Below are 111,301 nucleotides of genomic sequence, written 5' to 3'. Positions count from 1 at the left end.
GACTGAAAATGAACAGATGATTCCAATCCTCCAAGGCTGTGGGAAGGCAACTGAAGGCACTCTAGCTTCCTCTGGCTGTACCACACACACACACACACACACACACACGCACACACACACACACAGTCACGCTTCACATTTACAAGGAAGCAGAAACTACTCGAGTGTAGCCACTAGGCTCTGTTTCCCACGGAATGAAGTTGTGAGCACATGTGAGACAGAGGGAATAGCATGCGGTTACGTTTTAAAAGTGTAACCATTAAACTGCGGTAATGTGACTTCAAACCGAAGCTAAATCCACATTCGACTTTCTTCGACATGTTCAGATGCTTTCCCTTCCCCTGTGGGGCCAGTACATGACTTTTGAGGCTTATTCTCTTCCTCCCTGCCCATTGCTGTTATACAGTAAGTTTGCGCTGATTTCAAATAGTTGAATATATCAATTCTTAAATGTGGGGGGAAAACGAACAAAAACGTATTCTGTAAATGTGTGCATCTAAACTGATTGACTGATATAGGATGCGTGCCGGGTAAACTATGAACTATTCCAAAATTTTTCATAACCATGATCCTACTACATTATAGTCAAGGGCAACAAGACTGAAGCATTTTTTTGCATATCCTTCTGTAGGTTTTCTTGCATAGCTGCCTATGATGCTCATTGCAATTAATAAGAGGCTGTTTGGAGAACATGGCGTACACCTGAGCAAAGCGGAAGAGCTACTTCCGCAACACTGTGTACCCCGCCGCCCCCCCCCCCCCCCCCCCCTCCCCAAACTTGTTACAAAACACTAAAAAACGAACAGCGTGAGCTCAGGTAAAGCTCCAAATCCCATACCTGACATCAAACAGTATCCTCAGGGTTCTGGACAGGACCTCGACATCGTTCCCCTTCAGCGACCAAATGGCCACTCATTCATGCATTTCTTTTCCGTTATTCAGCAATCGCCTTAAACCGAAATCAGCGACCGCGGGTCGGCGCCGCTTGGTTAAATGAGTAGCCCACATCTGAGACTCCGATTCGAGTTGACCGGCTCCGGCTGGGGTCGCAGCGGTGCCCCCGCTCGCCCGCGCCATTCGGGTGGGTTCACTCGGCTGTAACCGCACACGCGCTAACCAGTACAGTCGTTAAGCCACTTTAGGCCAATTAGCCTCTTTTTTTTAACACGCAACAAGCACAGCTGGAGTGGTCGTGTTTGTTTCTCTGCGAAAGAAAATGAAGGCAAAAAATGTGTAAATAAGGAGGAGGAGAAAAGGAGAGGTAGTTGTGATTGTCTATACCTGTACTTCAATACCGCGTTTCTCAACGTGGGGTCCGGGGACCCCCAGGGGTCCTTCAAGATGGTTCCAGGGGGTCCGCAGTGAAATGATGACTTGATAAACTCCACCATTATTTCCTTTCCAAGACATTAGCACCATGAGGTAATGTAGAATACTGACTGTTTTATCATAGTTTCACTGTTATCTCCCCTAACTAACCCTAACCCTAAGTGTAGACACTAAATCGTATCTGACAAAAAAATATTATCAATCGGGGTCTGCGGCATAATGGTCCTTGATGTGAAAAAGGTTGAGAATCACTGCTTTACTATATAAATCCTTTCAAACATAGAGTACACAGGAACACCTGATACATAAGAGAACTATGGTGAAATCAAGTGAAATGATTCTCAGTTTAGAGAAAGTGGAAGAAGAGAAGGGGGAGGTCAGCTGAGGTGAAGTCAAGTGGCAACCAAAATAGGGAAATGGGAGATAGGAGGGAGAGAGGAGAGGGAGCGGGAGGAGGAGGAGGAGAGAAGGCTGCATTCCGCCAGTAGCAAGTTGTAAAAGAAAAAAGTAGCTGTGCAGTATTGCCATAAATGTTGGTTCCTTGTTCACCCTGTAGCACAAAAAACAATTTGAACTTTGTACAGATTCATAGGGACAGACCTGGCAACCTTGGGGAAATATTTTGAGTGCCACAATATTGTAACAGAGTCTCCGTGGCGTTTGAGTTACTGCAACTAAATTACACCAGTTATTCACACCGTAGCCTCGTCATAACGAGGCCAATCACATGGTGTGTGAGATACTACAGCTAACTATATGCAGTATACAAACTAATCTCATTGGGATATACCCCTTGAAATGCATCATCTCATAAAGTTACTGAACATGTTTTATATGTTAGTGAATATGTTTTTTCCGATTCCTATCTCAGATTTTTTTTTAAGTGGGATTCCGATTTCCGATCTGCTGTACGTCGATGCCAAATACATCCTGTGATCTGATCGCGCTAACGTGACCATAGGCTGATTGCTGATGTTGACACTGTGTGTTTATTATTGTTCATTATTCACTATGGAACAATAATAGAACATTCAACTGTCCCTGAGTTCCAATAAAACAGAATATGGGACTTTCACCAAGTTTCAGTATAATTCAATCTGTAACTCTCACTGAGTTTTATTAGGACACGACAAATAACTAACATGGAAATGTTCAGTTCAAACTTCAAATGAACATCTCTTTCAGTTTAAGTGCAAAATATATAACATTTATACATTTAACATTTATATGGTACTTTGCAAATAAATTGCAATCATTACAAAAAAATAGATCAAATAAATGGCTGACTCTTCTCACTCTCTTTCACTGGAAGTCTTCCTTCCCTCACTGTGTATAAAACCAAGTGAATCAAATCAAAGACTTGTTTTACTGAGTAACTCGTCAAGAACCGAGTCTAAAAAAAGTCAAACTCATGAGCTCCGCTCCACTTGTACAGCAGTAGAAACGCAGCCTGCATAATCTGGAATATTGTCGGGCAATAGATAAATAATCGATTTAATCTTCTTTGTTTACCTTGAAGTGCCTCCACACAGCCGACATTTTCTTTCTTACTCTCTTTTTTGAGTGTCAACTATGCAACTACGTTACATTACGTTGTTTTAGGTTTGAGTATCGGAGCATTTTTACGAGTACGGTACATGAGCAGTGTTGGGTGTGTAAATTTGACCGCATCTGACACAGAATCTGATATATCTGACACTGATCGGCCGGTGAAAACCAACCAATTCCTGTCACCAGCCGATCAATCAGTGCATCTCAAGTTTTATATGTTAACATTACGGTCTAATTTTTGTGCTTCATTATTATTCTCCCACTTCCTATTTTACCTCAGCAATGCAGTGTTACACCTCGATGGATAATAAAGTATCACTGCGCTCAGTGGGCTGTGTATCATTGGATGTTGAGTGAGAGGACTGAACCACAGGTCGTAGTATCTGGTCCAATCCGACAGATGTAGTTTAAATACCCAATAAATGGACGGTATTGTATTGATTGATTTCCATCATTAAATTACAAATATATATAATTTTTTTTGCGTAGTTTCAGCTGGCATTTCATTCCTCTGTATTTTGACTAAGAATTGCGTAGTTGGTACACAAAATGAGTGCAGGTGGGCAGGTCTGTGGAGAGGGACCAGAGAACAGTGATGAACAGATAAAACAGTTTAAGGGGAAAGAAAAATTTAAATGGCTGAAAACAAATGGCCATTAACTGTCCCCAACCCATCAATTAACACTGTATATACAGTATATACAGTATATTATATACTTGTGGCAGTTCTGCCTGCCACACGCCACCCAAATGGCGTTTCCAGGGCCCTCCGGCACAGAGACACAGAAGACGGGTTGGGTTTTAGACGCCACTTTATTTTAGAGAGAAGGCTAGGTTGAACCAGGAGCAGATCGAAAATGTCATGACAGGGCTCCTATCCTGAGTGTGTGTGGGGATGCCAGTTTTACCTGCTGCTCATTAGCCCAACCAACTAGCAACAGGTATGCAGCCACTCTGACCCAATCACCTAGATCCAGGTCAGTTGTGGCTGCTCAACCAGACCATCCCCACACCACATGCCCTCATCACCAAACTGGGGCCATGGAGAATCCCCCCCCCACCCTAGCGTGGGGCCTCATGCTGCTGCGCTGGCTGGTGAAGGCGTGGCCGGACTTGGCTGTTAAGGGGGCTGCTTGAATGGGTGGCATGGCTGCTGAGCTGCTGGATGGTCCCGGCAGTGGCTACTGGGTGGAGGAGCTAGCCGCAGACCCATCATGGTTGCTGTGGCTGCTTTTCCCCTGGTCCTCTGCCAGACCCCTGGGTGCTGTTGCTGCCAGTCGGAAGAGGGTTGGTGCTGGGGCTGCCCATTGACCCGCTGGTGGCTCCAGGGCATCTTCGGACAGCCCCTCTATGTCCTTCCCTGTGCCGGAGAGTCCCTGTTCAGGTGCCACTGTGACAGTTCAGCCTGCCACACGCCACCCAAGTGACGTTTCCAGGGCACTCCGGCACAGAGACACAAAAGACGATGGGTTGTAGACACCAGTTTATTGTAGAGGGAAGGCTAGGTGGAATTAGCCCAGGAGCAGATCGAACATGTCATGACAGGGCTCCTATCCTGAGTGAGTGTGGGAATGGCAGTTTTACCTGCTACTCATTAGACCAACCAATAAGCGACAGGTATGCAGCCACCATGACACAATCACCTAGATCCAGGTGAGGTGTCTCTGCTCAACCAGACCATCCCCACACCACAATTGTATATAATTACTCTCTTAACCCTACGTTTTTAACCCTATGCACAATTTTCTGGACATCAGTCTATTGCTTTTACACTTCAATTAACAGATGTGAATTGTTGATACAGAGTTTTATTGTATATTCAACTTGAATATACAATAAAACTTAAAACTAACTAAAACAATAAAACTTTTCATTTGTATTACTTTTATTATTATTGACTATTTGTTCTGATGTGTGCTGCCATAACACCATATTTCCCATCGGAAATGAAGTCTACAGAGTTACAGTTTATTTTGATTGGGGTCTCCATGGTGGACCCCACCTGATACTGCTGCATCAGGGCATGCGAGCGGTGATTTGGTCCCTTCTTGGCAGTGCAGGAGTCGCATCTGTGAACGAAAAGGTCCATGTTCTGGCGACAGCGGTGGAGGGTAATTGGTGACCCTGAAATGGCCCGCCCCTAACGAGCCGGGGACAAGCTGGAAGACCCAGGGCTGCAGCTGGCGAGGAACCAAGAGCTGGAGGATCTCACGGTGACCCCCTGGGGCCGTCCAGCGTTGATGAAGGAGACTGTTTCCAATGGCGGACTGGAGACTGGAACTCTGTGCATAAAGGGCCTTGGTCTCGTGGTCCAGTACAAACACCGCCGCCCCTGCTGGTCATTGGCCTGCCCCCACCCAGGCCTAGACACGGGAAATGATGAGGAGCTGCTGGGGGTCGAGGGTCTCCAGGCTGTTGTCGCCCGGTAAGACTTGGGAGCCAAGGTCATTGCTGGCTGGGGGAGAGTCGTCTCCATCAGCTGATGTGGTCCAGAGGGCTGCCACCAAAGGAGTCGCCATCACCCAGCCCTCCACCCACTGGTATTATTGGCAGGCCTCCTCCTCGCATGGGCGTCGGGACAGGGCATCTGCATTGGTGTAGAAATGACCGGCCCGGTGGTGTCTCTCAAAGACGTAGTCCTTCAGGGCCTCAAGCCACCGGGCTAGCTGGCCCTCTCGCTCCTTAAGGTTTAGGAGCCAGACAACGGAGGCGTGGTCAGTTCGCAAGAGGACTTTTCCACCGTGGAGGTAGGGCCGGAAGTGGCAAAGCCCCGGAATGACAGCCAACAGCTCGCGGCGGGTCACACAGTAGTTCCTCTCCGGTCGGCCGAGAGAGCAGCTGTAGTAGGCGACAACCTGCTCACTGTGGTCACCCTGCTGGGTAAGCACCGCACCAAGACCCACGTTGCTGGCGTCTGTGTCCACAATGAACGGTCATTAGGGGTCTGGGTAGGCCAGCGCAGGGGCCTCAATGAGCGCTGCCTGGAGTTTGACAAAGGCAGTAGCACAGTCCTCTCCCCACTGAAACGTTTGGCCTTTCTGGGTAAGACGGTACAGCGGGCTGGCAATGGTGACAAAGTATTTGACGAACCGCCGCTAGTACGAGACCAGGCCAGGAAGCTTTTCAGTTCCTCAGTGATCCTTGGGATAGGCCAGTCCTTCGCCGCAGCTACCTTTGCAGGGTCTGTGGCCTCCCCCCTCACAACTGACAATGGGAAGCGGTCTTTTGCCAGAACAGGTGGAACTTCTTGGGGTAAAAGGCACAGGCCTGCCTGCCAGACTTTGCTAAAGACGTCCCTCAGGTTGACTATGACATCCTCGAAATCCGCAGTGTAGGCCAGGAAGTAGTCAAGGTAGACCACGCAGTGGCTGCAAGGGATATCAGCCAAGACTCTCTCCATGAGGCCCTCAAAGGTAGCCGCAGCACTGCATTGGCCGAAAGGCATCACTCTGAACTGCCAGAGACCCTGGCCAATGGAGAAGGCAGACTTGGGACGTGGCTCTGGTGTTTGCTCCACCTGCTCGTAGCTGCTGCGGAGTCGACGGAGCTGAACCAGCAGGATCCAGTGATGGGGCGAGCATCTCCGGTGTCGATGTCGTGTTGTACCAGGTTGGTGTGCATGCAGTCCTCATCCTTTGCAGCGAAGATGTCAGAAAACGCTCCCAGTAGTTCTCTTAGCTGGCCCTTTTGGTCAGCCCTCCAGACCCTCGCAGCTCCTCTCGAACAGGTCATCCATGGCCTGCCTGGTCTCTGTTGACAGCTGTGGTGTGGAGGACCCCCGGACTGCTGGCAGCGATGTGCAGGGTGCCACGGTTGCTTGCCGAAACATGGAGGGCCCCCTGGTGGCTGGTAGTGATGCGGCGGACCCCCTGGTGGATAGTGGTAGTGATGTGGAAGACCCCTTGCTGGCTGGTAGCGACGCAGGCCTGTTGTGCCCCAACTTCACTTCTGGTGTAGAGTGTCACAGTCCCTGTGCGCAGGTAAAGCTTTGACCTAGGAACATCCACTATAGCCTCCCACAGTCTGATGATGCAGGCATTCTCACTCCCCTGCCGATCACTGAAGTGATGCAAACCTCTGTGGGTCTCCAACCGCATAGCAGACAGCCAGCAGTGCCCAGTAGGGTTCCAGGGTGGACAAAGGAAATGGTGGACTCCGTGTCCACCAGGGCTCTGCAAGGGGTGCCATCCAAGTCACAGTCCAGGTACAGTCCATGTGCCTGGCCCAGCCAGCCGAGCCGCAGTTGGCCGTTGGTGGGAGGGGTGTGGGTGGGATACAAACACTCAAACAACGCCTGATGAACTTCAACAGGAAGCACGTCTGCCACCATCCATGTTCCCCCTCTGTCCCTCACCTCATCTCCTCCCCCTTCACCCCGGGGGCACCCTGGGAAATGCAGTCCACTATTACCCCCAGAACACTACAGTAGGTTGTCAACACTGCACACTATATTTTTCCTTTGGCCTTTACTAAAAGCGGCCGATACTGTACGTCTTGGAAGTCGACATCGGTACAAATTACGTGTGAAAACGGACACTCCAAAACAGGGCTGAGAGACTTGTAATCAGCTCAGCTCCAACCGATGAGAGGGATGGATGAGCTGAAGTGTTTGTCTTTCCAAATAACAAGACCCAGGCACAGACAGACCATGGAATGGGTGCACATTTTCCACAGAAGGTAGGAGAGATTTTCCTATATTATTTTCATATACAGAAATGAAAAGGGAAACATATCCTGTAATAGGCAGATTACACGAAGCCGCTTTTGTGTACTTTGATTACAGAGTGAAAGGCCTGGGTGCATCAATCACATGTAAACTACAGGAAACACGGAAGGGAATGATACTTGCACCGTTATGTCTAGACAAGGTGCTGGGGGGAAAAAAGCAACAAAGCAATGAGGCAAAGAGGGATACCAGCTCAGCGGAATAAAGACCCTTTGTGCCTTGTATTCAACACAGGGCTCCAGCCAATAATGCTCTTTATGAGGTACGTATATGCAGGTTACTGTCCTGAATATTTTCCAAAGCTATTATTAAGAGTCAGTTTTTCACATATAGTTTCATTCATATTATATTGTGGATAAACCTACTGTCTCATCCTAGTCTGTTTCCTCCATGTCTGCACGTAAATTGTATAAATCATCGATCATTGTATGCCTTCGTAAACCATAACGAAGGTTGTAAGCATACACCATTTTTGTGCCACCTGGACTAGTATTTTTTAGCCACTGTGACAGATTGCCAGGTGTGCCGTGAAAATGTTTCAAATTCCTCCAATGAATAAATAAATAATGGAAACTTGCGTAACAATATCAAAATTGTAAGGCTGTACTAATTTGTTAGTTCCAGCCAGAACACCAGCTCTGTGTTCATCAGAATAAGCTCAAGTTTCACATTGAAAGTGACAACTATTGATAATTATGCACAGTTTTGACTCTTTCTTGAGATTTGGTAATTGATGAGTCACTCAGCGAAGTTCACAAAAGATGGAAGAGTCATTCAATTTTCAACCTCTCCGTTCATTTGATTTAGTTGCTGTAACGCACGGTGAGAGAGAAAGGACTTCTGGAGAACAATAAATGAGAGACAGAAGAGTTCCCAAGAATAATTAAATTCTGACAAAATTATTTATTTTGATGGAATGCAATCTGTAAATCAGTCGCCAGTCATCAATATTATGGCAAATGCTTAGCCTTTTTTCCGCCTTGGTATCACCATATAGTCTGGTGAACTCAAATGCAAGATACAACGGAGGCACAGGAGTGGGTGCAAGGATAAAGGGTTTATTGAAGAACAGACAGGGGTCAAAACCAGGGGAAGTCAAAAGGCAAACTTGTCGGTAGGGAACCAGGGTCCAGGAATAAGCACAGAATCAGGGTCCTGGGAACAAGCCGAGAATCAGGGTCCTGGGAACAAGCAGAGAATCAGAGCCTGGGAACAAGCAGAGAATCAGGGTCCATGAACGGGCAGAGAATCGACAAGAGTAGGTACGACTCAGTAGGTACGACTCAGTAGGTACGACTCAGTAGGTACGACTCAGTAGGTACGACTCAGTAGGTACGACAGTGAATACCATACACAACACTCTGACACCGACCGAGTGAACGGAGAACAGGTTAAATAGAAGAAGAGTGACGAGGAAGGTGAAGACAGGTGGCGAGATTGCAGATTGGGGACAGGTGTGCAGTGGCAGGGATGTTGAACCAGCAACAGCAAGAGGGAGTTAGAGAGGGACAGAGGGAGCTAGAGGGGACAGAGGGAGCTAGACACAGAGGGAGCTATAGAGGGACAGAGGGAGCGAGAGAGGGACAGATAACATAAAGCAAGCACAGGGCAGGATCCTGAAACTTGGTCTTTAAATGAATCCTCAGTAATTATTTTTGGTTTGTGAGTCAAAGATTGAATCTCTAACCCACCCATTTGCCAGACGGACTCCCAACTCCCTAGTCATTAAAAAGATTTGGTTGCTACGAACATCTGGTTTGCGAGTCTTGCATCAGTAATGATTAGAAGGCCATAACTCTCAGAAGGTGCATAATAATGAAGCACAATTTAATGTGTTTGTGACGTTCTGTGACGTCTTAGTGGTTAACAGGATAGTGGTGAGTCTTCGGAAAATTCCAATGTAAAAGGGGTGCCGCAGTACAAAAAAGGTTGGGAAACACTGGTCTACATTCTACTTTTCTTACCCTTCTCAGCAGCAAAATCCAAGCAGAGTAGAGCTCACATATTTGAATATAAGCAAGAACATTTCTTATTCATTTGTCTCCTTCTACCTATAAAAACGGGGGAAATGAAATGATTGCTAAATAAAAAATCCTTTTCAGTCTCAGTTGGATAATCACGCACGGCCATTTATCGATATCCGTATTGGGTTCCCGTGAATATGCCATGCCAACAATGCCTTACGACTCACAGATGTGTCGTCGCACAAATTTAATGTATGCATCAGTTGGTGACCTCGCTAGCTGGTTTGGCCACACTATGAGACGTAGCAAACCCTCTCAATGTTGTCGAGGCGGGCGCACTTTCCAAAAACACAATTCTCATCTTCGTGCACTTGATAACCCGCCTACTTTTTCCCGTCTTCTCTATCTTTTTGGCATTCGCATCATCCCTCACGCAACTGTCCCTCTCGTTGAAACCAGTTTACTCCAACTCATCCCCCCCATCCATTCTCTTTGTTCCAGCCATTCATCCTTTTTTCTTGAAATTTCTTTTATTCATTGTTTTTGTCTTCACTGAAGTTCACAGTTGAGTACGTATTCGTCATGTCTCACGGATAAGCCACAACATTAAAACCACTGACAGGCAAAGTGAATATCATTGCCCATCCTGTTCCAGTGGCACCTGTCAAGAGGTGGAATATATTAGGCAGCAAGTAAACAGTCAGTTCTTGAATTTGACGTGTCAAGTCAAGCCGGCAGAGGCAGTGTGATGCTCAGGGCAATGTTCTGCTGGGAAACCTTAGGTCCTGGCATTCATGTGGATGTTACTTTGAGAAGTACCACCTACCACCTTACATTGTTGAAGACCAAGCACACCCCTTTATGGCAACGGTATTCTCTGATGACAGTAGCCTCTTTCAGCAGGATAATGGGCCCTGCCATGCTGCGAAAATTGTTCAGGAATGGTTTGAGGGACATGACAACGGGTTCAAGGTGTTGACATGGCCCTCAAACTCCGAGATCTCAGTCCGATCCATCATCTGTGGGATGTGCTGGAACAACAAGCCCGATCCATGGGGGCCCCACCTCGCAACTTACAGGACTTGAAGGCTGCTAACGTCTTGGTGCTAGATACCACAGGACACCTTCAGAGGTCTTGTGGAGTCCATGCCTTGACCAGTCAGAGCTGGTTGAGGCGGAATGAGGAGGGGCTACACAATATTAGGCAGGTGGTTTTAATGTCGTGGCTGATCGGTGTATATGCTATTCATGTAATACAAGGACTTCATATATTCTGAACAAGAGCATACCAACAGTTTTACCGGAACAGTCAATTTCAAACAGTCGAAAAACTCATTCAACAACTGAGGAAACATGTTGGGTGTAAAAAAATATGAAACTGTCCTGTAAAAATATATTTTTTCTATAACAAACAACAAAATGTTTCTGGATAATAAAAGTAAAAAACATTATTAAATTATTAGTCATAATAGCTTATTCTAATATCATAATGATGACTGAATGTAATCATGATTTATGTTATATTGATTACTTCAGTAATCAGTCACTACCCAACTACATTTTAATTCCCAATCCAATATCTCCATTGACTTAGAGTATGCACCTCTGTTGCTCTTTCTTTCTTGTTGATTCTTTCCCCATTCTCTCCTTTTTACAACGTCCACTAACTTTCATCTCTCTTTTTTTCACTCGCTCGCTCCTGAAGCCATATGGTCTAATAGTAACCACCTGTGTGTTTCATAAAGTCACACCGGTCATACCCCCTAACTGGCGGCAGAGACACAAACACGATGCATCCATCCATCCCTCCATCCATACATACATACATACATACACAGCAGGCACGCAGATGCTAAAACCTCAGAGACACAGATGGAACTATCGACACTTGCATCACACCAAAAAAATCGCCTTCCGCTCCTTGCGGCCAAAGAAGAAGCATTTTTTTGAAAACTCATGTCAAAAACTCAAACACATGTCAATGTGGTAATATAATTGTTTTGTGAAGTGACAATGCCCCTAAACCGCACGGATAAGTGTTTCACAGAAACGTGGTGATGAATTGTGGGTAAACGGCCCTCTTCCTCCCTTGGGAGAAGCATTAGACCAAGCCAAGCTTTGTTCATTGTGCTATTGCTTTGGCCCGACCAGGAAGGTTGCTTGCAAAACAAAAGACATGAATTTATTCCAACAAACAGCGAGATCGAAAATTATTTAAAAAAAATGGGACTACCAAAAAAAAATTAAAATAAAACGGAGCATGAGAAAAATGGAGTGGATCAGTTGTCTTCATAATGATGGCAATTAAAACAGTGTCCTTGTCCTACATGGACTTAATAGACTTGTGGCACAGTGAACTCAATCAACCTCTAGGATTGAATACATTGATATTACATTGATATTAAAATCATACATGTATAGGTATTGATTATTTATTGAGTTCATATTGAGTACACTGGAGGTGTGCTATTTACAACTATGATTAAATCACAGGTATGCACCATCTTGCTCAAGGGCACTTGAAGAGACCTCATTGGCAGTAGGTGAGGAGATACCAGGCTGACAATGGAAAAAAGTCTTGGTCTGATGGTCTGATGATTCATCTTTCATCCTGTTTTCTACATTCGGACGGGTTTAGGTTTGGAGAAAATCAAAGGATGCTTTAAACCCACAATGACTGTTTCCAACTGTTATAACGGCAGGGGGGTCCGTAATGGCATGGGCCACAGCCATCTCATGGGAGTAGTTGGGTCCAATCATTGCTCTGCAAGGTCAGAAAATTGAAAAGGACTGTGAGGCCATTTTACAACACCAGGTGCCCCCTAAGGTGGCAACAGTGTTGTCGCATGGTGTTCCCATATTCAAGGACGACAATGCCCCTCCCATGCCGTACGCACTTCGAAACAAATTTGGGACGCGGTCACTACCATGGCCTTCCCCCAATCACCCGATCTGAACCTCTTGGAACCTTTACGGGAAGTTCTGGATCGAAGAGCGTGAAGTACATTTCCACCTCCTTCGTCCCTCAAAGAACCGGAGGGCTTTTCTTCTTGAGGAATGACGCAATATCTCTCTACAGAGTTCAGGCCTTTTACAGCAGCATGACAAGAGGGATTGCAGCTGTTCTAAAGGCAAAGGCCGACCTTAGTCCTTATTAGGTCCTCGCTTTTAATATGTCGCTTAGTGTTTTGCTGAGTTTAACCACCCTACGTATATGGGGGGGAATATTTTGACAGCTTTAGATGCCACCTCATATACAGCTCTCCCCTTTTACGTTTTGTGTATATAGACCACCTTAATCTTCTTATCTTTGATTTTTGTCTTGTCTTAGATGACCTGTTGGTTTAAAGTGCACCACTGTACATACGGAGACATGAACAGTGAACAGTAGTATTGTGGACTTTGATGTTAATAAAAGATTCTTCTCCACACTTCTACTCCCTTCCACCCTCCAAAAACCCCCCCTAATATCCCCTTATTCCCCCCCCCCCCCACTACCAATCTTGATATCAAACAGCTGTGTCACGGTTGAACCTGAGCGTGGGAAGGGAAGCTGCTCTTTCAAAGCCTCACAGGAAGAGTTGTCTGGCGATCTGTATTTACCAAACAAGCCCTGGAACAGTCCATCAATCTAACGTACGATAAGGTCAAGAAACCCACACGCACGGCTAGTGCTGACGTGAGCACACACACACACACACACACACACACACACACACACGCACACACGTGCACACATACACACATATTGCCAAAATGAATTAGAATTAGTATTCTTCATTACATTGTGTGGATCTTTTTTTTTTTTAAGCAATAGTAATAGATCAGGGGAGATGAGAAGACAGAAGAATAGTACAGAGAAGAAAGGACGGTGGTGAAGGGCTGGCACAATTAATAATTTCACACGTAATAAGATCCAGGATACTATTTAATGGTGTTTCTGAATATAACTTGTAATTTGTCTGCACTGATCACGTTCATCATTCATGCCGCACTGTAGGTTCTAGTCCAAGGGAGCATTCACATTTTAATGGAAAGACTAGAAGCAACAGTCTTCTCTCTCTTTTTAGGAAAGATACTGTAAGAATGTGTTCCAGTCTAAAGCGGGGGGTATCCTATACAGCCGTTTGCTGCCATCTTGCGGCAATTTGTTGCAGGCACACCTGTCTTCAGCAGGAAGGATGCGTTCAACCAGTGAGCTCCAAAAAGGGGAGCGACGTCGCCACTGACCTCCCTTTAACCACATCAAAGGAGATGGGGACTTTGTATCCATTTTATTCTGGATGGTGTAGGGTTTGCAGCTTTCAGAGATAACATTTTTGAGTAGACACATTTTTGAAGTCTTCAAAATTGTGTCTTCCACATGTGGGCATACATTGAAAGACAATCTTTGACATTTTCGTTTTCAGGTTGAAATTCATATCTGGTCTCAATCTAGTGAACGAATTGCATTCACTGGGCTATGGGAATAGGATAAATAGGATAGTGTCCCCTTGACTGACCTCAAATAACATTTGATCTCCCTACCATTGTAAAATTATACAATTTGAAAAACTTTCTCTGAGGCACCATTCGCTGAAAAAGAGATGAGCAAAGCTGTTTCCCCATAGAGTATGTGGTTTCTCCTAATTCGATCCTTCAGTTTAAATAGAACTAAAATGCTCAATTTGCTATTTGACCATTAGGTATGAATTCCTGATGAACAAATGTTATAAAACAATAGTTTAAAAAGTTTTTTTGATCACACCTCATTAGTTGTTTGTTTTTTTTATGAGTTTGAGCAATACCATTTAATGCACAATGTTACAGGGAGATTACACAACTCATATTTTAAGGATTACATTTTTTTTTCTGATAGACTGATTCAGTCTGATAGATAGATAGATAGATAGATAGATAGATAGATAGATAGATAGATAGATAGATAGATAGATAGATAGATAGATAGATAGAAATGTAGCATGCTATTTAGTATATTGTTACATACAGTATTTATTTTGTATATTTACTTTTTTTTTTGGCTGGTTTGCTTTTTTTAATTATTACTATTCATTTGAAAGAAAACGACTTTTTGCTTGACTTACATTAATGGAAAGAACTTCCATTGTCGGAACTGACCCCCAGAAGATCCCAGGCTCACCTTCAAAAACACTTTCAGGGTGGTTTTATCTCACAAGGTCCACAGCTTTTAACTTGGCGAATGCGTTCCCCCTGGGATTTCATCCTGCCCTTTTAGCATTTTATTGATAGGCTTTTACTCGCCTTTGCTTATATAATGAGGCATTGCTGCATTGTGTGAAGCACTTTGAATTGCCCTTGTGTGTGAAATGTGCTATGCAAATAACGGTTGTTGGTGATTATTATTATTATTATTATTATGATTATTATTATCCTTAATACGTGTTTGTGTCACGTCATGCGTTGTGCTTGTGTGTGTATTACCTTATGTGCATAGGAAAACATTGAGTATGACAGAAAGTAGGCTGGAGCCTGCACCTGGGAACGCACTGCAGCAGCTCCACCACCACCTACGCAGAGAGCGAGCGAGAGAGGGGGGGTTGTGGCTTGAGGCAGGGGAGAGGGTGGAGGTGGGCGTGGCTTGAGGCAGGGGAGGGGGTGGAGGTGGGCGTGGCTTGAGGCAGGGGAGAAGGTGGGGGTGGGCTTGGAGGCAGGGGAGGGTGGGCGTGGCTTGAGGCAGGGGAGAGGGTGGAGGTGGGCGTGGCTTGAGGCAAGGGGGTGTGGGCGTGGCTTGAGGCAGGGAGCGTGTGAAGGTGGGCGTGGCTTGAGACAGGGGCGGGGTGGGTGGGCGTGGCTTCAGGCTGGTTGTTGGGGTGGGCGTGGCTCGAGGCAGGGGATTCGGGAGGGGCGTGGCTTAAGGCAGGGGCGCGTGGGGAGGGGCGTGGCTTAAGGCAGGGGCGCGTGGGGAGGGGCGTGGCTTACGGCGGGGGGGGGGGAGGTGGGCGTGGCTCGAAGCAGTCCATTTTCTTAACGTTGGTCATTTCATATTCAATAAGCCACTGAAAGGTTGACTGACGTCGGCGCGGAAGCGACCTGACACGAGACGCCGCTTCCGCATCTCCGCTCCCCGGCGGCGCGCCGCCTCGCCCGCCGCCATGGGACATCCGAACCGCCCCCGGAACTCCGCGGGCCGCGCCGTCGCAGGCAGCAGCGCAGCGCGGACGGGCGGGCGCCGCCGGCCCGGCTCCCCGGCGCCACATGCAAAATACGTCCGCTGACGTCGGCGGTCACGTGACTTTTGGCGTCGCGATCCTCCTCGCGACCGCGGCTCCCCGGCTCCGACCGCCTCCGCCGTCTGCTCGGATATTCAATGGCGCCGGGAGATCGTGCGTCGAACGGGACCGTGTGTTGGTAAACAAACGTGCCCGGAACCCTCCTTCCCCGCCCCGGGCGCCGTGCCGAATTCTGCGGACATGAGGTAGGAGCGACCGGAACCTCTTTGACGCGATTTCTGCTTCGGCGGAATCCCGAGTTAAATCCCGCACGCGGCCCCCTCGCCGGGCTCCCCGCGCCGCGTGACTTCCCGCGTAGAAATATCTCAACTTGTCGCGCCGCGTGAACTTAGTTTAGCGCCGTCCGTCTCCACCCGCCGACGGGAGCCGTGGGCCGCGGAGTTGGTAAATGGGTGTTTACTCCCCCCGTCTTAAGTTTCGCCGCAGTTCACGGGAACCGTTGACACGGGTGGGAGACGGGGAGGAGGAGGCGGGAAGGAGAGGGGGAGGGGGAGGGGGAGGGGGGGGGGCGCACACCGCCGCCGTCCTCCTCCCCGCGGTGTGGAAATAACCAGCAAAACATGGCCGTCCTCCGCTCCGCCGACATGTTGTTACGTCGGTGGCGAGGGAACATTTTCGGGAGAGCGTTCCGCTCTCTCCGCGTCTCGGTCAGAGCGGCGGGAACGACCGCGTACAAAGAAGGAAACGCCGGGCGACGCCTGTGTAGATTGCGCGATGGGGTCGTGTTAAAACGCGACTTCTTTTTTTGTTTTGTTTTTTTTTTTGTTAGTTGAGCTTGTGTCCGTAAAGACTTTGATTTCTGGGGCTGTGATGGAGGCGGACCCCTGGCCACGCCTCCTCCCGTTCGTGACCGCGGACAGACTGGGGAGACTGGCCGCGGCGGAGCCCACACTCCACCGCCTCGACGCAGCGCGCACGGGTGCCGTGCAAGTCGGCCGTGGCACAATTAACTTTTCTCCGTGATCAAGATGCTTGCGACGCAGAGTGGGAGTCCCTGTCCTGGCCACGCACCTTGCAGGTGATGGGCCTGTCTGCGCTCCGCTGCGTTCCGTGCTGTGGTCCTGCAATAGAGGGGGCTGCAGTTTCAGGACCGCAGTGCTAGGACCCTCACCCAGCGAATGGGATGACGGCAAAAGTGCAAGCGAGACCTGTATGGGAACGTCACGTCCATCGACCAGCGTCAGAACCCGTTCACAACTAAGAATATCCAAGACATCGTTTTTTTTTTTTTTTTCTTCCCTTTGGGCAAAATTAATATATGCATTTTTTTTATGAATCTTAATCTGTATAAACTGTACACACCAACAATTCTAAGGATTATCATGGCGATGAAGGTCGTCTGGAAGTGTGTGTACTATTTGACGTCAGAATAGGAGGTTATATAGATAAGGGTAAATGTTATTTGTCCCACAATAAGTTATTTGTAAATTACAGCGTCATAGTTTGTTTTTGAATTTTAGAAAATACAGCAAAAACAGTATTCACATTTCGTTTGACTGGCTAGGTTTTAAAAAAATTTTTTTTTTTTTTTTATTACAAAACACCACTAAACTAAATTTTGGTTACAAAAATCCAGGCCTGGGATGATTGACTTTATGATTATAATTTTAATTGATGATGTGATTAATCGCATCACCCTTGTATCAAAATCGAACATTTCTCTATATGGTGGTTAGGCGCATCTATTTATGAACATACTGGACATGCACAGCACAAGCAAATAAGGAATGACTAAAATTGAGCCTCAAGTTACTAATTGCACATAAAGAACAACGCTAAACTGTAGGTCAATACACATATTAATGGAAAGGCAGTAAAGATGGTCAAGGCTTCTCGAAGATTGGCATGGGCCAGGTGTCACGCAGCCATGGTATCGTACAAGTGCGCACGGGCATAAACGATGGCATTGCGACGCTTGCACAGCCATTTTGCGTGAAGGCTCGCACCTACCAATTTTTAGAACCCTGCGCTGTGCAGTTCAGGTAATTCAAAATGGACGCGTTCTGAAAGAACGTAGTGCGAAGAGGTCCGCAGGTACAATCAGTACGATCCATCCATCCATCCGTGACCACAAAAATAACTAGATGGTGTTGAATTCATGGGAGGAGATAGTGCTGTCTTTGTCCAAAGATTTGCACTATTTTAATACCTCTGGACTTTGGACTTTTTTCGTAACGTTTACGCCGAGAATTTGCACAAATTCATGCCTATATGTAAGAAACCCTGCACTGACTGCAATAAATATACGTACATTTAAGATGTTCTATTTTAATTTTAATACTCTTTTGTAGTTATTTCGATCCTTCCTTCAGGATGTCTTTGTAATGTTAACAGCGGTTCTCTGAGTTTCCCCTGGTGGTTTGTGCACATCGCCCCCTGTCTTTCAGGAGAATATCCCCACGGCATCGCCCAACTATACATGCTCGTGCTCTCTGGCTGTGTGTGCAAGCAAGCGACTATAAAGCAGGCTTTAAGGGCCCTTCACATAGGACGTGGTGCGTGCTGCGCCCTCAACTTAATTGCTGTGTATTGGTTGCACCGCGTGGGCTCTGTGCCGAGCAAAGCGTGGAGCAAACAAGAAGTATCCGTGCAATATTTTTTTAGCCATGTCCGAAATTCCCTGAGCCCTACAACCTGTCCTTACGGGTTTATCAGGACCTTGGAAGGAAATCCGCCGTGGAAACGGACCAAGTGGGGAGACCGGGTGTGTGTTTAAATGCAGTGGAGATTAGGGATAAATGACCAATGGCCAATAAATATTACCTACAAGATATGATCATGACTACTCCGTCATTAAAATAAGATATGATTGTATGAAGACATATATAATATTGTAATATAATTATTTTAATATTTCATACAGGCCAACAGAACTTAAAATGATACCATAAACAATATTGATATTGTAGAAGCAATGATAGCAGACCAGTTTTCATTGCTATCGATCATTTCTTTTCGCCTAGCAGCCTAAAGTGCGTGCGCTACACTGACGCAGCATACACCGCATCCTATGTGAAGGGCCCCGTCTGCACCTGCATTCCACTGAGCGGCGAGTGCATAGCACACCTCGTCCTATGTGGAAGTCCCTTTACCTGGTGAAAGTGTATAGTTAATGCCCGAGTAAGCAACTGTACCTACATTAACAGGCAGTCAGAATTAAGAGCCATAAGAACTGTAAGAGTCGTCAGCGCAGAACTTTTTTTGGGGCCAAATATGAGGCTCACAATTCAGCAACCAGGCCGCTATGTCATGTAGCTAAATGCTTTATAATGGAAACTGACCAGAAATTGACACCATGAAGTCTAAACCTTTTTAGTTCTAATAGAACAATTCCATTGTATCATCATTACAGACTGGCAGTTTAGCATGCAGCACCTATCATTTTTTCTTTTTTTATTTAGCTGAGTCAATGAAAATATTGATGGTGCCAGCAGAGCGCTGACCCACTGAGCAAGTAGAAAAAAAGACTCAGCTTCTAGCCCTTAACTTTAGCATTTGTGAAATTGTGAGACAACTTTGCCTGCCCACCATCCTCCGTGCTGACCGCTCTAGTTGCAAAACTGAGTTAGCACCCACGCATCTGTAGGTTAAAGCAATACATGTATGTTTATATATTTAAAAAATAAAGGATTTTTCTGTTTTAACTGCCAGCGAAATATGTGGTTAGGTCACCGTTAAACATACTTTTTTGAAGTCATTGGGATTCTCAGAATTTTGCTGATGTCCATTGTATCAAGCTTCCTGGCATATGTCAACTGGTCAGTGTTACCAATAAGGATCATTTTATTGATTCCAAATAGGGCCGTACAATATATAGTTTTAGCATCATCATGGCATTGTGTGCATGCGCAATAGTCCCATCGCAGGACATGCGATGTCAAGTAAGACAAATTAACTGAAAAACATCTTGCTACAAGTTTTATGCTGCTTGATACAAAAAGAATTTTCCATTTTCCATGACCTAATCTACAAGGGAACCTGTTCCAAATTTCTAGGAACCGTGGATCGATAAGACGTGCATTTCGATAACATTTCGGTAATGTAAAGCACCTTGGCGTAAAGCAGTTCTGTCACTTATTCGCGACATAGCAATAGAAACTGTATCGGGGTGCACATACACTTCTGTTTACATCCTGGACCATGGCTGACCGCAGCAAATGCTTGAAAGTTTGGCTTAGCTTCACTAAATTTTTCATTATTTTTTTTACTAATATTTTTACATTATTTTAATTATTTTGTTTAATAATTGTTTTTGTTGATTATTCCTTATAAGAAAGAGTTATCTTTATTTTTATAAATGTAGGGTGAAAGAAACCTTCCTGTCACCGTTGAGTTTACTTATTATAGCCTAAATATCCCAAGAATAAAGATATTTTTATTCTATGCTGATGCACTCCACTACAAAATCACCCCATCATTTTAGAATAATTAATTATTTCCGAATCTACCTTTTCAAGTCGCCTTGTAAAAGTTACTGTATTTTTTTCATATTGCAATTTATATATCACGGAAAAAATAATTTGCAATGTCAGTATTTTTCCAATATTGTGCAGCCCGAATTCCAAATATTTTACCTGACCCACAGTATTCCTCAAATTTGATTAATTTCCTTAACCATTCATTTCAATATCCAAAAGTACAGCAAGTTAATCATAAGATAAAAAGTATACCTTTCTCTGGCTCTTTGTCATTTGTCATAGGCATTAGATATTCAGGTTTGCACGAACAATTTTGACTTGTCTAGTCTATTAAGTCTCTTAGGTTGTAAAGAAAGGTTTTGAATGATTTCTGCCTTTTCTTGTGTAATTGAAGTAAACGAGAGAAATAATGAGGGGCCTAGACTGCATAGTGTTGGGACCCTAGGAGATCTTGTGGGTCCCACTTCAGATTAAAAAAAAAAAAAAAAGTAATTATTTTTTGCGGCAGGGCAAAGTGTACATCCTATTTAAGAATTCTTTATGAACAATGACAAATGAATGTAACTTTAATGTACCCATGACAGCTGCTCTACTGTGTATAAAAAAAGAAACACTAATCCTAACATTAGGAAACCAAAACGAATACAATATTCCAATGTCACAATTGCACATATTCTCATCAGGATGTCAGTGTTGAAACAATAGTCAGCCCTGGTTGCTATAGTATCAATGACTCAGATCGGGGGCGGGTTGTACATTCTGCTTCGCCGTGATCTACAGCGGCAGCGACTCCAACACTCTTCTTGTGTAACATTTTTTTCAATGGTGTGTTGGTATTGTTAGTATACAAATTGGGCTTATAACCTACCGACAGCATATTCATTTCAAACTTCCTATCTTCTGTGGCATCATTCCCATGGAGAGTTGGCACATGTTTAGTTAACTTTAATTCAGTTTGCAATAATTGCTCCTCCAATTTTACCCTGAATTGCAGTTCCTAAACAAATCACAAGCAGTATTGAGGGCCAGCAATCGGGGTTAGGGGTACGATCCCTTCTGCCATAAATCCTCAGTGTGGAAAAGTTTTTATATCAAAACAAAAGCAGAACAAAAACAAACGGCCAACAATTTCATTAGGATGTTAGATATTCTGGAAACACAAATCTATTTTTTGATCTACCTCATCACTTCCAATTAGTCACTTCATCCACAAAGGCTGTAGTTAATAATAAAAGAAAAAAGTGGCTTTCCATCGAAAAATGTAGCTCAGACGGCACGAATAAATGGAGTTGGCACATCCCAGATAAGCGTTAATATCTTACAAATGTTTCCATGCATGACCGCAAGAGTTTTTAACGATGTCAGTGAAAATGTGTCCTATTAGAAAGAATTGGAGTAAGACTGTACTTCAATTGAATCATGTTGGGGTTGGTATTGATCTACCATCTACTATCGCCAATAGTGTCTTATTCTTTTTGATGTTGAAAATTGAAAACTCATGGTACTCGTTTCAGAGTTCTTAAAGGGATACATCATTTTCGGGGGGGAAATTCACTTTTTGTCTCTCTTACCCAGATTCAGACGTGAAGTCAATACCAATTTCATTTTTGTGTGTCCAGCACTGAGATAGTGACAGACTGCATGCTAACTGCGTTAGCTAAATGCAAGGCTGCAGAGGGGATCAACTAGCCTAGCTCCTGGGGAATTAGGGAGATGCACCTTCCAGCATCTCAAAAGCTGAGTTATTTAAGCAATACATCTTGTCTTTATAATAAGTAAAAAAAAAAAAAACATAAATCGTGACCTTATTTTTAAACGCACCTATATTCTGAACAATTTGATATATACCCCGTTATCAATCCTGGTGCAGTGATTATTAGCTGTGCAGAACTGATTCAATTGAGTTGCCAAGACATTGAGTTTCACATGTGTGTGACATGATATGTCCCTGCCAGTTACCATCCTGTGGGACTTTTAAAAAAAGGCAGAAAATGAAGAAGGACTTGAAAGTCAAAGCTGTAACCTGTGAAAACAACAGAATGGTGGCTTGGCTTTGCAATTACGGTCTCAAACGCACTTTTAGCCAACCTTTGATGGGTTTACAAACATGGCCGCCTCTTTGTGGTTCGTGGGATGTCAGGAGGAAGGAGAGATGATAACCATCATAATATCCATGGTGGCTATAGAAGTTTAGCTCCGCAGCCGCAGCAGTGGCATGCCCTCATTCTCAGGGTATCGTAATTGATGTCCGTTGTCTGTGCAACGGACACCGTCCCCGGTGTGAGTCATTGGGAGGCGGAGGCGGGGCCGGGCCATTATCTCAGCCTTTTGTGATCGGATTGGCCCTGACATGACGTCACCAAACTGCCTGTTATTCTCAGACCTTCTCCTCTGTGTTTGATTCCCAGACGGGTCGTTCGGTGACTCAGGCAACCGCGGAGGTGATGTCATCACCCGCGGGGTGAACGGGGTCGATGGGTGGGCGGTAAAAGCCACAGGGAAAAGAGGAGAGTTACGTGGTGACAGGAGAGACACAATAACACCTGTTGCACACGGGAAGCCCTAAGTGGTTTCAGAGCGTTTCGCCTGCTCAGTTGCCAGACTTAACAGATTTTGTCGTGGGAAGAATATATTTCTCCTGTAGTTTGAGATTTTAGTTGGTGTGTGACGTACGGAACACATTTTGAAAGGAAAATAGTTCAAAAGTTTTTTACAATGTTCAGTTCTGTTGTGGAAGACAGTTGCAGTTGTGGTTTGCAGTTGCACAGCCGATGGTCTTTGTCATGCTGTCATCTCACAGAGACACTAATTATAATCTTTTCACCAGTAAAGAAGCATTTACAACAAGCCGTTATTAGGTTAAAACGAGCTTCTACCAATTATCTTCAGTCTTGTATATTTTTATCCAATCTATTTATTGTTTTGGTAGTTATTTCATCTGTCACCAGGACATAGAATATCAATATCAGACTGAGTAAAGCTAGTGGACCACAGTAAAAAAAAAAAAGGGGGGGGGGGGCTGTTGGATCTGCAAGCCTGTTCTGTGTGTGTGTGTGTGTGTGTGTGTGTGTGTGTGTGTGTCTTTCTATTTCTGGACGCGCTTGCCCAGTAACCCCGGCAATTCTAGAAATCAAATGATAAATCAAGGCCACCGCCGAAATCTCCAGAAAGCGTTGTTGACATCAAAATGCCAACAAGTTAGGGGTTCCCCAAGAAGAACTCTCCAAGTTAACAAAGATTGTGGTGAGGAGTGACGTGTGAACGACATTCAGCAAGTGCAGTTTGTGTGCGTGACAGTGTGAGCGAGAATGACGTCCTCCCTCCCTCCCTCCCTCATTTTGTTACTGACAGTATGACCTTGTTCACATCAAATCCCCTCCATAGTAGCAGATTGGCAGCAGTCAACTAGTACGCTGTCGGTGGATTTTAAGGACTTCTCTGATTCTCACCACACTGGTTATCAAAATCTATGGCTGTGCATGCATTTGCATGAAAGCAAACAGACACAAACCGCTGTGCTATGTTTTTCTAAACAACCAGCCAAGCGCAGTTGTAAATTTGTCCAAGCCTCGCTTGGTATGGGACAGCGTTGCCTTTCATTCTTTGATAAGTGAAAAAACGTAATTGGAATTTAAATCCAATAAGACGTTAAACAAACCATAGATTGTCTGATGACCTGCAGCATAATAAATGTCTTGCTTTAAAATTAATGCACAATGTGTGTCATTGTATAGTAATTGTGCCCTGTCTTTATTTATCTGCTTTACACTAGCCATCACACTGTGTCCTCTATTTGTCAAGTGTGGGAGAGCGATAGAGAGGGCTGATTAATACTCCGTTGCACTGAATCAACCAATCAGAACAAATACCCCACCCCACCCACCCCTGGTGGGCTCTGAACCAATCTGCAGTACCCAGAAACTCTCCAAAAAACACACCCACTGCAGGAAGCAGGGATTAGAGGTCCTTTACCTCTGGCTCTATCACATCAGCACATCATACACACAATGTAACGTGTTTCCAGTCGAGCCCGGCCGATATATCGGTTTGGCCATTATATTGGTCATTATTTCACTTTTTTGACAACATCGGGATCGGTAAGTTTAGTTAGTGTAATAAACAAAACATGAATTATTTATCCTTTGCTTCTCTGTTTAAACGTTGTAATTGGTATTTACTAGAATAATCCACAGCAGCTGAGATGCTACTTCTGTAACAAGACGGTTGTCAGTGTCACTCGTGCCTCATCCAATATTCTCCACAGCAAGACTTGTCTGCACAGAGTCTGTGTAGGGTAATAAGTTACTTATTACACTACTTTTAAGTTACTCACCAAATTAAGCTCAGTCCGACTCTGCATTACAAATCCATGTTTGTTTACACTCGCTCCATTTGCAGATAACGTAAACTATTGCCCCAAAGCTGTTTCGGGGAGAGACCATTGTGTATTTTATATTAACTTGTTTGCTAGTTCATTGTATAATTAAAGTTAAATGTTCTTTTCATTTATTGACGTTTTAATAAATATATATATTTTTTTATTTTATTTTATATATTACATTTTTATTTATCAAAAAGTTATGTGTATTTATTTGTATTTACTTGTTTGCTTATAAATTAAAATCTTCTCAAATATAGAAACTTGAATGAAATATACGTTTTTCAAATCAGAGCTCCAGACTAACTTTTTCCACTAGTTGCACTGGTACTCCCTACTGAAAATCTTCGGAGCACCAGCACAAAATTTAAGAGCACCGCTGAAATCGACATGCAACGCAAGACATTCATATTTTTTCCATCCTAACTGTATTACTGGTGAGTGCTTTGGTAAAAGACAAATTAAAGAAATAACAATGTGCTGTTTTATTTCAAAGGAAAAGGTCACAAAGTCAAGTAGTGGAAAAAAGTCATTAAGTTAAATTGTGCTTTTTAAAACATAGACACCAAATAATAAATGAACAAATGCAAACATAAGTTATGTGGTCAGTACATTGCTGTCATTAACAACCAGAGCCTCAGCTCTCCATCTATCTTTCACACTCTCTCTCTCACACGGGCTGTCAAACGATGGTTAGATATTTGAATGCTTTCCGTATTGTAATCTGAAAATAATTATTCGGGCGGAAAAAATGCAGTGTTTCAGCAGAAATGTTGTATTTTTCCGGAAAAATGTTGCACACGTATGTCCACATACATTCTCTTTGTGCGCGGAAGTGAATGTGCTTTGTCCGTGCGCTCTTTTTTTTTTATCCGCCAGCTGAGCAAGTGCAGGGACAGCTTTATGCTCATTAAATAAAAATTTAAAAAAAGGTCAAAACAAAAAACAACATACGCAGTGTTCTGGAAGAGGCTTGATCCATCCGGATTCTACAGGTGTTCCGTGCTCTGCCAGCAGCACACGCCCCACACAGCGCATTACGGCCCCGGGACGGAGCACCGGGTCTCGCGGGGGGGGCACCGCGGAGGATCGGTCAAAACAATCTCTTAATTAGGCGTTCTTTTTCTACTCCATTTTTTTTAGGGCCACTTTCTGAAATCTCACAACAAAGGATCAAGCAAAATAAAAGAACCAAATCGTGTAATTATCCCAGAGAAAGGAGGAGGATGGGGGCTGCGATTGGCCGATTGAAATTTTGCACGATCGCTCAGGCCCAGCACACACACACCTCCTGGTGTTTCACATGATACAGGATGATGATTTAAAAATAAATAAATAAAAAATAAAAGGTTGGCATATTTGCAAGTCGCACTGATGCTGCTAGTGATAGAATTTAGTAGTGCAGTCTCCAAAAATGGTTGCAAAATGCAACTAAATGGTCGCAGTCTGGAGGCCCTTTGATTTTAACATGTCGCTCTTTTTGACAAAATATCCGTAAAAACATCAGTAATCGGTGGGATAGCACTCCAAAATCGGTCGGCGTCGGACCCAAGATCTGTCGGGCTTTAGTTTCTAGGTTGTTATTGTTGGAGGACATTCGGGCTCCACACAACTGTAAAAACAGATGACGCACATATATAACCCCAACCTTGAACCATGGAAATGCAATATTACTAGACGTGTCAAGCAGTTACTTTGGTTAAATCGCATGGTGACAAATCTCATGTTGAATAACATTTTGACTTGTGATGGGGGAAAAAAATGACTTCATAGCAGCAAATTATATTCAAAACTGCAAGGAATTCTAAATTGCCGAAAATCCACGTGAAATACTCAACGGTTCAAATAAAAATTCTAGTCATACATGCATGCATGGATGGTAGTGTGGCGTTTTGCTCGAAAAATGTTAACCGCCCATTAATGTGGGATGAGCAACAACCACAGCAGTAAGCCACAGAACAAGATGGCAGCCATCTCAACGTTGCCATAGTGATTGGGAGGGCGGCAGAGGCAAGTTGCTAGCTTGTGACAATGGCTATGTTGGCTGCTCTAGAGCAGATTTAGGGGAAAGTCACCTACCTTGGACATTGGTTGCAATACAAATCCTACCTGCGTTATTCTTTTTGGTGTCTGAGCTCCTACCATGTGTTTTCTCAATCCATGGCCTGATCCAGCTGATTTCACTCGTTAGTTGGGCCTCTGGGTTGATGCTAATTAGCAAACCCACATAGTTGACTTCATATCCCGGAGTGACATGTTACTTTCTGAACCCGGACTTTCCTCCACTTCAGCTGTATAATCTGTGCCAAGAGGAAGAATGGTAAATGTTTTTTGTTTTTGGGTTTTTTTCTGCAATGAGGGTGCCACCCAATATTGGCACTTTCCAACGGCCATTTTGGTACTAACTGGTGCTTGCCAATAACAATGACCTTAGTTACCGGCCCCACAGCAGCTTGAGCCTAGATATCATTTTCACATCTCCAAATAAGTGAAATATCTTTTTGATATATGAAAAGTAGTAGATTTGAATCAATGAATCCATCGGTAGAAGCACAAGGCCTATTTCTTGGTATTGTAAACATTATTGTTTTGTCTGTCGCAGCACACATTGCATATCCTGCTTAAATATAGCAATGTGTGGTTCATTCTGCGCCCCTCACTTGAAAGTAGACATTTGCTATGTCAAAAATGCTTGTAGTACAGGCATTAGGACTGTTGAGTTATTGCTCAGTTTAGATATGCTTATAGAGTGGTTGACGTTTGGACGATGGTAGATGTTTGAGTCGTAAGATTTTATGGGAACTGCGTAAACACATGACGGACATTTTTATTTTAGCAATTCAGGCGGCGATAAAGTTTAGCTGTCTTCAACGTTATCGCATTCAAAAGCATCTGCTTGTGTGATGCTCCTTGACCCCCGTTTGACTCTGCAGCTTGATACACACACACTGATACACACACTCACTTGCTGAGGGCTACCTTGTAACCATGGTAACACAGCCACTAGCGCTGAGAGTCTTTGCTGAGATTTTATAGTTTTGTCTGTCTGTGTTTTATCATCTATCGAACTATAAAGGAAGGAATCTCTGTCTTGAAACGACACACACGTAAGGGTGGGAGGAAATATATATATACACCGGAGAATCTGCGTTCTTTCTTCAACGCCGTATGAATTCTCAAAGGAATAGCGTCAATATTGAATTTATGGGTAAACATTGGAAAGTTGTCGCGCGTCGTCTCATGTTCAGTGCCGTGATGCGGTTTTGTGCAGCCGCAATGTCGTAATACAGGATCAGTATCTGTTGTTTTAAATGTTGAAATACTGATCAGTTCATGAAGACATCCCAACTCATGTAAAAGTGATATTTGCAATCGTATAAGTAAAATTGCTTTGTTAAAACAACCAATTTATGGTGAATGTTGATGAAGGTGATAATTATTTCGCTCAACCCTGCTGCATCTTAACTGCACCTTAACGGCAGACCGAATGAAATACTGAAGACCTAAAAGTCAAATATCTTAAAACTGAACCCATGACGCCTATAAAGCCCTTAGGTTTTGGCTACATACATTGATATTATTATTTTCCCTCGGTTTCCTGCTTTGGTGAAACGGAGAAACTCCCATTTTAACTCCCCACCCCACCCCAAATTCTGCACTTATTACAATGGAGCCTCCATCACAGCGGTGCTCAGGCAGCACGAGGCCTGTTGCTATGCAGACAATAAGAAGCACTCCAGCACGGTGCAGCACTTTACCTCACTCCACAAAAGCCCCATGATGAGATTTAAATTAATTCCGAGCCCGTCCCAAATTCACCCCCCACCACCCCTCCCTCAAACACACCCCTGATGGGACAAACTGTACTAATGGCGTTGCCTCTCACTCTCTCTCTCTCTCTCTCGCTCGCTCATGCACACACACTCTTTCCTACAGATTACTGCAGTGGCTGATTTATAGAACAAGCAGAGGGGGAAACATTGTCAAAGCAAACACACACAGTAATACAAGCAATACACTCCCTAAACTTGATATTTTTGTCACTGCTATTAAACATGACACAGCAGATGATGCAGTTTTTCTGCGTTCCTCTTGGTCAGTTATGACGGGACAAACCCCTCATTTTCCCGGCTAGGTTTTGAATAAAACTTATTTATTTGACATTTGGGGCTGCCGTTCATGCTGCTTCTCGTGTGGCTGCTTCCCGGCTTGGCTCCACCTCCGGATGCCTTTTCCACCATGTTTGTCTGCACTGTTGTGATGGTGTCACCCCCCCACCCCTTCTCATTCTTGATTGAATAGCTATCCTTTCTTTCGCCAATAGGTTTTTGCATATTGTGCTGTCCATAAGTCTTTGAATACATTGGACAGGGTGAATGATATCGATCAAATGTATTTATCTCCCTGCTTGTGTTTTTTTTCTTCTTTCTTTTATGTAAATGTCACCCACAAAGACTAAACTGTGATTACCCGATGAGATTGGGAAAAGTGTTTTCTTCCTGGCAGCATTAACCGTAACACTTAGAGAGACAGATCTATTGATATAAGGCAGACAAACAGACAGCCGACTAGCACAGCGCACCAGGCAGGCAGCAGACTTCATGCAAGTTTAATGAGCAGCCAGACAGTGGGGAGTTCTGGCTCCAGCGTAGCGCTCAGTCACTGCACAGATGCTGACTGGCCGGCTCTCTGGTTAGATATACACTAACTACACACCACAAAGGCCGGCATCCAGACCAGCTTGAGGAAGGGCCAGTTTGTCCAGGCAGGGCCTGTGTCTTTCTGAATGGATGTCAATGTGTAATTCTACTGAATTGCTAATAAATTAACAATTCATGCATGCAGATTTAAATAAATGCGCAAATATTTGAACATATGCACAAGATGTGACAGTCACACATACGGATTGCAGGCAATAACTGAATGTAATTGTGATTTATTTTTTGTGATACACCTTGTGTGTATCACAAAAAAAAAGTGTGTGTGTGTGTGTGTGTGTGTGTGTGTGTGTGTGTGTGTGTGTGTGTGTGTGTGTGTGTGTGTGTGTGTGTGTGTGTGTGTGTGTGTGTGTGTGTGTGTGTAGATGTGTGTAGATGTGTGTGTAGATGTGTGTGTATATATGTATGTGTGTATATATATATATATGTCTGCTATCATACTTAGGTTAACAAGGAAATCAGAGCTTATTTGATTCAACATCATACAGTAAAATAACTCTGAGTTTTATAGCCACCCCAAGTCCCTCAGCTTTTGCTTGACCAAATCAAAGCCATCAGTGGAGTGTGTGAGTGTGTGAGTGTGTGTGTGTGTGTGTGTGTGTGTGAGACTTAAAAGGATATACAGTATATCCAAGGATACAATGGGATTCAGAATATCTGAATTGAAATGTAGGTTTCCTTGCCACTGATAATATATTCATCTTATGCATTCTGAACAAACTCAGGGGTCCCAAGTTGCCAGTCGAGCAGAAATGCAGCCGCTCTCTCTAAAGTTGATGACAGAGAGGTGTTGAGCTGTTGGAACCACTGCATTTAGTCATCCCAAGTAGAAAGCATTATGATGTTTATTTCCAAATTCCCTATTATCACGACAATGAATTTTTCCATATCACCCTGTTCTTCTATCAAGTCCATATCAGTGGCACTGATTCAACAGCTACCGGGCTACGTCTGCCGTTGCTGTAGCAACACATTGGTATTAGGTCTGCTCTCGAATGAAGCCTCTGTCGGTTGGAATCAAGATCTTGGGACTATCGGTACCCCAGCTCTTCTCTTCAAACGGTAACAGTTGAGACGGATGGAGACATGGCATGGTCCCACTTTTTGGGTTGAACTTGTTCATTAGAAAGTATACTGGATAGTTATGGGAATTTTAAATGGATCTTTAGGCCTCACACTCATAACAAGGTGTCAGATCCCCCACCAGAACCCTGTGGACCGTCCTCCATGATAACTAAAGCCTGAATTATGCTTCTCCAGACGTACTCTGCGGAGCTATGCAGTGAAGGGGGTTATGGGTAACCGTAGCTCAGAGAGGCTCGCAGAGGAGCCGACGGGTACATCTCCCAAATCTCAGAAATGTGTCTGCAGTCCTGCACGTCAAAACACTCTGATTGGTTGATTTGTCCAACTTCCTGTGAAAATAAAATTTAGCGGATTGAATCGTGACTTGCAGATGTGGTTCGGATTTAGATTAGCATATCCATATTTTTGGGTTCTCAAGTTTTCAAATAAAGTTTGAAAGAAAGAATACTATGGTTTCTGTACATTGTGGTTCACTGAATGTGACACTGCCCCTACTGGACACGTGACATCATACATAAAATCACACAATCCCTACAAGTATAAAAGCAAACAGCCACGCGAACGTCTCCGAACAACACCCGTGCGCGTTTGCTTACATGCAGCTACAACAATGGTGTTGTAGAAACTCATTATTTCGTGAACAAACAGGCTTCATGGGCTTGTTTAGTGGCGTGGATATTATGTGCGTATGACTGTTTATTTTGCATCCACTCTATTTTAGCCATGTATGGGATCGATATCTGATACCATTATCTGTACTGGTGCATTCCTACAACGTTCTTGACACATTGTTTACAGGATCCCTCTAATCCAGCTCTTGTCTGTCCATCTCTCCCATTCAGGTAGAGTGTCCTGTAATGCAGTTTCATGAGGTCCACCGCCACTGGGGCTGACACTGCCAGTCAGCCCAGTCCACTCAGACAGTCCCATTACTATCGGACCTTCACATTCCAGTGCCCTCCTTTTTCTCTCCCCAGCCAACCTTGTCGCAACAATAGGCCTCAGCCTCAGACTGTCTTGCCCCTGCAAGCTGGCTTTGTCCGTTGTGCACTAGAAACTCCTCTGTGCCTAGCCGAATTGACCCAGCCTCCCTTACCAAAAAAAAGCACTCCATTTTGGACGTCTTAAAGCATAAACCCTTCTTTTGCAGTGTTGGGCCCTACGTCAGGTGACACGCACTCTAGGCCTCTCACAGCATCCTGGGCTGGGCCATTAGCGTTCTCCAGACAGGCGCGATACGCCATCGCTTTCATTCCTGGCCAATCATAGAAGCCTTTTCAAGAAAACTGTCCACCAGAATAGAGGCAAACAGCGATGGCAAGCCGAAGGAAAGCATCCACCCCCTGTATGATCCGACCAGACCGGACCCTGGTGGAGATGGATGAGGACGAAGATGAGCTGCAGGAGGTGGAGGTACCGTGACTTGATTTAGTTTCAGCTGGTAACCAATGCCTGACTGGGCCATTCCAGGATGCTTATCATGTGCTTATTCATCAGACATTTATGCATCTTGTTTTATTAGCTCCTCCTCGGTTGATTACCACTTTATCATGGTTCGCAACAAACATCATACCCTTAGTTTAATTTTTTTTTTAATTGTTCAATTTCTTACTCATGTAAAATATGTGATGAAGTCATCGATCCGATAAATTCATTCTTGCATCAAATCTTCTACCTCAACAACCAAATGCATGAATACAATTTTGGCACAGGTGATGGATCTGCAGATGGAATGTGTAGAGAGATATTGTTCATTAACCCTTCTACAGCCGAAAACACTCTTCTCTTTCGCAGAAGACGAGCGAGAACCATGCTGAGGAAGGCGCAATGGAGATCGATCTGTCCAAGCAGGAGCAGCCGGCCGCAGACTCGGAAAACACGGACAAGCATTCTCAGCCTCCGGTGGCTCCAGACAAAGCTGTGACGGAGCCGCCGGACATCTCCAAGCCTCCGTGCCGACAGCAGGGCGGCTACGAATGCAAATACTGTCCCTTCTCCACCCAGAACCTCAACACTTTTAAAGAGCATGTAGATGCCAACCACCCCAACGTCATCCTGAACCCCCTCTACCTGTGCGCCGTCTGTAACTTCAACACAAAGAAGTTTGACTCCCTGACGGAGCACAACGAGAGGTGTCACCCAGGAGAGAGCAACTTCAAGTTTAAACGAATCAAGTTGAACAATCAGACGATTTTAGAGCAGACAATTGAGGGCTGTAGTAACAATGCGGTTATTTACAACACGTCCAACAATTCCAGGAACGGGGAGGAGCCAGGACACCTCGGCAAATCCGCCCAGGTCAAGATCGCAAAGCCCAAAACAATGTCATCAGATATTAAACGGACTGATTCTCATATGGGCAAACCAGAACTGGCAAAGAAACCCATCACAGCGGTTAATGTCAATGGGACGGTCATCATCCCAGAGACCACGCTCCTCAAAGCAGACAGCCTTTCCCACATCATGCCTTCTCTTCATCGGCCGCCAAACTACACCCAGGTAATGGCCAGAGATGCTCAAAAGCAATTTCTTACGAGTCCAAGTCAAGTCTTAAGACTTTGAGGGCCGAGTCCAAGTCAATTTTCAAGTCCTTGGTCACAAGTCTGAGTCAAGTCTCTGATGGTGCTTATAAGCACTCTATCTGCTGCATGTCAGGTGTTCTTAGACTACTACAGAACTATTTCTAAGGAATTTTACAGTATGTATGCAGTATATCATTACACACTTATCTATTCGCATATCCCAGTTGATGAGTTATTCAAATTAATGAATATATAAGGAGTGCATGGTGTGAAGCTTTAAATCATATACATTAAATGAGCTTGACTCTAGTCTGGCATTGTGAAGAGACGTGAGTGGTGTGGAATAAGTGGGAGGCCTCGGCCACCGGTGAAATACCTCTACTCTTATTGTTTTTTTCACTTACCTGGTGAGGTGCGATAATACATGGAAAAACACATTTAAGTACAGAATTGTATTGTTCCTTGTCACATCAACATACAGTATAGGCCAAGTGTGCATGAAAAAAATTATTTATTTAAAACTAAATAAAACAAAAGTAATTACAGCAATGAATCTATACAATATAATAGATTAAAATACTTATGGCAACGTAAATAGCATTTTTATTGAAAAAATATATATAAGAACAACCCAATCGAAAGATATGGAATGAAAACACAGACCAATATAACCCTTTATTATATACACAATTTACTGCGAGTCTCTACGGTGTACAAACATATGCCCAGTTTTTGTAGCACTATCTCGTTTTTGTGTTTGTTTTGCGAACTATTCTCACTGATCGGGGTCGGTTCCATCTCCTGCTCATTGTGGCCTCTGTATGCAAAAATAAATTTCAACATAGTTGTAGAAAGTCTCCAATCTCCATCTACACTTGGCCTTAGACATTTCTTTGCAGCCGTTGTACAGCAAAAAAACTGGCAAGAAGAACACAATCCAAAAGCTGCACATGGCTTGAAGCTGATTGGATTTGTCCAACAATCTCTTCTCTGATTGGTGGACTGTGGTTGGCAGAGCTCGAGCTTCTGATTTGCTAAGTGTGACATCACTCATTGTGACTATCCAATAAAATAAACAGTGCATGTGACGTCACCTGTCGGCGGCGACACACTCGATTTGAAAGATTTGTTCACGAGTCCCAAATCTCCAGGTCAAGTCTCATGTCCTATGTTGACGATCCTGAAGTCCAGTCTGACGTATAGTCTGAAGTTGTTCTGTGTCCGACTCCAGTCCCCATCTCTGGTGGCCGCTGATGGAGAGAAACTAACCCCTTACCTAAAGCGACATTAAAGGATAGGTTTGCTGTTTTTCAACCCAGGCTCGAACTGGGATATTGAATTGACAAGGTAGTTGGACCAGAAAGGTGCTGTGAGGAAAAGTGAAATGTTAGGTTGATTTTGACCTCTTTTAAGGACATGTTGTAATACCACTTCAGTCACTGGAGGCAGAGTTTTGCATAATTCAGCTTTGAGAGTGGAAAGTCCCAAATAGAACCACATTCCAGTAAAGCTCATGTTTGGCTGAAAGTCGTATTGAATCTACATGACCTTTTCATGTAAAAAATAAACACCCTAGGCTGGATGTCTTCCCACATTTCTATGCACAGGGAGAAACTTGGAAAGAGGGAGATTTATTTTCTTTCTTTTTCCATCACATTTAAAAGGCAAGCTTACCCTGTTGACTGTGTTATTCCAGGTGCCCAAGATCGCAGTGCCCCTCAACACAACAAAGTACAACCCTTCACTGGACGGCAACCTGACGCTCATATCATCCTTCAACAAGTTCCCATACCCCACCCAGGCTGAGCTGTCCTGGCTCACCGCAGCCTCCAAACACCCAGAGGAGCAAATCAAAGTCTGGTTCACCGCACAGCGGCTCAAACAGGGAATCAGCTGGTCACCCGAGGAAGTAAGTAATAATCAAAACATCAATACATATGCTCCTTTTTTGTGTACATTTCTAGAAGAATCTTTAACTGTCACGCCACACTACAACACATGCATACACACGCACGCTTTGGATGGTGGCCGGTGAAATGAGGCCTCTGCATTTGACCCATCCTGGCTTGTCCATCCTCCTGGGGGGCAGCCGGGAGCAGTGGGCAGCATTCGACGATGCGCCGGGGACCTGGTACCAAGTGTCCATCGCTGGGCAGACGATGATGTGTGCATGTTTTTAGTGGGGGTCTTTACAGATGGTAGGTGGAGGAAACCCCATGTGAGCACGGGGAGAACATGCAAACACCACTCAGAAAGGCTCCTATTTGGGAGATAACCGGCCGGAGCACGGTGCCAACAGTGCACCAGGCGGGAATTGAACCCCAGAGCTTCTTGCTGTGAGGCAGCAGTGCAATGCACTGCGTCACTGTGCCACACATGTATTCTCAACTTGTCTTGTCTGATTCCACGAATGCTGCAAACAGGTCATGGTCTAGTTTTTTGGGAAGGAGGGGAAAACAACACTTAAAACAACAGAGCAAAAATATCACTGGAATTCTTAGAGGGCCCAGAGCTTATTCTATTACAATTTTGATCTGCCATATTTAATTAGTTGTACTTTTATCACTTTCTTACCCAATGTGTGTTTATAGCAGTTTCCTGCAATACACCTCCTCATCATGCCTCACTCACGAGTTCACTGCAATAATGCTTTCTGTTTTGTTGAGAAATCAATCTATTGAATCCTTTTAAAAGGGAACGCACGTATCAGGAGTAGTACTTCTAAAGCAGGGGTGTCAAACTACGGGCCCGGGGACCACACCCGGCCTGGGAAACAATTTCATGTGTGTATAATGCATTGTTAAATCTGGTCCAGCAAGTTGTATTAAAAATAAGATGTGCAACGGTTTGTTCTTCCCTTGATGGAGAAGACAACTTGACCAGTGGCTACCAAGCTAATTTGAGTTTGAGACCCCTGTTCTGAAGATAGTGCACGTCTTAGGGCAAATCAGACCTTAAAAGTTTAATTCAGATACAATCTCTAAACTTTGAAGCAGCAATAGAGCGAAGTATTCAATAATAGAATAAATCGAGCTTGTATGTTTTGAAAAATCAAAAAGTCAAACGAAATTGAAGCACATTGTGTTAGGTACGCAAACGTATGCAACCACAACTAAATAGCCCCCAACCCCCCTCTGTAAAAGGTAGAAGAAGCCAGGAAGAAGATGTTCAACGGCACCATCTCGTCGGCCCCTCAGACTTTCACCGTGGTTGCCTCCCAGCTCAGCTCCCACTCCAGCCCCAGCAGCCTCTCCAAGCCCAGCCAACCGGCGGCCTCTCTGCTCCAGTCTCTACCTTGCCAGCTCCTGGGCCAGACCAGCCTGGTGCTGACGACTGTCGCCAATGGCTCCACGGTCACCTGCGCTCCGCTGGCACTCACCGTGGCCAACCAGGTGCGGACCCGTGTGTTGAAATCAAACCAACAAATGACAACAGTCCCGCTATGGTGCTGCTAGCAGACACACGGCATCAAGCCAGGTTTATATTTGACTGCGCACCTGTGAAAGCGTTTAATCTGCTCCCAGTCGCAGAAAGTCATGCATCTGGTCTTTCCAGACGAAGGCCATGAACGAAAACTGGGCAGTTGGAGGTATATTCACTAGTTGAGTGGTCAAACTTTCCAGCATTGATTTTCCTGATGGAGTTAGTGGTTTGGCTGTTAGTGTATCCATATGTATGTGGTACGTAGTATTAAAGTGAATGTTTTGACATGCTGGGTCGCCCCTATTTGGATGTCAAGCAGGCGTCGGTGTGGAGGACTCTTCTCAAGCACAGAGGCGGTTGAGAAGCCCGTTCCCATTTAGACACATCAACTATAAACTACAAGGACAGAGAAATGGAACCTTCACCTACAGGTTGTTAGTTTAAGATCTGGTAACCTTGGAAAAGCTAGATGGGTAATTCCTTACTTCCAAGATAAAGTAAACAAAGTGTGTAAAATATAAGTACTGCTTTGCTTAGCAGTTGCAAGATTTAAGATCATGCCAAATATCATCTGAGTCAGACCAACTGTCGCCAAACAAGTGTGTTGGTGCTGTTTAGAAATGTGCATTTTTAAATTGCGAGCAGTCTTGATGTCTAATTCATAATTGTCCCGGTTGATGTTTTTTTTTTGTTTTTTTTGTTTTTTTTCCTGAAATTAAATCTTCCAAATATTTTTCCTTTTCAAATGGAAGCCACGAGAGAGAGGAAAAAAAAAAAAGTCACATCTTCCAATCTTAAGGAAATTAATGTCATTCAACACCAGGTGGCGCAGTCCCTCAAACGCCCCCTGCCGTCGCCTCTAGTCGCCACGGAGACCAAACGACCCTCCATCATTCAAACCATCCAGGCACCAGCGGCCACCACCAAGATGGCGTCGCCCAAACTGCTCAGCTTTACCATGGACACCAACAAGACGGGCGAGCAACTGTCGGTGCTGAGGAGCAGCTACACCCAGTGTCCGTTCCCTGAGGAGGAGGAGGTCTGTGTACAAAGGTTAACATGTAAATTGCCTTACATTGGGTCATTATTTTTTCTAATGCATATCGTATGTATTTGCATGTTGCAGATCTATAGGCTGATCGAGACCACCGGCCTGTCCAGAGGAGAAATCAAGAAGTGGTTCAGCGAACAGAGGCTCCTCAACATCAAAGGTGCTCAAACTTGTTTTACGGCCGCTGCCCGGGCGTCGCTCTCCTTGTCCCCGGGCAGAAAACACATAGGCTTTCTTTTTAAAGGAAGTTTTGTTGCGCTCACCAAAACCAGCACTTCATATGTAATTGAAATGAGGACAATTTCCGTTTTGCTTTGTTTGAACCGAACGCGAGTTTATCTCGACCCTGGTCCAAAAAGCGAAAACATTCAGTTTTTTCCTCTTTGGTGTGAAAGGCAGGCCACGCCACCAACCAGGGAAACAGCACATAGAAGAGCACATACTTAACGCAAATGCATGTCATGGCTGTTTCTTATAAATGCCAGCAAAATACAATATCAAATGGGGTTTTTATTTTATTTTTTTAACAAAATAAGCTTGCTGATTACCACTTTAAAATACAGGTGCTAAATTAACGACCAGCTCTCTGACCAGTCTGTATTACCACGGCGTCTCAGTTTCATTTCATTTCATTTTATCCAAAGTGACTTACAATTGTTCAAACACCGACGGACGCAGCCATCAGGAGCAATTAGGGGTTAAGTGTCTTGCTCAAGGACACTACAGCATGCTAGCAGGAGGAGGCTGTGTCAAGCATCTCATCATGCATCACCCTTTATACACTATATATACTTTATATACACTATATATATATATATATATATATATATATATATATATATATATATACACTATATGCACTATATAAAGTATATACAGTGTAAACATCTCATCACCGTTTTCAGTCTCGCTTTCGTTCCTGCAGTCTATCAGTATTCACTACACTAGCGTTCACGATGGCCACGCCCCCTTACCGTGAAATAACACGGGTCCTCACTTATCGACCAATTCGCTAAACGACCTGGTTGTAGGTGTAAGTAAGGAGTACCTGTAGTACAGATTTTTCATTAGCCTAAACAAATGTCAGGTAATTGATTGTAAGGGACAATTTATTTTAAAATAAAAAATAATCCCTAACTCCCTGAAACTCTTAGGTGTTCCCCCACCACCGGTATTGGTGAAAGCAGAGGTGACACCAGCGTCTAAAGAGGGTCCGGTGAAGAGGGCGGTGCCAAGCCAGTTTCCTCTGCTGGAGAGAGTGAAGGGGAAGTCGTCCGACCAGCTGAAGGCTCTGGAGGAGAGCTTCCAGAAGAGCGGCTCCCCAACTGAGGCAGAGCTAGGTAAACCACCGGTGCATGAAAACTGCAATAAAAGAAAAGACACCTCCTTCTCTCGGTTCAGTGTGCTCACAAAGCAGTCGCCAGTGGTACGTTGCATGAAGATGCTCAAATTTGAATGGGACACGATATGCTGTCACTGCGGTTGTGTGGTATCTGCCACAGAGGTGTCTAATTGGCGCTCAAAAATATTTCTTTTTTTCTTGCACATGGACTTTTCTCATTGCAGCTGTGAACTTTGTATCTATCGGGCTGTGAATCCGTCTCGGGGGTGTCTGCATGACGAGATTAGGAGCTAATGTTCAGCCTGGTTTCCTATCGGAGGAAGAAGACATTTGCTGCATCCAAAATGGCCTACCACTATACTATTTAGTATGGCATGCTAGTATGTGAGCGTAAACCTAAACTACAGTGTGCATCAAATAGTGTGTGAGAAATACCAGCCTGACATACTACACACTATCAGAGGATGATTTGCTTTATTTTGGTAGTCCATCGTGGCCAAAGATGACGTCCACTGCTTGTGAGTCCGTTAATGACTGCAGAGTCCGATGCAGGATGCACACTGTCTGCCACAGACAGGACATGTGAAGGCCTCGTGCCGTCATGGACATCTTTCTTCTCTGCCGTTTTGCCAGGTGATGTTCATGAAGCTCCACTAAGGAGTAGTAGATACCAGCGCTTGAAATAATTTAGAGTGAGGATGCTGCTTCTTCCTTTACCGCCTCTTCGCTGTGGGGAAGTTCGCTCTGATGACAAGGAAACGATCCAAGACCCACAGCACCTCCCCACAACCGCAGCAGGCTGCCAGAGCTCCGGTCTGTTGGAAGACCGCCTATGGTACGCCTGCCAACACTTGCTTTCCTCTCAGGGTGTGCTCCCCGAGCCTTTGTCTTCCTGGACTTACCCACAAGGCAGCGGGGACAGTGGTTGGCAAACGCCAGGGCGTGTCCACGTTGTGCTGGCCTGCACATCGCACCTGTGGGGACCACTGCAGCTCTGAGGTCCTCTGCCGAGGTAGCTTGGGCCCGCAAGGATGCCCAGTTACCGTGTGTGGCCACCAGGAGGCTTGGCAGGACTCTTGGTGGAGGAAAGGCTGTGTACTGGCAGGGGAAGGCTGCTTCTCGGTTCATCACAAGGGCTAGCCAGGGGACGACAGTACACATTTGTAGTATGCAGTATCCACAGCAGCATCTGTTTCCAATATGGTTCACCGGTTCCTGGGGGGAAAACAAACTTCCTTGCTTGACTTAATTAAATCAATCCTTTCAAAGTTTTGTTTTTTATAGCAATATCAGACTTCAACTGGCTGAGATGTGACCAAGTAATACAAAGTACCTTTGGTACAACTTTTATTGTTCACATGTAGGCAAATAGGAGATCATAACATAATAGATTAAACAGTCTGCGAAGCAATAAAAAGAATGGAGAAAAATAAAATGTGTTATACTCAAGTGGATGGAATTTTGTTCCTGACCTTGTCCCGCTGCAGACCAGCTGGCCCAGGAGACCAGGCTCTCCAAGATGGAGGTGGACTGCTGGTTCTCCGAGCGTAGGGCCCTGAGGGACAACATGGAAAAGGCCCTGCTCACCGTGGCCCCCAGGAGCGGTGAGGAGCGGCCTGAGCGCCTGGGCCGGCTGCTGCTCCTCAATGGAGCCTCCAACCACCAGCACTCCTCCTCCTCCTCCTCCTCCTCCCCACACCCACCCGTCCTCTCCTCGTCCTCCCCTCCCCCCACCCGGCCAGCGGCCTCCTCCCCCCACCCGCCCATCCTCTCGGCCTCCATCTCTCCGCCCCTCTTCACATCATCCTCCTCTTCCTCCTCGCCCCGGCCCCCCGTCCTCTCGGCCTCCACCAGCCCGGCCCCCATCGCCAGCCGCTCGCTCACACTGCTGCGAGAGGTAGGAGTTTTTTGCCCACGACAATGAGACAATTTCATTACACTCAGAACATTTGTCAGTCTTTGTCGAGTCGGGCATAAGTCACAGTCATTGTTCATTGTCCGGACTAAAACACAAACTAATGCAAAGTTTGTTAAAGAATTTAGTGGCCAATTCCTATTCAGATGGGCCAGCCTTTCCATGCACTTATTTATTCGCTTTTTGTTTTTGTTTTCCCCAGCTTTTTAAAACTGATTGTGTTTATTATCAACAAAGACTGGATGTCTTGAATGTCTTGGCACCATATAAACTACAGTTATTATGATTGATATTAATAACAGTAAATGCAGCGTCATTACATTCTGCAAAGGACATCATTTAGATTTCTGTATGTAAGTTTATCTTTGGCAACTCCTTAGGCCACACTTCATTTCAATACTTTCATTCTCCAAGTCCTTTCAATGACTCAAACTACAATGACAGGGTCAGTTACTGGTTCACACGTTCTCTAATTATGTGAGATATTTGCTTACATAAAACAGCAAAAAAACAGCAGGCTGCCGGAGCTCCGGTTAATCGCCAATTAAAAGGTGTCAGGAGGGGAAACTGGGACAGGAGATTAAAATTGAAGGATCAGGAGACATTGTGTTGTGAATTAGGGTTGTAAAAATTATATTGATTTTTCCGGTAAAAAATTGACATTCCAACCAAAGGTGACTGATGGTACTCACACAGATCCTTGCTTCATTATAAAGTGCACCAGAGCATTACATTTCACTTTTTACTGGGGGGGGGGAACCTTTGTACAGTGTTAAAAAAAACCTGTCGTAATTGAAAAATGGAATTCCGTACTCTCAAAATCACAATGCTAAAAAATGACTCTATATGCTGTATATAGTAGTCATTTTTAGCATATTTTTATATGATTTTATATGTATGTTTTTATATATCAGAATCCCATTGGAAATACTTGTTTACAAGTGTTTTGTTCTCATATTCATGTTGTGTGTTGCGTCTTTAAAATGAGTGTTAAGTCTAAAACGTGCCATGGCAGGTGTTCTGTCGGACCCAGTGGCCGTCTCCTGAGGAGTACAGCCAGCTGGAGGTCCAGACGGGGCTGGGACGCACCGACATCGTCCGCTGGTTCAAAGACCACCGCTCGGCATTGAAGAGCAGGGAAACCCTGGACTGGATGGAAGGATTCCAGCAGCAGGAACAGAACGGGAACACCGAAGAAAAAAAAAAACCTGTCCCCCAAGAAGCCAAGATCCTTAAAGGTAGGTTAGTCAACCTGCAGTACCTGTGGAAGGCAGGGAACTTGGCTTTCTCAATCCAACACTTTCTTATTTCCTTTTTTAGACGCAACAAATAAAACATCCATAGAAAAGTGCTTTCTAAGTTAGTGTTTCTCAAACGGGGGTTCCTCGTACCCCTAGAGGAACTGCAGGGGCTACACAAAAATGTTACTTAAAGTTACTTTTTTGGTATGTATTGTTAAATAAAATGTTAAAAAGTTCCCATGTTAATGAAATACTATTTATAATACCTTTGGAACACACGACACTTCATAAGAAAAGATGTGAGTGTTGCAACAATCTGCAGCTAAGTTGTAAATGTTAGGTTTATACTTAAAGTTCAAGCTTCACAACATAATGACTCAGAATAGAGCTTCAATACTGTAAATCAAAAAATTATTCACCAAAATCCTTAATTGAATATTTTAATACTACAAATTAGTGTGAACTGACGAATGAACGCCCTCAAAGTACTTCACACCAAACAAAATTACATATTTCAGTATTTGCAACTGCGTTTATCTAAAAGTGAAAATTGGTGCATGTACATAATCCAGAGTACTAACATCATTCTGTGTCAGTCAGTCATCATTCAAATGGTCTCGTGTTCTCTGGTGAAGCTCAGGGTGCTGAAGAAAAGGCCGGTCAGAGCCAGGCGTCGGCGGCAGACTGCTCCAAGCTGAGCAACCAGGACCTGGTCCAGTGGTTCACCAACAGACTCAGCCACAGCGTCACGGACCTGAGCAGGACGCGGCCGGATCCAACTGCCACCAACGCTCCCGACAAGGAAAGGTGGGTGGAGCGGTTTGTGCTAAAGTAATAACCTACCGTAATAAGCTAGTTAGTACATAGTAATCCGTCATATTTGTAATTTATGCCCTTGTGGGAGTCTCTGCCCATAGGTACGGGTGTAGGGAGGGAGTCCTTTTTGTCATGATGCGCCAACATGGCGAGAGTTTTATTATATAGATAAACAAGAAGCTCTCAGGTCAGAAGTATAAATAATAATACTACTACTACTACTAATAATAATAATAATAATAATAATAAATAGTAATTTTGGTTTGGGGCGCAGGAGGAATGGCGTTCTGCTATGGCCCCTAGTCGGCTGACGAGCCCATGCGCTGTTTCCCTCTGCAAGACAGACAAACATTAAGAAATCTCCATGCCTGGAGTGGGACCAATCAGCGCCGGGAACCGTGCTGTCGTCTGCAGCCGGTGCTTGACCACGCCCCTTGGTTCGCCACATACCCCCACCGCCCGACTTAGGCCGGGAATCCGTCCAGCTGACAAACATCCTATAGTAGCCGGCCAGCCCCAAGAGCTGCTTCACCTCCTTCTTGGTCTTGGGTCTTGGCGTGTTTGCAACCACTATGGTTTTATCAAGCTGGGGTCTGACCAGGCCTCCACCCAAGTGGTACCCCAGATTACGTACTTCCCTCCGTCCCACAAAACACTTCTTTGGGATGGCGGTGAGCCCAGCCCGCCTCAGGGACTCAAGCACTGCACCCACTTGCTGCATATGCCGCTTCCAGGTGTCGCTGTGAATGATTACGTCGTCTAGGTAGGCCGCGGCGTATGCTAAATGCGGACGCAGGACGCAGTCCATGAGTCTCTGAAAGGTGGCTGGGGCACCGAAAGGAAGTGGTTTAAGCTAAACGGAGTGGCCAACGCCAATTTTTCTTTGGACTCCTGAGACAAGAGAATCTGCCATTAGCCCTTGGTTAAATCCAGTGTCGTGAAAACACAAGCCGCACCTACCGGGTCGAGAAGGTCATTGACATGGGGCATCGGATAGGCGTCGAACTTGACACCGTTTTCACCTTTCGGTAGTCTATGCAGAACCGGGCCGACCCGTCTGGCTTACCGACCAGCACAATGGGACTAGACCAGTCACTCGTGGACTCCTCTATTACGCCCATGTCCAGCATGGCCTCTCATTCCGCCTGCACGATCTTGCGTTTGTGTTCGGACAGGCTATACAGCCGAGAGCGCACCTTCACCCCCAGGGTCGTCTCTACATGGTGGTGTATGAGGGACGTGAGGCCTGGCAGGGAGGAGAAAACATCAGAGAAGCGACGCTGAAGTGCAGCTACGTCCGCCCTCTCGGACGGAGAGAGATGGTCACTTAACAGGGCCGCGGTATGATCGGCCGCTTTTTGAACCTCCGGCCCCAACTCATCCGGCTCAATGACTGGCGTGACCAGAGCCACGGACGCCCCCTCCCTCTATTCTTTTAAGAGGTTTAGGTGATAAATCTGTGTCGCCCCCTGCCTGGCAGACCGTTCAACCTCATAATCGACCTCGCCAACCTGCCGTGTGACCACAAAAGGCTCTTGCCACGTCGCGAGCATTTTAGAGCTGGACGTAGGGAGCAACACTAACACCTTGACACCCGGTGCAAATTTTCTGAGCCGAGCCCCCGGGTCATATAAGAGGTGCTGACGTGGTAGAGGAGAGGTAGTCCCGCTCCTCCTCCAGGTCCGCCAGGCGTTTCTGCAGCCAGCGGATCGGCTCCTCGGGCGCCTTTCACTCAGCGCCCTGCCCCTCCTGGGTTCCTGTGCAGGTGCCACTTGTGGGAGTCTCTGCCCACATTTAAAGGTTTAGGGAGGGAGGAGTCCTTTTTGCCATGATGCGCCAACATGGCGAGAATTTTATTATATAGAGCAACGAGGAGCTCTCAGGTCAGAAGTATATATAAAAAAAAAATAATAATAATAATGGTTTCGGGCACAGGAGGAATGGCGTTCCACTCTGGCTCCTGGTCGGCTGACGAGCCCGTGCGCCGATTCCCTCTGCAAGACAGACAAACATTAAGAAATCTCCATGCCTCGAGTCAGACCAATCAGCACTGCGTAGGCCCTGATTCGGCCGATTCGAGGCAGTTTGGCGGCCGCGGGAAAGACAACCGTGCTGTCGTCTGCAGCTGGTGCTTGACCACGCCCCTTGGTCCGCCACAGCCTTATATCATTTCTCCTGTGCATCATATCACATTTTGTATGTTCTGTTTGTTTTTATATATCTGTGTATATATTTGTTTTGTTTTGTTTGTTATTAAATGTTTTATTTTTTGATGCTATTTGTATATATTTGACAATTTTGAATAGTATTTTTGTTTTCTATTTTATTATAATTGTTATTTTCTGGGGGGTTTCGGACTGACAGCTTTTTTTATGTTTAAGATCTGTAATGAAATACACCAAACATCAACAGAACAAATTCCTAGTGTATACACATTTTGATTACTATTTCCGCTCATTAACATGTTGCTCGGGATTGTGAGGTCCCCACATAATGCAGATTTGAAATGAACCAACAGTGATTGTGTGAATGTTTTGCATTTTGGTGTAGAAAAGTTTACCCAAATCAGTCTCAGGTCGTACTGTACTAACATTACATAACTCTAGTTTATTTTCATCAGTTTTTCAGAAGTCTTGGATCATATCTTCTCATCATTAATTTAGACACATTAAGAAATGTGTTCCATCATATGACGTCTGAAATGTCTACATTCATGTGAATATTACTCCCCTGAAAAACCTGCTTGAACTTCATATTCTAGAACCGCTGCAGATGAGCTCAAAGCAGAAAAGAAAAAGACTGACTCACGTTTTGTATGACAAGTGAAATTATCATGCTCAAGTGGCTCAAAGTTGAACTCAGTCATGGCCGTTGTTGGATGTCACTGTGCAGTCTGTGATTCATACAGCAGCCTTGTCCGACAGACACTAGCAGGGACCTTCCAATTATAATATAAAAATAAATATCTCATTGGATTTCATATGGATTCCTTTGGTATTATAACTTGTGAGCATTGCAATTCAAAATCACGTTTTGACAGAGCACTTCACTATTACAGGTCGGGCCGTTTAAAAGTCATACGGTTATATAAAAAGGTTTTAACATCGGGTTTTCATGTGACTTAAATATTCAAATATTTCAAGGCGACATCCAAAACCATTTTCCCAATTTGCTCTCATTTCATTATAGGCGAAGACCAAAAAAAAAAATTTTTAATTATGTACAAAGAATTAAATGAAACAAAAATGGATCACTTGTCAGTGTACATTTCAATCCTGAAATGAAATAGCTTAGATTAGAGGATCTAATGGATGTCATACTGCTCAAGATATTTGAATTTTCACTGCAGCTAAGGTCCTACATTTCAGTTTAAGTGGCATTTAAAAGTATTTTGCCTGCAGACACTGTATTTAAAGAAAGCCATATCATTTTCTCTTCCACTCCTGAACTGTAAAACACTCGAGTAGTTTTCGACATCCAGCATCTGAAGATCAGTTCGAGCACCTTCGCTAAAACACAAAATCCCGCTGTTTTTTCTTTTTTCTTTTTTTTACCGCCCGCCCCTCAAAGAAAAACGTTCTCCTTTAGTTTGTCCTTGATATAGCGCTGACCTGTGTCCGCGTCCCGACCAGGTGGGTGAAGGTGATGGTGGCGGTGGGAGAGGGCAGCGACGGCGGAGTGGAGAGACCGAAGCTGGCGTCCGACACAGAAATCCTGTCCCTGGAGCATCCTGGGAGGGTCACTGGCTGACGGTAGGTCCAAAACCTGCCTGACTCTAGGTAACACTGTTTAGCTCAGCTAAGACACCTGATCTGAAACCTCGACGCTGAGAAATGGCCGTTCTGTTAGCAATGTGATTTAATATGAACCAAAACAACAAGGTTTATTACTGAATAGGGTTGTACCTTTGGAAGAATACATCCAAGTCCAAGTCCCCCTGAGGTACTGAGAGGGGATCAACTAGCCTAGCTCCTGTGAAATTAGGGACATCCACCTTCCAGCACCTCAAAAGTTGAGTTATTTAAGGGATACCGTAGATCAAGATAAACATAGAAACAAGATCTTCAGCAGCCTCACCCTCAACTTTTTTTTTAAAGCATAATGCACCATTTCTCCATCTGTGATGATTCACTGTGAACCAGCACTTCAGATTAGTTAATGACTAACACCTAGTGCCAGAACATCACAATCAATAAAACTGGCAGTTTGCAAGATAGTCAGTAGACAAAAAGTGAATTTCCACTATGTTGTATCACCTTAATACAGTACTGCTTTCTCATGTTGCTGAATATTGGACCCAGACTCATTAAACATAATACCACCACTTTAAAAGAAAAACAATGACCCCATTTTTTTTGTCTCCGCTTTGAACTGCTTGATATGATGAAGCCAAATGTGTACATATATATTTTTTTCCAATTGTTTTATTTGAATCTGTTTCAGAAGGAATCCTTTGGTTGTTCGCAATGGGCAAAAGCAGAACTCAAGATTTTCGCCTTCTTGCCTGTGGTGACGATGCAAAGCGCTGTGGGAGTGGAAGTTCCACCTGTGATGTGTGGGGCTGAGACAGAAGAGTGCCAAAGCTGGACTTGATGCATTGTTCTTACTATTACTACTAATACTTACTGCTACTACTATTACAACTACTACACTTTTTTTAACAGCCCTTGTAAATATTTTTCTGTATTGCAACAAAACAAGGCTTTGTACAGTTTTGCTGTGAGGGAAGATTTTGTTACTTTTTTTTTTTGTTGTTTTTTTGTTTTTCCAAGAAATATCTTTTGATTAGTGCCCCCTGAATGAAGAATGTGTTTCTAAATCAAAGAAGCCGCAATGCTTCAACAACAACCAACAACTCAAAGAGCAGGCTGCTAATCAGCCACGGTCCTTCATGGCACTTAGGTTTATACCGATCAGCCACAACATTAAAACCACTGACAAGTGATGTGAATAACATTGCTCATCTTGTCACAATGGCACCTGTCAAGGGGTAGGATCTGTAGGATGTAAGGAGCTGAGCGACATCGACAAGGGCCAAGTTGTGATGGCTAGACGACTCAGAGCAACTCCAAAGCTGCAGGTATTGTGGAGTGTTTGCGGTATGCAGGGGTTAGTACCTAGCAAAAGTGGTCCAAGGAAGGACAACTGGTGAACCAGCTACAGGGTCATGGGCGCCCAAGGCTCATTGATGAGAGTGGGAAGCGAAATCTAGCCCGTCTGGTCCGATCCCACAGAAGAGCTACTGCAGCACAAATTGCTGAAACGGTTAATGCTGCTATGATAGAAAGGTGTCAGAACACACTGCATCACAAATTGCTGCGTAGCCGCAGCGTGTCCGTGCTGACCCGTCCACCGCCTTAAGCGCCTACACTGGGCATGTGAGCATCAGAACTGGACCATGGAGCAATGGAAGAAGATGGCCTGGTCTGATGAATCACGTTTTGTTCTACATCATGTGGATGGTCGGGTGCGTGTGAGTCATTTACCTGGGGAAGAGACGGCACCAGCTTGCACTATGGGAAGAAGTCAAGGCGGCAGAGGCAGTGTGATGCTCTGGGCAATGTTCTGCTGGGTCCTGGGAACCTTGGGTCCTGGCATTCATGTAGGTGTTACTTTGGCACGTAGCACCTACCTAAACATTGTTGCAGACCAAGTACACCCCTTCAAGGTAACGGTATTCCCTGGTGGCAGTGGCTTATTTCAGCAGGATAATGCGCCCTGCCACACTGCAAAAATTCTTCAGGAATGGTTTGAGGAACATGACAAAGAGTTCAAGGTAATGACTTGGCTTCAAATATTTCCCAGATCTCAATCTGATGGAGCATCTGTGGGATGTGCTGGAACAACAGGACACACCTGCAGAGGTCTTGTGGAGTCCATGCCTCGACGGGTCAGAGCTATTTGTGCGGAACGAGGGCGACCTACACAATATTAGGCAGGTGGTTTTAATGTCGTGGCTGATCGATGTATATATCCCTGGTAGCGGCAGATTTCACAAGGACCTGGAACGGTTCAGCGTAGCCCTCACATCGCGGATCCTCGACTCAGTCCGGTGGCTTGACCGCCGAGGGGAAAGTAAAAGACCTGAAGGTTGAGGCGCAGTGTGAATGTGGCCCCTCACTGCCGGCAACACCCAAGCAGAGCGGAAATGGAAAGACGGACACAGACCATAGATGTCAGTTATTAATGAGGCAAATGAATGAATGCACTGTACATGTAAACCTTTCCTTTTACTTCCTAGGGTATCTTTACAATTGGCTGCTGCTGCTTTCTCGCATCAGTCCTGGTGTTTGTTCAACTTCCATTGTTTTTCTTTCTTTTTTTTTTTTTTTTTTTTCCCTTCTATCTTTTCTGATATATAGAAATTGTAAGGAGAACAGAGAAGAATGTCTGTCTCGCACCATGCTGCCTTTTCTGCTCTCTGCTTTCTGACGTTCTGCCGCCGGCTCTTGCGTAGACATAATACTCTCACTGCCTCGCGCTCCGTGGGGGTGAAAATAGAATGGTTTAAAAAAAAAAAAAAAAGATAATCTGAAATTGTAAATCCAAAGCGTTCTCGGCTGAAGGTGCCAGGCAGTCTGTGGTGAGAATGTACGACGTGGTCAACAAGTTCTTTGGTGTTTCAAATGTACTTTCTATTTTTCTTTCTTTTTTTTTTTCCTATCAATTGTGATCTGTGCATACTCCACCTGTTCTGTTTCTGGCTTTTAAAACGCTCCTTCCATTAAATGCAGGGTGGCGTACAATCAGTATTTAAAAAGCCCCGAAATTCATCATTTCATGGTTTTGACGGTTTACAGTGACCAAGCATACAGTTCCTAAATTAACAGATTACAGCTATAGAGATCAAGTAAGTTACTTTTGTATTTTGGACTTTGCAATCCCTCTCAGAATTTGATTTGATGGGAAAAGTATTGCACAGAACTTTTCGTTGCACCGAACCCAGCATGTATTTTTTTCATTTCTTTGATCAAAAAAGCGTTAATTTCCAAAGAAAAGGGACCTCTGGAACCGACGGAATCGACCCTTCGCCCTGCTTTGGAACTCTGGTTGAACCGGCCGTACACTGGCTGAATGTCCGTCGCTGCTACTTTAAAGTTTCCTGTTCAAAACAAAAACAAAGTGTCTGGGATACTATAACCCTTCAGTTGGCTGCTGTGGAATACCGCTTGTGTTATTTTCATTTTCTACATCAAGTCTGCTGTAGCTCAATAAATACACAACCAACTGAAAACCATGAGTCCGTCACTGAGCCATGTTTTGTTCTACTAGTGTCATTGTATTAAACATCAAACAGGACATTTAAAATATTAATTTATATATGAACATACTGATTTTAAGTGACATTTAAAATGTTTGACACCTAATATTCTGTGAACGGTTTTGCACCAGTGACTCTCTAGGTCAGTGCTATATTAACTGCGTCGTCCCTGCTGAAATCTAGCACGTCTGGTCCGATCCTGAAGAGCTACTGTAGCACAAATTGCTGAAAAAGTTCATGCTGCTATGATAGAAAGGTGTCAGAACACACAGAGCATCACAGCTTGCTGCGTATGGGGCTGTGTAGCTGCAGACCGGTCAGAGCGCCCATGCTGATCCCTGTCCACCACCGAAAGCACCTACAATGGGCACGTGAAGGTCAGAACTGGACCATGGAGCAATGGAAGAAGGTGGCCTGGTCTGATGAATCACGTTTTGTTCTACATCATGTAGACGGCTGGGTACATGTCCACCGTTTAGTTGTGGAAGAGAAGGCACCAGGATGCACTATGGGAAGAAGTCAAGTTGGCAGAGGCAGTGTGATGCTCTGGGCAATGTTCTGCTGGGAAGCCTTGGGTCCTGGCATTCATGTAGGTGTTACTTTGACACGTAGCACCTACCTAAACATTGTTGCAGACCAAGTACACCCCTTCAAGGTAGCGGTATTCCCTGATCGCAGTGGCCTATTTCAGCAGGATAATGCGCCCTGCCACACTGCAAAAATTCTTCAGGAATGGTTTGAGGAACATGACAGAGTTCAAGGTGTTGACTTGGCTTCAAAAATTCCCCAGATCTCAATCCGATGGAGCATCTGTGGGATGTGCTGGAACAACAAGCCCGATCCAAGGGAGCCCCACCTCACAACTTAGAGGATTTAAAGGATCTGTTGCTAATGTCTTGGTGCCAGATACCACAGGACACCTTCAGAGGTCTTGTGGAGTCCATGCCTGGACGGTCAGAGCTGTTTTGGCGGCATGAGGGTGAGCAACACAATATTAGGCAGGTGGTTTTAATGTTGTGGCTGATTGGTGGATTAGTTGTGCACCTTTCTGCCTCCTTTACATTGCATGTATAGGCAATAAAAGCCAAATTAATGTGACCTGGATGCTGAACCTGGACTATTAACTATTTTAGTTTGCATATGACATTTAGTCCTTGAAATCCTAGGGAGGGGTGCAAAAAAAAGTTTGAATACCACTGCCACTCTTAAGTCCTGTCCAGCGTTGACCGTTACCACTTGTAATCCAGAGTCGAACACTACACAGGTCAGTGCATTAACACTTGCAGTATCTCCAGGAGGCCGCAATGTCAATCGGCACTATGAAGATCAGTGTATCCAGCAATGTCCAGAGTGCATCTCATACAGCAACCACAATTTGGCAGAATTATCTTGCAGCTGACAAAAAAAACCCAAAAAACAATGGACTCGACAGCTTCTGTACATCTTTCGAAGAATCGGCCGTCATGCCTTGGAGCCTGGGGCGGCCAAGTGGAGACACTCAGGTCGTGTGACACCAGGGGCTGATTTGCTGGCGCCTTTATTTGTTTAATTAGAAACACAACAGTTTTGTTTCTCCGGCGCCTCCAACTAAACACCATTTTGTAAAAAAATAAATACAAGGCATATTTTTAAGTAAAAAATCAAACACTCGCAGCACTTTTCTTTTAAAACATTAAAAAAAAAAAAAAATCACCAACCCAATAACTTGTAATTTGATAGTGATTAGGCCACAGACACAATTTAGTCCAAAGTTCCATAGCTGTCTATACTATAATTAGGGAGAAAACAGTGAAACTAGGATAAAAACAGTCATTATTGTACAGTCTATCATCTCAGTTCAACCGTATATTAAATAATGACGTTTGATTGGTCATTTTGCTGGGGAGATTTGAGAGCGTAGATTTGAAGGGTCGCATTGGGACCTACTTTCCAACTGGGAGGTATTTGGGCCTCAGAATTGCGGACTCTTCTCCCGACGTATTTGTAGAATTAAGACTCCCAGACACTGACAGCTTTTCAAGAAACAGATATATTTACAAAACAGAAAAAAAGACCGTTCCTTTTACCCCCACCCCCCCACCCCCCCCGGCTGGATGACGGAAGCAGGGATACTTCCCCGACGGCCGCGTCAAGTTAAAAAACAAAAACAAGAAAAATAATCAAGGCTCCATCGACGGTGGCGGGCTGCTCCCACAGATCCGTCCCCCGAGTGCTCGGTAATTACAATGTCATCCGATACGGCATCACAGGGAGAGCGAGCGATGGAGAGAGCGGATAGGAAAGAAAAGAATCAAGCTGGGGGGAGGGGGGGGGGGGGCGCAGCAACAAACAACACGGACGCCACGCTGGGCCGCAGCTGCGGCGTCGCTCGTTCCTGACAGTGCAACGACCGGGTGCGTGGAGGGAAGGAGGGACCGGAAGAGGAGGGGTGGATGACGGATGGAGAGTTCTTTCTTTCTCCCTTCCTTCCTTCCTTCCTCCATCCGCTGTAGTAGATTGTAGGGGGGGGGACTAAGGAGGATTATTTTTAGTATTTATTATTTTTTATTTTTTTCCTGGACTTTTAAAAAACAGATATCCCTGATTATTGCGTTACGGTCAATACACGCCGCGCCCCCGCCTCCTCGCACGTTTAACGCTTCGCGCCATTTTCTGCTGGACAAGAAGAAGCAAACAGTTTAAAGTGGATGGATCTCTCCCCCCTTCTCCCCGTCAGCGGAGATGGAGGGAGAGAGCAACCCCCCCCCCCCCCTTCATCCTCTCAGTCGTCCCCCAGACGGAAGCCTTGGCCCCAGTTGTGGCGGCCGCCAAGGACTCCTCCTCCTCCTCCTCCTCCTCCACCACCACCACCACCATCACCACCACCTCCTCCTCCTCGTTGTTGCTCCTGCGGGGCCGCTCTCCTGCTGGGGGGGACCCCGAAGCCCGAGACGCCTCCTCTCCTGTTGGGGAGGAACCGGTACCTAAAAGAATAAATAAATAATTGGGGGGGGGGGGGATTCAATACAATCATATTCACTATCATATATTCCTGGTGCTTGACTCGATGGAATGTGGCGGCCGTTCCTTTTATTGCTCAGTCGTTTTCAAAATAAGAGCGTTGATCGGGTTGAGAAAGTAACACGAGTAGTCGACCCCCTGGGACAGTGGTGTGGGCCGAGGGAAATTGCGAGGGAGAGAAAATGAAAGAAGTAGGACTTTAATATATATATATTTGAAGGCTTCAAATATTATATTAAAAGGTCTACTTTAAGGGGTCCTTATTTTCATTAGTTTATTGAAAATGATACAAATGATGTACTTCATATTTAGACATTTATTTCCATTATTTATTTGTTTTTCTTTCTGAGTTATGGACCTTTCTGTGTACTTGTACTTTATTTTATTTTGGGGGGGGGGGTCAAGTCCTTAAAATCCTACTCTGCAGAAAAAGCTTGAACACCACTGCCCTCAGGCCTTATGACATGGGTAACAACACACGCGTAATGTTCTTACAGGAACTCGGGCGTGGACAGGAAGGAGCGTCCTCCCAGGTCCATGGGATATTTGAACATGAGGAAGAAGTAGAGGTGGCCCACCAGGTTCCCTATCAGCTCGTTCACCACTCTGGAGGGAGGGAGGGACACACACACACACACACACACACACACACACACACACACACACACACACACACACACACACACACACACACACACACACACACACACACACACACACACACACACACACACACACACACACACACACTGTACCGCTAATCTGCACTACAACTTCCATCTGATTTAGACAAAATCAAGGGGATTCCTTACGAGCCCCCGATGATGTAGTTGAAGCCCAGGATGACCCACGGCAGGTAACAAGCCTGGGATGGCAAGAAGGAAAACAGGAATATTGAAGAACCGATACGATCAGAAAATGTACTGTGCCTGGAACGAGCCTTTACAGGAGAAAAACAAATGAAACGTTTTGGGGTTTTTTGCCTACCTTGAACCGCGTTCCGAACCAGAAGGAGACGATCATGTCTCTGTTGAGTTGAGCCCAGACATAGAGCACCGACATGATCAGCGGGATCATGAGCAACTGGAACACAATTAGAACAATAGTGATTAAAGAGATTATATTGTGGTACAAGCTGCTGGAGTAAATTGAAGTGTTTTTTTGGGGGGGCTTTTTTATATGATGGAAAATTCACCAATTACAAAATAAAGCCATATGCTTGTTTGTATTGTGGTGGGACTTGATGGAATATTAGTCACTATTTCCATAATAATAATAATACATATAACAGCAATACACAGGGTCCAGTTAAGTCATGTTAGATACGTATTACAGTTCTCCAGATTCTGTGCGATGTAGTAAGAGTTACAGTTTGATTTTTACGACCACTAGAGACAAAGTAGTATTAGTTCATTATATTCCAAAGTGAATGTGTTCTCAACGTAACGCCAGTGTTCTTTAATATTTCGGTGAGTTTGTTAAGTGTTAGCAATATTTCCTGATACAAATGCAGATCAGTGTGAATCAAACTTGAACGACAACACGTATGAAACGTTCCCATGTTGTTTGGGAAAAGAACTGGGAAACGTTTTGCTTCATTGGTCTCATCTGCCAATAACGGTGCAGGGTTGTTCCCTTCTGCTGGTGCTACAGACAAAATGTCATCAAAGTGCTGCTCTGGTACTTCCTGTACAATATCAACTGGCTGTAAACATGTGTCCACAAACATTCCATGTTGTTGTTTATCAGTTAATGTCTCATCAATATGTCCATCTTCTGAACTTAAATCTGCATTTTCAATGTTATCAACGCACATAAGATTCACTATTGTTGTTTGTGGTTTTTAGCTCTTCAATTTTGGAAAGAGGATTATTGCATTCACTGTTAAATTCTACATCCTTATACTACTCTTGTATTCTCAAATACGCCAACTCTGACTTTCGGCTATTCTTCGGCATCTGGAACAATAAGAAAATCAAACTTTGTAATTACTTTGTATAATAATAATAATAATAAATAAATAAATACATGTTATTTCATAAACATAATATACATTTTAAGTTCCGATTAGTACTTCATTGTATTTTTTCTGTTAATAATCTACAATTGGAAAAAACAGTTAAATAGATTACTTGTCTGTATTGTAATGCAGACAACATTTATGGAACTTTAACATTAATTTGTTATTAGAATTAATATGGAAGAACTTGTCAATATGTAACACTTTCTGCCTTCTCATATAAATTTGCTAAGTTTAGCTGTAGGGAACTGTTTATACATAACGTGTCTTTAAAACAGTTGTTTTTTTATTTTAAACCAAACCTTGTCATTGGTATAACTTATCTTGTTTTGTGTAGGTACATGTGCAGTGTCAGTGACGGTAGATGAGGCTGTTTCTCGTGTGGGACAATTATGACATTTACGCAGGTTTATGTATTGACGGAGATTTATGGTAGTAGTCGAACTTACGTTACTTATGTGGTACATTTTTTTGTGAATTGCATTTGAATTACATTTTCAATAAGTTTTGTTTCCATGAAGTACAAAAAACATTGTGGTATTTCTGTGTGTAATTACCAATGCAAGGCTATTTTTTCTGACGGCTCACTGGATCTTGAACGCATCACTCAGTTGATCATTCAAGTGGACTCGCCATGAATAAATATACACGTAAACGCATAGTTTGTAATAGCTAACCACTACAGAGCGACATCAAAAATAGTAAATAGTATGATGTCATTAAGCATCTTACTGTAAATCTCATCTTGTTTACAAATGAACAGCGGCATGGCAGTCAAGCAGGATCAGCTGAATTATTGGGATCAAATTTGTTCGGTTTTTTACTAATATCTGCTCCGTATCTGGATCGCTTTGGATTACGTTTTGAAACCATGAGATGCTTGTGACATACCTGGTTTAAACGACACCTCAACCGTATTCGTAGCTTATGTTATCGTTGTGTTCCAGATACTTTTAGCCGGGTTGGACATATTTTGGCATTGAATGCATTGGACAGTGTTGTGATTTTGGTCAAATTTGGCCGGTTTTTCCGCTCATTTCTGATCCGTATGTGGATCGATTTGGATGAAACTTTGACCACTAGATGTTTCTGACATACCAGTTTGAACGAGACGTAAACAGTGTTCATAACTTCTGCCGCTCTGTTTCAAATTGTTTTAGCCCAAAGAATTCAGAGAATTTCTCCAATTACAATAGGACCCCTAAATATAGCTGCAGGCAGCAATACACAGGGTCCATTATCGACACCAATTACAAATTTTCGGGTTCCCATGGAAAGTAGCATCAATTCGTGCTGTCGTCTACTGAATCACTACCGCAAGTCGATACACTTGTTGCTTGTTATGACGTTATCCTAAAAATTAGAAGGTGGCTGTCTACCTGTAGTCCACAGAGTCCTGTCTCACGGTGTCTCTGTGGAAGGAAATCACTCCGTGTAGAAGTTCCCAAGGAGTGTCCAAGTCCAAGGCGATACACGCTCACTAGGGATGTAACGGTATGACGGTATGTACGGTATTTATGTTTCCCCCTTTGTTTTTTGTATATTCAATTTGTAAATCTTATATTAGAAAAGAAAGACACATGGTAAGGCCTCTGCGGTCTCAGACCTATTTTCAAAGTTTAAGATGTTAACTTTAATTTAGCTCACCTCATGTTGGCACTGCATGGTAGCAGACGGCCAAATGTTGTAATAATCCATTCAATGAGTAATTCCCCATAGCGCCATGTTTGTTGACACTTGCTCCCATGCGCGAGCATGTAACACAAAGCACAGAGTCATAAAATATTTGCGTAAAGCAGTTCTGCACCTAAAAAAAGATGGCGGAACACAGCGACTTACTGACGTCTAAACACTACAAATTGGATGATGATGTCACAAAGCGCCTTCCTCTAAAACTCATCTCGTTCAATTACACGAGCGAAAGTTTTCGAATACTGGTGAAGCGCAAAGTTTATGCAAATTTTGTTGGTTTTTCACTATTTTCGGCGCCGTATGGGGCTTAATTTGGATGAAACTTGAACCACGAGATGTCTGCCACATCTCGGTTCTAACGACACCTTAACTATGTCCTTAGCTCCAACGGACAGACGTACTGTTCTTAGCATGAAGAATCTAAAGGAAAATAATAAAAATCCGAACAGTATCCATAGGGGATCATCCCTGCAGGATGGAGCCCTAAATATAACTGCAGGCAGCAATACACGGAATCCAGGTTAGTCATTTTAGATACAAATTAGTTTTCGGAGTACTCGTAAAACACACCATCACTTCATAGACACCAATTACAATTTTCTTGTATATTTATTTTGTGCGAATATTTAAAAATATTTGTTTTCGGGAAGAAAAAAAATAAAATAAAAAAATATATATAAAAAAAAACATTCGGAGTCCGACTGAATCCTGGCGCTCAGCTGCAAAGACACGTCCAGTCTCAACGATGACAGGTCTTTATATTCTTAGTTTACATTATTTTTCTCCTTAAAAATGTCAGACCCTAGACGTGTTTTTTAGAGTTAGGGGTGCGGTGCAGGGATATCGGCCGCAATCGCTTCGCTTGCCCGCCGGCTGAACCGCAGCGCGGAGGTGGAGAGGGAGTTAGCGAACAGGGAAAGGTTGAACGGGTGGAGAACGGGTGGAGAACGTTCCTTCTCAAGAGGTAGAGAGTGTAGGACAGGTTGAAAATGATCATACTGATTTAATAACATCGGGTTAGGGGTATTGTGTCCAGCGAGGGGGATCCGTCAGTGGAGGGAAGAGTCCGTAGGGCAAGGAGACAGGGAGCGCAGCGCTGGTCTAAAAACGAAACCAATTCTGTTTCCCAGTCTCGCGTGACATTACACACCTCCCGCGCAAGCATTACGTAATGTAACAGTGTGGGAATGTGGGATGTGGGAATGTGGGAACAGACTCCATATGGAACTTTTCCATAAAGGAGGCCTATGTGGGAATGACTACCTACTGCCTTTTCTGATGTTTTTTATCCAGCAATGTTACAGATTCCATATGGGAAAAGGGCTTTTGTCTGTCATTTTCAGAAACAATTCGACCAATCACTGTGCACTTCCATCATTGAATGTTCCTCGTCTGTCGATCAGTTTAAATATCCCTCAAGAACGATATTTTAACAATTTATGATAGTTCCTGGATCATGCAGTGCAGACACAAAAGAAAGGGTTGGTTCCTGCAACGGTTCTTAGAACTTCCTGTGGTGCAAAGACGTCTTCTGTGACAATTATAGTTTTCCGTGTTTTGTAAAACGCAACACGAGTCACAGTTTTCAGAGTTTCCTTTGAACACAGCATTTACTCAAGTTGTCTGTCTTCGTGTAGGGAGTGGGTGGGTGGGTAGACGCAAATTAGTTCTGAGAGACGAAGCTTGGTATAACTTCAGATGATAATGTCAAAGCGGGCCGCTCCTGAAACTAATAAAATTGTCAACGTTCTCCTACTTATGGTAAATTTAAGACAGTTTTTCCCCCACTTATTTCTGCCCCCAATGGGCAATGAATCCAACGACAAGACGTCTGAAACTTCCCGGTTCTAATGAGCCCTCAACATGTCTGTGCATCCTGCCATTGTCGTGTTTCAGATACTGCCAGAAAAATGCCAAGATTAAAAATGTAAGTCTGAGCAATAACAATAACCCGAATCTCTAAATATAGCTGCCAAGGAGCAGTGCACAGGGTCCAATTTAGTTGCAGAAATGGTACCAATTACACAAATTATTCTTCCATCTTCTTGTGAAACGAAACAAAAATGCTATTTCCAAAAAACACAAATGCCAGTGGAACATTGAAGACGGTTCAATCAAATGTAATCCTATGTGAAATGCCCCTCAGAGCCACAACCTGCACAGTATATCATGTTGGATGATGATGTCCCAAAGCGCCCGGCTTTGTGGAATTGGATGATGATGTCACAAAGTGCCCCACTCCACCAACCCCGTTACCGTCACTCTCTATGTTCGATACGTCAGCTCCAAAAAACGGTTTATTACTAACTGCGCTTACAAATATAATCAGATTTGGATCCAACTTGGATCGCGGCGTGTGTGGACTGCCCCGAAAACAAATCGTATTCAATTGTCCCTGGGTTCGACGGTTTCTGAGCGCCAGCCACTTTGACATGAGACATGTGGCAAGGAGACTAATAATGGACCCCTAATGAAAAAAATAATGTGAGCAAAAATAATAGGGTTCCTGCGCTTCGGGCTGAACCCAAAATAATAACAATAATAACAATAATTCATATAATAATTAACATTATAAATGAATAAATCATTAATAATGGGTTGTAGAAAGAGGATTCTCACCTGCATGTCCATCATCAGTCCAGTTATCTACAGGCTTGGAGTCAAAGATAATTCTCATTGTAGAATCACAAAAGCAGGGTACCATGTCAGCGTTGGCCTTCAAACCTAGTATAACCAGTGATTGAAAGGTCCGTTCTAAAACACCTGAATAATCCACGCCTTTCTTGGATCTTATTGGCCTGTTTTGAAACCTTCTATTGTTTTGATGTAGATGGAAGAGGGAGATGAGAGATGGAGTAAGATAAGGGATCATAAGCGTCTCGAATTCTCACGAAAAATGAAAGGATACGACTATACAGAGCCAGTTGAAGATCAGCATGAAGACGAAGTCAGCCGGTCTGCCATCAAACGCTCCTAAAAAGATTTTAAAAAAGAAGAAGAAATGAATGACCACAAAGTATTAGCAACAGGACTAGGTCATTAGTTTCCTTTACGTGCATGTGCGTGTGCGTGTGCGCGTGATCTAGGCTTCGCGTCTACCTGTCTCCAGCCTGGTGGAGTATTGATAGAGGAAATACAGGTTGACCAGGTAGAGGAACCCAGTTCCAGGACCCACAGGGAAATACAGGGTGGACGTTACCGGCCTCCAGATCTGAAATTAAAAATTAATTAATTAATACACATACATTTACAAACGGGCAAGGGTAATAGAAAGATAAACAAGGCCGTCTGGGAATTAATTTATACTTGATTCGATCTAGTAACCAGAGCAGCTAAGATAGTTGTACTGCATATTTAACTAATGAAGTGAATATGAACGATATAATGGAAGTGAAGCGTTAAATAGGTACCTAGAGTACCCTATAGTCCTTGATATAAATACTTTAACGGAAGATTAATTCTTCAAGCTAATGTTATTGATCAGAATTCCTCCCTAGCCCACGGAGGGGGTGGTTGACGCCAGACTTCTGACCATAAATAATATTTGTTTATAGAGTTTACACGGTTGTTACTTTCCCACACAGTTCTCCCCTGAAATCTATAATAAACTTGATGTTAATTTTGCCACGCCCAATTATTACCCTATATAAACCGTTATTGGACAATTTAATCAGTTGGGTTTTTTTTGCCATACATTAGAGTTGATTCTCATCTATTTGGGAGCAAAATAGACGAAAGTGCTGCTACTAAAGACAAAATACTCGGGAACAAAACGGGCAAAAGTGCTGATACAAAAAAAAAAAAAAAAAAAAAAAAAAAAAACTCACTGTCAAATATTTGGGGGGCAAAAATAAACGGAGCAGCTCAAACTAAAAGGCAGTTGGCTCAAACTGAAGGCAGTTGGCTCAAACTAAAGGCAGTTGGCTCAAACTAAAGGCAGTTGGCTCAAACTAAAGGCAGTTGGCTCAAACTAAAGGCAGTTGGCTCAAACTAAAGGCAGTTGCATCTCTGTCGCCACCCGGCGGAGTAACCCCACTCAAACACCGCTCGAGAGAGAGAGAGAGCTCACTGCGGCCGCACCCGCGTAGCGACGGGGCTAAAGGCGACTACCGAAACGGTTCCCTCCCCGACACAGCCGCGCCGGGCGACCGGGCCGCCGGGCGACCGTGGCGGCGGCACCGAGAGGGTCGGGCACGCGTCAGCCTCCGGAGGTTCCGCCGTCGCGACGTTCTCCGTCTCTCTGATTGGCTGATTGAGGCGGAGGCCCCGCGCGCCCGCTCACGTTAGCCACCTGCTAAACTAAGGGGACGCGAAGACGACGACGCCGGCGGAGCTCGCAAACCACGTCGACGGCGGAGCGGGGCCTTACTTGAAACTTGCGAAGGAAGTATTCCGGCCATAGCACCAGGTACATGGGACTGATTAGTCCGAGTTTACCGATCAGCGGAACGGCGATGGAGCCAGCGAACCAGTACCGGGTGATGAAGGGAACGCTCTTGAACCAGTCCCCGATGTCTGACATCTTTCCATATGATCAGAGCCGCTTCTGGGGGATAGTGATTGAGTGGCGAAAAGCGCCGGTTCCTTCTATTCAGACCAGGTCCCGAGGGTTTCGGTTGCGAGCGCCGTTCCACCGCTACGCTCACATGACGTGGCTAATCACCAGGAGCTAGCGCGTTATCTACGGCAAGCCGCTAGGGGGATTCCCGTGGCGCTTCCGGCTTACCAAAGTAAAAGTGTGTATCGTTTAGTCGCTGCGAGACCGGACGGCGGACACGGTCGCCTTTGCGTAGGCTTTTATTTGGAGACGTTACTTCGGTAGAAACGAGCCCTTCGTTTTCATCTGCATTACTACCATACTGCGTACATATACTAACACTGATGTTTTTCATTCGTCTTTTTTTTTTTTTTTTAAACCATTTTGTTTCACTTTTTAAATCAATATTTGGTCATTGGTCATAACTATTTAGTTTCGTTGTTTTTTCCCCCAAAGTTGTGGCTAGCTCTTTGTATAAGAATGTCATAGCCAGCAATCTCTGCATGTATGCTGTTTTGTTGTGCACGTGACAACAACAAAAAAAATAAAATAAAATAAAAAGCCTTGAACCTTGATATAAGTAGAAGAGTCTTTTTATTTACTTTTTTTTTTTTTTTTTCTCCATTGGGTCAAAACCAGGCAGATAATGTGACACTATTATTTTGAAGGAGAAATGGCGACGCCGGGGTTTTTTCTCCAAGCGATGGCCTTGCGTGTGGTAGTTCAGGAGGTCGCCTTGCTTTTCCTGTGAAATCGACACAAGGTTCCGTGACAAGCACATTTACATTAACATTTACATTTAGTCATTTAGCAGACGCTTTTATCCAAAGCGACTTACAAGGGAGAATAACATTCAAGCTACATTGCGACAGAGATTAGTGTAACACACAGCACACAGCAGCAGCAGCCAGCACCCAGAAGGCGTGTTTGTTGTTACAGCTTTGACTGCACATTTTTAATAATCCTCTTAATGCCCTCCACGCAAACTGTTTGTTGTTGTTGTTATTAGTACTGGACATTTAAGTCGTTTTAATACAACATGTGAATGATCCATTCACATGTTCCATTGACCGCGGAAGTCACACCCCGGTTGACCGCATTCCAGATGAACAAATAGTGGGATCGGGGGAATGGAGTGCACCTCTGGGGCTCCACAAACATGTACATGTTCATGTCCAGAGAGACTTAAAAAAAAAAAAAATATATATATATATATATATATATATATATATATATATATATTACAGCCGTGATACTAAAGCTTGTACTTAATCGTTTCACTCATAGTATTTTGAACTACATATTCCACTATGCATGCTCTTTAAGGTATTCAGTCGAAACTCGCAGATCGGTTTCTCGTCGAGTCGGTAGTCCCCACTTCCGAGCTGAATGTCTCTTTCGTTTAGGGAAACCCTCGGCTCCTGCAGTAAATGTGTGTTTGTTTGGCAAGCTTGTATCTTCTAGAACAGGGGTGGCCAAACTATGGCCCGCGCCGGTGTTTAATCCGGCCCGGAATTCATTTACATTAACAACAACAACCCTATAATATATTTACATTTGTAGTATTCATTTCACGGTTATTTTCCTGTAATAACTGATGGTGCAAGGAGTGGAGGTGGTGAAGGCGGATGAGTTCAAGTACTTGGGGCCGACCATCCAAAGCAGCGGAGAGTAGGGGAGAGAGGTAAAGAAGAGAGGAGTACAGGCAGGGTGGAGTGGGTGGAGAAGAGTGATCTGTGACAGAAGGGTTCCAGTAAGAGTGAAGGGGAAGGTCTACAGGACGGTAGTGAGACCAGCTGTTTTACGATTTAGAGGCACTGGCACTGACATAAAGGCAGGTGGCTGAACTGGAGGTGGCAGAGTTGAGGATGTTGAGATTTTCATTGGGAGTGACAAGGATGGACAGGATTAACAATGAGTACATTAGAGGGACAGCTCAGGTTGGACAGTTTGGGGGAAAGAAGGAGATTGAGATGGTTTGGACACGTGTGTAGGAGAGATGAGAGTTACATTGGGAGAAGGATGCTGAGGATGGAGCTGCCAGGCAAGAGGAAAAGAGGAAGGCCAAAGAGAAGGGTTATGGATGTGGTGAGGGAGGACATGCAGGCGGTTGGGCTAAGGGAGGAAGATGCGCAGAACAGAAGGTATTGGAGGCAGATGATCCGCTGTGGCGACCCCTAACGGGAGCAGCCAAAATAAACAGAAGAAGAGGACTTGATGGTAGGCTCAGATGGCGCATTGCCGGGCCTTCTCCAATGTCAAGTCACTCTTCTTCACTTTACCTGATCGTCACTTATGCATCACCCATAACAAAATAAGCGGACAAAAAAAGCGCAAAATTGACAGCAAATATCCGGTTTTAAACAAAGATTGGATTGCAAATTTTTTTTTTACTGAATTACAATCAAACGTTGCTGTATATAAGAAATCCCGATGATTTTCTCGAGCTGGAAGACACACACTGGCTTTGTGATTTGGCGTTGACTGTTCACATACTGGCACACATGAATGAGCTGAACGTGAAGCTACAAAGGAAAGATCAGCTTGTATACCACACGTATTCAAACGTGAAAAGCCTCCAGGGTAAAATTGACTTTGTTCTCTAAACAAATAACGAAAAAAATCATTTGCGCATTTCCCCACGCTAGCACCGCTGAAAGAAGCCCCCCCCAACATGCCAGCAAATACAGTAAATCGCTGGACGACATGCACAGAGAATTCTGCTGTTGATTCTCTGATTTTGAAAAGTTTGTGAAGTCACTTCAGCTGGTGTCATGTCCCCTGTCATTGGATGATGAGGCAGCAACGCAGGAATTACAGTTGGAGCTGATTGATCTCCAGTCTGACTCTGTCCTAAGGGAGAAGTTCAACTCCGTCAAACTGGACACGTTTTATGCTTCAACTGAATGAAACAAAGTTTTCAAACATCCGACAGTTGGCACAGAAGATGCCGGTGTTATTTGGATCTATCTATGTGTGTGAATAGACGTTCAGTGTGATGAACATAAACAAAACACGTCACAGAGCCCCGCTTACTGATCAACACCTGAGCGCTGTCCTACAAATTTCCACAACCAAAATGGCACCAGAGTTTGATGCGCTGGCAAAAAAGGGTGACTAGCAACACTGCGCTCATTAAATCTATCAATGGTGAGTTGTTGTATTTTTTTATTTAAAATGAATTTATTAATTAAAAAATGGGATAAGAGGAAATAGATTACACATGTATTTTATGCATTTTTCAGCTCATCTACTAATGGTCTGGCCCGCCGGTCAGTTTTCAAAACTAAATGTGGCCCTCGAGCCAAAAGGTTTGCCCACTCCTGTTCTAGAAGCAACACAATGTATGATGATCGTTGAGGATCCTCAAGTTCTTCTACTCTGGAGCAGTGGAGAGCATCCTGACAGGCAACATTATTGCCTGGTTTTGGAACTGTACTGCTGAGGACAGGCGGGCCCTGCAGAGGGTGGTGTGTTCAGCTGAACGTACCACTGGAACTACCCTCCCCTCCCTGCAGGACTTATACACAAGGTGTAGTAGCAGAGCCCACGGGATCATGAAGGATCCTCATCACCCCAACAACGGACTGTTCCAGCTGCTGCGGTCGGGCAAGCGCCTCCGCAGTCACACAGCGAGAACAGAGAGACTGAGGCGGAGTTTCTTCCCGCAAGCCATAAGAACTGTCAATGCTGACCTCACCAGGGGTCCTCACTGAGACACACAAATAGGCTCCACTACCTTACTGTACTGTATGTAGCATACTGTACTGCATACTCTATCACTGTTCTGGGTTACTGCATACTGTGCTGTATTGCTGTTCTGTTCGGTGTTACTGTATTGCTGTGCTGTACTGTTGTATACTGTACTCTATATCTCCACACACACTACCTCACTTTATTCACATGCCACTTTAATGCACATATCTGTGTTTACATAATATCCTATCCCATATACATGTCTATTCCCTTTATTTCGTACCCCCACTCTGCATTACCATTGAGTTATTTTATTTTATTTTATTTTATTTTATATTATTCTATTTTCTTACTGCATTACGTTTCAGGAATCAGTAAGTTTCAGTTCGTTCGTCATGTAGAAATTAGGTAGCTATTGTGCGCAATCACCGGGTCCGTTGCACTGACATTTCACTGCATATACGTATGGAAGTATGTATGTGACAAATAAACCTCTTGAATCTTGAACACTGCAGAGTATTTTAGTTCAGAGATAGACATGTTTACAAATATAAAAAACAAGGCAAAGGGAACTATGTCACTATGTTGCTGTGACTCCATGTCTGTTATCTGGGCAAACTCATTATTAAAAGGCCGTTCCTTTAAACATTTCCCGATTTCCGATTTCCAGAGAATGCACCATCTGTTTATCGCAGCGACGTCATATTTGAGCGACAACGTAAACGTCAGAAAAGGAAAGAAAGTACGACCTTCATTTAGACGAATAAATAACACCGTCGCATAATAATGCGTTTGCGTTCTAATATTTTTTTTACATGAATGTAAAAAAAATAGTGTTCGACATCAACCATACCTTTAATGGCGTCGCTTAGGTCGTCGGTCCACTTGCTGTTTTAAATTTGGCGCTGCTTGCGCCGCCACGGGACGGGCTGCGGAGTGAGAAGTGCTCCCTGTGCCCTGATCTCACGCCGTGCATCACCTTCCAACGCTCGGCTTCTCTGGTCCCAGCGCCGCCTTTCTTAAAATGCAAGCGACGGACATAGCAAACAAAGAGGAAGGAAAATTATGGCATCGAAAGCCCGCTCCAGGAAAAGGGTAAGCATGGCTTGTAATGTTGCTGCCTTGGGACCTGTTGCGTGTTGACGACGTTGTCTCTAAAATGTCGTCACAGCTGTATATTCCCGGGGATAGAGAAAGGACATCGAATTGAACTGTAAAATATTTCACAGTTTCTGAATACCAACAATTGTACAAGAAATTGCCCCGACGTTCAACTTTTGCCAACCTGTCCCAGATCTGTAGAGTTTGTACTAATCCTGTAGATACATACAGTCTGAAGATTGAAGATTAATTAATCATGAATATTGACATAGTGTTTGTTATCACTGTATAGGATATTGTAGCAAAAATCCCCCCAAAAAAATCGAAATCAAAAATCCTCTCATACGTACATATTTTTCGATATATATCAAATTCCTTCATAAGTTTTTCTGATTTAGATTATTATTATTATTATTATTATTATTATTATTATTATTTATGATTTCTATGACAAAGTATCGTCAATGCCTTTATTTAGGACAACAAAGCAGGTTTGCCCCAAAGTGCTTTACAGCGGGCAGGAATAAAGAAAAACTAAAAATTGACTGAAGGTAGATTGGGGGAAAAAAAAAAAAAGTCAGATTCAAAATAGAATACAGGGTGCAGGAATACAAGAAACAAATCAGGAAAAATATTTATTATATTATAGGATATTGTAGAATGTATTAATATATATTAGATAAAAGAAAACATATATAAAAAAACAGAACATGTACAAAGTGCCTACCGATAATACTTACTGTATATTATGGAGATTAAATTTGTAAATGGGTCATATAATTTATATTTTTCCCCTGAATGTTTGTAGTATATTGGTGACCGTCGTTCGCAGTGGCCAACACTCCAAGACGGTGCGTTTTCTCCACGTGGCCTTTGACTCCACCGGAGATTCCTTCCTTGCTGGAGATCAACACGGCAACATCTACATCTTCGACATCAGTAGAAACAGGCAAGTACTGGTACATCCTGTGTTTACTTTTTTATTTAATTTATTTTTTCCATTTGTTCCCCCTTTGATCATCATCATCATCTGTATAGGGTCTTATAATTGTCATCAATCTCTTTTTGCCCCCCTGGTGCAGGTTCCGTCTAGTGCAGAAGACCGGCCAGGCCTGCACGGCCCTCGCCTTCAACCTCCGCAGGACCACAGAGTTCCTGGTGGCCCTGGCTGACTACTCCATCAAATGCTTTGACAAAGGTCTGATGCTGTTCTTTCCAGAGGCAATCAGTTTCTTAAACAAACAAAAAAAAACCCTGAAGGTAGATAACCATCCTAATATTTAATATTTAAGTTGTTAAACTGAACTGCTTTCCTCCCAGACACCAAGCAGATGGTGAGCTGGATGCGGGGCCACGAGGGCGCGGTGTCGTCCATCTCCGTCCACAGCTCCGGGCGCTATGCCATCAGCACCTCATCGGACACGGCGCAGCTGTGGGACCTGGACACCTTCCACCGGGAGAGGAAGCTCAACATCAGACAGTCTGTGGGCATCCAGAAGGTGAGGTTCACCACGAGAAGTTAATTTCTGAAAATGCTATGAACGTGCTTTTGGAGAGACGGGATAAAAAATGTTATATTTGCCATAACACCCCAAAATGAATGTTGCAAAATATACTACTACTTCTTGCCAGTGGCAGTAGCTCAGGAGGTAGAGCAGGTCATCTAGTAAGCAGAAGGTTGCATGCTGATGTGTCCTTGAGCAAGACACTTAACCCCCTAACTGCTCCTAGAGCAGCCCACTGCTCCTAGATGTGTCAGATATTAGGATGGGTAAATGCAGAAAAATTGCGAATTTCCCCGTTGTGGGACTGATAAGGGTATATAAATCGTTCTTTTTCTTTTGGCTGCTCCCGTTATGGGGTTGCCACAACGGATCATCTATCTCCAATACCTTCTGTTCTGCGCATCTTCCTCCCTTAGACCAACCGCCTGCATGTCCTCCCTCACCACATCTATAAACCTTCTCTTTGGCCTTCCTCTTTTCCTCTTGCCTGGCAGCTCCATCCGCAGCATCCTGTACTCATTCTTAATCCTGTCCACCCTTGTCACCCCCAATGAAAATCTCAACATATATAAATTAAAATAAAAAAATAGAAAGATCATTATTATGGTACATTAGATTTCCAGTCCAGTTCTAGGTAGGGGGAGGGAGAGAGAGAGAGAATTATTGGTGAAAATAATAGTAGAGGAAATATAACCATGCCTAAATGTAGCATATCCTGCAAAACGACATTGTTGCTTATAAAGCGGTTTAAATGTGCTTTTGGCAAATGAACGCTTTAATCACAAGGTTTAGTAGTAACTTGTCTTATCTCTTCTGAGTTTGATTATGTGGGTTTTCTTTATTTATGTTTATGAATTTCAAATCACCAAACTAATTACGTGAGCACATCACTCATTTATCACTCTTGGCTGAAAAGCATAAGCATGATGCTTTTCAGCCAATGATCTCGAGAACAAATAATGAAATTTGCATGAATCTGTTCCTTAATAACATCTAAAGTTTGTTTGAAATCAGATTGCCACATCTACAGATTATTACACTTCTGCTGACAGACAACAAATTATCTTTATTTATTATGCATCATTTGAGTTTGGCTTGAGTTTGGTTTGGGCTCTCCTGCTCTTCACTCCCAGCGAGGTGTACAGCAAACATAGGCATACTATGTGAGCGAGAAGTATGGGAGTGATGAGCTTGAATTCCTGAATTAGTTAGAAGAGTAGAACTCCACAGGTGGATGCAGGTGAGGTGGAGGGAGCACAGCAAAGCAGGTAGGGCAGGAAGGACTGGCTGCCTAAACAAGCCGGCCCATGAGGGCGAGGAAGTTTGTGGCGCCGTCAAGTTGTCGGACAGAACCGCTAGCTCCGCAAGCTATGCCTCCTTTGTGTCGCAGTCCATAAAATTTAACACGAGCTTGGCTGAAAAAACATTTATTTTTCCGCTGTTCCCAGGTGTTTTTCCTGCCTCACAGCAACACCATCCTCAGCTGTTTCTGCGACGACTCCATTTTTGCGTGGGAGAGTGACACGCTGTCCTGCAAATACCAGCTCCCCGTCCCCGAGCAGGGGCCGAGGGTCTCCTACAAGGCTTTCGCCGTCACGCAGTCAGTAACTTTGTTTTAGTAGTGTTGTGCTACCAGTTAGCATAGTGACAAATTTGTTGGTACCCTTTGACGAAAAAATAACCCACAATTTTCTCTGAAATAACTTGAAACTCACAAAAGTGATTGGCATCCATCATTGTTTATTCCATATTTTATATAAATCAGTCTGTGAAAAAAAGCCAAAAAGCTCCAGTTTTGACTCATCTGTCCAAAGGACATTCTCCCAGAAGCATTGTGGCTTGTCAATATGCATTTTAGCAAATTCCAGTCTGGATTTTTATTATTATTATATTATTATATTTTTCTTTTTAAACTTGAGTCCTCCTGGGTCTTCTTCCATGGAGCCCACTGTCACTCAAAAGGCGATGGATGGTACCATCTGACACTGATGTACCTTGACCTTGGAGTTCAGCTTGTACCTCTTTGGCTCTTTTTCTACCATTTGCACTATCCTTCTGCTCAATCTGGGGTAGATTTTTCTCTTGCGGCCGCATCAAGGGAGATTGGCTACAGTCCCATGGACCTTAAACTTCTTAATATTTGAAACTGTTGTCACAGGAACATCAAGCTGCTTGGAGATGGTCTTACAGCCTTTACCTTTAACATCCTTGTCTATAATTTTCTTTCTGATCTCCTCAGACAACTCTCTGCTTTGCTTTCTATGTCCACGTCTGTATGTGTTTAATTTAAATCTCTTTCTCGACTGCACGATTTTTTTCTGCTGTAAGACCTGAATTTCCCTCCTGGGACGAATAAAGTGTTAATTTATCTGATCTTAAATAAATATAAAACTTTTGAGACAATATCTTTAAAATACCTTAGAATCTAGACTGTAAAACACTGCGGTAGCCCATTAAAAAGGTAGACAAATGGATCAACAAAACTCACTATAAAATACCACCTGAAACTACATTAAAGCACAGATAGTCAGATTGATACTGTTTTGAGTCTGAAATATTTTGGGGAATTTTGTATCGAAATAAAAATATATATATATTTTTTAAATTGCCCGTTCAAATCACCCACTGGCCAAGTTTATTTAATTTTTTATTTTTAAATTTGTAAATGAGGGCAAAGTAACACCCTCTCCATTGCTAAACTGTAGCCCTGCTTCCTTCCTTCTGTCACCAGCGATGGGAAGAGCCTGGCGGCGGGCGGGCGCTCCAACCTGCTCCACCTGTGGTGCCTGGACAGCGGGCAGCTGGTGCGGGTGGTGCAGATGCCGCCCAAGGTCCGAACGGTGCGACAGCTGGAGTTCCTGCCCGACAGCTTGGACGGAGGGGCCAGCCAGGTGAACCCACAGGACCCAGGATTTACCGTCCTGCTCTTTTTACTGTATAATCTTTTCTATTCTCCTCCACTCCTGCAGTGATGGAGGGGAGTATATGTATCTGTAGTTTATACTGTGTGTTAGAATGTAAGATGTCAGGGATAATTTGCGATAATGGCCTTCTGGTTGCACATTATCCCACTTATTACTCGGCTACTTATTAAATAAAAGAAAACTACGGATGGAATATTGATTACTGATTTCATAACTAGAATGCCTAGTTTTAAGATTTTCTTTTTTCAATTGGTGAAATTTAAAAATTGGACATATCCACACATTCTTGTATTCAAGTCCTTCCATGGTTTCTATGTAGCACCACTACTGTAGATGTTGCCACTAGCTGGTGTTGGGACGTGAAACCAGGCGGAGAAGTGGTTGCCCATGACAACAGTGATTATTAACAGACAGTGGCCATTATTCAGAAATAACTGATTGCTACTATTTACCAATCAGAATCGAGTATTCCACAGAGCGGTGTAATAAGTATTGTTAATGTGTTATTTCAAATAACGCCTGTTTCCTGCAGCATACTCTGCGCAACTTTGTTTGATATGTTTTTGTCTCCTTAATCAATTGGAATATTACAGCCTTTCGCTATTGCTGGATTTCTATGGACAACAGAGACAGAGATTCAATATTTAAGAGGTTTATTTGTCACATACATATACTGTACATACATTCAGACGTATATGCAGTGAAATGTCATTGCAATGCACCCAGAGATGGAAGATGAAAAGCAGAAGCATTGGGGGAAAGTGCAGCAGAATGTGCTTGGGAAGTCAAAAAAAGACAACAGGAATTTGAAGTATTGAAGTAAAATCACAAACTCAAAGAGTCACAATACAGATCAAAGCAAGATTTCATCAAAAGATTGAATTGGGAAGTACAGATTCTAATAGAAGATTCTTTGATTTTGCATTTTTTGATGCTGCCTGTCATCATCACTTATCCGCCCGCTCAACACTGCCCGCCTGGAAGGGATGACACGTTCCTTTTGGGTTTCTTCCTTTTCTCCACTGGGTTTTCTGGCACGACTTTGGCCATGCAAAGTCCTTTTCCCAGGCTGTAACACCAAATAAACCCGGCCTGACTTTAATGCCTCTCTCGTTTGTGCAGACTCTGGGTGTGCTGAGTCAGGACGGTGTGATGCGTTTCATCAATGTTCACACCTGCAAGCTGCTTTTCCACGTCGGCTCCCACGACGAGGCCATCACCACCGCGAGCGTCAGCCCCAACGGACGCCACGTGGCGGCAGTGGTGGACAATGGCAGCATCAATGTCTATAGCGTCCAGAGTCTCACGCAGGAGGTCAACAAGGTGTGTGGAAGTTAGATACCATGGCTTTTTAAAAAGAACACAATTCTAATATTATAGATACAAATTGGCCTCCCTTAGCCATAAATAAGTAATCTGGCGTTGACCATCTGTCTTCCTAATAGCTCACATTTAAAAATTTTTGATGTCGTTATGTTTTGCTGTAATTTCTGGTCACACTGCTTCTGTCCTCTCGTCTGCTCTCTGTGTCTGAGATTCACAGTGAGCGGGACTCAAGCAGTTCCTACACACACACACACACACACACACACACACAAACACACACACACACACACACACACACACACACACACACACACACACACACACACACACACACACACACACTGACAAATAGTGGAATACTCACATTGATCAGCCGAATCCAATTTGAATTCTGAGATGGGTACAGCCCTACGACTATATGTTAAGACTAAAACTACAGACATTTCCTGTATTATTTTTATTTAAGCTTTATAAATACACATTATCGTTTCAGTTAGTTTTCACTTTTTCAGTTTTAGTTTAGTTTTAGTTAACTAACTTTGCCCTGCTGCTGTCCACTGTGATTGACTCTGCGGCTGACAGTGGTGTCAGCTGAACAGTGGAACATTGGGATTTTAGAACTGAACTACAAGCAGGATGCACACGTCGACATTCTCTGACTGTGTGGAAATCTCTAGTTTTTACATCACAGAAGAAAGGTATTAAAACATGAGTTTTACAGGTAAAACTTGAGACTCATGTAGGCTGATATAGGAGTTTAGTGTGTCGCAGAACTGGGGGGGGTGGGGGGGGCAAGTAGTCAAATCTTCATATTGAACAGCTAAATTCGATTTAACTGACAAAATTGTGAGTTGGGTTCAGCCCTACTATATAACATACTAAAATCAGACGTTCATCTCCAAGGTGTTAGTGTAAATTAGCCTAGAATAATAATAGAGAAAATGTTACCTCCTGCATGCCTGAACTGTCCTTTAGCTTGTCAGCCGCACCAAATAAGATTAGCCTCCCAAGACTTTACAAATTTCCTTTTTGTTTTCCATTCAGGATTTATCTCGTTTGTGATGTTGACGGGTTAGTCAAACTTTTCACCCCACAGTCCAACAACTTAATTCGCTTCGCCATTGTCTCTAAACGCACGTGCAGCGTTCTGGTTCCGACTGTAAGAGCAATATTTAAATATCACTAATGCAACAAATGTATTAATTTTGGGCTGCATGTTTTACTGTCCTTATTTTTTTATATTAAAAAGTGGGTAATGGCAATGCATAGTGGACTTACTGTATCAATGTGAGGTCTTTCCCTAAACCCCTGTTCCCGCTCTGGTGGCCTACGGCAGCCCCCTGCACCCCAGGTGGCGGTGGTCTCGTGCCGGGAGGCCCATCCAGACTCTTCCGGCGTGAGGGTCAAGGTCGGCTCGGAGAAAGTCCAGAGGGTGGCCAAAAGCGCCAGCGGGCAGACGCAGACCAAGGTCCCCAGGACGCCCATGCGGTCCTTGGCAGAGGACAAAGAGGTGGGACACACACACACACACACACACACACACACACACACACACACACACACACACACACAGCTAACACAGGTTTTGGGCTTTCCCTTCGTCTCTGAACAGAATGAACTTCCAGCTGGATTGAACAAGAGGAGACTGGTGGCGTTACTCAAGGCTTTTGGAGAATACCCTGCGAAGTACAGGTGATATACCGTCACTTTTATTGGGGGTTCAGGCTGTTCCATCACCGTGAAATACTCTTGATGTACTGTATATAAAACCTACGTAATTAGTGTGACGTGTATTCCAGGATGTTCGTTTGGCGCTCCCTCCTGTGCCTCCCAGAGAACCACGCCGCCTACAGCAGTCTGACGGAGAAAGGGCTGCACGCGGCCTTCCTCACCCTCCACGACAGATACCCCATCAAAAGCCACAAACTGCAGAGGGGCCTGCAGAGGTACATACCCACACGCACAGGCTCCCAATTTCATATAGCTAATATCAAATATGTTGTAATTTTCTCACCCTGGAACATTCCTTAAGGTTTCAAGTCAGTTTTTCAATACACTATAATTTTCTCAAAGTCTTGTGAGCCGTAGAGACGTGAAAGCTGACAGAGTTACTCAAAAACGACGTCCCAAAATCCCCGGTTTGCTATTGTTTTTCTATCTTTGATCTGGAAGGAGTGACCTACCATTACAGTCACAACTCGATCATCATTTGTTATTCATGGTGTCATCAAGAAATGGGTTACTGTATTATGGAGTGCAGACCCTGAACCCTGCACACAAAAGAATTTCCAGATAAATGCCAAAAATGTATCTCTTATTGTGTGTTTGATTGAGCTTTCACCAAATTGAATGGACATTGAACATCTCCTTTCGGAATATCATTATATATATTTTCTTTATAAAAAATGATGGTCCTAATACTCAAAAATTGATCATATTTTACAAAAAAAAAGACTTTTATCTCTCTCTCCTTCATGGTTGTCGTCTGTCCTTCATGCGGAGCAGACGTGTTTTGCTTTGCTCTCCGCTCTCTGCTTTGCTCTATGCTTTGCTTCTATTCTTTCAGCGTCTCAGTACCTCTATCCTGCTGCGAAGCGTAAAGTAGAAACAGGGGCTCCATCTAACAACTGGACACTTATTTTACAATGGTTTATAAAGGATTACTACCAGCAGCGGCTACAGTGGACACGCTTCCCCTCACTTCAGTAAAGCTAAACTAAGCTAATTAGCAGCAAGATGCCCTCCTTCTCCACTGACAACTTCCACAAAGTTCTACAGAAGATTGCAGTGTTGGAAGCCAGAATTCACCGGTTAGAAGTGAACGTGGAAGTCAATGGACTATGTGGAAATGACACCCCTTTAACCCTGGACTCAAAAAAGTGGACAAGATAATGCTAACACACGGCTAATTTGCACCAACTAAACGACCAAGAAACAGGAGGGCTGTGTACCGGGTAATTAATCTCTACTCTGGGACTCTCGGTGCTAAACCTAACATTAAATCATTACCCTGGGAAATGAGAGGACGACTAACAGGCAGAGCCCAGCGCCCTGAAATTTGTGACGCGTCCGGCTGGCCTATCCTCCAGGCCTCTTCAACCCCCGTCCTTGGTAGGACACAACCATGGACAGCTGCCAAAGGGAGAGCTAGCAACCAACCTCCCCAACAACCAAGTGTGCAACTGGAGAACAGATTTGTTTCACTGTTGCAGGACCCTGGATCGCCGTCTGATGACTGCGATAACCTCTCATCTTCACACTGCCAGGTAAAGACAGCAACTCAGAAAGTAAAGGGCTAGAGGGAAAGCTAACGACTGGGCCCCGAACTCTGATTGTGGATGACTTTGCTGTAAAGGATATAAGAAGCATGTGCAGTAAGAAGACCAAAATACCCTGCTTTCCCAAGGATATGGTGGTCTCTGACATGACAAAGCATTCGGCATATCATGGCTGCACATCAAACTGTGACAACCATCATCGTGCACATAGGGACCAATGATGTTGTGAAACAACAGTCTGAAGTACTGCTATTGAACACAGTCAGCTCCTTGAATGCTGAGGTGTTGATCTTGGCCCTCTACCGCCGTTCAGAAGAGGAGTTGAGAGGTTCAGAAGATTGTTGCCTCTGAACACGTGGCTTATTGCATGTATCGCCCATTCAGTGCGAGAGCTTTAAGCACAAGGGTCAGAGCCAAGAGGAAGAGGAGTCTCCACCACCACTCGCCAACAACCGCCTGTGCTCCTTCTTCACTCCCCCGAACCTCATCCAGGTCACTCTCCTCTCTAGTCACTGCCCCCGCCCCCCTCTTGGAGATCACTGACAGTATTTTCTTTACTCCAAACCCCCCTCGGCGTCCACCTCCACCATTGGCACAATTGTCACAGTAACAATGTCCAGCCTGATAAAAGCACAGCGTGTCCAGTTATTTGTGTACAAAATACAGCAAGCTCTCACTGATATGTGCTGTGTCCAGGCTGCAAGGCTAATGGCACCCATGACTCTTCCCAGGACAAGCCGAGGCCTTGTGGGAAGGTAGCTTCCTTTATTCCTGTCTTTAGCAGTAATAGAAAAATAATGGTGAATCTGCTAAGATAGAGGACGCACCCAACCCATTCAGCAAATTCAACAGATTGCATCCATTCCTCGTCAACCATAGCTTGTCCCCAAAAAATTGGGCAGTAAATGCTTTAAACACACTAATCTAGCTTTATTAAACGGTAGGTCTTTAGCAAGAAAACCATTTTTGATTAATGATTTTATTATCAAGCACAACATTGATTTTATGTTTTTAACCGACACTTGGTTAGACCAAGATAACAGTGCAGCTGTTCTAATAGAGTCAACCCCTCCCAACTTCAGTTTGAAGAGTGAAGCTAGAGTGCATAAGAAAGGAGGTGGAGTTGCCATTCTGTTTGATCATTCCCTCAAGGAAAGCATATCTTATGTAAAATTTGCTTCTTTTGAATCTGTGACTCTACAGTTTAATTTCTCCTCTCGGGCTATGTTCATAAATATCTACAGGCCACCTTAATACTGTGCAACCTTTTTTGATGACTTTACTGAACTGCTGTTTATGATATGCATTGACTTTGACTGTGTAGTTATTGTGGGTGATTTTAACATCCATGTTGACGACCCCCAGGACAAAGAGACCAAAGAACTGTTGTGTTTTTAATAACTATGGACTGACTCCGCATGTGACGGAGCCCACACACAACAAGGGCCACACTCTCAACTTCATCATCTCCAAGGGTCTGAACATCTCTAAGGTGGTGGTGACTGATGTTGCTCTCTCTGATCATTGCTGTGTTTTCTTTGAGTGTACTATCTCCGTGCACACAAATGTTCAAACAGAGGTATAAAAAAACATTGCAAAAAGGTATATCACTGTGTATCTACTGGTATATCTTCACCAGTGAAATAATTATTCAGGCTCTCTCTCCCACACCCGCTCTCTCTTGGGTCTCAGTCAGTGAGCTTGTAGATAATATCAATTCTTAAATTACAAATGACATATGTTATTGATGCCATCCCACCCAATAAGGTGAGGCTGGTCTCTCTGTTAGGAAAAGATCTCCACGGAGAAATGCCAGGCTGGAAAGAAATGAAAAAAGGGTGTCGAAAAGCTGAACGCAGCAACTATAAAGAGAGACTTCACATTCATAACTTCTCTCACAGCATCGCCAAAAACGAACAATGCACGTGCCTTGTTCGCTACTGTCGACAGGCTAGCCATCTTTCCTGTCTCAGTAGCCACTGAACTTCTATCCACCAGGGCTTGCAATGAATTTGCCGCCTCCTTCACCGACAAAATTCTGAAAATTAGACATGCAGTTAGTTCCGCCATATCGGGTACAGGATATATGCTGTCCCTGTGTCCACTAAAAATCTATTCAAATACCATGACACAATTTGATCCGGTCAACAATAAAAACTTGGAGGACATGATACAACATCTTAACAGGCCTTTTGGAAAAAAAAAATTCAAATTGCATGGCCTCAGATCTTCTACAAATCGCCAACACGTCTCTTCTCTCAGGTTTCTTCCCACCGGCCCTGAAAACAGCCGTCATCAAGCAACTGTTAAAAAAAGAACAATCTAGACACCTCACTAATGAACAATTGTAGGCCTATATCAAACCTCCCGTTTTGAAGTAAAATCATTTAAAAAGCTGTTTTTCGGCAGCTGAACAATTTCTTGGCAGTACACAACTGTTTTAATGTCTTCCAGTCAGGATTTCAACCACAGCACTGAGACTGCTCTTGTTAAGGTGTTCAATGACACCCATCTAAACACAGACGGTGGCAGAATTTCAGTCTTAGTATTACTGGATCTCAGTGCTGCATGTAATATGTTGACCACAACATATTACTAGACCGACTGGGAAACTGGGTGGGTCTTTCTGGCACAGTACTAAACTGGTTTAAATCCTACTTAAGGGCAGGGACTACTATGTGTCTATAGGTAATTATACATCTAAGCGGACAAAAATGACATGCAGAGACTCCAAGACTCCATTCTGGGGCCTCTTCTGTTTAACATCTACATGCTCCCACTGGCTCAGATGTGGAAAACAACAAAATATGTTACCATAATTACGCAGATGACACACAGATGTACATAACCATATCACCAGGGGACTATAGTCCAATACGATCACTGGAGCCAATGAAGAACGACTAAAAGTCAGTGTTCAGCTTCAGTCAGTAATGTTACAAAGCACAAACCAAGCCAGAAATCTTGGTGTAGTCATGGACTGGGATCTAAATTTCAACATCCACATTAAAACAATTACGAAGTCAGCCTGCTATCATTTTAAGAATATATCTAGGATTAAAGGAATTATGTCTCAGCAGAATTTGGGAAAACTTGTCAATGCCTTTATCTTTAGTAGACTAGACTACTGTAACTGTGTCTTTACAGGTCTCCCTAAAAGATGGATCAGACAGCTGCAGTTGATTCAGAACACTGCTGCTCGAGTCCTCACTAAGACCAAGAAAGTGGATCATATCGCTCCAGTTCTCAGATCTTTACACTGGCTTCCTGTCCGTAAAATAATTGATTTCAAAATACAACTGTTGGTTTATAAAGCACCGAATGGTTCAGGGCCAAAATACATTCCTGATCTTCAGTTATGTCATGAACCATCCAGAACCCTCAGGTCGCCTGGGACAGGTCTGCTTTCTGTCCCCAGAGTCAAAACTAAACATGGAGAAGCAACGTTCAGATTGTTATGCACCACATATCTGGAACAAACTCCCAGGAAACTGCAGGTCTGCTGCAACTCTTACCCCTTTTAAATCAGGGCTGAAGACTTTTCTGTTTTGCCGCTGCCTTTTGCCTTTTAAATATTAGTTTCCTGCACTGCACTGTCACTTTTACTTGACCCGTACTCCCCTCCACTCCTGCTCAGGATCTTGTCTGCCCTGGCCCACTGGGCGGCTATCTTTGGGGAGGCGGACTACCTCCCGCTGGTGGCGTTCCCCTTCGTCAAGCTCTTCCAGAACAACCCCCTCCTCTGCTTCGAGGTGGTGGCCACGGTGATAGGTACAGTTTCGAAACCGACCAAAACTGCTTTCATGAAGGAAAAGAGGGAAAGTAGAAGAACTTTAATCCAAGACGCGACATCTCGCATGGCAATGTAACCTAGAGGGACCTCCATGCGACCTTTACGTTCATCTATTTTATTTTATTTTAATTTTTTCTTCACCTTTAATTTGAAGTGCCTCCCGCCTTCTGTTTCTGTTTGTGCTGCTGCAGTGAACTGGTGCCAGCACTGGTTTGAGTATTTCCCCAACCCTCCCATGAACGTGCTGAGCCTGGCAGAGAACGTCCTGGCACACCACGACAAGGAGCTCCTGCAGCACCTGGTGGACTGCGGCATCACCTCCCAGGTAAACAGCAGTACTGTTTTTTTTTTTGTTTTGTTTTTTTTTATGGGTTCCATTTCTGGAACGTCTTATTTACTTCATAATACTTTTTTATTTTATTTTTAAGTACATTTTTAGTTTAAGGGCATACATACAAGTATATTAAAACAAACTTAACTTAAGCTGTGCTTTGGATAAAAGGTGGTCATCAAAAATAACCAGAAATAAGTGAAAAAAAAACATATTTTTGATATACTGTATTGAAGCACATCTTAAGTACAACTTCAAACACACAAGTACAACTAAAGTGGTTTCAATTTAACGCAACTTTAGAATATTAATTGTAAATACATAAAAAGTATCCTAGCTTTACTAAGTATACTTTAGGATAACAGAGTTATATATTTTCTTTCACCAACCTTCATTAAACTGCAGTTGAATGCAGTTCTCAGTATTCATTTTTTTTTTTTTTTTTTTTTTTTTTTTTTTAATTCTGCTTTAAGTTTAAACTCAGGGAAAGAGACTCTCACTCTAAAGTCATATTTAGATCACAGCTTCCACTGTAATAATAACTTTTTATGTGGTGCATTTCCAGTGTATTGAGGTGTGAAGTGGCACTGCAATAGACTGGGGGGCTTCATGTTTCTGAGGCACTGAATGAAGTCGAGGATTTTTTTGATCCAATGTGGAAAGGAACATTTCAGCAACGAGTGCTTTGGTTGACTCTCGCTCCCAGCTCTACGTGTGGCCGCTGCTGGAGACGCTCTTCTCTGAAGTGCTGACGCGCGACGAGTGGCTCCGCCTCTTCGACAACGTCTTCTCCAACCACCCGTGCTTCCTGCTCATGGCCTGCGTGGCCTATGTCACCTGCTGCCGGGCGCCGCTGCTCCTCCTCTCCCAGAAGCAGGACTTTGAGGTGCGTCCATGTTCTGGGGTGGGCTGGTTCTTCTTTTCTCTTCTTGTTAATCATGGAAACAGATATCGTTCTACATTGTGTCTCCTGTTGCTCTCTTTTAACAATAAATGTATAAGTTGCTGAGAGGAAACACATAATCCAAGCACTGATTATTGTTTATTTTGTAAAAATACTGAACCTGAAGCTTTTCCCTGTGTCACGAGCCCACGGAGAACAATTACCAAAACACTGCGGTCTATGGTATTTCAGGTATTAATGTTTCACCCTTTGTTTTCTATATATTCAATTCGTAAATATTCTATAATAAAAATAAATACATGGGGTGAAGCCTCTGGCTTTCAAATTCACAGGAGAGGAAGAATAAGGACATGTATATTAAATATACATAGACCGCCATGTTTTGGTAATTACCGTACTGTGACATTTCATACCTCCACTTATTTAAGTTGGAGATGTAAACTTCAATTCACCTGCTTTAGTAATAACAAGTTATAAGTTATAGCTACTCATTCATCGTCATTAATGCACAGAATATCCATCTATACTTGCCTTTTGACTTAATTTATCGTGTGCATTAAATCACATTTTGTATATTCTGTATGTCGATGTTTTCGTGTAGTTGTATTTCTTTTCTTTTTTGCAGAATTTTAAGCTTTTTTTATGCTAATTGTCTTTTCCAGCAATGCAATGCGCTAATCCTAACCTGGAAAATTCCTTGCACACGGAAATGTTTTTGGCCAAAAAAACAGATTCTGATTTACTTCCATTCAATTTCTGTTTGGCTGCTATAAAAAATGACTGTAGAAGCTTGAAGGTAATAAAATGTCAAATAATTTTGTTTGATAATTTACACCCTATAAGTTTCTTTGTCTGCTCTTAGTTGTATGAATTTATATAAAAGCCAAATTATCTGTCACACTATGAGGCTATAATTCATTTTTTTGTCAGTTTAATTAGATATCAAAATGGTATTAAACATCAGACCTACCTTATACCACGTGTTTTTTCCAACATAAACTTAAACTGTTTCTCTTTCTCAATCTCAACTCCATGAATCTTTTCTCTCGCCCCCTCCTCCAACTAAGTATTTCTTTCACCACCGTAACAACCTGGACATGGGAGCCATGTTGAAGGAGGCATACCGACTGATGGACACCACGCCGGCGGACGTCCACCCCCGCTACACGCTGTCTGACTTCACCCCGCTGACCAAGGGCCAGTACCCCATCTTTAACCACTACCCACAGTTAATAGTGGAGTACCAGAGCCAGGAGAGGGAGAAGATTCGGCAGCAGGAGATGGAGTACCTCCGAGAGAGGTAGGTGGGCGCCATAGGGTTTGGGGCCTATAAAACCGGTTCCATAATTCAGTAAACCGACTAGGGATGCCACGGTGAGGAATTTGTTTTTGTTATGTTGGAAGTAATGGATTGGACCTTAAACGTAAAGTTACGTACATTAGTTTTAGGACTTCCTATCCCTGCATATTGATTTTATTACTATTAAATATTTCACTAAAATGTATATGAACTTAGGGTTTACGTAATCTGTCTTCCTTTATGTGGCTAGTATTTTTATTATTTGAAGTGTGTGTGTGTGTGTGTGTGTGTGTGTGTGTGTGTGTGTGTGTGTGTGTGTGTGTGTGTGTGTGTGTGTGTGTGTGTGTGTGTGTGTGTGTGTGTGTGTGTGTGTGTGTGTGTGTGACTAACTCACCAGACAGGCGGTGTTGGAGCTGCGTGCAGACTGTGTGCGGCGTGAAGCCTCAGAGGAGGCCTACTACGCTCAGCAGGTACACACTGTGGCCATAAATGATAGACAATGAGACTAAGATTATATTATATTTAAATTAATAAAGCTCACTTTGAGAATAGATTATATTTGTTTTGCTTCAAGCCCTTGAAAATGGAAAATAGTGCTTAAAAAGTACTTGAAAGTCCTTGAATTTCATTTTGTAATGCAAGAATGACCCCTGATATTGATAATATTTTACATGATTTATGTTGGTCGGAAGAACAAGCTACAGTTATTTATAAATGGAAGAGATGGCAACAGCTTATGTACAGTCTCAACTTGTATGATTGTATTATTGTTGTTTTTGTTCTGTTTGTTTAAACCAATGAAAGAAATGGCTTTTGATGGACTGAAGTGCTTTTGAGCAGGAGCTGCTGCAGCAGGCGGAAGAGCAACGCAGACACATCCTGGCACAAGAGGAGGAGAAATTAACACAACAGAGGACCAAGTAAACACACACACACACACACACACACACACACACACACACACACACACACACACACACACACACAACACACACATACTGTCCCTGCATCCACAAGGACAATTATTCATTGTCCCACCCACGCATGTTCAAAATGTAAAATTGTGGAATTGTACATCTCAAATCTTCCCAATTCACTATTGTGACACTATGGATTTCAAAATGCGTATTTACATTTCACTTAGTCCTAATTCAGGGCTTGTCACGTTATAGAGTGTAAAAGCAACTTTGAGATATAAAAAAAAAAAGAATAAGATTAAGAATATCAATTTTCTTTTTTCAATAAATTATGTGAACAAAATCTTCAAGGTCACGCATCCTTTCTGTATAAGTACCACTATGGCAGTTTTCCCAGAGTTTGGAAACATGTGTTTGTGTACATTTTAACATGAATGAATCGGGATTTCCTGGTATATGGAGGGTCCAATGTCTCCTGTAAGTTACAGGAGTTATAGCTATAGATGTGAAAATTCTTATTAAAAATAGATTAGATAACATCCAAGCTAGGTATTGGAGACCGCTGTCCCGTCTGACACAAAGTCCCGATGGCGCGGGCTCGTCCCCAGGTTGGCGGCCATGAAGAGGGAGCTGAAGGTGAAGGAGGTGCAGCTGCTGGACGCCTCACGGAGACGCTTCCTCCATCACCAGCAGAACCTCCGAGCCTCACAGATCCAGAGGCTGGACGGGGAGATCGCCAGGAAGGTACGGAGCTCCAGCACCACAAGGGCCATCTCTGCAAAATAATTGAGACTGCGCACTTGTAAATCTGTGCTATGTCCTTCGTAACCCTGCTCTAGATGGATCTGCGGGAACGGGAGATGGCGGCAGCAGTGCAGGATCTGGAAATCCGACAGATGGAGTTGGAGGCTCAAAGGAAAATGCTGGAACAGGTACCAAGCTCCTCACATCCGTCCGGCTTATATTTGGACCTGCGTCCCTGCTGAGATGACTCACTTCTACGTTTTGGAACTCCCCCTTTAGCAACTGCTGAAAGAGCAGGATCGCGTGGGTCGGGAGGTTCAGGAGGAGGTGGAGGTGAGGATGAGGAGGGCCGAGCGAGACGAAGAGGAGAGCAGAGGGCAGATCCACGGCACGGAGACCAACCTGCAGGCGAGTGTTGAAAGGCTTTCTACCCAGTAGGGATGCAACGGTACGTTATCGATGCGTTCCGTGCGTCTCCTGCAGTTCAACATGCACATGTAAACCGCGGTATTACGGTATCGTTGTAGAAGTCCAGAAGGTGGTGGGGTTAAGCTGCCGGGCGTGATGTGGCATGGAACGCACGGGCCTTTTTTGTTTTGTTCAATTAGGAAGTGTAAATAAAAAATAACAGGGCTGCCCCCTGAAAGTCGACAAGTGAAATCGTCAATCGGAAACCAGTCGGTCGACTGAGATTCTTCAAGTCGAACAGTCGTTTCTGTTTTTTTTTGTCAGTCAGTGTGCATTACAGTAACAGGATAAAACAGATAGAAGCTTACTAAATGCACAGGGATAACATTTCATTGAGGAATTCTAAATAAGTAAATAAATATATTTTTATATGTGAATCGTCAGCGTCCAGACACGGATGTGAACACGGCTCTCGGTGCTTCCTGATTGACGGAGAGCAACACGGAGAGCTGTGCCCTGTTCCTCCAAATAAAGACTAAAAACAGTGTGGGGACAGGGCACGGAGGAACAGGGCACGACTCCTAATAATAATAATAATAATAATAATAATAATTACTGGGATTTATATAGCACTTTTTACAAACCCAAGGACACTTTACATTGGAAAAAGAACAAATAAACAATGAAACAAAAGAAAAATATTATTATTATTAATAATAATAATAATAATAATAATAATAACAACAATAATAATAATAATTATAATAATAATTATAATATTATTATAATAATAAAAAAATAATCGTAGACTCATTACAATTATTTTCTGCACATAATGCATGGAGAGAGGGGGATCGGGGAGAGAGTCACGGAGAAAGTGTTCCCATTATGCATGGTTTCGTTCCATACACACTTGTTTTGTTCCGTAACGAGACGTAAAATAAAAACACTGTAACACTGTTGCAAATCTGATTCGACTGACAGAATTCTGAGTTGGGAACAGCCCTAAAGAAATAATACATTTGTTTTGTTTGGAACACGCGGAGCTCACAGCTTGAGGCACAGCTCTGCAGCTTGTGCAGAGGTGCCGGATCTAATCAAATAGGTCAGGTGTGGCTGCTGACCACGCCATGCCCACACCACAATGTTATTTTGTGTTAAGAACACTGTTTATACCTGTCATACACAAAAATAACTAACTTTAGTACCGTTTTCATTTATTTTTTTTAACGTTTTTTAAATATTGTATAAATAAATAATTAACGAAAATAAATGAATTCCAATTCCAATTCAAATGAGATTTGAATTATCCACTATCCTGGACACCTCCCCCACACTCATACACACAGGGCGTAACCCTGCTTATTTGTGGCAGACTACTATAAAAACAGCGTTAGCCTTACTGTGCCCCCAAAACCGTGATGCATACCGAACCAAAGCCCACCGTACGTACCGTTGCATCCCTGCTACCCACAATCAACAGTGAATATAATTTGCTGGGAAGTTACTTTTACTATTTATTTATACTTTTGCTACTATTTACTATTAAAGAAGGTTCAGCCGTCACTCATTGTCGCTTTTATTGCTTTTAAGTGTAAATAATTTTCATCCATAAAGCCAAATATAAGCTATATGTATTTTTAGACATCTAGACAATTGTTTTATATTTCTCTATCCATTTCCTTTTATTTTTTTAATGTTTTTATATTGTGTAATGTGGTATGGCTATGTGCTTTTGAAGGTAACTGCCCCACAGACAAAGTTTCTTGGCAGAACAAATAAAGATCTTTGAATCAAATAGATAAATCAACTTCACACTGTGTGCTGAAGCTTAGGCTTAACAAATCTCTCAGTATAAATCACAGCCTAGCGTTATGCAGCCTGCCCAAGAAGATAACGACGTTTCCTGTGTCATCTATGCCGCGCGCCAGCCTTTCACAACCTGGTCCTACTTTGCACAGGCCGTGGAGGAATCCCTGGCGGAGGCGTGCCAGTTGGGTTTGGACACGCACTGGGAGAGGGAGGTGGCGGAGCGGCTGGAGCAGGTGGACGCAGAGCAGGAGAGGAAGAGGGAGAGGCTGGCGGCCCTGCAGAGGGAAACCCTGGTGCAGGAGGACAGGCTGGTCAACACCCTGAGAGACATGGAGGGCAGGAAGGTATGAAGACCTGGAAGAAATGACTTTCGTGATAATGACCTGAAGATTGACAGATATACAGTATATATATATGTCTGTCTGTTGTGACAGGGGTCTTCAACCCTTTTCAGCCCAAGAACCCCTTGGCGGATAAAGAAACAGAGCAGGGAGCTCCTTGATTTTTTATTTATTTATTTAATTTATTTATCTTTTTAACTTTGTGTTGCATTTTAAGCCTGGCCTATAACAATAATATTGTCTGAATAAGGCATTATAAATATATTTATAATGCCTTATTCAGACCTGCCAACCTGCACGCATTTTGTGTACCAATCAGGTTACTCAGGTTCTAAATGCCAGCTGAAACGACGCAAAAAAGAAATCGATCAATACAAAACAACACCGTACATTTAATCCCTCGGACTGGGCCAGATGCTGCGACCTTGTGCTCGTGGTTCTGTAACCCCTCCTCTCCCTCTCTTCTCACTCACTCAACATCCACTGATACACAGCGTCCTGAGCGCAGCGGTATTTATTATCCACCGAGGCATAACGCTGCATTGCTGAGGAAAAATGGGAAGTGGGAGAGAAATAATCAAGCACAAAAATGTGACTGTAATGTTTTGCATGTGAAACGTGAGATGCACCGATCGATCTGCCATGACCGGTGACTGGCTGATCAGATATATTTACCCATTCTATGCCAGTCAAATTGACACCCCCGATACAGTGCTCATGTACTTGTACTCGTAAAAAAGCTCCGATACTCAAACCCGATACCAACGTGATGTAACGTTGTTGCGTAGTTGACGCTAAAAGAAGAGCGAAAGAAAGAAAATGTCGGCTGTTTGGAGGTACTTTAAGGTAAACAAAGAAAAATAGATCAATTATTTATCTATTGCCCGACAATATTCTAACATTGCAGACTGCGTATCTATCACTGTCACAGCAGAGCTCCTCTCGTGATGAAAGGTTTGACTCTAATTTTGAGACTCTGTTCTGGACGAGTCGCTCAGTAAAACAAGTCGTTCCATTTGATTCAGTTGGTTTAATACACAGTGAGTTCCAGTGAACGAGAGTGAAAAGAGTCGGTCATTTATTACTATTACTTTTTTTTGTGCAATGATTGCTATTTATTTTGGAATGGCAAGTACCATATAATATTATAGAAATGTATATTTGTACTTAAAAGTGAAAAACTTTCATTTAAGGTTTGAACTGGACATTTCCATGGTAGTCATATGTTATGTTCTATTAAAACTCAGTGAGAGTTACAGGTTGCATATTGGAACTCAGGGACAGTTTCATGTTCTATTATTGTTCCATAGTGAATAATGAACAATAGTCAACACACAGTGTCAAAATCAGCAATCTTACTATTGTGACAACTGAAAATTGCAGCGGTAGTCTGTATGTGCAGCTGTCCTATCACCTGAGTGTGATCAGATCACGTGATGTATTTGTTATTGACGTACAGCAGATATACCCAATGAGACCAAATGATAAGAACATTTGATTTCTCCGATCATAGATATAAACTCAAAACGATTGGACGACAATGCAAAAGTTATTCAACAGTCAAGGGTTTATTATGAACATGCCATTGAATGAAAATCCGAATCAGCAAAAATTTGAATCGACAAGTCAGACTCTTAAAAAAAGATCAGAAATCAGAATCGGCCAAGAAAATTGCAGTCGGTGTATCTCTAGTTGGTAAACATGTTCGGTAACTTTATGAGATGATGCATTTCAAGGGCTATATCCTAATAAGACTTTTTTTGTATACTGCATGTAGTTAGCCCTAGTAGCTCGCACACCATGTGATTGGCCTCGTTATGAGGAGGCTACGGTGTGAATAACTGGAGTCATTTAGCTGCAGTAAACACAACAGAGACTCCCTGTTAAACTATTGTGGTACCCAAATTATACTCAGTTATGATGCTTATATTTCCTGTGTATTTTGATTTTTGATTTCGATATATTTCCGTTAGTTTAGTTCCATTAATAGACTACTCACGGAGTGTGACTGGTCTATGTGGGGGGAAAAGAATAGAGTGAAATCCACCTTTTTCTTTTTTTCTCAAATAGAATAAAAGGTTCCCAAATCGGAAATAGGGATTTAAATGCATACATAATATCAATACAAGATTACAAACCATTGACTATGTGTTTTTATCAGCCATGCACCAGTTATGTCTGTCGGTAAATGTACAGGAAGATCACCTGCTGGGCATTGCTGCCTGTCACACCTCCTCCGGTGCCCATGGGTCAGCTGCAGGGTCATCAGCCAGAAACCACCATTCACCAACGTTTCACTCCTTTAGTTCTGGAACGTCTCCTGGTGGCGGAGCAGTGACAGGGACATCTCCCTGTCACCCCCTGCTGCTGATAGTTGTTCTCCCCTGCGGCTGTTGTCTGGGGTTAGGTGTTCTTTCCCATATACCTATCCTTCCTCCTCAGCCAGAGCCAAAAGCTCCCTTTCTCAGCCTCCTCTGCCAGGTCCTTTGTTGCCCTCTTTAGCCTCCCTCCGGTCACTCCTGCATCCCTCAAGAGGCGTGTGGTTGACAACCCCAAAAACCCTCGGCATCCGACCTCCGCCTTCCAGCCAGCCTCCCGGCACTCAGCAGCCAACTCTGAGTACTTGGCCTTCTTACGTTGGAAGGCGGCGACAGGGAAGCGTGTCGTAGGTTGAGCGAATGAGGAAGCTGAGTCTTGCCTTTGGAATCTTCCACAGGTCCAACCAACTGATGTTCCGGTTAACAACTCCCTCCCAGGTTGTCCAGCTTCCTTGTCGGCCCTGCGACACAGCCTTGATCTTGTAGCGATCTTCCTCCATCCTCGTCACCTCTGCCACCACCATCTTCTTCCTCTCCTTACCGTTGACCTTGGACCAGAAGCGTGGCGCCTCTCCCCATCCTAGCCCTGCTCTTCCTGTCTGGACTCTGCCCACGATCTCCCGGTGTTGCAGCTGACCGACAGCTTGGTCAACCTCTGTTTGGGCATTCCACTTACGGCCGGTTCGAACCTTGGCGTTTGCGTTCCTTACCGACTGGTCTGTGGACTCCCTTAGCTGGAGAACCAGTCTGGTCTTCTCCTGCATGTAGCCCAAACTTATGGACTGCAGTGGCAGCTGCAGTGTTCTTCCCGAAGAGACCGGTTTCAGATAGGCACCGTGGCAGCCCCAACCACTTTCGGATGAATTAATTGGCTTTTCCATCCATCTTACTTGCGGTCGATGAGGGGATCTCACTCATTTTCAGGGGCCACATTACCCTCCTGTAGAGTGTGAACTGGTAGCACCAGACCTTATACTTCCCAGGAAGTTGGCTTTGGTCGATCCTTGTCAGGCCGTCAGAGAGCTGTTTCATGACGGTTTTCCCCATCTGTTTATCAGACAGCTCTGCAGTGTACTGCCTCCCCAGGCTTTTAATGGGTTGCTCAGATAGGAGTGGGATTTTTTCTCCTCCAACGACAAAGATGGTGCTGTCATTTCTAACTCCTCTTCTGAGTGACAGGTCACGAGATTTGGAGGGCTTGAGACACGGAGACACAGTACGTCCCTGAGAAAGCAGAGCTTTTTGATTGTTACTCAAAGATGGAAGATTTTCAAACACATAACGTCAGAAGCTGCGGCTTTCAGCTGATAACTGGAATAAAAGGCAGCTGTTCTAGTGTTAATGGTTGGAGTTCGCTCACTATAATGTTTTTGTCTGAAATACATTTTTATATTTTTCACAAAAATTATTTTGACATTAAAGAGAATTTGTGGACCTTTAACTCCACAGACAACCAAGGGGTCGTGGACCCCGGGTTTATGATATGTATGATATGTATGATATGACTTTTGACGGTTGATTGGTTATACAGTATCTGGTGAATTTCAATGTCAAAGTTTTAGAATTTTAGCAATCGAGCGTGTCTAACTAGCACAATCCGATACTAAATGTCAGATTCTGACTTGTGTGCTGCTTCTACGTGTGTCGTCCAGTGGGATGAGGTGGTGAGCGCCAGGGCCCAGTTACAGCAGCAGCAGCAGCAGCAGCAGCTGCCCCTGTCTTCAGCAGACACAGGTAACACACACACACACACACACACACACACACACACACACACACACACACACACACACACACCCTATATATTTTCTTCCCATAAAAATGCCAACCTGAGAGTTCTGTTTTCTCTCAGCGGATCAGAAGCCAGTGAGGCCGAAGCCGCAGTGTTCCACTAGAGAACTTCCCGTCCGACCCGGTGGCGTCTCTAGCGTCCACACCGTGACGACCAGCGCGGCCTCAGCGTTCCACAGCAGTAAGAACGCCTCCACCGCCCCAAGACTCACGGAAAGTCACATGGTGTGTCTCAACAGCCAGTCGCCTACAGATACCTCGTCCACCAACTGTGAGTGGATTCTGGGATGCAAATGAACTCCATGGTTTGGGCTGGAGTGTATTACCTGGTAATCATAGGGGACCACGGTAACAATATGTTATCACATTTTTTGCTTGGAAATTCAATGTCCCACGGTGAAGATTTTTCAGGTCCTATCATCTTATTAATCATTCAAACTAGAGCTTTCACAATCATTCCTCATCGTAAAATGGTGACGTGTGTTTCCATCCAAATTGAAGGGGAATTTTAAGGCAATTAGGCAGTTAGAAATGTTGCAACAAATAAAATGGGGAATAAGGTGCATTTCCTTCAGTTGGGATGAAGCAAACTAAATAACGAGGTGAATTTTAATGTTCCAATGTTCGGTGTCAATAGATGGCTCTTTTGCAGTTGGTAGACAATGAAATTGCTAATCGTAATTATTACAGGGTTCCTACCCAGTATTCACAAGTATAGAATTTGATTTTAGTCATTTCCAGGTCTGGATAAGTAAAATACTTGTGTTTACAGACTATTGCCCCTTTTCTCTTTTATTTTTTATTTTTTTTTTATACAAAATCCTGAATTTGTAAATAAATAATAAATTGATCATACAAGCAGAGTACGGGCCAGAGCGAGCTTGAGCTGCCTCTACGCCTGAAGGTCACAGCCTGCGAAAACAGCTCTGCCCCAAGTTCCTTATGACTGTACCAAATCTGGACATCCGCAACCAACTTAGTTTGAGAGAAAATACGGCAATATCTTTGAACTGCATATATACATAGCATCACAAATAACCAAATATTAAGCTTCTTTCAACATTTATGAGTCGTGCAGTAATCGTTACCAGAAGAGTAAACGGACGTCAGGAAACCCTACCTTTATGGCTGTATTCATTGGTGTTTCCATGGACACAAAGCTGCACAGAAGAGCCGTGAAAATTCTTTTCAACTCATTTTCAGTTGTCATTTATAAAAGAGACAACAAATATGGGGGGAACAATAATATAATATTTATTCCCAAATAAGGGTTAAGGGAAAATGATGAGTATAGGTAGCAGCCAATTAGTTTGATTTGCTTTTTGGGCGGCGACCACAATAGGTAAATACAAGTTTTACGACGGCTGGCTCGACAATCCCTGGTTGAATGTATCTGGGTTTGGTGTTGATTGATTTGTACGGGCTACAGTATCTAGCTGCAATCGTCTGGCAATTATTTGGCAACATAATGGCATACATAGTCAGAATGTAACAAACATGTTAACAGTTGGATTTTAAAACCATTTATTTACGTAATAAACATCAAGCTGATTTTACTCGGGTGTCAAATAGGGTCTGAAAAATCCACCGAGAAGTCTGGGAAAAGTATGGAATTTTGAAATGGAAAATGTGTAGGAACCCTATTATCAGTATGAATATGAATTGGTCAACTTAATATTTCAACACGTGACATTGTCTGAATTTCATTTCATCACATTCCTGTACCACTGGGAAGACTGTAATGTGGCACGAAAAGTCCGGTAAATGGCACCTTATTGTTCTGAAAGCGTTGTGTCAAGGAGTTTCAACGCCCCCGAAGGTCTTCATATTCCCTGCTTCACTGGTTGTTTACCTGCACCGCTCCTTCCTCCTTCCAGTCCCTCTGGACCGAGGCCGGGCACGGCTGGACTCTGGACAGGGCGAGCTGATCCGGGCCATCAGGGAGCTGCGGCAGAAACTGGCCCGAGCCAAGGCCAGAGAAGGCGGCTCGGCCTCCTCCCAGTCCGCCCAGTCGCTGTCCCCCGTCTCCCAGTGAACTGACCCTACGCGCCAGCAGCTGAAGGGTCCAACCCTTTTTGGTCCAAGTGACTTCTGACACCGACTTTGACAAACTCCTTGGACAAAGTCGCATCGAGCTCTTGGCAGGTCTGAGTCCCTTAAAGCGGTAGATCAACGATTTGCAAACTGTTTAAATGTTTTTCAGTGGATGAACATAATTTAATGCTCAGGAGCATTTTTTAATATATATTTGAGATGAACTGGACACTGCTGATTCCTAACCATTGAAATACTCAGATCAGTCAGATTTCATTTATTATTTCTTTTTCCTTTGCTACTTTACGTTCCCGAGCTGCGTCCTAAGGATGTCTTGATAACTGCTTCCGCACTGAAGATAGTTTCCTTCATGTTTACGATGACCTTTCTAGCTTGTCTTGTATTCCTTCTGTTTGTTAGAACAGCCCTCAGGTCTTCACTTGACATTTTTTATAAACTGAACAATCCATCCCCGGATGTTGGAAAAGAAACTGGTTGATTTACTGAATAGTGTTGAATGTGCTTTTCATAGGATGTGTGCCTTATTTAAAACGTATCTTTTTTAAAATACATATATTTTTCAAAACATGAGTTTCATCTCCTGTGTGTGATTACATTTCGAGGTGTAGATTCATAGGATTCTGTTGATGCTGCTATAGCAACAGTGAACTTTGTATTTGCATAGAATTCAATAGAAAATAAGCAAACAAGTTATAAAACTGCATTTTCAAGGACTTTAGCCCAACTACCATTTGCCACACTGCGCCTACTACAACTACTACTACTGCTACTACTAATACTACTGCTACTACGGCTGCTACTACTGCTGCTGCTGCTACTACTGCTGCTACTGCTACTACTACTACTATAATACTAATGCTGCAACTGCTGCTGCTGCTACTAATGCTGCTACTACTACTACTGCTGCTGCTGTTATTACTACTACTGCTACTATTACTACTACTGCTGCTGCTGCTATTACTTCTACTATTGCGACCATTACTACTACTGCTGCTGCTACTACTAATGCTGCTACTACTACTGCTGCTGCTATTACTACTGCTGCTGCTTCTACTACTACTACTACTACTATAACTACTGCTGCTGCTGCTGCTACTACTGCTGTTACTACTACCACTCCTTCTCTATTTGTCCGCCTGGGGGAGTGGGTGGGGCATGCTGGGGCAGGTGGGGTAGGTGGGGGGGTCGTCTCAGGTCGTCTCCTAAAAAAAAAAAAAAAAAAAAAAAAAAAAGAAACCCACACAGGCACACGGCGGCTCAGATCACGAGGCCTCGACAAAACCAAAACACACTTAAAAAGGTGTGTGTGTGTGTGTGCGTGTGTGTGCGTGTGTGTGCGTGCGTGTGTGTGTGGTGTGCAAACACCTCTCCTCTTGTTTACCAACACCTTCCCCCTGAATAAATAGATCAACACTGTGGCTTGACTTTTTAACATCTTCAATTTCCTCACCACAGGTAAGACCCATTGATGGTACTTTTCCCAAACCTGACTTTATATTAAATTGGTTCCTGGAATTTTTTTTTTTTTTTTTTTTTCCATACTGTAAATACGTAGACTTGAATTACTCTGGTCTCCTTAATTACAGCTTCGTTACGTAACTCTAAACTGCACGCCATATTTTCCAGGTGAGCGCTCCCTTCTCATCACCTGTGACACTCATCTCTCTCCACCCACTGAAGGAATCCAAGAAGTCTCTTTTTTCTTTTCTCTTTTTCAGACAGATAGCAAATAATACACAGATGATATCTGGAGAGCTCCAGATATTGTTTTTTGGGCAGTATTTTTCTTTGTTGCGGGTAGCTTGGCCTAGGAGACCATTCAGGAGTCGACAAAACCGTCCCTCTAACCTTTCCAGAACAAGAACTGACCCTGAGCACAATAGGTCTCTTTTCCTCTCGGGAGCTGAAGCATTTTTCCTGCTTCCTTTGGAGGAAGTCACTGAACAGTCACTCGGGCTCTTCAGGGGACCTTTCATTGTTCTGCACTGTGCACATGCTTGCCCTCCACCAGGGTCCAGCGGAGTCGGCCATGGACACCAGCTGCGGCCTCTCCGCGCTGTGGTACCGGACGTCCAAGCCGGTGGGCAAGGTGAGGCAGAGGGTCCGAGAGCTTTGCGTCCTGCGTACCCGCTGGGGTGCGGCCGCGCACGACCCAAACCCGAATCCGGACCTGAGCCACAGCGAGAGCCAGCGACTCGCCGTGGACGGCCTGATCAACGACGGGACGGAGGGATACCTTCGGGCGCTGAGCGACGAGGGGGAAGTGGACTTCCTGTCGGACCAAGAGAAGCGCTATGTCCTTACCAATAAAAGAGAGAGAAACACAGGTTTGTGTGTGTGTTTAAGTATGGATATGTTTTGCTTCTAGGACAGTGATTCTCAACCCCCAAATCAAGGAGCCTCAATTTGATACACATCTGGCCGCTGGCCCCCATTTGATTAGACTTAGTCTCTGGGACCCCGATCTGAGAAGATTTTTATTGTTGGATATGATTTAGTGTCTATACTATAGTAGAGGAAACTATGACCAAAACAATGATTATTTTACATTTCCTCATGGTGTTAACGTCTCGTAAATGAAGTCATGAAGTTTAAGTAGCAATCATTTTGATGGGGACCCCCTGGAACCTCTTGAAGGGCCCCTTGGGGGTCCCAGAACCCCATTGTAATAGTAAATAGAAAATACAGTTTTACGGTTTTTAAGCAGTGAGACAAAATAACAGATTTTTAGATGTAATTACATTATATGAAATTATGATTATAATTAGATTACATTTGATTGATTGATTTATTTTATTTACACATGAGACGGTGATCATGTTATAGCTGTGGCTGTTGCTAATGCCTCGTGACAACTTTGTTTTGTTTTTACCTCTCAATCACTGTCCTGCTTCTCCAAACAGACGAAACTTGCCCTGCTGGTGATGAAGTGTATAAAGAGGATGAAGAGATCCGTTCCTTCAGGACGCGGCGCCGCGCAGTGTCCACATGCAGCGACGCCTCGTCACAGGGCCTGAATTGTGGCGCCATCGACGGTACCATGCAGCTTTATCAAAAAAATCCAAAACAAAAAACATTTGTGAATGAGATGTATTTATTGAGATTTCTGCTGGTAGTTTTCACTCCATGACACATAAACAATCAGCACCAAAATAAATATACTCAACCTCTACAATAAAAGCTCATATTTAAATGATCATTTAATGTTTGACTGTTAATTGAATAATGTATTTATTTTACTTTTACATTTTATAATTTCATTATTTTAACATATTTGTGAGTGTATTTCAGAATTTAATTATGTAGGAATATTTAAAATAATATACATTTATTCCCTCCATACAGTGCTCGAAATAAATCAGAATCTGTTTTTAATAGTCTTTTAATATTCTTTGTTTGTTTGTTTTAAGGAATAAATTACAAATGTAATAATTTCAATGAATTTCTTGGAAAATTCTTCCACAGAAACGCATGATTAGGTTAAAATTCCTCTGTGTCGGTGATTTCCCCTGTGATGAGAACAGGTGTTATGATGAACTTGGGTTTTGTTGATTTTTATTTTTTATTTTTTCCATCCCAGGTGTGAAATGGGATAATGTTACCCTGGGCGAGTCCAGTGCAGAGGTCTTCTTCCAGTCTGACGAGAGGAAAGGCAGCATGAAGGACCTGGTCAGAGAGTTCATCCGGAAGGCTCAAAGGGTGCGTCCTGTGTTTTCTATGATGTTCTAACATTTCTAAGGCCAAGATGATGAGTCCATAAGTGTTTAAAAGCTCTTAAAGGTGACTCTTTAATACCTTCAGATAGATCCTGTCTACTTTCATTGTGATGTGATGGACAGCACAGATCTAGTCTGCCTGTCTCGACAGGCGCTGGCCGTAGCGGTGGACGCGTTCAGCGATGTGGAGCTGTTGTGTGATGTTCTGGAGGCCAGTCGGAAGAGGAACGTGTCCGTCCACCTGCTGTTGGACCATCGCAACCTGGACCTGTTCCTCGACATGTGTCAGGAGCACAACATCGACAGCAAACACTTTCCTGTGGGTCCGTCGTCTCCATCCTGGGGGCCATAGTTTGGCGGTTTTCATTTTTTTATCCAAAATCTGGGATCACTCTGAGGAGGGGCCAGAATCATGGGAGGAGCCAAAATACTCACTTCAACTTGTCTTATGTCATCATTTGTTAGAATTCTATTCTACAGTTGTGTGAAAGTGCTACTCCAGTTTACTTATCGTGTGGAACTGGTCGATCAAATTCGACAAAACGTCACAGGGTGAAATCTCCCCTCTTCTGTTGCGTCTCACCATGAACCTTAACTTTGGCCTGATTGCCTTTCTCCGACACCGTCTGACTTCTGAGAAACGTGTCTCCGTCTCTCTTTTCTCTCTGCGTAGAAACTGTCCGTACGCAGTGCGGCTGGACAGACCTACTGCGCCAAGACGGGCAGGAAGCTCAGCGGTCAGATGCTCGAGAGCTTCATCATGGCCGACTGGACCGAGGTGTTGACCGGCTCTTACAGGTAAATACATTGAGCCGAAGCCGTACGGGCGTGTGTGATCGATCGATCCACACTGTGGCTTGAGTTTTTAACATCTTCTATTTCCTCACCACAGGTAAGACCCATTCTGTCTGTGTCTGTGTCTCTTCAGTTTCACCTGGCTGTCCTGGCAGGTCCACAGAAGTCTCCTGGTCCTCCTCAAGGGTGAAACGGTGAAGCCCTTCCGCCGCGAGTTTTGGAGACTCTACACCGACTCCGAACCGGTCCCCGTTTTCCGCCCCTCGCCAGCCCACCACTTCCCCCAAAGCAACCTCTCCCAAATAAAAGGGAGACCAAGCCCGGCCAAACAAGAAGAGGACGAAGCTCCGAGCAGGGTCCATCCGACTTCCGAATCGGTTGGAGCAGAGTTGGACTGTGGCCGGTCTGCGAGTGCCCAGCCTCTTGCCGAGCCAGGGATCGGTCGGTCTATCCAGCGTCGGACCGAGACTCCAAAACCCAACAGCCAAATGCGTCCAATGTCACCGACCGGAATCCAAGTCCCCAACGATGAATGTGATATAAAGTCCAACACAGAGCGCAGTGACGGGGCGGAGGACATGAGGCGCAACGTTTGCGCACAGTACACCCAATGGAAGACTCAACTGAGGTTGGGGAATCTGCAGCGTCTTTGTCCAGCCAAAGCCACGTACAGTCCCACCAACGCTTCTGTCGGCACGAGAGAGAACTGGGCCGGGCATCTTCGTGAGTTTGACACCCTGCCGGTGGGTTCTCTCCACCAGACCGCCCCTCAAACGTACCAACAGGAAATAATCGAAAACAGGACACGGACTCTCCACAGTCGCCCGACCTTTAACACTCGCTTGAATCCTGTGTGTCTCAGACCGACCACGGACTCCGGGGGCGGATTCCTTCAAGGGAGAAATGAAGGCGGCAGGGCGGAGATGGGTTCCGGAATGGCCTTCAGCCCAAGGACGCTGAGAGAACGGCGGAACGGATCCCACGCCTTGGCATCCAAGATAAATCTCCTTTGCGCCCAGCAAGTCCAAACAAGGGCAGGCGGTCAGAGTTTCTATACCCAGGCGTGGACCCAGAGGCCTTGGCTGGTGAACCAGGGTTCGACCCAGCGAAACGGCGTCCAGCAAGCTCCATCCCAGAAGAAGTCCCTCCCTCCGCTGCTGCAGATGAGGGCGACGTCCCCAGAATTGAAGTCGCCACCACCAGTTGTGGGAACGGACCTCAAGTCTCAGCCAGACTTGACCCAGCGGTCGCAGAGCCACGCTCACAGGATCTACGGGATTCTCCAGACAAACCCTGTAAAACCCACATTGGGTCGCAATTGGTCTTTTTGTAGGGCAGCGGGGCATCTTGAGAGGAGACAAATGACAGCAACGCAACAACAACAGCGTCCCTGGGTACGGCCAACGGCCTGCCTGGCCGACAGGGGATCCGCAGGGGATCGATCCTCGACTCAAAGATGGGCAGGAAATAAACACACCCCGAGCTGCTGAAAGGTTTGAACAAATCCTTCTCTACTTCCCACAGGGGTCAATCGGTTTCCCCTGAAGGACTTTACTCTTAGACTTACAGCGTTTGTGCAGCCAGGTCAATAGAGTGCTGGGGCTTAGGAATTGTGTGATTGAATGCGGAAAATGCATACTTTCATAGAATCTTGGCTTTTTCCCCCACCTAAACTAGTGAAATAGGACAAAGTACAGTAATATCTCTACATCTACAAGCGGTGAACGCGACCATGAGAAAGTGTGTGTGTGTGTGTGTGTGTGTGTGTGTGTGTGTGTGTGTGTGTGTGTGTGTGTGTGTGTGTGTGTGTGTGTGTGTGTGTGTGTGTGTGTGTGTGTGTGTGTGAGAGAGAGATGGTGAGGCAAGCCGCCGCCTCGCCCCCGGGAAACAACTGTTCCACTGCAGAAGCATCGCAAAAGCTGTGTAGCTCACAGACGTGGAAGGTGTACGGGTGGAAGGTGCTCATTGGAGTGGAGGTGCCCCGCCCAAGCGACCCTAATCGCCATGGCAGCCTAATGATGCATGATGTGCAGTTGGGACTGATATAATGAGGTTCTCTGAGCAGCAGGAGAGGCAGGGGCTGAGACGTGGGCTGTTGACCAATAGAAGTTGGTTATCTTTTAGGGTTATGTGTTTTAAGGCTAGAATATTGATCCATTGCTGATGTTTGGCTGTAATTCAAGAAAATAAATTAATACAATTGCTATGGTAATAGTTCGGTAAAATCTTGAATTGATTGAATGAAATATTGTAAAGTATGTTCATTTTTTGGTGTCCCTATTTTTTTATTTTCTATATTTTTATCATTATTGGAACCCATGGCAAAAAAATTCCCAAGAAAACCCCAAAAAGTCGAGTCTACAAATTATACTTACGAGGCCAAAATTCTACTTGAGTTTTTCATCAATATACAGATCTTTAATTTTATAATTACCAAATGGAGTCTATTTCTCCAATGTCTCATTCAATGGCTTTGGCTAAAGCGCAATTCAGCGGGAGGAAAATTTTTAATTGTCCCAAAATAAAAACAAGTGAGAACATTCATGCAAGAACCAAATGAAATGGTGGACAACATGTTTTAAATCGGGTTTAATAAAAAAAAAAAAAAAATCAGTTTACAATAAATATAAATGAAAAACAATTCAACAAGATCACCTGATGAGGACGTGCAGTACCTTGGAAAAAGTATTCGGCCCCCAAACCTGTTCCCCAATTTACTTCCTACATTCTAAAGTTAAAATACATTGAAGGTGGGATTTTTTTCCCACCAAGTCTCCAAAACATCCTACATCATGTCATTTAATAACTACAAGAGGTGGTTTAGCCAAGTACTGAACAGTGGGATCACAATTGATAACGTTTCATTTATTTTCATGGTATGCATTTTTTTGGGGGTGGGGTAAGACACTAAAGCACCGCGCTTGTGACGAACGATTTTGTTTTCAGAAAGCTTTTATAATTTGAATGGATTTAAGAAGGTAAAAAGTATTTATTCCCACCAATTCAGCTAATTCTGAGGAATGTGATTGATCTTTAGATGAGACTTTCAGGCTGCAGTAGCATGGATAGAATCTTTTTTTACTTACATTCACCCAAACTAACCATCATAAATAATACATTGATTAAAACATTCCCTAGAGCGACCGGACAGACCAACACTTTGTATTTCCAGTCGGATTATGGCATATCTGCTAGTCTTTTTTTTTTTTTTTTTTTTGCGTTTGTGCAAGGCCACGAGTCCCGGGGTCGACGACTCAACGGCGATTTAGTCTTTTGGGTCTTTAGAGCTTTTCTGGCTGTTTCTGAGGTCTGTGGGCCTGTGGAGTGAGTAACACCTTGTTCCACCAGCGCTCGGCGAAACTCTGCACGCAGAGACCAGCCAGACTCTCCCCATCCTGGTTCTCCTCCCTCATTTTCTCCAGGTCCTCCGACATCACCTGGACGGACGGAGATGTTTTAAAAACACACCGATCTAAAAACTAGATTGTTTTTTTCTTTTCCTCCTCTCCATCCTTTAAAGCTACAGTTGATGACTTTTTGTGGTACAATTAAAATCTGCTGATGCATGCTTGTGCACTGGATACCCAGGGACCACAACTGCCGCATGGGAAGAAGTGTAATCCAACAAAATATCAGGAACAATTTTACTGTGGACGTTCTGCTCGGAACTTTCACAGTAAAATCGTAGCCGTAGCCCGGAAGTTAACAGTGGTTGTTGGTTAATGTAATTTCTACGAGACAACTTAACGGAACAGTTTGTCAATTTATGTAATTTTACAGTGCATCACTCCACAAATTCTACTCAACATGTCAAAGGGTTTTTTTGGTCAAAAAGGGACAATTTTTGTAGGGTATTTCTGAATTATTGAAAAATATCTGCCTGCCCTCACTTGGTTATTTGGACTGGATTGGCAGGAGAACCCCTCCCAAGTCTTGCGTACATACCTACATCCAGTGAGGCGGGATAGTCAAACAAATTCACAATCGAAGTGTGACCTTAAGGCAAATTTGCTTGTAATATATGGAGAGTGGAACTCAGACTAAATGACATGCTCTTTCCAGCATTTTAGGGACCCCCTTAAACTGCACGCAGAGCCCCCAGTTTAACCCTTATGCCAGTGAGCGCTCACCTCGGTGAGAGAGCACATCGCACCCTCTGGGGGGTTTAGTCGCTGCAGGGCCTTGTCCAACCACCGGAGGGCGTTCTCGCTGCGCTGCAACACAAAGGAGGACTGCTGCTGCTTCAGGGCCATCAACAGGAGTCTGGACACACAAGAGGAAGAGAAAGGTCTTCAATGGAGGAAGAATAAAAAAAAAAAAAAAAAAAAAACATTACCAAGTATAGGCACCCAATACCCAAATCTTACCATTATATATAGACTACTGTTCTGTAAGGTGGTTTTTCCCCCAATTAGATGTGTTTTGCACTGACACTAATACCTACAGGTACTCCTCACTTAACGACCGAGTTCCGTTCCCAGGACCAGGTCGATAAGTGAGGACCCATGTTACGTCACGGTGAGGGGGCGTGGCCATTGTGAACGCTAGTGTCGTGAATACTGAGACTGCAGGAACGACACTGAGAACAGTGATGAGATGTATATATAGTGTATACAGTACATAGTGTATATAGAATACAGTATATAGTGTATATAAAGGGTGATGGGCGATGAGATGCTTGACGCTGAGATGCCGCAGTATTGTACGGAGCCTACAACACAGACTGGTCAGAGAGCTGGTCCTAAGTCTGAACGCTCGTTCAGGTTCAAGGTTCATACAGTAAAATTAAATGTTCTTTCTTTTAGTTATTTCAAAGGATGGTCGAATGTCATTTTATTCTAGAGCACAACATCTTCTTTAACTGAGTCAAAAACGACAGTGAATTGTTTAGAAACCGGTATCAAAAAAACAGTACACATCCCTATTAGACATTTCTCTGCATTCCAGAAACAAATAAACCCGACCCCCTCCCCCCAGATAACACCACCCACAGTTGTAAGTCTGAATCATACCGAGTTCGGACTAAACACATGCAGGCCTTCAGCCAGGTTCTGTCCTCCATCTCTCCGCCCGACTCCTCCGTCCATCCATCCTTCTGCTCCGCTTCTGAGCCACGCAGGAGTGGGGCGCAGGATCCTGCCACCAAGGCGAGAGCATTTATATTTGTTTTGATGGAAGCCTGTCGCTAACCCATCCACTATGTTTACTGGGTTCACGAATAAGCTACCAGAGAGGGAGAGAGAGACAAAGTAACACAAATAACATTTTACTGTTAAAAATAAATTGAAAAGCAATAATAAATAGATGACAACTTGCCAAGATATGATATCACTTAACCAGACACATACTAGTGAACTTTCTTCATTGTAGAAAGAATAATTCAATTATGCAAATGGGATAAGATGTCAATCCGCTGCAGTGGTTAAGACATCAAAACAATGCAGTGGAGCTCAACATACTGAGGGGTTTGTCGGCCTCCATTCGCTGGAGGCAGCTCTGTCCCAGGTTGTACCAGTGCCAGGGGTTAAAAGGCAACAGGCTGCACAGCTGCTCCAGAGAGGCCATCTTGGATCCTATGGGTCCAAACTTCTGGTGGATGCTGACCTAAAAAAAAAAAAATGTTTTTAACTTAACATAAACTAAAATGTTTGACGTACAACAAGAGAGACATATTCATATGTCATATTCTCAACAAAACCTGACAATCTAGATCACCCCTGGATTATGACTGTGATAATCAGCTGGATAATATGAAATGATCATTCCTTGAAGATAATAATAATAATATCGTACATAATATAGTACAAAATGTATAATTAATAGTTGTGATGGTCTAAAATGTAAATGTTGCACACATCCTCCACACTGTACTAATAAAATGTGTTGAATAACAGTGAAGCCTAAACGTGTGTGTGTGTAAGAGTAAGCATTGTACATGTGTAATATTTGTGTAGATTTGATGCTTTACTTGTATGAATACATAATGGACAATGTATCATTAAAAGGCTTGATTTATTTTCCCCAATGATAAAGTATTGACTTGCTGAATAAAGGACACTTTTTTTTTTTTTTAGGTGCAAATAATCACATTGTGGGTAAACAATATACTTATTAATATTCAAAGCCACATTCTTAGAAGTGTGCAAGTATCAAGACTTGCACTGCTTTCATTATTTGTTATTGTTTGAGTCATAGATAGACAGATACTTTATTCAAAATTGGAAATTGCAGTGTCAGCAACAGCTTACATTTAAAAAGATCGGCAAAAATTATAATAAAGCAATGGAACAAAATAACAAAAACAATGGTAATATATGGAAAAATACAATAAAAACAGTTAACTGTACGCAATAAAATATGAAATATATATATAAAATGAATTACAAAAAAAAAAAAAAAAAAAAAACTATATATAGAAAATAAGCAACCCAGAAAAAAAACCAACCCTGCCATATGTGAAAAAAATGTGCTACTACTCGTGTGCATGTATTCCGGGTGAAGCTTACCTTAAGCAGCAGGAGGTTGATTAAATGGCAGGTGTTGGAGGACTCTTTGCTCTGAGAGGGACGGTTATAAAGACAGGTGCATACATTTGAACATTATTTCACATTTAGGTTACATTAAATGGAGATTGAGTGGGTGACAGAATTCACCGCCAAATCCTCCACGACCGGACAAATGGTATATGTTGACCTTTACCGTATACAGTATGACAGTACTCCATGAGGTACAGGCAAGCGTTAACAAAGCAACCGGGAATGCATTTAGATTCCAGACCTCCTCCTCCTCGTCGTCGACATACCAGTAAGTCAGCCGTCTCGAGGGCCCTCTCCCTCTCTCCCAGCTGGGTGTAGGAGCGGGCCATTCCCTCCAGAACGTCCCTTCTGATCGACAGGTTGTTTTCAGGGATCCATTCCAGGCAGCTGCTGTAGGCCTCCAGCGCATTCTGCAGCGCACACAGGGAGCACCGTAGGAGGTGAAGGGACCGATGGAATGACAGCTCTAACTTGCAGTATATAAAACACTGCTTCGATATTGTTGTGAGCGGATTCACACGGACTATATTCGATTGGATAAATATTTCACGCATCGCTGGAGGGACATTTCGGCGTCACAGCAGCACACGACAGAACAAGAACTCAAAATGGACCAGGAAATTACAATATTAATGAATTAAATTATAATTACAAATTAAAAATGTGTACAGACGTTTACATGGAGTGGATATGCTAAATATAAAGTAGCGCAAAAAGATGTATCAAATGTGACAGATGTAACAGTGTTTCAGTGGGATTTTCTGCAAAACATCACAAAAATGGCTGTCAAAATAAGATGTGTCCGTCCCCCCTTCGTGTTTTTGGAAGCTTACCTGGTAGCTCCCCTGTCTCAGAGCCAGATCTCCTCGAAATTTAAAGACTTTTTGCTTCTCCAACGAATCCTCTGTGTCAAGGGCTGCGCTCTCACAAAACCACTGAGCAAAGACAGCAACACGCGAATTCAATCCAGCTGATCCGTCATCTGCACAACCGTTCTCATTCATTCATCTTGAGAACACTTTACCTGCGGTTCGCAGAACTTTGCCTTGTAAGGTGAGAGAGCGACGGTCACTTTGTCTCTGACTTCGGCGAACATGGAGTCGTCGAACGCGCTTCCGAACATCTCCATGTCGAGCTGCGGCGCGGATCTGCAGCGGCTCTCCCTCCTTACGGGTCCATGTTGCTGACGCTCATGTGGCGCGGTCCGTCACTCGGAACAGGCCGAGCGCACACGTCGACCTGACAACGGTTCCGGCCTTAAAGGTTCCTGAGATGGGGTTGGGTTTTTTTTGCAACTTTCATTTTTTCAATATACAACATAACATATCCATCCAAATTCGTTTTTCATTGTGTAATTGAAATTGAATTTTTAATGTTGCGTGTGAAAACAAAATGTTTAAAAAGTTAGATGAAAACGAAAATCCTTATCATTATACGTCCTTTATATACAGTATATATATATATATATATATATACTGTATATATATATATATATATATATATATATATATATATGCCAAAAATGCAAAGTGGAGCTGTATTATCCAGCTAGTGTTGGAAAGTAACATAACTACTTTGTCACTGTACTTAGATGGACTGCATTTTATACAGCGCTTTTCCAGTCTTGCGACCACTCAAAGCACTTTACAATACACGCCTCACATTCACCCATTCAATCATATGTCAATGACATGACATGACAGCTGAACACACTTGGCAGATATTGAATATAATATTGATATGTATGTTTTAATTAGTGTATAATCTCGTGCAAATAAGAATCATGTTTTTGTTATCTTTGAATGAGCCATTTTTATCAACATAGTAGGGTGTGCTTCATGGAGGCCGCCATGTTGCGCCACCATGTTTCTTACACAGTAGCCCAGAATGGACAAACCAAACACTGGCTCTAGAGACGGACTTTGTGTTTTTTTGCATCATTCGATGCCATCGTCTCTTCCACGGAGGCGTTCACCTTTCACTCCATTACATTTTGACGCACATATCGATCAAAACGTTATCGATTCAACTCTACTACATTTTTGACCCAGTGTCGTCACTGTAGTTTAAAAATAAATGAGGGACTGGATCTATGAAACCGCTGATCAACTCATCAATGAAATACAAAAGCTACAGTAGTACTTGCTATGCTGTGTTGACTGTGATATCAGGGCACTGGGTATGACAAGTACTTCTAATTTTAATACTTTAAATACATCTAAGAGGGATACTTATATACATTATCTGAAGTAGAAATGCCAATGTGGTCATTTGACTTTTACTAGACATTGTGCGCAACGAGGGTGTGGGTGACTCAAGAGAACGGAGCAAAGCATCGTTTCATCAAAATTTATTGGATTTTGTCCTCAAAGAAGTATAAAATATAAATCTTTTCTAAAACAAGCTGAAATCAATCCACAGCCTCAAACAATCGGGATTCAAATTAATACCACTGCACAAATTTTCATCTTTAGACGTTTTAGCGCACGTTTTTTGTTTATTTCCCACCATGGTGTCTAGAAAGGATTTTGGATCACAGTGTAAGCGTGTTAAAGCGAAGCCCATAGATTTGACCTCACACACACACTCTATAGGTTCAGTGACAAATCTCAGTTGTCCTTCTCTTGTCTTTTCAAAAGGACGCTGGAAACGGAGGTAACAGCACTTAAAATGACCAGTCCCACAGACACCAAATAAGCAAAATCCTCATCAATTTCGAGTAGCCCGTCTGACTCTGAGTGGTGCAGGGATGAGGAATTTTTTAAGCCAACCCTAAGTTGGGTCAATAAAACTCAAACTGGGACCAGGGCCAAGTGATCATCACCCTCGTTCCCTCCACAAAAAGCCAATGGGATTTTTCCATTGGATTTTGGATTATTGCAGAAAATAAGCTGTGGCAAACAAAAGTTTACGACACTTACAGGTTTTGTTCAGCGAGATAATCTTGACAAATGAACACCTCTTTTATGTTTTTTAAGCGTAAATGTAATCACCAGAAGTAAAACAAAATTAACAATAGGCTATAAACTAACTACAACACGGACGCATGTCTTCAATGTCACCACCACAAAGCTGCCAACTTGGAATTATATTTTGCGTGCGTACCTTCTACCTTACCTTCTACAAAAGCCTGAAAAATTGGAGTCGGAATAGTTTGCAAGAGCACGAATATAAACACAAATAAAGGCGGACTAGTGAGTAGATGATTTTTCGTGGTCGCCGTGATGACGCTTAATGTCCACGACAGCCTCTGTAGTCTCATTTGGCCACCATGTTAGCAACGGCCTTTTTTAAGTCTCCAGTGGGGTATTTACTGACAAATTTTATGTCGTAGAACAAAACATGAAAATCTCTTAAGCTTGTCTTAACCACAGACCTTATTTCAGGCATCGAACCAAAAACCCATTCAAACAACCCATGAGAATTTCAGACCAGGGAACTGGAAGTGCAAAATGTTAACTAATTTCCGGGCTTCTGGAATCGTTCCTGCACCACTCTATAAAGGGACTGGAAAAGAAAATTGGAAAACGTCAGAACGGACAATGTAGAAAATTTACCACCGTAGCTTCGTTGGCATTGGGAAAAGTGAGGTCCTTAGTCAGTTTTTAATTAAAAATAAACCAAACAAAACAAAACGGATTGACGCGTTTAATAGGCTTTGTTGAATGACTGGCCCGTTTCGGGGATTGGAAAAGACAGAGAACCTTTTTGACTTTTTGTGTATATTGTACCAGGAAAACAAGGATTTACGTTGAAACATGACATGTGTCTGGGGAACCGGGCATAACTGTTTGTAATATCACATGAAACTATCACCATCACCACCATCTTTTGATAAAATGTGATCGTTTGAATTGTGCGACTCACTAAAAAGAGTTTGAAGTTTACGTCAGAATGAAGTTGGAGTAAAAAAAAAAGAAAACTGTCATCGAGGAAGTGGGATTAGAAAACCCCACTGCAAATAGCGGCAGGGGTGGAGGTCAGATAAATTGTAGAGGGGGAAAAATCAATTCAAACGCTAGTTCAAATGCGACGTTCATCTGTCGAACATTCAACCGACCAAGCAACTACTACCGAGGCCTTTCTTACACAAAGACCCGAAGTGAGGACTAGCGAGAAACAGCAGAAGTACAGCAAAGGATAGTACAGATATGGTGTGCGCGATATAAGACAGCAGGGGACTACTTGGATCACAACGTTAGCTTAGCTCTACGGCACGAGATTAACTGGTTTACAAGATGAGCGGCGGACGGAATCAGAACTCATTGGATTGGACACCCACACTGGCCCAGGTTAGTTTTAAACCTCTTGGACAGTAGACACGCCTGACAAATGAACGTCGATATTAACCATCCACAATGATGGGAAGAGGTTATAATTGGAAGAAAATTAAGTCTGGATAAGTTGTTTCACCCAGGGGTCTTACTGCGGATATGCACTTGGTGCATTTGAGCAGCTGGACTAAGTGTTTTCATTCTATTTTAAGAGAATCTTCAAAGAGCTTTAAAAAAAAGTCAAGGTGGCTGCCTTTTATCCATGCTTCCCGCATTTGTTTTGGTTCTTTTTTTTTCACGCATCGCGTGTCTCATCTATTGAGTTCTGACTCCATATTAAATTGCACAAAGAGAAAAAATAATAAACCCTTAAGTACCAAAAAGCCACTTGGGGCTACACCGACAGAACTAAAATAAAAACACTACTCTATTGTTCATATCGTATGAATCTGTATCATATACAAGCAATCCATTTGACGTCTGGAGTTGTAATGACATGTTTTACATAAATAGAAACATATAAAACCATTCAAAAGGGACTGTCTAGTAATACCAGTAGCACATTGACCGTGGGCTGGACACCGAGAGGGGCAGGATGAAGCCTAAACCTTGGAAAAGGGAAACACTTGGACGTGCAGCATCTGCATGAAGCTCAATACGCACCGGAACAAACACAAAAAGGATTTCCTCAACTGGAGTGCAACATTGGAGGATATTTACAATCTGAATAACCAATCTGCACCAAGTCCCCATGTCTGATAATGCTCTGATGTGTCTACGGAGTCCAGATCTGGAAGTAGGGCTGGGCGATATTGACAAAATCAAAGCTTTTGCCTATTAACAATCACTGGTAATGTGGATATTATGACCCGGGATTAGATTAGAACATCTAGAACAGGCTACAGAATTCAGAAAAAGTTATCGCCCTTAATGTAATTACTTAAAGAGCAGGAAAAATCATCTCACTAAATCACCTTACGAAAAACTGAAATCCCAGACGATATCTAGTCTCATATCGCAATGTGGATATCATACCAACATATCGCCCAGCCCTATCTGGAAGATATTATTCCTAATCCCTTAATCTAAGAAAAACACATTCATAGTACGACGTTTATCTTGGAATTGGAAAATTGTAGAACTTAGTGTCTATCGAGTCCAGATAAGGCCTCCCCCCCCCCCCCCACCCCCAGGTGAAGCAGCCCAAATACTGTATGTACAAATTGAGATGTTGTCATCTGGGTTATTGCATGCAGTACTAGATTCACAGGATGCCTTACCATTTGTCACGTTGAGCCTGTTATTTTACCGCCAGCAAGGCACTTGACACATATTTTGGTCAACAGGTTGAACGCGTTTCCTTGAACGTAAACTAAATCAGCGTTTGTCGTTTAAGCCCAAGTTGTTCTCCCGTCGCTTTTAAGTGAGCGACGGCCAACGACGCTCCATCAAGATCAAGGTCATTCTTCCGTTAAGTGTGACAAGTGCCCGACTCAGAACAGATGACATGTTACATTTGCAAAGCCAAGGCACCCCGTGGAGGACGCAAAGTCGAACTTTCAACTCCGGCGCCAACTTCAGCTGGAGTCTCTTCCAGTATCAGCAGGGAGGCTGAGCTCGGTCTCGGATCGAGAAACGTGCGCCGGACTTCCTTCCACGTGAAACAGGTTCCGGAACGGCTGCTAACGTCTTGTTAGGAAGTGGTGAAGGGCCGCACCACAGGCAAAAAGGTTGTTTTTTTTCTTGTGTGAGGAAGTGTAGGTAAGATGCCTTTGACAAAAAAGCGCCATCGACGTTGCCGTCTCAGTACAGTAAAGCACGGTGAGAATTTGAGGAAGGGAACACAGTTTTGACAGATCCCCCGCAGATGCTGTGATGCTCCTTTTCCGGAATCGACAGCGTGTTTTTCACAACCCTGTTCTCACAAGGTAAAACGCCACGGCTGAACGAGGACTGACGCCCAAAGCATCCGCACGGGGCGCCAAAAAACGTTGACGGGCGGTCAGTTTAAAATCCCCCCATGACGAATAGTTAGTAAGACAGAGAGACCGGTTACAGAAGTGACTTGGCATAAATAAAACAACATCTGACAAGGGAGAGGAGCAGATCGCCAGAAGTGGACAAATTCATTTTCGAAAAAACAGTAACGATACAAAATTAGGAACTCAAATAAAATGATTCTTTTTTTTGTTTGGTTGTTTGTTTTAACGGGGGCAGAACTTGTTGTGCAACTTGGTCAAACGAAAGCCCGTCCATCACGCTTCTTGAAGCCGTATAAAACACCCAACTCTGAGACAACACATTTCATTAGAAAATTTGGAAAAAAGAAAATGAACAATTGGTAAGATCTCTCCTCGTGAAAACACATTGTGTAAAAAAAAGGCAAAATACTGGTTTCGTTTATAGTAGTATAAAACTGATTTGGTCTCCTAGAGCCATTCCATGGTATAATAAGAGATTAAGGTGCCTAATCAGGATTTATTCCACCACAAGTGGGAAAAAAAAGTGCATGTTTACTTTGAGTTTAGGTTCTTTTCCCATTTCATTGTCTTTCTAGCTCTTTTTGCTGCCGACTTTTGTCCCAAGAACTTTTTGAAGATACTGCAAATCAGTAAATATGAGTTTCTTGAAGAACTGATTCAGCACCGGATTCTGGGAACAAACGTTTGGACAACCCAGCGTGGACAGTAGTGTTTGTGCTTGTGTTAGAGGCGTTGCGACGCTCTTCATCAGGAGAGGAAAAGCACCGTTTAGATATTAGACTTAATGGCTGAGGAGACTTTCCACCTCAACGGGAGAAACTTCTGGAGTCATTTGTCGGATCGGTGGATTAAAGTCGGTCTCACGCTGTAGTCCCGTGGGGCGTTGGGGAATAGGACACAATCCCTAATCTACACTTTGGCGAGAGGCATTGTCTGCACTGCACTCAACTTTAATGCTTTAATGACACAGGGTGTACGTAAAAAGACACTAAAACCATTTGGGTTGTGTTGCGGGGGAAATAAATACCTTCTATTGCATCTGCAGGTGTGTAATTCAACACCTGAGAGTTATAAAATTAGCAATATCAACCGCTGTTGCTGTTTTATCGTGTTGTCTTTGACAACAGTTTTTAACAACAGTTCGCGGAAAGAGAGGGAAGAGTTTGAGTTACGCATCTCGTGTTATTTTAAACACATGTTTAAAGGGCTTGGTTTTTCTTGGCCTTCATTTCAACACTAAGGTACTTTCTTTTTCCATATCGGCCTTTGGGCCTGGAGCTTCAAACACATCAAAATGGCTGATAGCACTTAAAAGTAATTAAAATAAAACAAAGAAAAATGCATTTTAGTGACTGTTGATCGAAGCCAAATTGGTCTCTTGTGTCATCTAGAGCAGTGACAATACAAGGTCCAAACGTGTTGTTTACGTTATACTTTTGGTACAGCTTACTGTCAGGATTAAAGTGAAACCTCATGTTTCAAGTCTTCCAGGAGTAAACTCATGTCTCTAAGTCTTTACGTTCTGCTGATCTAAAACCAATGGTGAGGACGTGACAACGTCGCTCATGACGTGTGGACGCCATGAGCAACATAATTTTAGCGAGAGGCTTCCAAGCCTGTGGTTAAAAGTCGTGGGAAGTGGTACAACCCGCGACCTTTCTTCCCGTTTTCCGCCGCTTTGATCGGGTCTGAACAAGCAATGGGGGTGAAATGCAAAAGAAAACAAGAACATGAAAATAGCCTTTTATGGCACAATATAAAACTTTTGTTGCTGGGATTTGCTCATTTAGTGCATGTGTAAGTATTGGTTTGAATTTCTCCAGGTAAACAGTGCTCTTTGAACTGGAGTCTTGTTGTTGACCAGCTTTTGTCTTTCTGTTTGCAACCTGGTTACGCTTTCTTACAAGATCCTGCATTGGTCTCAAGATACAGGTAAACACAAATTATCACCAGCTACACCCAAAGGCCATTTGAGATAGCTGCCTCTCAGCAGGTGCCGCTCCAACCTCCACACTGGTGAATAAGGATCTGCGTTGAAAAGTTGGTTCTGACAAGCTAGCGCCATCTCCTGGTGTGTCTTCCAACAACTACAGTACTGTATCTGAAGCCCGCCTCTTGCCGTTTATCGCCAGTTTCTTTGAGGACGGTAATCTTTCATAATTTCTTTCATGTCTTTGCCTTTTTTTTATGAGTTTGGTTTGCTGTTTCAACAC

At 43.7% G+C, this 111,301-nt stretch overlaps 5 protein-coding genes across 7 annotated transcripts; 3 read left to right on the top strand and 2 right to left on the bottom strand.

The window, feature by feature from the left end:
* Positions 1 to 31,589: 31,589 nt before the first annotated feature.
* On the top strand, positions 31,590 to 49,959 carry zhx2a (zinc fingers and homeoboxes 2a). Its single transcript, XM_080005133.1, has 12 exons — positions 31,590 to 31,834; positions 32,216 to 32,920; positions 34,640 to 34,856; positions 36,091 to 36,335; positions 37,190 to 37,405; positions 37,493 to 37,577; positions 38,572 to 38,757; positions 40,247 to 40,656; positions 41,690 to 41,912; positions 42,551 to 42,722; positions 46,364 to 46,483; positions 47,175 to 49,959. Exons 1-11 carry the CDS (start codon positions 31,736 to 31,738, stop codon positions 46,479 to 46,481), a joined length of 2,676 nt encoding a protein of 891 aa, XP_079861259.1. The 5' UTR covers positions 31,590 to 31,735; the 3' UTR covers positions 46,482 to 46,483; positions 47,175 to 49,959.
* Positions 49,960 to 51,517: 1,558 nt separating this feature from the next.
* derl1 (derlin 1) lies at positions 51,518 to 65,920 on the bottom strand. Of its 3 annotated transcripts, none has more exons than XM_080005854.1 (9): positions 65,791 to 65,920; positions 59,804 to 59,915; positions 59,613 to 59,677; positions 59,324 to 59,350; positions 53,980 to 54,075; positions 53,805 to 53,857; positions 53,488 to 53,598; positions 52,855 to 52,955; positions 51,518 to 52,461 (listed from the first exon to the last, which is right to left on the bottom strand). In XM_080005854.1, the coding sequence occupies exons 3-9, from the start codon at positions 59,640 to 59,642 to the stop codon at positions 52,283 to 52,285; spliced, it is 597 nt and encodes a 198-aa protein (XP_079861980.1). In that variant the 5' UTR covers positions 59,643 to 59,677; positions 59,804 to 59,915; positions 65,791 to 65,920; the 3' UTR covers positions 51,518 to 52,282. The 3 variants fall into 3 exon arrangements, with proteins under 3 accessions (XP_079861980.1, XP_079861978.1, XP_079861979.1); XM_080005852.1 differs by lacking the exon at positions 65,791 to 65,920 and adding an exon at positions 61,074 to 61,584; XM_080005853.1 differs by lacking the exon at positions 65,791 to 65,920 and adding an exon at positions 61,074 to 61,584 and having other exon boundaries at positions 52,318 to 52,955.
* A 26-nt stretch (positions 65,921 to 65,946) lies between these two features.
* On the top strand, positions 65,947 to 91,892 carry tbc1d31 (TBC1 domain family, member 31). Its single transcript, XM_080005855.1, has 23 exons — positions 65,947 to 66,032; positions 66,847 to 66,987; positions 67,121 to 67,236; positions 67,359 to 67,537; positions 68,992 to 69,143; positions 70,275 to 70,434; positions 71,590 to 71,790; positions 73,130 to 73,303; positions 73,406 to 73,485; positions 73,593 to 73,739; positions 78,709 to 78,842; positions 79,056 to 79,189; positions 79,902 to 80,081; positions 81,167 to 81,399; positions 81,797 to 81,869; positions 82,240 to 82,319; positions 82,925 to 83,060; positions 83,156 to 83,248; positions 83,340 to 83,468; positions 85,430 to 85,624; positions 89,592 to 89,673; positions 89,792 to 90,001; positions 91,608 to 91,892. The coding sequence occupies exons 1-23, from the start codon at positions 65,962 to 65,964 to the stop codon at positions 91,763 to 91,765; spliced, it is 3,258 nt and encodes a 1,085-aa protein (XP_079861981.1). The 5' UTR covers positions 65,947 to 65,961; the 3' UTR covers positions 91,766 to 91,892.
* A 1,870-nt stretch (positions 91,893 to 93,762) lies between these two features.
* Positions 93,763 to 98,700, top strand: LOC307234223 (uncharacterized protein). The gene is made up of 6 exons (XM_080005835.1): positions 93,763 to 94,112; positions 94,689 to 94,820; positions 95,366 to 95,484; positions 95,653 to 95,820; positions 96,175 to 96,299; positions 96,430 to 98,700. Exons 1-6 carry the CDS (start codon positions 93,779 to 93,781, stop codon positions 97,784 to 97,786), a joined length of 2,235 nt encoding a protein of 744 aa, XP_079861961.1. The 5' UTR covers positions 93,763 to 93,778; the 3' UTR covers positions 97,787 to 98,700.
* Positions 98,701 to 98,866: 166 nt separating this feature from the next.
* On the bottom strand, positions 98,867 to 103,992 carry cUnh8orf76 (chromosome Un C8orf76 homolog). Its single transcript, XM_080006057.1, has 8 exons — positions 103,857 to 103,992; positions 103,666 to 103,767; positions 103,099 to 103,242; positions 102,803 to 102,853; positions 101,756 to 101,900; positions 101,309 to 101,432; positions 100,427 to 100,559; positions 98,867 to 99,733 (listed from the first exon to the last, which is right to left on the bottom strand). Exons 1-8 carry the CDS (start codon positions 103,959 to 103,961, stop codon positions 99,578 to 99,580), a joined length of 960 nt encoding a protein of 319 aa, XP_079862183.1. The 5' UTR covers positions 103,962 to 103,992; the 3' UTR covers positions 98,867 to 99,577.
* Positions 103,993 to 111,301: the final 7,309 nt, after the last annotated feature.

The sequence above is a fragment of the Zeus faber genome (assembly GCF_960531495.2).
Source record: "Zeus faber genome assembly, chromosome: 8".
Classification (NCBI taxonomy): domain Eukaryota; kingdom Metazoa; phylum Chordata; class Actinopteri; order Zeiformes; family Zeidae; genus Zeus; species Zeus faber.
Note: the sequence above shows the minus strand (reverse complement) of the source record. Positions and strands in the feature narration are given on the sequence as shown.

What these genes read in the sequence shown, in the direction of transcription:
- LOC307234223 (XM_080005835.1), top strand. Translation starts at nt 93,779, where the DNA reads ATGCTTGCCCTCCACCAGGGTCCAGCGGAGTCGGCCATGGACACCAGC. An exon ending in TAAAAGAGAGAGAAACACAG is followed by an intron (nt 94,113 to 94,688) that starts GTTTGTGTGTGT and finishes TTCTCCAAACAG; the next exon opens with ACGAAACTTGCCCTGCTGGT. An exon ending in TCATCCGGAAGGCTCAAAGG is followed by an intron (nt 95,485 to 95,652) that starts GTGCGTCCTGTG and finishes CTGTCTCGACAG; the next exon opens with GCGCTGGCCGTAGCGGTGGA.
- cUnh8orf76 (XM_080006057.1), bottom strand. Translation starts at nt 103,961, where the DNA reads ATGGAGATGTTCGGAAGCGCGTTCGACGACTCCATGTTCGCCGAAGTC. An exon ending in CAAAGTTCTGCGAACCGCAG is followed by an intron (nt 103,768 to 103,856) that starts GTAAAGTGTTCT and finishes GTCTTTGCTCAG; the next exon opens with TGGTTTTGTGAGAGCGCAGC. An exon ending in GGAGGCCGACAAACCCCTCA is followed by an intron (nt 101,433 to 101,755) that starts GTATGTTGAGCT and finishes CCTTGGTGGCAG; the next exon opens with GATCCTGCGCCCCACTCCTG.
- derl1 (XM_080005852.1), bottom strand. Translation starts at nt 61,226, where the DNA reads ATGTCAGACATCGGGGACTGGTTCAAGAGCGTTCCCTTCATCACCCGG. An exon ending in TCAACTGGCTCTGTATAGTC is followed by an intron (nt 59,351 to 59,612) that starts GTATCCTTTCAT and finishes CCAAGCCTGTAG; the next exon opens with ATAACTGGACTGATGATGGA. An exon ending in GACTGATGATGGACATGCAG is followed by an intron (nt 54,076 to 59,323) that starts GTGAGAATCCTC and finishes ATTGTGTTCCAG; the next exon opens with TTGCTCATGATCCCGCTGAT.
- tbc1d31 (XM_080005855.1), top strand. Translation starts at nt 65,962, where the DNA reads ATGCAAGCGACGGACATAGCAAACAAAGAGGAAGGAAAATTATGGCAT. An exon ending in AGTCTGTGGGCATCCAGAAG is followed by an intron (nt 67,538 to 68,991) that starts GTGAGGTTCACC and finishes CGCTGTTCCCAG; the next exon opens with GTGTTTTTCCTGCCTCACAG. An exon ending in AAAGGAAAATGCTGGAACAG is followed by an intron (nt 83,249 to 83,339) that starts GTACCAAGCTCC and finishes CTCCCCCTTTAG; the next exon opens with CAACTGCTGAAAGAGCAGGA.
- zhx2a (XM_080005133.1), top strand. Translation starts at nt 31,736, where the DNA reads ATGGCAAGCCGAAGGAAAGCATCCACCCCCTGTATGATCCGACCAGAC. An exon ending in CGTTCCCTGAGGAGGAGGAG is followed by an intron (nt 37,406 to 37,492) that starts GTCTGTGTACAA and finishes TGCATGTTGCAG; the next exon opens with ATCTATAGGCTGATCGAGAC. An exon ending in GAGGCTCCTCAACATCAAAG is followed by an intron (nt 37,578 to 38,571) that starts GTGCTCAAACTT and finishes TGAAACTCTTAG; the next exon opens with GTGTTCCCCCACCACCGGTA.